A 144,179-nucleotide genomic window follows, 5' to 3' on the forward strand; every position below is an offset into this window, starting at 1 on the left:
CTATCTATCTATCTATCTATCTGTCTATCTGTTTATCTGTCTGTCTGTCTGTCTGTCTGTCCATCCATCCATCCTTTCATCTATCTATCTATTTAAGAATCTCATGGACAAAGATGACAACCATTGAGCAAGCTCATAAGATGGCCAGAAAAAAGAAGGAGCAACTGAACCACATTAAGTCTTGAAAGTTATGTTACTTTGGTTGTGTAACTATTAAGGACTATTAAGACATGGTTTGACAAGTGTGACAAGGAACTCCAGAGGCCTGCAGAGAACCCTGTCTTCTCATCCATTAATATCCGGACTAACTGACAGACAAAGCCTTGCCAGAAAAGCAAAGGCTGTTCGGTTACTGCTTTTATAGTTTTGAATTTGAAAAACAATGTACATCAAGCTCATGATCAGGCGTCCACATACTTTTGGTACACAGAAACAATAACAGTAGCTGCAAAAGAACCAGTCCTCTAGTGTTTTGCGGGACAGAAACCATTTGTGACTTTGCATGTGTCTGTCAGGGCCTGAGTCTCATTCTTCAGTTTGGAGTTCCAAAATGAGCTCAAGGTTCCACTTCTTAACAGAACCACCTGAATGAACGTTAGTGAGACAGAAACACGGACTGACCTTCATAGGATACAACAGGATGAAGTTTCCTGCTGCACTGTTCTGAGGCTGCGGAGAGTAGAGGATTCTGGGATATAACTGATGAGTGCAGGGAGAGGAAGAGGAGGCGGATGAAGAGTCCAGGAGAAGACCGGGGCAGCACAGGCATGGTTACCTTCAGATCCACACCTTCAGCTGACTGAGACTGCACCTGCAGGAATGAATGTTATAAACAGGTTACAACTTCAGATGAGCAGGTTTATTAGACTGAAGGTTTGGACCACTGTCTGTGAGATGTTTAGCATGTTCTCTCTTCTTTAGGTGCTTTGGTTTTCTTTCCAAAAACGTGCCAGCAGGTGGACGAGCTGCTCTAAAGGGTGTAGGTGAGTGTGTGGTGCCATGCAATGGCTTGGCAACCTGTCCAGAGTGTATTCCTAGCTTGCACCCCACCGTGACCCAGACCAGGTAAAAGCATCATCTAGAAGCATGAATACTCTATATGTATTAAAACTATTTAAAGAAAATGACCTCTATGTGATTTTAAAGTATGTCTGTGGAAACTTGTGCCTTTTCAGTCACAAGAGCATTTGTATGACTGGGCACTGATGTTGAGTCCAGTTCCAGTTTATTTTAAAGCTGTTGAGTGGGGCTGAGGTCAGGGTCCAGGGGGTGCTGGAGCCTATACCAGCTCTCAATGGGTGCATTTTGCCAGTCCTTTGCATGGCAGACACACTCACACACACACACACACACACATCTAATGGCAATTTTTAAAATCTTCAATTAACCTGACTGCACGTCTTTGGACTGTGGGAGGAAAACCACACAGACACAGGGAGAACATGCAAACTTTATAAAGTGCTGTGAGGCGAGCCACCGTGCCTCCTTTATTTTTTACAACTGTTAGCAATTCTTGTGGCTGAAAAACAAGAATTCAAAAATTAAAGGGGCGTCCCAATACTTTTGTCCATATAGTGTATATGGATGCAGTCAAAAGTATGCGGACACCTGAGCATCAATTTACTTGAATCCAAACCTATGATCTTAATAATGAAGAGGCTCTACTCTTCTGGAAAGGATTTCCACAAGATAACAAGACTTGGAGTGTGTGTGTGTGTGTGTGTGTGTGTGTGTGTGTGTGTGTGTGTGTGATGCTGGATGAGAAGGCCCGACTCATAATCTGTGTTTCAATTCATCCCAAAGGTTTAGAGTTAAGATCATCGCTCTGTCCTGGGCACTGCAGTTCATTCACACCAAACTCCTAAAAGCATGTCTTTATAAAGCCGTCTGTCATGCTGGAAATGGAAGGGCCTTCCCCAAACTGTTGCCACACCAAGTTGGAACCATATCATTGATTTAGTACACCTGATAGAAGTGGGTGGGGCTACAACATTTGAAATAAACGAGTAAGAGAAGCGTCCACGTAGACACACAGAAGTGTCCTTTTCACCAGGTAGTGTGCGATTTGAGACGCAGCCTCTGATTTGACTTTCGGATGCAGTCACACGCACACACACACACACAAACACACACACACACACACACACACACATTGACTGCTCCTCTCCTGAGCATGTCTAATTCATCTCAAAGCCGAGAGAATCCCTGTAACGCCCCTCGATACCCCTGAACACCCCAGTGCCCCCCACACACACCCCCATTCACACTGCGCCTTTCAGCCTCAGCCAGAGGAACGAAGACGGACGGATGTCGAAGAAAAACACGGACGTAAACAGTCTGAGCATAAAAGCCGAGGACGACAAGGCCGGGCGTCCCAGCACGGGACAGTGAGGACCTGTCAGGACCGATTCGACACGGGTGAACTCACGCAACCTAAACAACCAAAAAGCGCGGACGGGGTCGTAGCTCGATGGATGACATCATGTACACACGGACTTAGTGCTTTGTACCCGGCTGATGGCATGCTGATACTAAAAGAGACCACTCCCATAAGTACAGAGACGATCATCCATCATAATAATCAAAATAATTAATTTGAGTTGATTTTCTTTAAGAGGGCGAGAGGATCAAAAACACACCAGCCGAATCTCCCCAAACACAACAGATAAATGTCTATTTATTTGCCAAATTTAACCTATTGAAAATAAATAAATGCATAAATAAATAATAATAATAATAATAATAATAATAATAATAATAATTTTTAAAAAACACACATAACAACCTACATATGTGTACAACCTACATATGTGTTGCTCTGTGTAAATACCTGAGTATTGTCCTCTCTACCAGAGAAGCTGATTTTGCTAAGTAAATGGTTAACGGTTACATACAAACATGGCAGTGATGAACAGTAACATGGAACAGTTACAAGGGGTGGATTGGAAGGTGGGTGGATCTGCAGGTGAGTGAAGGGTTGGATGAGAGAATGGGTGATTGGAAGAAAAGGTAGATTAGAGAAGGGGTGAATGAGAGAATGGGTGGTTGGGCAGATGGGTAAAGGGGTGGATAAGAGGATGGATAATTGAAAGAAGGGGTGGATGGAAAGATGGGTAGGTGGAGGAACAAGGGATGGATGGGAGGAATTGTGGATGACAGTATAGGATGGGTGAAGAGATGGATAGGAGAATGGGTGATTGAAAGAAGGGATGGGTGGATAGAGAAAGGTGTGGATGAAAGAAGGGGTGGATGGGAAATAAAAAGAAATGAAATTATATTTGTTTAATCAGGAGTCACTTTTAATCACTTGTGACTGGCGGTGTGAACATGTGGGAGGTTCTTAGCAGTAAAGAGAGATGCTGGCTGTCCATCAGAGGAACTCAGGAGGCTTTGGGTAAGAACCATGCAGCAGGTCCAAGAGCTCCAGAAGATCAGAATAATCCACCCAGACACACAGAGAGAGCGAGAGAGAGAGAGAGAGAGAAATCCTTTTGAGTCAGTAAACATGTTTACATTAAAAAGTGTGAAAGACCGAACGACAGCCCATGAAGACATGATTCATTCATCACACGTTCAGGATGAACATGGGCGTGAAGGTGGCTGTGCTGTAGGTTTCCAAATCCATATGAAGAAGCTTTGAAGTCACTTTCAGACACGGAGCTCAAAAAGGCCTAAAGCTATACTATACGGCCAAAAGTTTGTAGACACCTGATTAACAGCTGTACTAACAGCCTCCACTCATGTGAGAAGGTTTAACACACGATTCTGAAGTGTGACCGTCAGATTTTGTGCATGTTTAGTCAAAAAAAGAAAAGCATTAATGGTGGACTAATGGTGGTCTGGCTTGGGATCAGTGTTCCATTGTATCCTGTAGATGAAGTTCCTTCACATTAAACTCATCCCACCAAACCATCTTCTGTCTTCTTACAGAAAAGCAACATTTCTAGACACCTGTTAGCAACAAGCTTGACTAAAACACCTTAACAGGATCATTAGGACATGGTGTCCACATACTTTTGGCCATACGGCGTGACACATAAAGTCTTCCGCCACTGACAGGACAAATAATAGGACACAGCTTTTTTACACCTCAACACTAAACCGCGGTACGTTACAGTCTCACTTAGTCAGCGTCTGAGCTTCAGAATTAGATGCCAGTCTTCATGAAAACGTCTAACAAGTCGGGCGACAGGGCTGCAACGGGAACACGGTGCCAATTACACACTCATGCACCTCACCACGCCTCATTACATTATGAACTGGTGCCCAGTGGGGCGAGGAGGGGGCGAATGCTTCAGGTTATGGCATTTCAGTAACCTTCAGACCCCCCAGTCATGAAATAATTCATCTTCTTTAGTAATGTGTCGAGACATGTGACAAGCGGTCAGGGTCTTGGAGGGGGGAGGGGCTTCACTAGAGACAATTAAATGGAAAACAAAAGTTGTAATATCAGGCGACCATCACAATGACCAGGACAAGTGTACAGGTGAGTCTGGTTGATATAAAACCACTCAGTTTAAGTTTGTTTGTTTATTAGGATTTTAACGTCATGTTTTACACACATTGGTTACATTCATGACAGGAACGGTAGTTAACCGATACACAAGGTTCATCAGTTCACGAGGTTATATCAAACAGTCATGGACAATTTAGTGTCTCCAATTCACCTCACTTGCATGTCTTTGTACTGTGGGAGGAAACCGGAGCACCCTGAGTAAACCCACACTGACACGGGGAGAACATGCAAACTCCACACAGAAAGGACCCGGACCGCCCCATCTGGGGATCGAACCCAGGACCTTCTTGCTGTGAGGCGACAGTGCTACCCACTTAGCCACCGTGCCGCCCCCTCAGTTTAAGTAAAGAAGGTGAAGAGCTACAGGAGACAAGAAACCCTTTGTACCTCTGTATTCTTGTACCTCTGTATCCCCGTACCTCTGTACCTTCATTCTTCTGTACCCTTATACCTCTCTACCCTCGCACCTCTGTACCCTGGCACTTCTGTACCCATGTACCTTTGTACTTTTGTACCTCTGAACCCTCGTACCCTTGTATCCTTGTACATCTGTACCCACATTCATTTGTACCTTTGTACCTCTGTATGCTTGTACCTTTGTACCCTCGTATTTATGTACCCTCATACCTCTGTACCTTCATACCTCTGTACCCTCATTCCTCTGTACCCTTGTACTTCTGTGCCCTTATACCTTTGTAATTTCATACCTCTGTACCCTTATACCGCTGTACCCTTGTTCCTCTGTACCCTTGTACCTCTGTACCCTCATACTTTTGTACCTTTGTAACCCTGTACCCTTGTACCGCTGTATCCTCGTACTTCTGTACCCTCATACCTCTGTACCCTTGTACCTCTGTACTTCTGTACCTTCGTACTTTCATACCTCTGTACCCTCATACTTTTGTACCCCTGTATCCTTGTACCACTGTATCCTCGTACTTCTGTACCTTTGTACCGCTATATCCCTTGTACCTCTGTACCCTTGTACCTCTGTACCCTCAAACCTCTTTACTTGTACCAGTACCTTAGTATATTAATCCTGTTACCTTGAGCTCTAGCTTTTAGCCACAAACTAAACTACTGTACTAACAACCTCCTACCTAAAATGCTTTTTAATCATGCCACCTAGCTGAGGAAGTCATCAGCAGATTCAATATTAACTCTGGAGATGGAAACACATGCTGAGTTCTCTTTAAGCTGGAACAACGTAGCACCTCTCACTCCACCATCTATGTTTAATTTCCCCTCTTAAGGTTCTCCTCCAATTCCTGACCACAGACTGGAAATGGGGCAGCAGGACAGAGGTGCTAGTGTGCACACTTGTGTTTTGTTACACCCACTGGGCAGTAAAGTGAGCAGTCAGGTTACAGAGGAGGTTCCTGTACACACGCTGGACGTCATGGGCAAATCTAGAGTTTATAGAGGTAATAAATTTAATGTCACGTTAATTAAAAAAAATACCCTCATTCCAGGTTCTTCAGTGCTTCCATTCATCAGTTCAACAGGGTCGCATGCAGAGCCTGACCAGAGAATGACCAGGCAACACTAACCAGAGTCTAGCATTTATGTTTATGGACCTGTTAACCTTTTTATTTTTCTAGTCAAAGCTGAACGAATGAATGAATGAACAAACAAATAAACAAATGAATGAATGAATAAACTAACTAACAAACTCATTAATGCACGACAGAACAAAGTAATGAATAAATGAATGAACAAGCAAACAAAAAAATGAACGAGGTAAAGAATGCACGAATGAATGAATGAATGAATGAATGGATGAATTAATGAAGAATGAACAAATGAATGAATGAACAAACAAATAAATTAATGAACGAACAAACAGAACAACTAATGTATGAATGAATGATCAAACAAACGAATGAATGAATGAATGAATTAATTAATACATGAATGAATAAATGTATAAATGAACAAACAAATGAATGAACAAATGTATGAATGAATGACTGAACAAACGAATGAATGAATGAACAAACAAACGCATGAATGAATGACCGAACAAACAAATGAATTAATTAATTAATTAATCAATAAATGAATGAATGAATGAATGAATGAACAACCAAATGAATTAATAAATGAATGTATGAATGATTGAACAACGGAATGAATGAATAAATGAATGGATGAATGGATGAACAAATGAACTTATGAATGAACAAACAAATAAATAAATGAGCAAACAAATGGACAAATGCATTAACAGATGAATGAACAAACAAATGAGTAAACAAAGGAATGAATAATAAATGAATAAAGGTATGAATGAATGAACAAACGAATCAATACATGAATGAATAAATGAATGTGTGAACAAATGCATGAACAACTGAAGGAATGGATGAATGATGAACACAGTCCGTCTATCCCACTAATTAATGATGAAAATAGGAAAGTCCTGCAGCTGCACATCCACCACTAACAGATTTCTGCATCAACCCTCACCGACCCAAACATCCCTCCCCCCCTCACATCCGTCATGTCCCGTCTCCTCACACAGAGCGGATCCTCGTTCATCATGACTGAGTGATGTGGGACGTATAACTGAGGTTACGTTCATCACTGCAGCTTTGTACTGATACAGAAATCAAACCTTCATCACTGCAAATGATCTACATACGCTACACGGACAAAAGTATTGGGACACCCCTTCTAATTTTTTTATTCATAAATTCCAGCCACAACAATTGATAACAGGCATATTAAATTCATTATATCAAGAGGATTATATGCTTTCAGCTTTGCAGCACCATTTAGGGAAGTCCCTTTCCTGTTGACCTGCACAGAGCCCTGACCTCCACCTCACTGAACTGAAACGTCAGTCGAGGCGTCCATCAGTGCCCAGTCATACAAAGGCTCTTTTGATTGAATGAGCACAAATTCCCTCAGACATACTTCAATGTCTTGTGAGCCTTCTCAGAAGAGTGGCTGTTGTTATAGCTGAAAAGATCACACAGAGGTCTCGCTATTATAATAGCATTTGTTTTTGAAATGGGACGTCCAACCATCTCATGGTCAGGTGCCGTCTACAGGAAACAAACTTAGATTTGGAACTTATCAGCAAATATCATCGCAAGATTACTTCACAATCAATTAGTGGCATGTCCAAAAGATAAGGCACGTGATTTTATTCGTTCCAGTTCTTTAAACATCCAACAGTGACGTTTGTTTCCTGTAAAGGACGTTATTCTGTTATGCTCACAAATCAACAGAACATGACGTTTAACCAGGGGGGGTAAAAACTTTTGCATCAGATTGTACAACATAAACACACTGTATGGCAAAGAGAATGTAAACACCAATCCACTCACTCACTTTCTTAACCGCTTATCTAACTAGGGCAGGGGGGTGCTGGAGCTTATCCCAGCTTTTCAATGGGCGCAAGGCACACAGTAACACCCTGGACGAGGCGCCAGGGCAGACACACACACACACACACACACACACATTCACCTATAGGGCAATTCAGTGTCTCCAATTAACCTGACTGCATGTTTTTTGGACTGTGTGAGGAAACCGGAACTCCCGGAGGAAACCCAAGCAGACATGGGGAGAACAGAAAGGACCCGGACCGTCCCGCCTGGGGATCGAACCCTGGCCCGTAAACACCAATCCAAATTTTCTAAATCCAGATTCAGGTGTTTTATCCACACCCAGTGATTACAGATGCATAAAATAATGATATAAAATAATTGAGATGCTGGCAACTTTGTGTCAACAGTTTAGGGAAGGTCCCTTTCTGTTCCTGCACTATTGTGCCCCTGTGCACAAAGTAAGGTCTATAAAAAGGGTTTGGGTGAGGAAGGAGTCCTGAACACAATTAGAATGAAATGGAACAACGATTGCAAGTCAGGCCTTCTGGTCCAACATCAATTTGTGTATTTAATTATTTATTAGGGTTTTAACGTCATGTTTTACACTTTGGTTACATTCATGACAGGAACGGTAGTTACTCATTACACAAGATTCATCAGTTCACAAGTTTAATGTCAAACACAGTCATGGACCATTTAGTGTCTCCAATTCACCTCACTTGCACGTCTTTGTACTGTGGGAGGAAACCAAAGCTCCTTGAGAAAAACCCACACAGACACGGGGAGAACATGCTAACTCCACACAGAAAAGGCCTGGACCAATCCACCTGGGAATCAAACCCAGGACCTTCTTGCTGTGAGGAAACAGTGCTACCCACCGAGCCACCATGCCATCCCCAACATTAATGCCTGACCTTACCTCCTGTTGGAAGCCTTCCCAGTTTTTAAATACCATGTCCACTCACTGTCCTCTCTATTAGACACTCCTATCTAGTTGGTCCACCTTGTAGATGTAAAGTCAGAGACTGTCGCTCGTTTGAGTTGGTCAACTTCTAGACCTTCATCAGTGGTCACAGGTCCACAGGGTCGCTGTTGGCTGGATATTTTTGATTGGTGGACTATTCTCAGTCCAGCAGTTACAGTGAGGTGTTTAAAAACTCCAGCAGCATTGCTGTGTCTGATCCACTCATACCAGCACAACACACACTAACACACCACCACCATGTCAGGGTCACTGCAGTGCTGAGAAAGATCCACCACCTAAATAATACCTGCTCTGTGGTGGTCCTGTGGGGGTCCTGACCATTGAAGAACAGGGTAAAAGCAGGCTAAAAAGGTATGCAGAGAAACATATGGACTACATTCAGTAATTGTAGAACTACAAAGTGCTTCTATATGGTAAGTGGAGGTGATAAAATGGACAGTGAGTGTAAAAACAAGGAGGTGGTTTTAATGTTATGGCTGATCGGTGTATTACAAATCCATGCACCTGTCTCAGTGCATGGACACAAACACATAACCGGACCTCAAGCAGAAGCTTTTTTAAACATCCTGTAGGTCTTAATGTCTTTAAAATCAGGTCATGAAATTAAAAGCACATTTAAAAGCAGCACTAAGTTTAAATGGAACCACAAGAGCAACATGTTTACTGTCAATTCTGCACTTTAAACTGAAAGTTAAGTCCCACAGCTTTAATATGAATCTGAGCATTAAGTGTAAAAGCAGCTCTAACAAGAATAAATCAGTAAAAGTACTTAAGTAAGGTATTAAAAGTATAAAACAAGAAATAAAAGTATTTTACGCAGTTAACCAGCATCCCAAACACAACACAAGTGTAGAAATGTATCGTTACAGCTCTAAAAGCAGAGAAAGTCTGAACATGAGTGTAATATCAGATCATTTCATGCTGAATTTAATTTAGAAGGAATTAATTTTACCTGCAGTAAAATCTGCGCTGCTTTGGTTCGATTCCTGCAGGACGCGCTCACACAACCGCGCGCTCCCGAGACAACTGCGCGCTCCCGAACACGGCTCGGGATGGAGCAAACCAAAACGCGCTGCAGGGGGAATCAGTGGGGTTGAAATATAAAAATAAGTATTATTTTCAGCACAAAACAGCTTCATCATCGATACAAACCTCACAAATATACGTGTTAATTATTAATCTTATAGAAAAATCTATGCATTAGAATATTAATTTAATTTACACTACAGAGAGAAAAGATTTATACCCTGTGTGCAGGAATAGTTCCTCCTACAGTTATTATAATAAGCAGGACTGGAGGTGAGAGTGTGGATGAAGGGGTTATTATGAGTAATAACGTGTTCATAAATAATGGAGCACAATATATGAACTCACAGCTACACTAGAATTATTACAGTCTCACAGTTTATATCAGCTCCAGGCTGATCAGTCCTCTGAAAAGTTTACTTATGTAAATTAAACCCAACCTCAGTATCAGAAAAGTTGGGACAGGATGTGAAATACAAACAAAAACCAAATAGCAGTGATTTGTAAATCCGCTTTGGACACCTGACCATGAGCTTGTTGGACGTCCCATGCTATTAAAATAAACTGACCTCTTATGTGATATCTCCAGCTATAAACTTCTGAGACGGCTTCTCACAAGACGTTGAAATTTGTCTACATCTACAAGGTGGACCAACTAGGTAGGAGTGTCTAATAGAGTGGACAGTGAGTGGACACGGTATTTAAAAACTCCAGCAGCGCTGCTGTGTCTGATCCACTCATACCAGCACAACACACACTAACACACCACCACCATGTCAGTGTCACTGCAGTGCTGAGAATGATCCACCACCCAAATAATACCTGCTCTGTGGTGGTCCTGACCATTGAAGAACAGAGTGAAAGGGGGCTAACAAATCATGCAGAGAAACAGATGGACGACAGTCAGTAATTGTAGAACTACAAAGTGCTTCTATATGGTAAGTGGAGCTGATAAAATGGACAGTGAGTGTAGAAACAAGGAGATGGTTTTAATGTTATGGTTGATCAGTGTATACATACTGTACATATACACATACACACACGCCAGCCGTTCCTGGACAAAGGACCTTCTTAGATCCTTGTACAGGTTCACTTATAATACATGTGATTAATAATTTTGTATCAGCCATGTTCTGGGGAAGTAAACCGTGATTATTATGGGATGTGTGTGATCATTGCTGCTCCTAATTCTTGTGTGTTTACAGAGTCATCGTGATTAAAACTGTTACTGAGAGCACCAAGTGTGTGTGTGTGTGTGTGTGTGTGTGTGTGTGCAAATAGTATAAATGTTCCCATTTAAAAGGTTGAAATGATGATATTGATCAGATTATTTGGATTTTTAATTATTACTTTTATTATTATTTTGTACAAGCATTATACAAATTCAACATGTAAAACCCAAAAGCTTCGAATGACCTTCTGTATGTTTACTGAACACGATACAGAACCGGTGATGGATTAGCATTTCATGTCGAGATACTTTAATACACAATAAATCAGAATAATCAAATGTTAACTGGATTTAATAGGGCTTAGATTGGGTGCTGGGAGAGTGTGCTCACACTCGCTGAACCTCCTGATGGTATTAACATCCAGATGGATTTAGAAAGTGTTTGATCACGCAAATCCAGTTAATAACTTGTGCTTCCAAGAAGAGAAAATGTGGTCAGATAAAAGCTTCCTCTCTTTATTTTTTTATTGTTCTTAGCCACTGGTCAGGGTTGCTGTGGGTCTGAGAAACACTGGGCGCATGACAGGTATACCCTGGTCAGGATCCCAATCCATCACACAGCAATAACTATACTGTCCTCAATTATAACCTATCATGCCTGTGTAGACACCCACTGACAAATTGCACTGCTGAGATTCGAACCTGGCGCGTCACCCAGGCGCACCTTCTTTAAAGATAGCTTCAGGTTCAAAATGCCAGCTTGTATTAAGACTGATTGAAGCTTATGGATTTTTGGAGTGGTGTATCTCTGTAGGGCGGCACGGTGGCTCGGTGGGTAGAACTGTCGCCTCACAGCAAGAAGGTCCTGGGTTCGATCCCCAGGCGGGGCGGTCCGGGTCCTTTCTGTGCGGAGTTTGGATGTTCTGTGTGGGTTTCCTCCGACAGTCCAAAAACATGCAGTCAGGTTAACTGGAGACGCTGAATTGCCCTATAGGAGAATGTGTGTGTGTGTAGGTGTGTGTCTGCCCTGCAATGGACTGGCGCCCCGTCCAGGGTGTTACTGTGTGCCTTGCGCCCACTGAAAAGCTGAGATAGGCTCCAGTACCCCCCTGCGACCCTATTTGGATAAGCGGTTAAGACAGTGAGTGAGTGTATCTCTGTAATACATGTCACATGATCTTTTCCAAGATGAGACTGTGGACACCGAACCTATACCTAGTCAGGATCCATTTGACCGGTGCAGATCAAAAACATCAATCAGATCATCAGAAACATCAGATCAAACAAACGAGAGGCTTCAGTGGAGGTGTCCGGTTTATTTCCACTTAGTAGCTCAACCATGCTGAGGTCACTCCGACTTCCAGCTTCCCAATTTTGGGTTGAATTGTAGTCTTTCTACACACGTTTCCATCACCCATTACCCCCCCCTCCCACACACACACACACACACACACACAGACACACAAACACACACACTTGGGTGTGATTTCGGCATCGTTCTGTCATAATCCAGCATCTTCATGTCTGATGTTTGACTGGTACAAACAACACAGACGTGTTCCCTCTGACGTACCCTTCCTACTTCCACATCAGAGAGATGTTCAACCACGACGTCATCCTGTACAGGAATTACACACACTCTTACCCGTCCCCAATTAACTTGTGCTTTTTTAATAAATTATATAAAGAGAATTACTGTAAACAAAGTTCTATAAAGACATGAAGAAAAGCTCCAGAAACTCCAGTGTCCTGCACAGAGTCCTGACCTCAGCCCCACTGAACAGCTTTGGAATCAAGTGGAACATCAACTGAGGCTATACAAATGCTCTTTTAACTAAACTGGCACAAATTCCCACAGACATACAGTACTTCAATATATTGTAATAAGCTTTCTCAAAAGAGTGGCTGTTGTTCTAACTGAAAAGATCACATAGAGGTCAGTTTATTTTAATAGCATTTGTTTTTGAAATGAGTATGTCCAACAAGCTCACTGTCAGGTGTCCAAATACTTTTGGCCATACAGTGCATATGTGGAATTTGCAGTCGCCATCTCTTCAGATGTGAAATGCAGGCAGGACAGTATAGCACTTGCACTCTCCTACCACCAATACTCAGATGGTGGCTTGGCACTGTCCTGCTGAAACAAGCAGGGATGTCTAGATGGCAGCACATGAACCCCTTAACATTAACAAAGCCTTTACAGAGAGACAAGTTACCCATGTAGTTGGCACTAACACACTCGTATGCCATGGTAGATCCTGTAGCTCCTATAGCTTTAGTAAATCCTGTAATCCCGGCATCTTTGTCGTGCTTCTTCACTGCAGCCACACCAGTGACCAATCTACCGACCAGCATGCATGAACTGAGCTGGAACTGAGCTGGAACTACTCTCTCTCACTCACTCACTCACTTTCTTAACCGCTTATCCAATTAGGGTCACGGGGTGGGGGGATTGTGAATTTGGAGCCTATCCCAGCTTGTCAATGGGTGCAAGGCACACAGTTACACCCTGGATGGGGCGCCAGTCCATCGCAGGGCAGACACACATACACACACATATATACACACACACACACCCATTCACCTATAGGACAATTCAGTGTCTCCAATTAACCTGATTGCATGTTTTTGGACTGTGGGAAGAAACTGGAGCACATGGAGGAAACCCACACAGACACAGGGAGAACATGCAAACTCCACACAGAAAGGACCTAGACCGCCCTGTCTGGGGAGCGAACCCAGGACCTTTTTGCTGTGAGGCGACAGTGCTACCCACCGAGCCACCGTGCCGCCTGAGCTGGAACTAAATGTACAAAAAGTATGAGGGTGCTCCCTGAAATATCCGCTCTTCTGAATTTCAACACTGAAACAAATGTGTCTATAAATATTTGGTCATTCTGTGTCTACTGTTTACAGTTACATGTATGAGAAATCCATCCATTCATTTTCACATTGTGATCTGAAAAGACCATTAAAGAGCAACACCAACTAAGAGTCTAATCTCTTCCTGTATGGCTCTGGAACCACCTTGACCCTGACCAACAAAACCCAGCGAACTGAAAAAACGAAGAACTGATTAATGTTTGTATAGCGACCCCTAGTGTGTCTGTAACATAATTACATTCTTCATCTTTTGAGGGATTTAAATCTTATTAGAAATAACAATACACAGCCAAAAGTATGTGGACACTTGACCGTTAGCTTGTTGGACGTCCCATTTCAAAACCATAGGCATAAATATGGATCCACTCAGCCACCCCAACTTCATTTTGAAGCTACAAAAGCCACAATTATTTTGTGAATGCTTTCCTTCCACAGAATTCTGCATTCTGGAGGGTGATTGTGGCTTACAGTTGACATTCCAATGCATCCCAGATGTGCCCAGTTTGGTTGGAGTTCCTACAAACCAAACTAATCAAAACATGTCTTCATGGAACACAGTTTGAGCACAGGGGAGAGGTCTGAATGCCTGAACAGGACAGGGCCTTCCCTAAAGTGTTGCCACAAAGTCGGAAGCATACACTAAAACCACTCCTTGTTTCTACACTCACTGTCCATTTTATCAGCTCCACTTACCATATAGGAGCACTTTGTAGTTCTATAATTACTGACTTACACCACAGAGCAGGTATTATTTGGGTGGTGGATCATTCTCAGCACTGCAGTGACACTGACATGGTGGTGGTGTGTTAGTGTGTGTTGTGCTGGTATGAGTGGATCAGACAGAGCAGCGCTGCTGGAGTTTTTAAATACCGTGTCCACTCACTGTCCACTCCATTAGACACTCCTACCTAGTTGGTCCACCTTGTAGATGTAAAGTCAGAGACGATCGCTCATCTATTGCTGCTGTTTGAGTCGGTCGTCTTCTAGACCTTCATCGGTGGTCACAGGACGCTGCCCACGGGGCGCTGTTGGCTGGATATATTTGGTAGGTTGACTATTCTCAGTCCAGCAGTGACAGTGAGGTGTTTAAAAACTCCAGCAGCGCTGCTGTGTCTGATCCACTCATACCAGCACAACACACACTAACACACCACCACCATGTCAGTGTCAATGCAGTGCTGAGAATGATCCACTGTGGTGTAAGTCAGTAATTGTAGAACTACAAAGTGCATCTATGTGGTAAGTGGAGCTGATAAAATGGACAGTGAGTGTAGAAACTACACTTCCCAGAAACCTTTGCGTGCAAATCGTCGCCCAGCGCCATGACGCAGCTCGCCCAGGTTACGTGTTGGGGTCTGGGAGCGGAAGTGCTGCAGTGTTTGTGTGGTGTTGGCACTGAATTAAAAGTGCATTAGAGTTTATAATTATATTAAATTATACAGCTGCAGGTACGTAAGTCTTTATATTTTAAGATTTATATAATATTAATACACGTAAGTGTCTAAATTATGTGGTTATTTAAATAGAAACGCAGTAATGATGTGTAACCCTGAGGCCTGAACACACTCCCACCATGTCTGAATAATTATGATCCTTTAATATACACGTATTGATCTTATTTTTATTACATTTATAGCTCTAAAACAATATAAATATGCTTCTGTTTTAATGCCAATGTGAGCTGAATGTCTGTTGCAGTGAGAGACGCTGTCTGTAGGCTAAACTGAATCAACAAAAGTATGTGGACACCCCAATATTTATATATTTTATTAGAATTTTAACGTCGTGTTTTACACTTTGTTTACATTCATGACAGGAACGGTAGTTATTCATTACACAAGATTCATCAGTTCACAAGTTTATATCAAACACAGTCATGGACAATTTTGTATCTCCAGTTCACCTCACTTGCATGTCTTTGGACTGTGGGAGTAAACCGGAGCACCCGGAGGAAACCCACACAGAAACGGGGAGAACATGCAAACACCACACAGAAAGGACCCGGACCGCTCCATCTGGGAATCGAACCCAGGACCTTCTCGCTGTGAGCCGACGGTGCTACCCACCGAACCTCCGTGTCGCCCGGACACCCCAGTAACTCACACTGGCAGTGGAATGAAACCATACTGAGCACCTTTTTAAACAGATCCCATTTGAGCCGCTCAGGTGGCGCAGCGGTACAGTACGCTAGCTCACCAGAGTTGGGGTTTCGAATACATCGTATCGAATCTCAGCTCTGCCTTCCGACTGGGCTGGGCGGCTGCATGAACAACGATCGGCTGTTGTTCAGGGTTGTTAGGGGTAAGAAAGTCGGATCATGGGTCCTCATAACTGGTGCGACTGCACAGGGCTGAGGAATAATGCCGATGGGGGTGTGGCCCTCCGTGCACAGTGCCTGTCAAGTGTATGAACTCGACTCGTGCGGGTGGAAAATGCAGTCTGTACTGACTGTACGTGCCGGAGGGGGTGTAGGTCAGTTGAGAGGTGTCCTCAGTCAGCGGTGAAGGGTCGAATCAGTATAGAGGACGCAATCAGGGTAATTGGACACGACTAGACTGGGGATAAAAATTGGGGAAAAAGAGGGGGGGGGACAAATCCCATTTGTTACACCCATAAATCACATAATTAATCAGACAAAAGAAACCCCCTGTTTTAGCATAGCAGTGTTGTTGGGATTTTTAAACCCCTTCACTGTAAATGCTGGGAAAAGAACAGCGCCATTGTCGGCTGATAAAGACTAGAGTAAGATAAACGTACACTTTGTCTCTTACACTTTACACTTACATGTGTAGAGTGGACAGTGTGTTTAAATAGGATTTACTAATCCCAACAATCATGCTGCACCTGCTACATGGTATTAAAATGTTAGTATCATTGCATTGTTGTGAATTATCCAAAATCACCTGAATCCCTTTTCATTGTTCAGTGGGGTAAAGGGGGTGACAAAGTGTATGTAGTTACAGATAGAGGATTGAAGGATGGATGGACGGACAGACAGACAGACAGAGTCAACCTTGTCATTGCTCAGTACAGGTACAAGGCAACGAAGATTAGCATCTACCAGAAGTGCAAATAGTAGCATTGTGAAAAAAACAGAGAATATCAGTAACATATATCTATAATTAATATGAATATAAAGTTATAACTATAGCTGTTTACATATATGGAATTATATCTATGTGCATAGTACTATATACATAATAGCAATAATAACAATAAGCATATGAATAAAAATAAGTATGTATTACAGTAATAACAGTAATAGTAATAAAGATTGGTTAGGTATATATTATAATAATAGCAGTATTAGTAATAAAAGATGTGTAAATAAACTGTAACTATAACTATATAAGGATGGTGAAAAATAACTATAACTATACATACAGGTCCTTCTCAAAAAATTAGCATATTGTGATAAAGTTCATTATTTTCCATAATGTAATGATAAAAATTAAACTTTCATATATTTTAGATTCATTGCACACCAACTGAAATATTTCAGGTCTTTTATTGTTTTAATACTGATGATTTTGGCATACAGCTCATGAAAACCCAAAATTCCTATCTCAAAAAATTAGCATATCATGAAAAGGTTCTCTAAACGAGCTATTAACCTAATCATCTGAATCAACGAATTAACTCTAAACACCTGCAAAAGATTCCTGAGGCTTTTAAAAACTGGGTCATTACTCAAAACTGCATTCATGGGTAAGACTGCCGACCTGACTGCTGTCCAGAAGGCCATCATTGACACCCTCAAGCAAGAGGGTAAGACACAGAAAGAAATTTCTGAACGAATAGGCTGTTCCCAGAGTGCTGTATCAAGGCACCTCAGTGGGAAGTCTGTGGGAAGGAAAAAGTGTGGCAGAAAACGCTGCACAACGAGAAGAGGTGACCGGACCCTGAGGAAGATTGTGGAGAAGGGCCGATTCCAGACCTTGGGGGACCTGCGGAAGCAGTGGACTGAGTCTGGAGTAGAAACATCCAGAGCCACCGTGCACAGGCGTGTGCAGGAAATGGGCTACAGGTGCCGCATTCCCCAGGTCAAGCCACTTTTGAACCAGAAACAGCGGCAGAAGCGCCTGACCTGGGCTACAGAGAAGCAGCACTGGACTGTTGCTCAGTGGTCCAAAGTACTGTTTTCGGAAATCAAGGTGCCAGAGTCTGGAGGAAGACTGGGGAGAAGGAAATGCCAAAATGCCTGAATTCCAGTGTCAAGTACCCACAGTCAGTGATGGTCTGAGGTGCCATGTCAGCTGCTGGTGTTGGTCCACTGTGTTTTATCAAGGGCAGGGTCAATGCAGCTAGCTATCAGGAGATTTTGGAGCACTTCATGCTTCCATCTGCTGAAAAGCTTTATGGAGATGAAGATTTCATTTTTCAGCACGACCTGGCACCTGCTCACAGTGCCAAAACCACTGGTGAATGGTTTACTGACCATGGTATTACTGTGCTCAATTGGCCTGCCAACTCTCCTGACCTGAACCCCATAGAGAATCTGTGGGATATTGTGAAGAGAAAGTTGAGAGACACAAGACCCAACACTCTGGATGAGCTGAAGGCCGCTATCGAAGCATCCTGGGCCTCCATAACACCTCAGCAGTGCCACAGGCTGATTGCCTCCATGCCACGCCGCATTGAAGCAGTCATTTCTGCAAAAGGATTCCCGACCAAGTATTGAGTTCATAACTGAACATAATTATTTGAAGGTTGACTTTTTTTGTATTAAAAACACTTTTCTTTTATTGGTCGGATGAAATATGCTAATTTTTTGAGATAGGAATTTTGGGTTTTCATGAGCTGTATGCCAAAATCATCAGTATTAAAACAATAAAAGACCTGAAATATTTCAGTTGGTGTGCAATGAATCTAAAATATATGAAAGTTTAATTTTTATCATTACATTATGGAAAATAATGAACTTTATCACAATATGCTAATTTTTTTAGAAGGACCTGTATATATATGTATGACGGTTGTGTAAAGTGCAGGTGCAAATGATAAATAATTATAGCAGTCCGGGGTGATGGTAAAATGAGCTACATTCAGTAATTGTATACCCGCAAAATTCGTCTGTAAGAAAGTTGTAGTGTATAAAATTGTCAAAGAGATCCCGGGCGGCACGGTGGCTCAGTGGGTAGCGCTGTCGCCTCACAGCAAGAAGGTCCTGGGTTCGATCCCCAGGCGGGGCGGTCCGGGTCCTTTCTGTGTGGAGTTTGCATGTTCTCCCCATGTCTGCGTGGGTTTCCTCCAGGAGCTCCGGTTTCCTCCCACAGTCCAAATACAAGCAAGTGAGGTGAACTGGATACTAGATTGTCCATGATTGTGTTTGACATTAAACTTGTGAACTGATGAATCTTGTGTAATGAGTAACTACCGTTCCTGTCATGAATGTAACCAAAGTGTAAAACACAACGTTAAAATCCTGATAAACAAACAAATCCTTATAAAGAGGACTGTACATTTAAACAGGATTTTCTAATCCCAACAACACTGCTGCACCTGCTACACTCTAACAGAACTAACACACACTACAACATTATTATCATGTCAGTGTGATTGCAGTGTTGTCAATTTTTCACCGTTCAAAATCATCTGCGTCCCGTTTTATTGATCAATGAGGTAAAGGAACTGTACTCTGCAACAAATGAGCAACATTCAGTAATTGTATAACCACAAAATGGATCTGTAATGAAGATAGTGTTTAAAATAATCAATGACTGTTCTAACCAGATAGTGGTTACAGTCTATGTAATTGTATTGTTCTGACTGAAATAGATCCCAGATTTTTTACCCCTTTATATTTCTCCGAGTTTAGTCATTGCCAGTTCCCCTGTTGTAATTTTCTTGCTGCTTGTACTACCGCTGTGCTGACCAAGGAGAGCTGTGATACTCTTAGACTTTGTTTCTAGCAAGTGAAAAGAAGCAGCTAAGTGTGCGTGTGTGCGTGTGTGTGTGTGTGGGGGGTCTGTATCAGTGTAAGAAGTTACATTTGGGTAAAATAAATAGTCAGTGCCTGTAAAAGCAATGTCAGCTCATGAACTGTTCACAAGGAGCTTTGTGGATCAGGTTTTCATGGCTAAGCAGCAGTGTACAAGCCTAAGATCACCATGGGCCATGCCAAGCGGCAGCTCGAATAAAGGGCGTGGCAGCTTTTTTTTTGATTGATAAATCTAGCTTTGGTGCATGCCAGGATAACACGACCAGCTGTGAAGTTTGGTGGAGGAGGAAACATGGTCTTGGGCTTGTTTTGATGGTTTGGGTGGGGCACCTAATTTGTGAAGGGAAATTTTAATGTTTTGGAGACTTAGGAGCTTCCAGATTTGTGCCAGTGTTTAGGGATTGCTATGGTTTAGCATGGGCAGAAAAGAAACGTCTTGGTGAGTTTGGTATGGAACAACTTGACTAGCCTGCACAGAGCCTTAATCTCAACACCATCCAACATCTATGGGATGGATTCGAATGCCAACCATGAGCCAGGCGTCATTGCCCAAGCTGTTGTGGCTGACTTGATTTCCACATCATGGTTCATTTGTTCATCCATGTTGGTTTGGAAATTTTTAGGTTCAGGCGTCCATAAACTTTTGGCCATGTTGTTTCTATTCTGTCGTGTTTTATTTTGTGTACTAACCCGTTTTCCCGTTGTGTGTCAGCATGCTGCCGACCACGGCGTACTCCCCTCAGAAGCAGACCAACGGCAGCCTGAGTGCCCGCGATGCCGCGCGCCACACGGCCGGCGCCAAGCGCTACAAGTACCTGCGGCGCCTGCTGCACTTCAGACAGATGGACTTTGAGTTTGCCATGTGGCAGATGCTCTACCTGTTCACCTCACCACAGAAGGTCTACCGAAACTTCCACTACCGCAAACAGACCAAAGACCAGTGGGCTCGAGATGACCCGGCCTTCCTGGTGCTGCTCAGCATCTGGCTCTGTGGTCAGTACACACTTACACACAGGCACAATATGACCAGAAATATGTGGACGTCCCTCCTGAGTAATAAGTTCAGCTTTTTGGAATGTGGATTGTGAGTGAGGCCTTCTCGGATGATAAATGTGATGATTAAATGAGTGGACAATTAATTAGATCATCAGATGATCGAATATTTAGATGAGTAAATGACTAATTTGTTGATAGATTATTGAATGCTTAGATAATTAGATGATTGGATTATTAGATGATTGATTGGATTATCAGATGGTTGAATGATTATATGATTAGATAATTAGATGATTAGATGATCGAATAATTATCCAATAAATTGGATGATTGAATGATTAGATGATTGAGTGATTGGATGATTATATCATTGAATGAATGCATTGTTAGATGATTGCATGATTAGATTAGAGGATGAGTGGATGTTCTGAATGATTAGATGATTGAATGATTAGATGATTGAATGATTAGATTATTAGATGATTGAATGAGTGCATGATTAGATTAATTAATTATTCGATTATTAGATGATTGAGTGATTAGATGATTGAATGCATGTTTAGATTATTGAGTGAGTGGATTATTAGATGATTGTGATTGAATGACTACATCAGAATAAATGCATTGTTAGATGATTGCATGATTAGATTAGAGGATGAGTGGATCTGGATGATCAGATGATTGACTGATTGGATGATTAGATGATTGAATTATTAGATGATTGAATTATTAGATGATTGAATTATTAGATGATTGAATGTATGATTAGATGATTAAGTGAGTGGATTATTAGATGATTGATTGATTACATGATTAAATGTTTAGATGATTGAATGAGTGTATGATTAGATGAATTATTCATTTGATTATTAGATGATTGTATGATTAGATGATTAAATGATTGGATAATTGAATGTTTAGATTATTAGATGATTGAATGATTAGATGATTGAATGATTGGATAATGGAATTATTAAATTATTAGATGATTGAATGTATGATTAGATGATTGAATGATTAGATGATTGAATGATTGGATAATGGAATTATTAAATTATTAGATGATTGAATGTATGATTAGATGATTACATGATTAGATGATTGAATGATTAGACGATTAAATGATTAGATAATTGAATGATTAGATTATTAGATGATTGAATGTTTAGATGATTGAATGATTGGATTATTAGATGATTGAATGTTTAGATGAATGAATGATTGGATTATTAGATGATTGAATGTTTAGATGATTGAATGTATGATTAAATGATTGGATAATTAAATTATTAGATTATTAGATGGTTGAATGAGTGTATAATTGAATTATTTGATTATTAGATGATTGAATGATTAGATGATTAAATGATTGGATAATTGAATGATTAGATTATTAGATGATTGAATGTTTAGATTATTAGATGATTGAATGATTAGATGATTAAATGATTGGATAATTAAATTATTAGATTATTAGATGGTTGAATGAGTGTATAATTGAATGTTTAGATTATTAGATGATTGAATGATTAGATGATTGAATGATTAGATGATTGAATGATTGGATAATTGAATTATTTGATTATTAGATGATTGAATGAGTGTATGATTAGATGAATAATTTATTTGATTATTAGATGATTGTATGATTAGATGATTGGATGATTGGATTATTAGATGATTGAATGTTTAGATGATTGTATGATTAGATGATTGTATGATTAGATGATTAAATCATTGGATGATTGGATTATTGGATTATTAAATGTTTAGATGATTGAATGATTAGATGATTGAATGATTGGGTAATTACATTATTAGATGGTTGAATGAGTGTATAATTGAATTATTTGATTATTAGATGATTGTATGATTAGATGATTAAATGATTGGATGATTGGATTATTAGATGATTGAATGATTGGGTAATTGAATGTTTAGATTATTATTGACCTGTGTGCCGTGCTGTTTCTCTGCAGTATCTACAGTAGGATTTGGCTTGGTGTTGGATATGGGTTTCGTGGAGACGTTAAAGCTCTTACTCTGGGTCGTCTTCATCGACTGCATCGGTGTCGGCCTGCTCATCTCCACCCTCATGTGGTGAGTCTGCATGTGCATGTAGGTCTGAGGTTCTCTGTGTGTATGTTAGTAAATAAAGAGACATTGCTACATTATTACATAGATTCTTTTGCAAAATGGGCACAACACAGTTCAGTGACAAATCCCAGTGACTGGCTCTGGTAGCACTTGCAGTCCTGTTGATAAATCTAGGTTTGCCATGCCGAGAGAACACACCCCACCTGTGAAGTTTGGTGGAGGTGGAACAAAGGTCTGGGGCACATTTTAATGGTTTGGGTGGGGCTCCTAATTTGTAAAGGGAAATTTTAACATTGTATAGAGTAAGCAGCTTTCAAATTTGTGCCAACATTTATATACAATGTCAGGAAAAGAACATTTTTTTCAGAAAATTAATGGGGAAGGTTGGAGCAACTGGAGAAATCTGCCTGGTTGAGGACGCGTGTCTCTAGAGACTGCCCACAAACTGAGGAGGATGGGTCGAGTGTCCAAACAATCACCAAAGATCAAAACTTGGGAATTGGATGAGGAGAGGCGCAAACTATCGTGTGCAGACAACCCTGTCGACATTTCCTCCCTCAGATACAGACAGTTGTTGTTAGAAGAAAGCCTTTCCTGTCAAGAACCAACAAAATAAAGCTCAGAAGGACCGTGTTCTGTGGTCAAATGAGACCTTTTTGACCACAAACACCAGAAACAAAGACATGGCGTCCCCACTGTGAAACATAGTGGTGGACCTGTAACGTAGGGCTGGACAACTTGTTAGGATACACAGTGGGTCTGTAGGCAGCTGCCTAAGTAGAGAGGAGGCCAGAAAGCCTAAACTGGGCTGTGGTTTGATCTTCCTGCTGGACAGAAATCGGAGGATTTCTCTGACCTTAACCCTATAGAAAACCTGTAGGATGAGCTGAGGAGGAGAGCCCACGCACATGGACCCCAGTCTTGGATCCCTTGCCATGTGTTTTCCAGTTAAATTAAGCATTATAGGAGAAGACTCGGAGCTGAATATAAAATGAATGGGTGCCAGTATTTCTGGTGGCTCTGATGATCTGATTTGTGTATTTATGCTTGCAGGATCATCAGTAACAAATACCTGATAAAACATACCAGTAGAGAATACGATGTGGAATGGGGCTACGCTTTTGATGTTCATCTGAACGCTTTCTACCCTCTGCTGGTCATCTTACACTTCCTGCAGCTCTTCTTCATCAACCGTGAGTCTTCATCACACACATATACAGTATCTTCATTCCCTTCTGGATCTTACAGGCTTCCAAGATCTTGAGAGTGGCGCCCTCTGCCAGCCTTACCCTGCATCCACACAAGCATGCGGCAAAGCAAAAGGCAACCACACAAGACCCACAATGCAAATTAGCAGGCGGCACGGTGGCTAAGTGGGTAGCAGTGTCACATCACAACAAGAAGGTCCTGGGTTCGATCCCCAGGTGGGGCGGTCCGGGTCCTTTCTTTGTGGTGTTTGCATGTTCTCCCCGTGTCCGTGTGGGTTTCCTCCTGGTGCTCCGGTTTCCTCCCACAGTCCAAAGACGTGCAAGTGAGGTGAACTGGAGATACTAAATTGTCCATGACTGTGTTTGTTATTAAACTTGTGAACTGATGAATCTTGTGTGATGAGTAACTACCGTTCCTGTCATGGATGTAACCAAAGTGTAAAACATGACGTTAAAATCCTAATAAACAAACAAATAAACAAGTCCCAGTAAGCAGTTGTATGGTGCAAGTGTAGAATGTTAAGACTGGGGCTGTCATCCCCTCACACCTCTGGTCTCTGGTTATTGAGTTTGCAACTGTTTTGGCATCTTTTAGACTTGGTACTTTTTGGCTACAGGTATTTACTGGTCTGTGCCGCCTTAAAATGACCACAGCAGCGGTCTGAATGCACGGCCAACGAAGAAAACCGTGAGGAATCCTCAGCGACTGCAGGTTAACTTTGTGTACACTGTAATTATGTAATATGTGTCCGTGTGTGTGTGCAGACCTGGTGGTGATTAACTCTGACTGGTTCGTGGGCTATTTCGTTGGAAACACCCTGTGGCTGATCTCCATCGGATACTACGTCTACATCACCTTCCTCGGCTACAGCGGTGAGTGTCATTTTGTATTAACAGTAAATTGATTGATAGAATAAATAGAAGCTACGATACACAGCACAGCTACCTTAATAGTTGAATGTAAACCTAGAACATCCAGCAACGGTTCAAGGCTTCATGTTCTGTCTCAAAGCCATGTTTTGACCCCCCTCCCTCTTTTCTGCGTCCACAGAATTGGTTATTAGTTTTCCAAACTCAGTTACCCGAGTCGTGTTTTTAGCTTTACATTTTACACTTCGAAATCTTGGACATTTTGACTAAGTGATTACTAACTGAATTGCTGTAGGATTGCTAGGACACCTCATAGTACAAATTACCCAGTAAACATGAGGCACTTGAACGCTACACGAATTAAAAATGTTAAACCACTAGACACAAACCTTACACTTTTAATTTCACTGCAAATTGCATATTATACAGGAAAAGGCAAATTTCATGGTCCGTGATGAGATTTTCAAAGTCGTGAATTACGGAGGACCTTAGTTATAATGTATCTGAGATTTTTGTATAGAGAAAGAAGTTTCAGCGAGCTCATGGTGCCGCAGCTAAACGTTGCTGTGTGCCACTGCATCTAGACTTCACATTTACTCCTAACGCGGAAACAAGGCCAAAGTGGAACATCGCTATCCGAAGCATGGACTTTAAAGTCTGTAGCTGGCGTTTCAAAATAAAGGCTGCTCATAAGACAGGGTTAGAGACTGGATGGCGTAGAGAGGGACAATTCCTCCATTCCATTCTTAAGATCTGGGGTTTGAGAGATGAGGGAGCAGCCAGTGGAGGACGACACTCCGGACGATGAGTAGGGCTGGGCGATATGACTAAAAAACTCATATCTCGATATGCTCTTGAGAAGTGGTGATATACGATACGATATGATATAATGTAAACGTAAAGTACAATGGCAGGCCACTGCCCATATTTTAGCTTATAGTGTTGATAAGTTATCTTAAAAACACAAAACATTGTAGTTCTGATAAATTCTGACTAATTTACAGTGTTTATATTTTGTATTATTATAAGGCTGTATTTGTATTCATATTGACAATATTTATATCAAACAAACCAGCAGAATCTCACAATCACATTTATACTGTCTATTTTACTTCAAATAAATGAGCATAAAAAAATACCAAGAAAGTTGAATATCTAATAATGCTTTGCTATCATTGCAAAATGAAACGTTAACCAACAGCATAGTGACCCAGATCAACCACACGGCAGCATGAAATCATAACCACTGCTTACCTGAAGGCCACCTTATATGTTTCCAGATTATTTCCAGAATATATAAATCCATTTCCAACTGTGTTTGTCCACCTAACTAAAAACTGAAAACCACCTTAGATCAATTATTCTCTCTCGTTCACTAAACTGTCACTCATGCCTCAACAACCAATCAAGAGAGAGATTGAAATTCCACCCAGAATCTGAATTCGGAAGCCCTGATTGGTTCATACATCTGTTTTTAAGGCTTGAACCACGAATTAATCTCTGATTTGTTTGTGTGAGCAGAACGAATGAATCTTTAACATAGATAAGAGCACAGCTCCCTGACTCGATTCCAATGAATGATTCGTTTGAAAAGAGTCGTTTCGGACAGCGATTCAGTTTGCGTGTGTGTGCAGCGTGCTGAACAGCGCCTTTGTGTTCTGTTTTAAACGTTCTCAAACAGTAACCTGTGTGTCCTAGACATACTCGATATATCGAATATGGCCATTTTCAACATCGTGTAAAAAGTCAAATCGAATATATCGATATCCGCGATATACCGCCCAGCCCTAACGATGAGGCTGAAAATATTTACATTACTTTTACATTTTCAGCATTTAGCAGATGTTTTTATCCAAAGCGACTTACAGTTATGACTGAATACAGCTTTGAGCAATTCAGGGTTAATTCAGGGGCCCAACAGTGGTGGTGAAGCAACCTTATGATTACTAGTCCAGTATCTTAACCACTAAGCTACCACTGCCCTAACCATCCTTGTGGACCACGACTATGCTTTGGCTCCAGATCCCACAGTTGTCATTTTAGTTCTTAATCAAAAAACGTCCCTCAGAGAGGAGATCCAGCTAAGGAAAGTCTATCCATCAGTGTTTTGCTGGTTTAGACAGAGACATTCGGCTCTTTACAAGGTCCAGCAGGCTCGGATTAAAAGTAGAGGCACCAAAATGCTTTCGACAACCAAGAGGAAAAACACCATCGCTGGGATAAGAGCACCAGAAGTGAAAGAGCCGGCTGATTCGGGAACGTGTTCATGTTGCCTGTTGTGCAAACTAATAACCTCAGATAACAACCATAACCACGTCAGATTTTATAATGTGCTCAGTTTTTCAGAATGAAACCTGGTAGGACAAATAAGACCCTACAACACCGTACAGTTCAGTAACCTGTAGAACCAGCTTGTGAATCAAACTCCACCAGTATAATGTGAAGTTCATTGTTGTCTCATTATGCCTGACAGCTGGTTTGGGGTGTTTAGTAACAGGACATGTTTGTTGTGTATCATCAAACATCTCCACGTTGGTCTCATTAAAGGATGCTGTTCCTGGACCTTTGTGCTTTGTTGACCTTTTGAGAAGGGGCTTGTTACTCACCACCCTTTTACCAAAGTTTCCTCTGGGTGCTCCAGTTTCCTCCCACAGTCCAAAGACATGCAAGTGAGGTGAATTAGAGACACTAAATTGTCCATGACTGTGTTCGATATAACCTTGTGAACTGATGAACCTTGTGTGTAATGAGTAACTACCGTTCCTGTGATGAATGTAACCGAAGTGTAAAACATGACGTTAAAATCCTGATAAACAAACAAACCTCATGGACAGATGACTTTACATTTACTTTCTCTGATAGAGTGTGGAATGTATTGTTCCATCAGTAACTTCATGTAATCCCGGTTCTGATCCATTACTGGTGTTCGACACCGTTTAAATTGTCCTAGTTAGAATTTCCAGGTGAGAAAGTTCTAGGAAGTTCTGTGGGTCCATCAGAAATGTTGTAGTCCACAGTCTGATTAGCGATTTTAAGACTGACTGGTGTATTTTATGTGATGCTAACTCCATCTCCTTGATGTTCTGTTTCAGCACTTCCGTTTCTGAAGAACACAGTGGTTCTGTTGTACCCGTTTGCTGTACTCGGACTTCTCTACGTTCTCTCCATCACGATGGGCTGGAACTTCACCAAGGGTCTCTGCTGGTTCTACAAGTACAGAGTTCAGTGAAGAACCTGAACTGATATGAAGGACTTTGAGTGTGGATTCAGTGTGGATTCTTCTGCTCTCAGGACGCTCTCACTGTCACCTCCTAGACTATTGTACACTCTGTAAATAATCTGTAGATAGAAATGAATGAGAGAGGACGTGTGGGAATGTTTCCGTCTTTTTTATTTGATCAGACGTGGTGAAAATCCCAGTTTGGGATTGGATGCATCAGTTCGTGTGTTTACGTTGGATTTTGTTTGAGTGCATTTTCTTTTCCCGGTGAGAACAAATCCAATAAACTGCTTTTTACACTTCTACGTTTCTTATTTTCTTGATAGGGTTTACTACAGTACAATGCACTGATGTCAAAATTCTAAATCGGTTACACTGATAAGCCAGAACATTAAAACCACCCCCAAAAATGCCCACTGCAATGCCTATTCCATTGCACATTGCATGTGTAGGTGAGGGAACTATTGTATGTTGGGCTGTTGGTAGTTCCTCTAAGTTTACATTGTGAATGAAGCAGATCTGGTCAACATAAAGACCTGGGGGACTTTGATAAGGACCAGATTGTTATGGCTTGACCAATGGGTTAAAGTATCTCCCAAACAGCAAGCGGTGTCACAGGCAGTCGAGGTGAGTACCTAAAGTACCCATGCTAACTCCTGTCCACCATCAAAACCACCTACAATAGGCACACAGGTATCGGAACTGGACATAGGAGCGACGGGAGGCCAATTAGTCCGAGGAATCCTGTTTTCATCAAGATCATATGGTCAACTAGAGACATGCATTGTTTGCTACAGGAAGAGATGAACCATTATGCACTGTAGGATATTCACTTACTTATTTATACGTTTGGATGTATTTGGAAGGGTTCCTTTTGTATTGTAGTGGACTTGGTGGGGTGCAAGGTGTCGTTGGGAGGGTTCCTGTAGTAATTTGGTGCACTAGGTGGGTGCAGGGTGTATTTAGGAAAATTTCTGTGGTAACATAATCAACTGGGTAGGGTGCAAGGTGTTTTTAGAGATTTCCTGTGGTAACATAGTAGACTAGGTAGGGAGCAGGGTGTATTTGGGAGGGCACCTGAAGTCATTTGGTGCATAAAATAGGGTGCAAGGTTTACTTGGCAGGGTTAATGTGGTGATTTGGTCCACTAGCAAGAGTACAGGGTGTATTTGGGATAGTTCCTGGGGTAACATAAACAGGGTAGGGTGCTAGGTGTATTTGGGAGGGTTTTTTGTGGTAATTTGGTGCCCTAGAGAGGGCGCAGGGTTTGTTTAGGAGGGTTAATGTGGTAATTTGGTGTCCTAGGAACGGTGCAGGGTTCATTTGAAAGGGTTTCAGTGGTAATTTGATGTGCTAGGGAGGGTGCAGGGTTGATTCGGGAGGGTTTCAGTGGTAGTTCGGTGTGTGAGGAAGGGTGCAGGGGTTATTCGGGAGGGTTTCAGTGGTAGTTCGGTGTGTGAGGAAGGGTGCAGGGGTTATTCGGGAGGGTTTCAGTGGTAGTTCGGTGTGTGAGGAAGGGTGCAGGGGTTATTCGGGAGGGTTTCAGTGGTAGTTCGGTGTGTGAGGAAGGGTGCAGGGGTTATTCGGGAGGGTTTCAGTGGTAGTTCGGTGTGTGAGGAAGGGTGCAGGGGTTATTCGGGAGGGTTTCAGTGGTAGTTCGGTGTGTGAGGAAGGGTGCAGGGGTTATTCGGGAGGGTTTCAGTGGTAGTTCGGTGCGTGAGGAAGGGTGCAGGGGTTATTCGGGAGGGTTTCAGTGGTAGTTCGGTGTGTGAGGAAGGGTGCAGGGGTTATTCGGGAGGGTTTCAGTGGTAGTTCGGTGTGTGAGGAAGGGTGCAGGGGTTATTCGGGAGGGTTTCAGTGGTAGTTCGGTGTGTGAGGAAGGGTGCAGGGGTTATTCGGGAGGGTTTCAGTGGTAGTTCGGTGTGTGAGGAAGGGTGCAGGGGTTATTTGGGAGGGTTTCAGTGGTAGTTCGGTGTGTGAGGAAGGGTGCAGGGGTTATTTGGGAGGGTTTCAGTGGTAGTTCGGTGCGTGAGGAAGGGTGCAGGGGTTATTCGGGAGGGTTTCAGTGGTAGTTCGGTGTGTGAGGAAGGGTGCAGGGGTTATTTGGGAGGGTTTCAGTGGTAGTTCGGTGTGTGAGGAAGGGTGCAGGGGTTATTCGGGAGGGTTTCAGTGGTAGTTCGGTGCGTGAGGAAGGGTGCAGGGGTTATTCGGGAGGGTTTCAGTGGTAGTTCGGTGTGTGAGGAAGGGTGCAGGGGTTATTTGGGAGGGAACCTGTTAGCTGTTAGCTGTTGAACTGGACGCAGTCAGTCAGTCGGCTGAGTTTGAGTGACGTCAGGAGCAGCATGGCGGCCAAGGTGACTCCGGCTTTACACACAGCCGTTTATCTTTCATTAATGACTTTGTAATGGCGGCTTGTTAATGATTTCATGGTTGCAGTGGGTTTATTATAGTCAGACAGGGGTTCAGAGTCCGACTGCTGCTCTGTGTGGCTTCGGTTTTGCCCCGGCTAGCCTGTTAGCGCGGGTTGTTTCTGCTGTGCTATGTGGTTAGCTTGTTGCTAATGCTAACAGTACATCAGTTATAGATGCAGAATCTGTGCTGTTGATTTACACTCTGTTAAAATGTATTTAGTTAAAATTTTGTTTAGATGATGATCCAGTGTTGCTTGTGTTTATTGGTGTGGACTGAATGCTGAGATCTGAGCTGTGTTTATATTAGTGCATTAATATAATAATCTGTACTGTTTAATAATGTGTGTTTTTCAGTCTGGATTCAGTAATTCTACATAAATATGAATACATGATTGTATTAGGATGTGTGTAGGTATTTACCAGGTTTACCTGTAGGGTATAAGGTGTGTGTAGGGTATCCAAGTGCCCTTGTAGTGCAAGTGTTCCTGGTACTGAATGTGTTGAAGGTTATAGAGGTTAATGGTTTAACTGCGTGATAAAAAGTCATTCCCATAAAGGCTGCAATACAGAAACTAAGTTCTTATTCTTAAATTCGACACCTTAAATTACATTTCCAAGAGGCTATATAAGAAACTGGGACTGTTGTGGAGGGTCAGACCAATAGAGTGACCTTAATTAAGATAATATAAGATATATCCTTTATTTGTCACATATATACATATACAGATGTACAGTACAATGAAATTCTTTCTTTGCATATCACAGCTTGTTTGGAAGCTGGGGTCAGAGCGCAGGGTCAGCCATCGTACGGCGCCCCTGGAGCAGACAGGGTTAAGGGCCTTGCTCAAGGACCCAACAGTTGCTGCATAGCAGAGCCTGGATTTGAACCGCCAATCTTCTGGTTGATAGCCCAACGCTCAAATATTAATAGTATGTCTTTATAAAAACGCAGTAAATTGTACAGTTCTGATAAGCTGTTGCTGTCAAGAGTAGATGTTACAATCAGGCAATGAAAATAAGAAGCACCGAGAGTAAAAACATCAACATTATATCATTATTTAATAAACAAAATGTGCAGGTTTTTAAATTAACTGTTCAATTAAGACATCTTAATGATATTTTGCTTGTCTAATGACCTTATTTGCAGTTTTGCGGTCTTTTATTCTTATTGGATATTCATTTTGGAAACCACAAAGCTGGTCTTGACTGCTCCAGTTCTGGATGTGAAACATAATAAAATAAGTACCTTGATGTTTTTGCAGTTTAGCTAATGAAGCTTCAGATGTGACGCTCTGCATTGTTCAAGTTATTGTATTTCTCGGTGTGTTTAGTACCGTAATGACGATTTAAGACCTAGATTTAAATTGTGATCCTTATACAGCTTTACATCTGACTTCAGTAAATAAATAAATACGTAGAAGTTCATGTCTTTATGAATCACACTCAACTCATAAGAGATAGATAGATAGATAGATTGATAGATAGATTGATAGATAGATTGATAGATAGATAGTTAGTTATGAATCGCACTCAGTTCTGTTTGCCAACACATTATGATGAAGCTGGAAACACTTGCACACACGTAAATTGCAACTTAACATAACAATAAACAATAAATGAAAAAATAGCAGTCCCTTTAAAATAAAACAATTATTTACGTCTGATTTCTAATTGCCACAGACCTCATGGGCCGACTGGGGACTGCCAAAGGGTCAGATGTGGCACGCAGGCCGTACAATGCCCAGGTGTGCCCTGAAGCTTGACTGAAGTTTGTTGATTATATGAGGTCAAGATAATGGACTAGTAATCTAGGTTGCCATTATTGGGGCCCTTGAGCAAGGCCCTTAACTCTCACTTGCTTGAATTCTGTTCAGTTGCAGTTGTAAGTAACGTTGGAATAAAGGATCTGGTAAATGTATGTGTAAATATATAAAAGAAAAGCAACCTGCCTGACTGTGGATGGTGTCGCCCATGTTTTACCGGGTTCTGAGAATTTTTTGGTGGTCCTTGGACCAATTTGCTTTGAGCTTTAGGTGACCGGTTTTCTCCTCGACCTTGAGTCGATTGTCCACAATCAAATTAAGCAAGTTTTGCATCATTGTGGTTTTTGAAAACCACTAAACAAAAACAGAGGCTCTTGCTCCATCACCTTAAAGCTGGACTCGAGTTTGTAGCTGATCACTTGGACAAAACGGAGGGTTATTTTTCGCACTGCAGCCCCCAAGTACATGGAGATGTACTGTAATGCTTGCTTGGCTGTGTACAGTGTCACTAGTGTTCCACCAGCTTCTAATTTATGGCAGATCTGTTTTTAGTGGTGTTTGGATTACTTCTAACCATCCAGGCAAATTTCCCTTCAGCATTAGGCGATGGTTTTTTTTTTTTTCCCAACTTGAAACTAGAATGCTGTTTTATGTACTTCTAAATAGGTGCAGTCAGACTAGCCCTATTTATATGAACACCCAGAGGTATTTTTGACCCAGCAGGTTTTTTGGAAAGCTTGCTTTAAATTTGTGAAGGGGTTAAGGTACTGGACCAGTGATCAGAAGTCAAGTTGCCACTGCTAGACTCTTAAGTTGCTTGGATTGTTTTTCTGTCACAGTTGTCTTGAATGTGTAAATGACTGTCTGTGAAAGATGGACTACAGTCAGTAATTGTAGAACTACAAAGTGCTTCTGTATGGTAAGTGGGGCTGATAAAATGGCAGTGAGCGTAGAAACAAGGAGGTGGTTTTAATGTTATGGTTGATTGGTGTATGATTCATATTAATAAAATGTTGGCTGCTTTAGTTCTGTTAAAACAAGGTTGGTTGAATTTAGTCCGTTAATGTCGTGTCATGTTGTTCAGACCTTCAGTTGCATGTAATTTTTGGATGTGATATTCTGACAGGCCGACTAAAAGCTACGATTTCTGTTTCTGTTCCCAGGTTCAGTCTACCAAAAGGGCCGACCCCAACGAGCTCAAGCTCATCTTCCAGAAGGTACGGCTCCAGTTTTCTGCTCTGCTCTGTGTTTGTGGTGCCCTCATGCTCACTGCTTGGACTTTGTTTCTCATGCTGGATCATTCGTTTGCTGTGTGATCACACGGTGCATTGGGTGTGTCCACATTTTGGCAAAAAATAAATAAATGCACCCTTTATCATTGCATATTCAACAATGAGTTGCATGTGTTTCTTGGAATGTTTCTGTGGGAATTTCTGCCCATTCAATAAAATTTTTTTTGCCTGATGGTCTAGAAGTTCTGGCACGTGATCTATGATTACTCACTCAATCCATTTCAATCCAAGGGTTTTAATAGAACTGAGGTCAGGGCTCAATATCATTCTGAAACAGAAAGGGCATTCCCTAAACTATTGCTGCAAAGTGGATGGATACGTATTGTTTGTTTAATATATATATACCCAATGCACCAGACCTACAGTTAGTAGTGGTGTCTAGGGATGTCCCGATCCGATCTCACAGATCGGGATCGGGGCCGATCAAGGCATTTTTAACTGATCGGAAATCAACTTTACTAATGCCGATCATAACCCGATCTTTTGTTTTACGTCAGCATGTCCGCTGTCCAACAGCGGTGTAACGTCTGCACTGCGAGCGTTTCACGAGGCGGTGGGAGCAGAGCTGCGTTCATTACTGTAGAATTTTACTGTTTATATGGTGTGTGAGTCGAGGATCACTCCGGTTTACAAAACAATAACTTTTAATCCGAGTATGAAAACTTCAGGACCATAACGTACAGCTTTTACCAGTTTACGTGTTACAAGACTGAACGACATCTCAGTATCAGGCTCTCTGATTGGCTTAGTTATGTAACCGAGCGTCGTAGTGATGCACTCGCTTAATAAAGAAATAAATACTCGCTATATTCACAAACTGTCGGGAGCAAAACACTTTATTAACTTCTTCTGTTCCGAATAGCGGACAGCCAGAGCCGAGCACGCTATCCCATGCACTATGGAAGCCCCAAAGGGTCAAAACACACTCACTTTGCGTAGACCCGTCCATCAAACCATTGTCACAATACAAGCACTTTAAGAACTGGCTTTCCTTCATAACAAAAGAGTGACTTTCCATTTTATTTTGGTATTCAGGTTTTACTGTAATGCTGTTAAGTAACTTATTTGTTTTTTTATATTCAAGTTAAGCTGCTACACCACTTGTGAGTGGAGATTTTTGTTCATGTTTAGTATATCACTGCATTAAACAGAATTATGTTCTTTGAATGTAAAGTTCAAAGTAAAACTGTAATTATCTCACTTCATTTTTACTACAATGCTGCACTAGGTTTGTTTACTTTTATTTTGTAAAAGAACATTAAGCGATAGTTTGGATGCAGGCAATTCTTTTCCTACAGCACTGCAGAGCTATTCAGTTGTTAAACATGTACATTGGATTAATTTGAATTACTGTAATGTACTTGAAGTGTGCACTGTGTAAACAGTATTGTCTAGTTCTTATCTAGACAATATCTAGAAAATACAAGTATCGATCTGAGAATCGGTATCGGATCGGGATCAAAATTAAAGATCGGGATCGGGATCTGGAACAAAAAAACTTGATCGGGACATCCCTAGTGGTGTCCACATACTTCTGGTCATATAGTGTATGTGGTTATAGGGGAAGGTGGGTTGGGTGTTTGTGTGATGTCAGCTGAGATCGGTTAAGTTACTTACAAATAATTTGAAACACGCGCCCTGTCTACTCTCCAAGTTCTTTATGCAAATGTAGAGACCCACACACGTATACACACATGCACCCACCCACGCTGAGGACAAATTGTATTGTAAATATGGGTAATTAGATTCTATTTCATTGGCCTGCAGGCCTGGTGATGGTGTGGCTCGACTCCAAGTGACCTGTGGCTCGAGCTCAATAATCTGGCATGATTAGAGGAATGGCTTGCTTGTGTTTAGACTTTATCACAGCAGAAGCTGCTATAAATGTAATAAATGTCATCCATTCACATGCTGTTTGTATTGGAGAATAAAAATAGATCATTCGACCCTGAAAGTGGACTTTTACTCCAGGTCGTCACGCTTGCTGTTTATTTATAGTTCTGTTTCGACACAGTCAGGTTTGACCAGTTGCTCTCAGTCACCCAATCCTGTTCACCTGACCCTTCCAACCCCGCAGCCCTCCCTGCGGCTGTACAATCAGGCCTGAATGTTAGATGAGAATTTTTCAGATGAGAAGATATCCTCACTGTGTGTCCACCATACCAGAACAAAAAAAAAGGGAAAACATTACTGAATTTCTACAGCTGAAACACATCGATTCAATAAGTATGAGTGGTGTCTAGTGCTCTGTGTTGTGCTCTGTCGTATATCTGCAACCCTCACACTCACAAAAAATGTAAATGTAAAAATGTCAATTTCAATGGCTGGGAATCAATTCTGACAATATTTTGACTGAGGCCATCAGTCCAACTCTGCCTCAGTCAGTTCTGCATCGGTTTATAGATTCATCATGGGATCTGTGACTAGGGCTGGGTATCGCCACTAATTTCCTGGATCCATTCGATTCCGATTCACAAGGTCCCGATTCGATTCAATTCGATTTCGATTCAACACATTTAGGCGTATTTGAGTTACATTAACAGGTTTTGTTTAAATATGTAAAGATGTTCAGAGAACGAATGTGATAATTGTACAAAACTAATTATTAAAAATATTTGTGTTTACATAAATAATTAATCCAAAACAGAAAACAGTAACATTCATTTTTTTAATTATTATTTTATATGTCTGACACGCTACAACAGTGTACATGTAATGTACATAACATACAATAACATACATCTGGCTGTTGAACAGCTTATGCCAAGTTTCACTACACAACTTTCTGATTTGCCGGGTCATTGTACAGTTAAACTACACGACTGATCGGCGATGGGGGGTTTTACACTACACCATCTATCACCAACTGGAATCGCAGGCGAGCTTTTCTGGTCTCCAAAACTATGTTTTTTCATGAAAACAAACGTGAGAAGTGACGAGGGGTTTAATGATACCACGTCCAAAAATACACATCAACAAGTAGCGAGCGATCAAAGTTTGTGCGCTGATGTGAAGTGTAAAATCAAAGAGGAAAATAAAGGAATCTGAGTGGATTTGGCAACACGAGCAGCAGGAATTGTTCTGTAGTGAGTTGGAGGTTAATAAATATTTTGTTTTATAGAGAACGATCAGGTCAGAAATACTGTAAAACTTGTGTGTGCGCTGATGTATTCTGATAGAAGCTGTATTACGCCCCTGAACCACCTGTTTACAACCTCTCCCCTGTGTTTCCCCTCGCTGTTTCACACATTGATTGAGCCGGTAAATCTAACGCCGACCCGTCGCCAAGCGAAAATCAGAGCAAAAATCGTGTAGTTTGAACTACTGTAGACATTACTTGAGCTTCTGCCGTGCTGAACTGATGTGCAGGTCAGATCTCGTTGCGCGAAAAAACAGTGGCTGGTCATGCGAGATTAAAGGGGGTAACAGATTTCCGTGTACACCGTAAAAAGGGGCTCATTTAAAAGATCGATTCAAATAAAGATTGATTCAGATCGAAAAATCGATTTTATAAACCCACCCCTATCTGTGACACACCTTACTGTATGGAAGACGCCTCAATCCAGTCCTCTAACCATAACAGTCTTATACTGATCAAAGTCCCTTATGTCCTTATGCAAATCAGTGCTGTGTTTAGCACATAACATACACTATATTGCCAAAAGTATTCGCTCGTCTACCTTCACACGCATATGAACTAGAGTGACTCCCATTCTTAATCCATAGGGTTTCATATGATGTCGGCCCACCCTTTGCCGCTATAACAGCTTCAACTCTTCTGGGAAGGCTTTCCACAAGGTTTAGGAGTGTGTTTATGGGAATTTTTGACCATTCTTCCAGAAGCGCATTTGTGAGGTCAGACACTGATGTTGGACGAGAAGGCCTGGCTCACAGTCTCCGCTCTGATTCATCCCAAACGTGTTCCATCAGGTTGAGGTCAGGACTCAACCTGTCAAGTTCTTCCACACCAAACTGGCTCATCCACGTCTTTATGGACTTTGTGCTTTGTGCACTGGTGCGCAGTCATGTTGGAACAGGAAGGGGCCATCCCCAAACTGTTCCCACAAAGTTGGGAGCATGAAATTGTCCAAAATCTCTTGGTACACTGAAGCATTAAGAGTTCCTTTCACTGGAACTAAGGGGCCGAGCCCGACTCCTGAAAAACACCCCCACACCATAATCCCCCCTCCACCACACTTTACACTCGGCACAATACAGTCAGACAGGTACCGTTCTCCTGGCAACCGCCAAACCCAGACTCGTCCACCGGGTCGCCAGACGGAGAAGCGTGATTCGTCACTCCAGAGAACACGTCTCCACCGCTCTAGAGTCCAGTGGCGGCGTGCTGCTTGGATGCAGTTGCTCGGCCATGGAAACCCGTTCCATAAAGCTCTACACACTGTTCTAGAGCTCATCTGTCATTTTATGTGGCTATCACTTGGTGGCTGAGTTGCTGTCGTTCCCAATCGCTTCCACTTTGTTATAATAGCACTGACAGTCGACTGTGAAATATTTAGTAGCGAGGAAATTTCATGACTGGACTTGTTGCACAGGTGGCATCACGGTACCACGCTGGAATTCACTGAGCTCCTGAGAGCGACCCGTTCTTTCACTAATGTTTGTAGAAGCAGTCTGCATGCCGAGGTGCTCGGTTTTATACACCTGTGGCCACGGAAGTGATTGGAACACCTGAATTCAATTATTTGGATGGGGGAGTGAATACTTTTGGCAATATAGTGTATGAGGAACTGTCATCAGGCCAACATCTTTTAGATCCCTCATATACAGAATATGCATAAGCATGCACATTTTCCAGAAGTGGTTTTAATGTTTTGGTTCATCAATGTGTAAAAAATCTTTATTTGTAATGACCTTGTGGTTCACTGTTTATGATCCCGACCAAAGCTCATTCTGATCATCACAGTAACAGAGCATGCTCGCGCAAACATCTTTTGAAACATCGAAGGCATGGTGGAGATAAATCGGGTCCAGTGTTCATGATGTGTGTCAATCGCACACAACACCAATGGAAAAAGTTGCCAGTCTGATCCCGATCTAGCAGTTAAAGTCACCAGTGCACAAACCATTTCATTTGTTTCAATTAGCATGTTTATGGTGTGTGTGTGTGTGTGTGTGTGTGTGTGTGTGTGTGTGTGTGTGTTCTTTTTCCCAACAGTATGCCAGTGTTGAGGATAAGGATGGCGAGCGCTTCATGAGCCCCATTGATTTTGTGCAGAAGTATTTGGGTCTCCACACTCAGATTCACCACAACCCCAAAACTGTGCAGCTGCTGGCTGGAGTGGCAGATACTACTAAGGATGGGTAATACGCACTCACACACACACACACACACCTATACACCTCAACAAGTGTAAGAGTGTGTTTGTGCATGAGTATGTATGTGCTTTGGTGTGTGTGTGTGTGTGTGGGAGTATGTATGTGTACGTGTTGTGAGGGTATAATTCTGGCCCCACTGGACTACTGAGCACTTACCACAGTCCCACAGATTGTGTACAGATTGTTGTAATGTTGTAGGGCTCGACCAGTGTTCCTCATCTGTTTCACTGCTATAGGTCGAGAAGTTTTTGGGACACTGGAACATAATAGTGGTTTTTGTATTGCAGACGTTTTGCTCCACTCCGTGGTGCAGATGTTCTGCTGCCCGGTCCAGTTGTTTTTCTCTGATGTTTGTCAGCCGTAGTTCAGTGTTTCTGCTCTAATGTTGCGTTTTGTGTTTCTCTCTGTTCCTCTATGTGAAGACTCATTTCATTCCAGGAGTTTTTGGCCTTCGAGTCCATACTGTGTGTTCCGGACGCCCTCTTCATTGTGGCCTTCCAGCTGTTTGACAAGACTGGAACTGGAGACATTTCCTTCGGTATGAAAGTGTGTGTGTGTGTTTACTAGGGATGTACCGATGCACCACAAGACCACACGTTAAAAATCTGTGCACATGTGCCACGATTCGAATCGGTTGTTCATTTAGGATGATTCGATATTCGCTTTAAACAGCAGAGGGCACTGGGGCTATTCACCTCGCCTGGTTGACCTCACTTCACAAAGTTGCCAGGTAGGGGATTTTCCAGCCAAATGTATTTATGTGAGGATACTTTCTTTATTTGTATTATTCATTTATTTATTTAAAGTTGGATTTGTTTTGAAATTTTATTTCAGTTTTTCTACACAGTAAGCATTATTTGGCATAGTTTGTACCTACCTCAGAAATTAAAGGGCATTCATTATTTAGATAAATACAATATTTTATTTTTTACAAGAAATAATAAAAGATAACTTTGTCATAATTTGTCTTCAATTTAATTTTGTTTTAAAAATCGGGAAGCCGCTCAGGTGGCGCAGCGGTAAAAAGACACGCTGCAACCAGGGCTGGATTCTGAGTACGTGGTATCGAATCCTGCTCTGCTTCACCGGTTCGAAGCGGAGTGGCTGTATGGGCAACGATTGGCCGGTTGCTCAGTTGGAAGGCGGGACAAAGAACCGGATGTGGGTCTCTCTCTGTCAGAAAGCGATTACGTTCTCTGCCGGCTGATTAGAGGCGCCTGCACAAGAGATGAGGAAGAGTGCCCTTAGGGTGTGTCTCTCCGCATGCAACGCTAGGTGGCGCCAGGCTCATCAATGTGCGGGTGGCAAAGATGCATCCGGCTGCTGCCCATGTTTCGGAGATACAGGGGATACGGGTTAGCTTCGATCTCCTCGGTCAGGGCGGGGTTCAGCATAGACAGAGATAAAGCGGAAAGGGGGAAAAATCGGGAAAAAATCGTATCGTGCACCCAGTATCGTGAATCGTATCGCATCGTGGGTAGAGTGTATCGTTGCATCCCTAGTGTTGACAGACTTGTGCAAAAGTTTTAATACCCCTGTTCAATTTTATGTGTTGATGTTCTTGGTAAAAAGATTCTCAACTGAATCATTTTACTGCTCAGTTTCTACTAATGTGCTGATCTGAACATGTAAGACAAATATGAAATGCACTAGAACTTTAGAACATTTCAGGTTCTATGTTCCACTCTGTATAATCTAGTAACGACGCAGTGGTTCTGTAGCAAACTGTGTGTTTTTGAATTTGTTGAGAGTTTTTACTGCCTTATTTGTTCTGTACTCACATACTGAGTGTGTGTGTGTGTGTGTGTGTGTGTGTGTGTGTGTGTGTGTGTACAGAAAATGTACGTGACATCTTTAGCCAGACGACGGTGCACCACCACATCCCCTTTAACTGGGACTGTGAGTTCATTCGCCTTCACTTTGGCCACGACCGGACCAAACGCCTCAGTTACCTGGAGTTCACCCAGTTCCTCCAGGTATCACACACTTGTACACACACACACACTTATTTATACACACACTAATACGTGTACACTCACACAGCATGTTGTTCATGTTATAAATTAGCATTATAATAAACCAGCACACAATCCAAGTTTTGCTCCAGGGTCCAACTGTGACATCCTGCTGGTGGGCTGGAACCTCCAACCCTCTGATTAATAGTCCAGTCATTGTAACCACAGAGCCACTTCTGCCCAAAACGTAGTAGGTTTCTTTACATACATTAAAAATCACATCCATATCCATGGGTGTGACCTGGGCATGACTGGTGATGTGGAGACAGTGATGCACTTCTTGCATCCAAAATTAAACACCCAAATCCCATATTCAAAAGACCAGAGGAAAAACTACCAATCCTCCTCAGGGAAAGACACACTGCAGCACTGTGGGTACCCAGTCCAATACCCAGCTCCCCTCTACACCGAATACTTGCCCACAACCCCACCACAAATTTCACAATAACTCTCATTGTAGTTTTTGTTGTCATGCTACAATTGGGTAGAAAACAAACAAAACACGGACTTTAACCAGGCGGTGGTTGGCTTTGGTATGCTGGCAAAAAAATGGCAAAATGGGCACCTTGCGGCACCTCTGCAGATTGTTCGAGCTCAGCAATACTACTGACCTGGTCTGGTGTCCAAAAAGACACTATTGGGTGTGACTGAGTGAGGGAGGGAGGTTATGGGTGCTGGCACGGCTCAGTGTGGGCCTCAAATGATCTGTGGCTTTCCTCTGCCAGGACGGGGTGGGGCGAGTGCAGTATATCTACAAGAGAAGGAACATGTAGGTGAAGGGTGTGTGTTTTAGTCTCTCTGATGTTCTCTGGTTGTTCCTGTGGTGGATGTGTAGGAGCTGCAGTTGGAACATGCACGGCAGGCGTTTGCGCAGAAGGACAAAGCCAAATCTGGGATGATCTCCGCTATAGACTTCAGTGACATCATGTCGACTATCAGGCACCACATGCTGACTTCGTTTGTGGAGGAGAACCTGGTCTCGGTAAGTCTCTGTGTGTAATGACTAAATACCAGGGCCGTACTCTGTGCAACTAAGTTGGGTCTATAAAGACATGGGTTTGACTGGTTTAGTGTAAAGGAACTCCAATGTGCTGCTTAGAGCCCTCATTTCAGCCTTTTGGGATGAATTGGACTAAGAATTGTAAGCCAGGCATTTCCACATACACAGTCTGAATATTAACAGCCCCCAGCTTGTGTTTTTGGTCATATAGTGCAGGGGTCTTCAACCTGTGGGGTTGCCCGAGTACTTGCCCGAGGGGGTGCGAGCGGCTGTCCGGGGGGGGTGGCGCAAGTCGTGCTCGGCACACGAAGGGGGGCGCATGCCTAAAAAGGTTGAAAACCCCTGATATAGTGTACACATGAAGTATACAAGACTGTAAGAGTATGTTTTGCTCCTCCAGGCAGCAGGTGGCGGTACCTCTCACATGGTGAGCTTCTCGTACTTCAACGCCTTCAACTCTCTGCTCAACAACATGGAGCTCATCCGCAAGATCTACAGCACACTCGCCGGAAGCCGCAAAGATACCCTCCTTACTAAAGGTACGTCCATCAGCACCACTATTCATATTCATACAAATAAAGAGTAAATGAACAAGACATTAAACTGGGGAAACAGCCACTCAGTATAATTATTATTATTGATCACTTTTGATGATGTTGAGTAAGTTTTCCTTTAATCCACCTTCTCTTGTCTCTCTGCAGAGGAGTTTGTCCACGCTGCTAATAAATTCGGTCAGATCACTCCTATGGAGATCGACATCCTGTACCAGCTCGCTGGCCTTCACTCCCAAACCGGGTAACTTGACATTAGCATGTTTACCAGCTTTTGTTTAAGACTCGAATCCACCAGGTTTTTGATGCAAATGTCACCTGTTAGGATTTTGACCCCCAGGTTCGAATACAAAACAATACCTGGCTTGGAGCCCTCCACTTTACCCCTACCTATGTGGTGAATGTCTAGCGTATTTATTCTGCGTCCATATAGCCAAGCAATCTGGGTAAACAAAAAGAAACAGAAACAAGTGAAGCACCTTCATGCACTTGCACCTAAGTTCTGTTTAGACATATGAATCTGTGTATCTAACAGGGTGGTGCTTCACATTAATACCAGTGCTGTACTACCCATTGGCTATACCAGTGTTTCCCAACCAATGTGCCGCCGTGGAAGATTATCCAATTTCACCAAATTGGTACTGCGGTGTGTAGTATCAGGCAGAACAATTACATTCTCTTCCACTAGAGGGCAGTACAACTTCTTGGTGGTGTGCCTTGTGATTCTTCTAATGTGAAATATGTGCCGTGGCTCAAAAAGGTTGGGAAACACTGGACTATACTATAGTAGACTACTGACCAGTTACAGTTGTTACACAGTGTTTCACTACGCTGTCTGTGGATAGAAAGTGGCAGTTTGGATGTAGATGAGCAATTCCTCACGAGGTTTTGATTAGATCCTTACTGCCACTAATTAATGTGTTTCAGCTCCAACAGCTCTCACATCAGAGCCCAAACCGCTGCCGCATGGTGCTTTTCATTTTTGAAACCGTTGTGCTTGTGGAAAAGACGTTTCTGTGGTTCAGAAGGGTCAAATGAGTGGAATTGTGTACATTATTCAAACCTGAATGGATCTTGATAATTAATTGTGGAAGTAAGAACATTTCTACATTCACAATGCGACAAGAACTGAATGGATCAGAACCTAGCTTCAGATTGTCAGAGAGCACACAGATTGGATGCGGTAGCGATGTGGGCTGATGTGACCCTTCCCCAGACTGATTGGAAGCATTCTACCAAAAACCAAGATCATGCACTGGAACACAGTGTTAATTGTCAGTTTATGCAAGAGAAAAGAGGATTGCTGCATTCTCAGGATTTTAAACAGGTTGCTAATGGTGTTTTTGCTTTCTCTGTTCCTCCAGGCGTTTGAACCTGTCTGATATTGAACGGATAGCTCCGCTGGAGGAAGGAGCTCTGCCCTATCACCTGGCAGAGGCACAGAAACAGGTGTGGTAAAGCTGCCCAGTCAGACTGTCATATCAATCAATCAGTCTTTACTTACAGTGGTGCCTGAAGTCCTAAAAGTAGATAAAGAGAACCCAGTTAAACAAATGAGACAAAAATATTTTACTTGGTCATTTATTTATTGAGGAAAATGATGCAATATTACATATTCGTGAGTGGCAAAAGTATGTGAACCTTTGCTTTCAGTATCTGGCGTGACCCCCCTTTGCAGCAATAACTGCAACTAAACGTTTCCGGTACCTGTTGATCAGTCCTGCACACCGGCTTGGAGGAATTTTAGCCCATTCCTCCGTACAGAACAGCTTCAACTCTGGGATGTTGGTGGGTTTCCTCACATTAACTGCTCGCTTCAGGTCCTTCCACAACATTTCGATTGGATTAAGGTCAGGACTTTGACTTGGCCATTCCAAAACATGAACTTTATTCTTCTTTAACCATTCTTTGTAGAACGACTTGTGTGCTTAGGGTCGTTGTCTCGCTGCATGACCCACCTTCTCTTGAGATTCAGTTCATGGACAGATGTCCTGACATTTTCCTTTAGAATTCTCTGTTATAATTCAGAATTCATTGTTCCATAAATGATGGCAAGTTGTCCTGGCCCAGATGCAGCAAAACAGGCCCAAACCATGATACTACCACCACCATGTTTCACAGATGGGATAGGGTTCTTATGCTGGAATGCAGTTTTTTCCTTTGTCCAAACATAACGCTTTTCATTTAAACCAAAAAGTTCTATTTTGGTCTCATCCGTCCACAAAACGTTCTTCCAGTAGCCTTCTGGCTCGTCCACGTGATCTGTAGCAAACTGCAGACGAGCAGCAATGTTCTTTTTGGAGAGCAGTGGCTTTCTCCTTGCAACCCTGCCATGCACACCATTGTTGTTCAGTGTTCTCCTGATGGTGGACTCATGAACATTAACATTAGCCAATGTGAGAGAGGCCTTCAGTTGCTTAGAAGTTACCCTGGGGTCCTTTGTGACCTCGCCGACTAGTACACGCCTCACTCTTGGAGTGATCTTTGTTGGTCGACCTCTCCTGGGCAGGGTAACGATGGTCTTGAATTTCCTCCATTTGTACACAATCTGTCTGACTGTGGATTGGTGGAGTCCAAACTCTTTAGAGATGGTTTTGTAACCTTTTCCAGCCTGATGAGCATCAACAAACATGTGTTGTGAAGAGCAGACTTTGATAGATCCCTTTTCTTTAAATAAAACCGGGTGCCCACTCACACCTGATTGTCGTCCCATTGATTGAAAACACCCGACTCTAATTTCACCTTCAAATTAACTGCGAATCCTAGAGGTTCACATACTTTTGCCAATCACAAATATGTAATATTGGATCATTTTCCTCAATAAATATTTGACCAAGTATAATATTTTTGTCTCATTTGTTTAACTGGGTTCTCTTGTGAGAAAATCTGATGATGTTTTAGGTCATATTTATGCAGAAATATAGAAATTCTAAAGGGTTCACAAACTTTCAAGCACCACTGTACATACGGAAGTATACTGATGTAAAGACCTTGTTTACGACACAGCTACATAAGTACATCATAAAATATAATCCATTAATTTAAGGAGGAATGAAGGACCCCAGGCAGCAAGTTACACAAACAAGAAGCTTAAATAATGGCAGCTTAGGAGGTGCAGTGGTTTAACTCTCTCAACGACTCAAGTTCAAAAGTACGTTTGTGTCTGAGGGTGGGATGATCGAAGGGATTCCTTATTGTTGCTGCAATAGTGTCCTCTGCTGGCGGGTTGAGGTGTTTCAGAGATGGTGAATAATGGAGAGTGCATGACTCTCTGTACATCAGGGGTTCTCAACTGGTCTCAGCCCGGGACCCACATTTTCTCATGGTCATTAAGTCGCGACCCACTTTTATAGAATACAAACCAAACTAATTTATTTTTGAAAAATAGCCTTCAAAAACACATTTAAACATACATATGCATGCAAAGTGAATTTAAGAGCAATTTTTTAAAGAAACTGAGGAGGACCATGCCAACCGCATGTATAAAAGTTACTACAATAAATTTAAATATCAAAACTGCATAAAATAAATAAGGCTACAAAACAAGATGCTTTCACCTAACCTGTCTTTTGTGGAAGTCAGTGAGACAGTTGTGCATGTACTTTACTTCTGATCAGAGTTTCAAAGTCTGGGGTGACAGTAGACAGAGTTACTCTCAGATCATGCTCAGTGTTCAACCTGTTTCTCTGCTTTGACTTGAGCTGGACCAAGGTAGAAAAGCCACTTTCACAAAGATAGGTAAGACGCCCGGAGTGCATGTTCTTGTTTGGAGCAAGATGCTGTCAGACACTTCTGTGATACCTTCAGCTCATGAAGTCGTCTTTGAAAAAACTCCACCGGCTTGTCTTTACATGCGGGATGTTTCGTTTGTAAATGTCGCATTAGTTTGGATGGTTTCATGCTCTCATGTGCCAGCGTGAGAGCATTACAAATAACACACTGGGGTTTCTGTCCGTGTTTGTCCTCAATGAACGAAAATCCACATTTCAAATACTCCGGGTTATATTTGCGTTTTGCCATCTTGCCTCCGAACATCATCACAAATTTAAAGAGAAGGGTAACCGGCAAACGAATGGTGGTTACCATGGCAATGAGAATGCTGTGCGCGTCTGATGCGTGCCTCTCTCTGTCTCTTTTTTTTCCAGATAAAAGACGAGTACAAAATCAGATGAGCATTAATTATTATTATTTTTTTTTTAATGTATTTATTTTTTACAAGCTGTCCGTGACCCGCCCGGAACGTGTCCGCGACCCACTTTTGGGTCGCGACCCACCAGTTGAGAATCGCTGCTGTACATGATACTAATCCCTGCGTGATCCCAACACGTTCAGGTGAAGAGAAGCGGTTGGCCATTGCACACGTGTCTGAGCGGGCGTCTGTTAGGTATGGCCCTACTCGGGTCAGGGTCGGGGTCTGCTGTAGTAGAGGAGACGCTGGAGATTTGGATATGAGTAGTCTGAGGGGGAGGGGGGGGGGGGGGTGCAGACATGGAATAAAAAAAAAAAAAAAGAAAACTAATGATCACAAAGTTTAAAACAGCAGTGCCTGAGTTTTGAGGGTGCATGGCGGTAGGGCGGCACGGTGGCTAAGTGGGTAGCACTGTCGGCAGTCCGGGTCCTTTCTGTGTGGAGTTTGCATGTTCTCCCCGTGTCTGCGTGGGTTTACTCCGGGTGCTCCGGTTTCCTCCCACAGTTCGAAGACATGCAAGTGAGGTGAATTGGAGACACTAAATTGTCCATGACTGTGTTCGATATAATCTTGTGTAATGAGTAACTACCGTTCCTGTCATGAATGTAACCAAAGTGTAAAACACGACGTTAAAATCCTAATAAACAAACAAAAAGCATGGCGGTACTTAAACCTAGCCGTTGTGGGTACACCCAGCAGTGCTCACTCGGTGCCGGTCCCAAGTCTAGATAAATACAAATCAAATCAGATATGCACACGATTATCCACTCTGGCGTCCCCTAAAGTGCGGGTGATTGGTTGACATTCTTATTGCTGCCGTTTAATGCAGAGGCGACCTTTTGGAGCATGATGAGTAGAGATGCATGAGTACAGATACTGGTGTCGGGTATTTGCCCGATACCGCGCTCATTAACTTGTACTCGTACTCGCAAACGAGGCTCCGATACTAAACATCCGATACCGTGTACCTAGTGCACGTCGCTGCGTTATGCCCGGTTCACACTACACGACTTTTGCCCTGATTTTCGCTCGGTGCTCGGCGACCGGATCGAGTTTTCTAGCACGTCAGATATCTGATCTGAGATGTGCGACATGAGTGAGTGACATGTCGAACAGCCAATGAGAACGCAGGATACGGTGTGAGGGGAAACGCAGGAGAGGAGTGTAAACCGGTGGGACAGGGGGATGATATAGTTTATATCAGAATACATCAGCACACACACACGTTTTACAGTATTTCTGACCTGATCGTTCTCTACAAAACATAACAACAAAACACCAACATTGCAAAAATATTTATTAACCTCCAACTCACTACAGAACAATCCATGCTGCTCGTGTTGCCAAATCCACTCAGATTCATTTATTTTTCCTTCTTGATTTCATCACATCAGCGCACAAACACTTTGATCACTCGCTACTTGTTGACGTGCATTTTTGGACGTGGTATCATTAAACTTCTCGTCACTTCTCTCGTTTGTTTTCGTAAAAAAAAAAAAAAACGGTATTCTAAATAGGTATCGGTATCGGCAAGTACAAAAATGCATGTACTTGTACTCGGTTGGGAAAAAATGGTATTGATGCATCCCTAATGATGAGCGTTTGGCTTGGTTCACAGTGAGGCTGGGAACAAATTACTGCTTACCGTGCTTTACACCTTCCACATGATAAGCAGCTTTGAGCTGTGTGCCTTAAAAACAACCCACAATTTTGACTGGCAGTACAGACGGTTTATTCACATGCAGTTTAATATATTGTATTCACATGAAGGAAGCAGATTTTAACTCCACACAATTAGATCTGCTGTGTGTGTGTGTGTGTGTGTGTGTGTATGCTGCACACCTGGTAAAGCGCAGAAGGTTCCATTTATATTTTGAAGACAACAGGTTCATCTTTTAAAGTATTTTCTCTCTCTGTCTCAGATGCACGGTGATACTTCTCGTCCTGTGTGGTTGCAAGCTGCTGAGTCGGCTTATCGTTTCACCCTGGGCTCCATCGCTGGAGGTGAGATCTCTCTCTCTCTCTCTCTCTCACTCACTCACTCACTCACTCACACACACACACACACACACACACACACACACACACACACACACACACTCGAAACTCAAACTCAAACTCAAAAGAAGCTTTATTGGCATGACAAATAAGGACATTCGTATTGCCAAAGCAAGTTACAGGGATATATTAAAAATAAGAAAGAACAAAAATATACAGAACAGTTACATGTGCAAAAAATATAAAATAGAATAAAATATTAATAAAAACAGTTCAAAATAAGAACAATAAAAATTATAATATTTACATTAATGAGGTAGTAAAAACGATCAGTTGTGTGTGTGTGTGTGTGTGTGTGTGTGTGTGTGTGTGTGTGTGTGTGTGTGTGTGTGTGTGTGTGTGGGACATGGTCACCCACTGTCCCTCACCTGGTGGCAGGTGTGACACACACACACACACACAGGTATGTACACTATAGGGCAGAACGGATCTAAACACCTTAATTCACTTTAATGTTTAGGTTTTGGGGTATACAATTAAATGCGTTAAATTGATAATACACATTCATCTTTGTAGCAAAAGTTTGGGGAAGACCCTTTCCAGACTGCTCGCATTATTAGTGATTGACTGGCACAGCAGACAACCTTTCTGTGTCCATGTAAACAGAGCTAGTCTTACTGCTTACGGAAAATCACAGATCAGAAATGGTTTGTAACGGACTGAAACAAGCCCGTCTGGAACCTACAGTCATGCCATGGTCAAAGTCACTCAGGTTGGTTAATAAGGTCTACAGGTGCTCCACAATATTAGGTCCATGAGTGAACGTTTGCTATACATGGACTCTGATTTGTGTGTGTAGCGACGGGTGCGACAGCGGTGTACCCTATAGACCTGGTGAAGACGAGAATGCAGAACCAGCGCTCCACCGGCTCGTTCGTTGGTGAGCTCATGTACAAGAACAGCTACGACTGCGCCAAGAAAGTTCTGCGCTACGAGGGATTTTTCGGCTTCTACAGAGGTACGCATCGCCCCCCTGATCCTCGTCAGTCCTTGGTTTAGATCTCACTAGGAAAACCAGGGCTTGTTTGTAGGAATGCAGTGATGTCTGTGTGCAGGACTTGTGTAGAATTCTAATGGATTAAAGACCTGGTGTGTTCTGTTTTTTTGTATCTGTGCATACGAATGTGTCCCTGTGTTCACATTTCTGTCTGTACCTCTGTTCCTTTTCCCCTCTCTTCATGGTTCTGTGTCCGTGCCTCTGTTTGTGTCCCTGTCTCTTCATCTTTCTGTGTCTGTGCCTTTGTCCTTGTGTCTCTCTCTCCATGTTTGTATCCCTGTCTTCCCCTTTGTGTCCATGTCTCTGTTCCTTGTGTCTCTCTCTCTCCGTGTTTGTGTCCCTGTCTTGCCCTTTGTGTCTGTCTCTGTTCCTTGTCTCTCACTCTGTTTCTGTGTCCCTGTCTTGCCCTTTGTGTCCATGTTTCTGTGTCCCCGTCTTCTTTTTTGTGTCCATGTCTCTGTTCCTTGTGTCTCTCTCTTCATGTTTCTGTGTCCCCGTCTTCTTTTTTGTGTCCATGTCTCTGTTCCTTGTGTCTCTCTCTCCATGTTTCTGTGTCCCTGTCTTCCCCTTTGTGTCCATGTCTCTGTTCTTTGTGTCTCTCTCTCTCTCTCTCTCTGTTTCTGTGTCCGTGCCTCTGTTTGTGTCCCTGTCTCCATGTTTCTGTGTCCCTGTCTTCCCTTTTGTGTTCATGTCTCTGTTCCTTGTGTCTCTCTCTCCATGTTTCTGTGCCCCTGTCTTCTTCTTTGTGTCCATGTCTCTGTTCCTTGTGTCCATGTCTCTGTTTCTTGTGTCTCTCTCTCCATGTTTGTGTCCCTGTCTTTCCCTTTGTGTCCATGTCTCTGTTCCTTGTGTCCATGTCTCTGTTTCTTGTGTCTCTCTCTCCATGTTTGTGTCCCTGTCTTTCCCTTTGTGTCCATGTCTCTGTTCCTTGTGTCTTTCTCTCCATGTTTGTGTCTCTGTCTTTCCCTTTGTGTCTGTCTCTGTTTCCGTGTCCTTCTCTCCATGTTTCTGTGTTCCCCTTTGTGTCCATGCCTCTGTTCCTTGTCTCTCTCTTCATGTTTCTGTCTGTGCCTTTGTTTCTGTGTCTGTCTTCACTTTTCTGTATCTGTGCCTGTGTCCCTGTGTTTCCATGTGTGACCCTTTTGTTGTGTACGTACCTCTCTGTCTGTGCTTCTATGTCTGTGCCTTTGCAATTCTGTCCTTCTGTCTGTGTAACCGTCTGTACATCTTTGCTTCTGTGTCCATAATCCTTCCCATGTCCATGCGTCTGTGTTTGTCTCTCTGTCTTTGTATTTTTGTGTCTGTGCTCCTGTCCCTGTGCGTGTGTGTTCTGCAGGTCTTGTACCTCAGCTGATTGGAGTGGCTCCTGAGAAGGCCATCAAACTCACTGTAAGTTTCACTGCTGTTTCAGTAGCACTTCACTCACTCTACTCATTAATCCAAACCGTGCCTCAGGTGTCTTCATACCACGAAGCACAATGAATGGACTGATGGGACTTTACAGCAATGTTATCACATTTGAATGTAGCAACAGGGGCTGAATTTTTGGATTTTGATAATGTTTTGTTAATGACGGGTATTTTGGAAAGGTGCCAAATGTGTACCAGTGACCCCCACTTGTTTATTTTCTTTCTTACTAAATCTGTGTTTCCTGAAATGTAAACAAGGAGAGAACTGAATCCTGTCTGTATTTATTCACAGATGAACGACTTTATGAGGGACAAGTTCTCAGATAAAGATGGTTCCATCCCTCTTGCTGCTGAGATCCTTGCTGGTGGCTGTGTGAGTATAGGGGTGTGAGGGGAGACCCCTGGTGGGAGTGAGCATCATATAATTTACTCTTATTGTTACTGTATATGCTTAAGATAAGATAATCCTTTATTAGTCCCACAGTGGGGAAATTTACAGTGTTGCAGCAGCGAAGGGATTGCAAGGCACTCAGTACAAAAAATAGACAAATAGACAGTACAGTGTAAAACAATATTATATACATAACAATTACAAGTGATTGCACAATCTTAAATTGCACATGGGAAAAGTGGGAAAAAAAAGTTTTAAGTGTGTGTGTGTGTATATATGTGATCTGACCAGAGCAGTGCTGGTTGTAAAGTCTAACAGCAGCAGGAAGGAAGGACCTGCGATACCGGTGATGCAGCCTGTCGCTGAAGGAGCTGCCCAGTGCTGACAGAGTCTCATGCATGGGGGTGGGAGTCATTCTCCAGCATGGATGCCAGCTTGGCTAACATCCTCCTGTCTCCCACCACCTGCACTGGGTCTAAGGGGCTTCCCAGGACATGAATACTTATGAATACTGTCAGTTCTGCTTAATTTCCCTCTGGAGTTTATGTCCTTGGTAGGCTGCGTTCAACTGCATGCTGTCCCACAGATTATAGTTCTGGACTAAACCATCTTTGGTTCATGGAAACCACTTCCCTGAACACATTTACTATATGGACAACCCTGTTAATGACTAAATTCACGGCTTTCAGCTACAGCAATTGCTAACTGGTGTAATAAATCTGTTATATAAAGGAAACTATACTTTAAGCTTCCAACTTTGCAGCAATAGTTTAGGGAAGGCATACTTCATAGTCTTGTGAGAAGCCTTCTCAAAATCGTGGCTATTGTTGTAGCTAAAAAGATCACATAGAGGTCACTTTATTTTAAAACCATTTATTTTTGTAATGGGATGCCCAGCATGCTTATGGTCAGGTGTCCAAATGCTTTTGGCCCTATAGTGTATGTCTGAGCCACCAGCCTTGCATTGAGTTGCAAAAGTCATTTGATGCATCACACTAATTAAATGCCCATCATGAGGTTGAGATGTGGTGTTCTTTTATTGGATTGCTGCCTGGCGATTGGACGAGGCTGATAAACACAGCCTGACATTTACAGACAGTTCCACGATAAGCTCTTATAATTGGTCGATCAATATTACGGTACCTTAATGAACCATCATCTCCATCTGAATCTGAGTGTCAGTCTGAATCCTTGGCCCTACCTAGAGTCCACACGTTGTTGTTGGCAGACTTGGTTGAGCATGGTGCCGAAGTGACGACAGTTTGGATTCTTCACGATGACCTTGACTGTGTGTTGTGTTTCAGGCTGGTGCATCTCAGGTGATTTTCACCAACCCCTTGGAGATCGTGAAGATCCGTCTCCAGGTCGCTGGAGAGATCACTACGGGCCCCAGAGTGAGCGCGCTCAGTGTGATCCGAGACCTGGGCTTCTTCGGCCTCTACAAGGTAAAACTATGTGTTGAAGTATGAAAATTCTGAGTGCACCGATGAGTTTTTATTCTTTGGTTGACAAATTCATGTTGCCACAAATACAAAGTCAGACGTTGTACCCAAATCTTACAAAATATAATTAGATACAGAGGGCTGTAGGGTGGTAGCACAGCAGTCTAATGTCTGGTCCTTATCAAAGTCCCTCAGGTCTTCATACTGAACAGATCTGATGCATTCAACATGTGAACTATGAGGAACTAACAGAGCAATTTTAGCTTAGTGGTTAAGGTGCTGTATTAGTAATCAGAGGGTTGCCGCTTCAAACCCTACTACTGCCAGGTTGACCCTTAACCCTCAATTGCTTAGATTGTATATTGTCACAACTAGTGATGTAACGATACACTCTACCCACGATGTGATGCGATTCATGATACTGGGTTCACGATACGATTTTTTCCCCGATTTTTTAAACAAAATTAAATTGACAAAGTTTCCTTTTTTTATTTCTCTTTTATTTCTGAGGTAGGTACAAACTATGCAAAACAATGCTGCACATTTCCCTTTTTGTGTAAAAAAAAAAATCCCACATTAAATAAATAAATGAATACAAATAAAGAAAGTATCCTCACATAAATACATTTGGCTGGAAAATTCCAAACCTGGCAACCCTGTAGTGACGTCAACCAGGCGAGGTGAATAGCGCCAGCTATTAAAGTGAATATCGATTCATTATACATGTAAACCCTTTTGAATCGTTACACTTGTGAATCGATTTTTAACTGTCTTGTGGTGCGTCGTTACATCCCTAGTCACAACTGTCGCTTGTGCACTTCATGCTGCAAATGTAAATGTAAACTATCATCAGCCGATCCCTCACCCTCATGCACCATCTGTAAAACTGTACAGAGCTTTGTTTAGCAGCCACACACACACACACACACACACAGACACACAGTGTTAGTTTCTGATATGGGTGAGCAGTTGTGTTTTTAATGCCGTATTTTGTGTGTGTGTGTGTGTGTGTAGGGTGCAAAGGCTTGTTTCCTGCGTGACATCCCCTTCTCAGCCATCTACTTCCCAGTGTACGCTCACACTAAAGCCGCGTTCGCTGATGAAGACGGCCGACTCGGGGCCCTGCAGCTGCTCACCGCCGGAGCCATCGCAGGTAACCATCACACACCTGAAACACTCACCAAAATGCAGCACCACAGCTCTGTAGTCCCACCGCATGAGATCAACCTGAAAAGATCATGTTTGTAATAACGTTGTTATGCAATGTATTCGATTTAGTTCCGAAAAAGTTGGGACAGGAGGTAAAATGCACGTGAAAGCGTGTGAAACCAGATGTGATCTTCAGCTGTTAAAGCCAGTCTCAACTTTTTTATCAACATGGAACTTCCAAGGGCAGTACTGCCGCTCACTGGATGTTTTTTCTCTGTTCATATAGGAGTTCCTGCTGCCTCGTTGGTCACCCCTGCCGACGTGATCAAAACACGGCTGCAGGTGGCGGCTCGTGCGGGTCAGACCACCTACAACGGGGTTATCGACTGCTTCCGCAAGATCTGGAGAGAGGAGGGCTTCAGGGCTTTCTGGAAAGGAGCCGGAGGTAAAATATACATAAAATATACACCGATCAGCCATAACATTAAAACCACCTCCTTGTTTCTACACTCACTGTCCATTTTATCAGCTCCACTTACCATATAGAAGCACTTTGTAGTTCTACAATTACTGACTGTAGTCCATCTATTTGTTGTTTTTAAATACCGTGTCCACTCACTGTCCACTCTATTAGACACTCCTACCTAGTCGGTCCACCTTGTAGATGTGAAGTCAGAGACGATCGCTCATCTATTGCTGCTGTTTGAGTCGGTCATCTTCTAGACCTTCATCAGGGGTCACAGGACGCTGCCCACGAGGCGCTGTTGGCTGGACATTTTTGGTTGGTGGACTATTCTCAGTCCAGCAGTGACAGTGATGTGTTTAAAAACTCCATCAGCGCGGCTGTGTCTGATCCACTCATACCAGCACAACACACACTAACACACCACCAGTAGTGGTCCTGGGACAGTCCTGACCATTGAAGAACAGCATGAAAGGGGGCTAAAAAAAGCATGCAGAGAAACAGATGGACTACAGTCAGTAATTGTAGAACTACAAAGTGCTTCACAAAGTGCTGGACAGTGAGTGTAGAAACAAGGAGGTGGTTTTAATGTTATGGCTCTAGCACAGCACGAGCTCTTGATGGTTATACATTGTGCAGAACTTGGTTTATACTTTCAGTTCAATTAATTCCTTCAAACTGACCGCTGAGTGTTTTTACCCCCTGCAGCTCGTGTGTGCCGCTCGTCTCCTCAGTTCGCCGTGACCCTGTTGACCTACGAGCTGCTGCAGAGGTGGTTCTACGTCGACTTTGGAGGACAGTGAGTACCAGTGATGTGTTACATTCTTACCCTCAAATTTTTACATGAACGAAAGCAGCACGAGTCTGGAGTGACTCGGGTTCGAGTCTCTGCTTCAGCTCTTTAGCGATCACACTGGCTTAACCAAGAGAGCAACACATACAGTTGGCCATGTCACCAGGTTCTGCCAGCTTGCTGCTGCAACAGTGACCCCGTGTGTCTGATTGAGGGACCTGGAGTCGTTAGGTGGATCGTCCTTTGGTGCAACCTGATTAAACCTCATCAGGAGCGTGCTCGTTATAATAATAATACATTTTATTAATATAGCACTTTCCAAGATACCCAAAGACGCTTTACATTTTACATAAAAAGCAAGTAATCATAAAAACAACACAAAACCGTACAAATAATGGTACAGAATTCACACATCACATTAATCAGCATCAAGATAATTAATTAAAACATACTAGGAGGAAGAAGACATTTCATTGAAACATATAAGCAAGAATATGAGCGGTATAGATAGAAGTGGGAGGAGAATAGAAAAACAAACAACAATAAACATATCAAAAAGAATAGAAAATGTATACAGTAGGTCCTCGACTTACGTCGGAGATCCGTTCCTACGGACACGACGTAACGCGATTTTCGCCGTAAGTCGGGACACACCTACATCACTCACATGGAGCACATACAACGCCGTCTTCCTCGTATAGCGCTCTGACTTTCTTAATAAATGTATGGGAGATGGCGACGTAACCACGAAACGCCGTATGTCGAGTCCGCCGTAACCCGAGGACTTACAGTTAGGGCTGTCGCGGTGAAAGAATTTCCCCTCTCGATATTTAGCGCGGCTCAACACCGCGGTATGCGATATTATCGCATATAAAAATTACTTAATTGATCTGGATTTTAGAGCTATATAAACAAGCTTTATTGTTAAGCTATGATTCGGTACATTATTGCTTTATAATGACAAAGATGAGACAGCTTTAGGACAAATCAAATGCGTGTTTATTCTTAACTACAGAACAGAGCAGGGATGCGCAATAAGAACACACGTTAAGATGCACGTCTTTTCTCCATTAAAAAAAAGGTTTAAATTTAGCTTCTAGCCTAGGATGGATACACACTGTGAAACGAAAAAAAAGTGTTTAGGCTAAATATTTTAAATGCACATCTAATCAAAATATGGTAAAAAAAAAATAGAATAAAGTCTGTAAGACCTTAAACCTGCGTTATCATGCGCGCTAGAAAAACCAACATGTTCACCTGATGTGGTTTGAGAGAGGATCTGAGTGGGGTAGCGATGTTCCCGACGGCACTAAAACTCTCTCTGATGGTGTGTGTGTGTGTGCTCGCTGCACTAATACACGTGTACTGTACCTGCATGCGACTTTAGAGAGCAGAGGAGATCTAGCCTGGTTGTCGCGCCACTATTAACCATCTATTTAGTAGGTATAATTAACATAACAATATAAACTACATTTTAAGTTATTATTCGTTAAAAATACATTTTTATTCAACGAAAAAATACATTTAAATCATTCCAGCAAGCCAGCAAGAGAATATTTGCAGGCTGCAATGCCATATTAACCCTCATTAAGTGTTTTAGTACGCCAAGGCTGTTTAAATATAGTCTAAATTACAAGTATTTTATTGAGTGTGAACTCGATTTGATCATTAATAAACTTGCCTATAATTCATGTTGCCATTGTTTCCATTTAAAACACAAAGCCTGACACTCAGCAGCAACGCATGCAAACAGGTGGCGGGAAAATGTCGCTCTTAGCTCATTTTCGTTATGAATTTATTTAACATTTATTACGCCGGAATGTAAGCGTAAAACAAGATGGACCCTGCAACAAAAAAAAAAGAAAAAAAAGAAAGAAAAAACGTGAACATCGCGGTGTTGCGGTTCCTTGGCATGCCCTGCGGTTGGCTGGTCTATACCGCGGTATTTCAAAATTGCGGTTAGCGCGACAGCCCTACTTACTGTAAATAAAAACAATTACATTGTTACAAATTAACTGCAGCTCTAAGCAGTGGATCCTGTCATGATCTCAGATATAAATATCAAAAAAGAAAACATATCAAAAGGTTATAGGTGCTTTGGACGGTGGACAGGGGTCAGCGGGTGCACTCTGACTGGCACAGAAGGGTTCGGTGCTGTGGGAGTTGTGATACAGTCACCTCACCACCAGGATTCAAATGCAAAAGAGTCTAGTGTGGTCCTTCATACGGACTAAAACTGTGGTAGTATTCAGGAGGGGTGCACCAGCCTACCATACCATGCCGAAAGAGGTTGCCAGAGTGCACAGGGGAGTTGGGTGTATCCAAATTGAGAGCATGCCACAATAAGAAATTACATCAACAGACCCCAGTATGACTTTTTTTCAGATAGTTTACAATGTGGTTCCAAATGGGTTGTGCTTGATGATCAAGAGACTTTTGCAATGCATTGTGGGATTGAATTTCTAACCCTAAACCTTCCTCCTGTTTCTCCAGTCGTCCATCGGGCTCTGAGCCGACACCCAAGTCTCGGATCTCCGAGCTCCCTCCGGTGAACGCCGAGCACGTCGGGGGCTACCGTCTCGCCGCCGCTACGTTCGCCGGCGTGGAGAGCAAGTTCGGACTCCACCTCCCGAAATTCAAATCGTCCGGAGTGGCCCGCTAAGGGAGGCGCTGCGTGTGTACAGGCTCCACCCCGCGGCGGCGGTACGCTCCATTCTTCAGCCTGCTTGACTTCTGATTTTAGTTTCGGTGCGACGGTGGTGATGGCGGTGTGCGGTGAGGGAGACGCTCGGTTCCATTTACCGCCGGCAGTTCTTCATCGGTGCCTCCTCTGTTACTGACTGAACGTTACTGATCACAGCACATGGGCAGCTGCAGCCCTTTTATCTGATCATTTTAGCCAGAGAGCCCCCCCCCCTCCCCTCTCCCCAAAACAGAGTGGACTCGGATAGAGAACGGGACAGCAGGTGAGGGACAAGGTTGCCAGGTTGTTGAATTAATCCTGGGTTTGATTTGACTTGATGGTTGATTTTTGTTTCATGCTTTCAAATCCTGATTGATTGTGAAGGATGTTCAACCTGGCAACCCTGTCACTGCACTATACAGTACTGTAAATACCTACGCACTGAGCTAATACCTACGCGCAGTGTAAATGACTGATGTAAACACATTCTAACCATTTTAACCCTTTAATGCACCTTTGTCTGGAAATAAATGAATAGTATTTAGTCGTTCTTTAAAATCATTAAAGTAATATTTCTGCGACTTTTTTCTTACTGACCTGATCTGTCTGTACAATAGAGGGCATTAACCATTTACATTCCATACACACATAATAGAGATGGATCTCTGTTACACTAACCCACCACTACTACTAAGATCCAGGTTTGAATCTCAATTGATGAAATAACATGAAAAAATCTAATTTAGCTACGTGTTTGTTAGGGCTGATTTGAAATCCTGAGTGTGGTGGGATTATGCATTTGAATCTGGCAACCTTGTAAATGCACCATGCTGTAGTAATAAATATTCAGGACTTAAAATGTAATGTTAAAGACCAATATTCCAGGACCGCTCAGGTGGCGCAGCGGTAAAAACACACGCTGGAACCAGAGCTGGGATCTCGAATACATCGTATCGAATCTCAGCTCTGCCTGCCGGCTAAGGCTGAGCGGCCACACGAACAACGATTGGCCTGTTGTTCAGATATGGGCGGGACTAAGCCGGATGGGGTCTCTCTCTCATGACTGGTGCAATTACGACCTCGGCTGGCTGATTGATGGCGCCTGCACAGAGATGAGAAAAGAGTGCTGTCAGGGTGCGTCTCTCCGTACACAGTGCTGAGCTGCATTGCACTCGTCAAAGTGTAGTTGATAAGATGCATACGGCTGCTGCCCACGTGTCGGAGGGGGCGTGGGTTAGCTTCGTTCTCCTCAATCAGAGCGGGGTTTGGCATTGGTGGAGAGGAAGCATGACACAATCGGGCAATTGGACACGTTAAAGTCGGGAGAAAATGCATAAATAAAAAATATTAAAAAGGTTTGTCACAGATTAAAGGTGCAACCAGTTTTTTTTAAGTATGTTCACTGCTGATCAGCCCTCACCATGGCAGTAAAGGACATTTACCATTTTAACACTCCATATCTATGACTGAACAGGAATGTTCTTCACCCTACCTCCACAAATCCTATTTTGTGATATTTTGTTGTTTTTTTTGGAATGCGGTCCTGATGCAAATGCTTGCAGTTTAGTCCATAGTTGGTCATAGTTATTCCTGCGTAGTAAAGAGCACCTTTCCAATCTCCCAACCTTGTCACTGCACCACTTCGTACTATTAAAAATTAATAATAAAAATGAGTAAGCCTCTGTGCTGATGAAGATTTTTCTAACACCTCCATCGCTGATTACATCGCTGAAACACCTTTCTCAGATGCCCTAAATTCAGCTTTAACTTGAATATTGAAGGTGCCCTGAGCAATATTTAGTAGCTGAACTGCGTCTATCTGGCAACCTTGTCACAGCACCATGTTGTACTGTAAAATAATATTTTTAAAAGGTTTTCCGGCGCCCAGGTGGCACAGCGGCGAGATTCTGAACTCCTCGGTTGGGCGCCATCTAGCGGGCATAATTGGCAGTGCCTGCAGCAGACACGTTTCTGCTAGGCCGGGATGACCCGACTATGTGGGTGGGGTCTTCAAACGCTGTGTAAGGACCCTGATGAGCAGATAGAGAGGCGCCTGTGCAGAATGCATAGGTGAGAAAGGGTTCCGCTGATGGCTGCACACGGGTCGGAGGAGGCGTGAGCGGCAATATACCCTCCTCGACTGCAATCAGGGATCCACCAGCAGCGGAAGACAAATTGATTACACTAAATTGGGAGAAATAAATGGGAGAAAATGCAGAAATAAAATAGAAAAAAAAAGCTTCACACAGTGGTCACATCCTTTGTGTTTGGCAGCCTTCTCACTGCACCATACTTTACTGTAACAGTACTACACAGTGCTACGTATCTCTGTTTATTCATTTCTAAAGATACAGCCAGTTTCAAAGAACAGTATCAATCTGACCGCCTTGTCCCTGCACCCGGCTCTGTCTTGATGTACAAAACCACTAATCGAAGGAATGAAATAAAAAATGTGAAACGTCAGGCCAGTTTTCCTCACTCCATCATTCCTCGACTGGTTCTGCTGCCAGTCCTGATAAAATAACCGGAATTAATGTGGCGTCCCCTCTGGTGGACGTCGGAAGGTGTGTTGGCTCAGTTGTAGTGATTGCTCGTGTTCTCCTGTCCCGCTGTATCTGAGTCGACCCTGCTGGCGTGCACATGCTTTCCTTTCTTCTCACTGTTATTATTATCTTATCATTTCACTGGTGGTGGCAAATTCCCTGCTTTTCCTCTCCCCTGTCCTGAAGCATGCGTCGCCCCACCTCCCATGATGCTTTGCGTAGCTTGCACACATCCTGTACATAGTGACCCATGTGTATTTGCACACCGTGCAGTCGTCTCCGTCTCGGCTCTGTAATGCTGCAGCGTGCAGCGAGGTTCCAGACCCGAGTCGCCCCAGTAATCACGACTGAGCTGATGATGATGAGTAGGAAATAATTTAATGCGTTTCATTCTTCTGTTGTATTTTATGGAAATAAATCATTAACTTTTAAACTCACACTGGACTTCTGTGTTCTCTGATCCCCAAATTATTTATTTATTAGGATTTTAACATCATGTTTTTGCACACTTTGGTTACAATCATGACAGGACAGGTTATAACTGGTCAAACACAGTCACGGACAATCTTGTGTCTCCAATTTACTGTTGAAGGAAACCGGAGTTCCTGGAGGAAACCCACACGGACACAGGGAGAACATACCAACTCCACACAGATAGGACCCGCACAGCTCCACCTGTGAATCAAACCCAGGACCTTCTTGCTGTGAAGCGACGGTGCTACCGCCCGATCTCACTGAGGCTTCAATCGCACTGTTCAATCGAACCAAAACGGCTCTGACCAACTGAGACATCCTACCAGCAGCTCCTTCAGCTTCTGTAGCTGTTAGGTAGATCATCCTTTGGTGCATCCTGATTCACCTCATCAGGAGCGTGCTCGTTATAGGTGCTTTGGATGGTGGACAGGAGTTAGTGTGGGCACTCTGACTGGCACAGAATGGTTTGATGCCATGTGAGTTGTGACACATTCACCTCATCACCAGGATTCAAATGATCTGCAGTCTGATCATCAGTAGATGAGTAGACACCAGAACCTTGATGTCTTGTCTGCAGTTGGTGGCTCGTCCCTTTTGTACCACTGTGGGTGGGTACTCAACCCAGTCGTCTGGCCAGAACAGCCTGTCCCTTATCAAAGATCTGCTGCATACAACACATGAATGAAAGGGAACAACATATGAGAAAAGTAAAATTCCACAGTCAAATATGGAAATACTGTAAACAAGCTGCTCTAGGTGTTAAAGGCACATAGTTCAAAGGACTGTTTTCTAAATGTTGTCTCTTTATTTCTGTTATTTATCTGTAATAAAATTATTAAAAGAATTTTTGGGGAGTCAAAATATAGACACCAATTTAAATTATTAATTTGATGGTGCAGAAAGTTCTATAATGTCATTTAACTTTCTACCACAGGCTCCTGATTCCTCATTACTGATTGATTGCTTACAGCTGGTGTTTCCGGTGCATGGAACACTGGTCTCTTGCCAATGTCCAAGTAAAAAAAAAAACTGTGCTGTCACATTGTGCTGAGATGAAATCTGTCAGGATTATCCAATCAATGTAATCCATGAAAAATCTTCTGGAACTACTGACTACTGTCAAGCAAGCTTTATGGTGCGTTGAGTTTGTATGCATGGTTTGTATGGTTGTTGTGCATGGTAGGAAGCCCCTGCTCCAAAATCTGCCCCGTGAAGCTCGGCTGAAGATGGTTGCTGATCAGACGAACAGAAAAAGCAGGAGCTTTCATACACGGTGAGAAACAACAATTTGCTTTTGAGATTGAGAGTTTAGAATGAACCACAATCGCCACATATTCAGAGTGAAATCCGTTTATTGTCAATAGTCTGAGCTCAATAATAAAAACACAAAAGATTTTCAAACCAACACTTCAAATCCACAGGCTGATTAACAAAGTCATTGTAATTAAAGTAAGTGTTTTAGAAACGTGCAGGACTGTTCACATCATGGCAGAATTACAGTCATCACGAGTTTCTGAGTTTGTAGGCGCTTGGGTGGCACAAACCCGACGTCACTGGGATCTGGATTTGAATCTAAGCGGTACTATCAAGCATCGGGCGTATACACAGACATGATTGGCTATACCTGAGAGGTGATTGGTGCCATGTACAGGCTGTTCCTGCCATGCACTCTGGGGAACAGTACTATCTGGAGGATTATAATAATAGAATAGAAATTTAAAAAACTGTGTATCAATCAGGTAGCATCAAGAAAATCGACTCCCAAGATGCAATGTGGGCCAGCTTACACAATGAGGCTGGGAAATGTAGTCACTGGTCCACTTTTAATGCTAATGGCAAGAGCCAAATATGAGCGTCCTGCTTTACCTTCACCTGTGACTTTATCATAGACATTAAAACCACCTCCTTGTTTCTACACTCACTGTCTATGTTATCAGCTCCACTTACCATATAGAAGCACTTTGTAGTTCTACAATTACTGACTGTAGGCCTCTTTCATGCTGTTGTTCAATGGTCAGGACCACCACAGAGCAGGTATTATTTAGGTGGTGGATCATTCTCAGCACTGCAGTGGCACTGACATGGTGGTGGTGTGTTAGTGTGTGTTGTGCTGGTATGAGTGGATCAGACACAGCAGTGCTGCTGGAGTTTTTAAATACAGTGTCCACTCACTGTCCACTCTATTAGACACTCCTACCTAGTTGGTCCACCTTGTAGATGTAAAGTCAGAGACGATCGCTCATCTATTGCTGCTGTTTGAGTTGGTCATCTCTGAGATCTTCATCAGTGGTCACAGTTTTGGTTGGTTGGTGGACTATTCTCAGTCCAGCGGTGACAGTGAGGTGTTTAAAAACTCCAGCAGTGCTGCTGTGTCTGATCCACTCCTACCAGCACAACACACACTAACACACCAGCACCATGTCAGTGTCACTGCAGTGCTGAGAATCATCCACCACCTAAATAATACCTGCTCTGTGGTGATCCTGACCATTGAAGAACAGCATGAAAGGGGGGTAACAAAGCATGCAGAGAAACAGATGGACTACAGTCAGTAATTGTAGAACTACAAAGTGCTTCTATATGGTAAGTGGAGCTGATTTAATGGACAGTGAGGGTAGAAACAAGGAGGTGATTTTAATGTTATGGCTGATCGGTGTATAGTTTCCCTTGCTGCTAGTTATCGTGGTGCTCAGCAATCCGTTTCATTTGGTCATGGCTGTAATTCTGACATGACATAAACGCTTCATTTCACACCAGCCTTTAAATTACCTTAAAATATTATTAAAATGGAAGAAAACGTGTATAAATATTAGCTGTTAAAAACAAGATAAACAGTGACGTACTAAGAGGAACGTCGTAGTGTTTAGTCTTGTTGCCCAAAAAAGCTTGTTAACTATTTAGAATAAATACAAAAGCAAATAAGTTCAGTCTAAATAATGACGGAAGATTTTGGTGCGTGATGATGTTGTGCTGGAAGCTTTTCGCTGTCCGATGAAAAACACGTATCTCCACTTTTAGCGGTTTTCACTTTTTTACGTGTTGATTGTGGGTATAAATCTCTGTCTGTCCATAGCAGTGAATATCAAAATGCAATCTCTCTAATACAAGTATCTCCACTGGCTGCTAGACCTGTCCATCAAAACCACGTATCTCCTCCTCCTTTCCTCTCCGGTACTGTTTAAGAAATGCGTGATGTTTGATCTATACAGTTTATTCAGGTTATTCAATTGCATGCTTGTAAACATGATTTATATTTGTACACGTAAGTCCATTTTACATATGAAACTGATGGACTGACGACCTGATAAAGATATATTTTTATTTCTGTGCTGAATTGTATCTAAACATCACTATCTGTTGTTTGTTTGCACCGTTACTGTCAAGTTGAATTTTTGGAGATACGTGTTTTTCATCGGATAGCGACGATATGTGAGTCTAAAATCACAAACTACTTTTCGTTACTCAGTCAGAAATGCAATAAAACCAGCATGCTTCTACGATGGACATCACCGCATGGCATCTGGAACACTTCAATACACCGTCGTCAATAAATACTGCTCATTATTACATCTACAAATGGCAGTTAACTCTGCACTACGCAAAGCAGAAACCATACGTCAACAACGTCCAGAAACGACGCCGACCTGGCCATGTTCGATAAAGAGACGCTTGGGCACCGACTCTTCTTCACTAGTTTAGTGTGGGTGGGGAAGGTCACATGGAGCTTAGCATAAAGTACATACAAAATTTCAGAAAAACATCATATTGCTCGTAATGTTGTAGCATAAAACGCACCAGATATTCCAATAATTATGGTAATGTGCAAGTACAAAGCTCACATACGCTATATGGACAAAAGTATTGGGACACACCTTTTAATTTGTATCTGTTTCAGCCACGACAACTGCTAACAGGTGTAATAAATCAATTACATAAAGGAAATTATATGCTTTGAACTTTGCAGCAACAGTGTAGGGAAGGCCCGGCATGACCGCGCCCCTGTGGACAAAGCAAGATCTATAAAGAGTTCTGACCTCAGCCCCACTCAACAGCTTTGGAATGATTTGGAACATTAACTGAGGTTTTCTTGACCAACATCTCTGCCCAGCCAATACAAATGCTCTTTTGACTGAATGGGCACAAATTCCCACAGACATACTTCAAGTGGCTGTTGATATAGCTGAAAAGATCACAGAAAAGGTCACTTTATTTTAATAGCATTTGTTTTTGCAATGGAATGTCCAACAAGCTCGTGGTCAGGTGTCCAAATACTTTTGGCCATATAGTGTATCACGCTCTCACCATCCTCCCCTCTTCCTAGAATCGACATTCAGGACATGATCTAATAACAACTTCACCGTCCACGTGTTTCATCTCTTCACACCAGTAACCCCCTCGGTCCAACATGAACATGAACGTTAGCACATCAGAGTGAAGATGAGAGAGCTGGAGACCCTGAACGAGAATTAAAAATGTCCGTCTGAGCGCTTTGTTAATTATTACTGCGAAATCAGGCTGTCAGACGCTGGGTTGCCAGATCCTCTTCCTCCTCCTGGTTCTCATTCAGCTCACTGAGGGTCTTCAGGAAGCGAGTCCACTCGTCCTGCCGTGGCACAGCGATCTGCTGCAGAGGAGGAATGGAAGAAATGAATGTATTAGATTTACATCTACGGAACTAAACACGATGGATGAAGTTTCATCATAATTAATATTGTTTTCATGTTTTATCACCGCTTTATCTGGTCAGGGTCATGATGGATCTGATTCACTGGTCACAGTGCAGTAACACATCCCAGCCAATACACCCCATCCCCTCAGACATAGCCAATATTGTCTCTATGTACATGCCTGACTGGCCCATAACTGGGATGTGGAACCCAGCAGTAGTGAACTAGCGTATTTACCGCAGTGGGTCCGATTTACTTGGCATGAGGTAGGAAACACCCCAGACAGGTTTGTTTGTTTGTGTATTAGGATTTTAATGTCATGTTTTACACCTTGGTTACATTCATGACAGGAACGGTAGTTACTCATTACACAAGATTCATCAGTTCACAAGGTTAGTTGTAGCCTAGTGGCCCTTGAGCAAGGCCCCTAACCCTCAATTGCTTAGACTGTATACTGTCACAGTATTGTAAGTTGCTTTGGATAAAAGCGTCTGCTAAATGCCGTAAATGTAAATGTAAATATATCAAACACAGTCATGGACAATTTAGTGTCTCCAATTAACCTCACTTGCACGTCTTTGGACTGTGGGAGGAAACCGGAGCTCCCGGAGGAAACCCACGCAGACATGCAAGGAGAACATGCAAACTCCACACAGAAAGGACCCGGACCGCCCCACCTGGGGATCGAACCCAGGACCTTCTTGCTGTGAGTGCTACCCACTTAGCCACCGTGCTGCCCCCCCAGACAGGTCACCATCAGATGGCAAACACACACATCATCACAGGGCAACTTTAGTCACTCCAATTAACCTGACTGCATGTCTTTGGACTTGTCACCCAAAGAAAACCTACAGACACAGGGAGAACATGCAAACTCCACACTGAAAGGACCACAATAACTCCACCTGGTAATCAAACCCAAAACGTTCTTGCTGTGAGCCACTGTGCTGCCCCTAAATATTTTAATGCTTTTGTATTAGGTGCGGTCAAGTGGAGTCTGACCCCTGGTGACCATGTGTTGTGACCTGGTGTTTCTCCAGACTGTTTTGTCTATTGTTCAGGTCTTCAGCAACATGGGTCCTATGGACCAGGATTCTGTGTTCGTGTGGGTTTTCTTTTAGGTATTCAGATATTTACCACCTTTTAAATCATGCAGAAGGTGGACTGGCTGGTCTAAATTTCACCTAGGTGTTAGTGACTGCATAAGTGAATGTGTGTGTGTGATGTTCTGTCCATTGATTTACTCCTGCAGTCTCCAGGTCTCACCAGACACGACCACTTGTGTCTGTACAGTGCCCGACCTGACCGGTGGCACTGCTGAGACCAGGGTTCAAGTGGTGCGCAAGGCTAACAGACTGCTATGCCAACCGAGCGCCAAAGATTTGTCTGCCCAGAGCTTATGATCGGCTTCTGAAAAGCTTATGACCCCACTGTGTGTGTGTGTGTGTGTGTGTGTGTTCATTTTACCTCTCCTACATCGTAAATGTGCACTCCACCCTCAGAGTCTCCTACAGCGATCTCTCTTCCTGAATTAGCCCAGCGTACCCGGTTCAGCGCCACGTTCCCCTCCACCAACACTGATGCAGAGGGTACCTGAGGGTATATACACACACACACACACACACACACACACACACACACACACAGTAACGTCAAACTACAGAACCACAGAGAGGATGAGAACATGCGTGTGTGTGTGTGAGAGAGAGTGTGTGTGTGTTTCTGAGAGTGTGTGTGTGTACCTCAGTCTCATTGTTGAGGTTCCACAGGTCAAGGTGTCCGACTCCATCAACACAGGCGAACAGGGCGGGGTGCACAGGAGACCACATGACGTCATACACATAATCCGAATTATCCTCGAACGAGTACAGTGGCTTTGTGTTCTACACACACACACACACACACACACGCACGCACACACACACACGAACATTTTTTTAAAAACATTGTAGGCAATGATCCATTGATGTATACAGTCCTGTGCACATTATTATGTGTGTTTGTGTGTGTGTGTGTTACCCTGGTGCTCCACAGTTTGACGGTCCAGTCGAAGGATGACGTGACAAACAGGTGAGAGAAATCTACAGGTCCAGCAGCCATGTGACAGTCCAGTCCTGTGACTGGTCCATGATGTCCTTCAAACATCTCGCTGATCCCAGCTTTACTGCGGAGGTGATGGAAGGTGAATGTTTACTCTTCAAGAAATCACATGTCGATATGTGTTTGAGGGTCTTTATTTTATGCACTACACACTAGACAGGGTATTATTCCTGTGATGTGCCTAGTGTTTCCCAGTGGAACCAGACCTGCCGTGACCCTGACCAGCCAGGATAATGCCATTGATAAAATTTACTAAAAGATTATAAGTATTTGATGATTAATTTTTTCTTTTCATTTTCATGTTTATTGAGGGATTCGAACCCTGGATCACAGCGGTAGTGGGCTAGCATAATTTATTACTGGTGCACCTGAGCGCCCTTATTCAAAATTTTGTTCAAACACATGGAGCAGACCGTGACTCTCCGTATGCAGTATGGCTGTGTGTGAGAATCCACCGCTGGCTGGTGTCAAGACGCGTTCGGCAATCTCACACCTGTGCTGAAGTGTAGGTGATAGTCTGTGGCTCTTCTTGGCCAGTGTGGTCTGGACGTGACCTTAATTACCGTGGTTGTTCTTGGTCTAAGAGAATGTTTGGCATGGTTGAAAACCCCCCGCCACCCACAACACACTTCTTACACGTTCTTAGATATTCTTATACACTGATCAGGCATAACATTATGACCACCTTCCTAATATTGTGTTGGTCTTCCTTTTGCTGCCAAAACAGCCCTGACCTGTCGAGGCACTGTGTATTCTGACACCTTTCTATCAGGACCAGCATGAACTTCTTCAGCAGTCTGAGCTACAGTAGCTCGTCTGTTGGGCCAGCCTTCGCTCCTCACGTGCATCAATGAGCCTTGGCCGCCCATGACCCTGTCTCTGGTTTACCACTGTTCCTTCCTTGGAGCACTTTTGATAGATACTGACCACTGCAGACCGGGAACACCCCACAAGAGCTGCAGCTTTGGAGATGCCATCACAATTTGGCTCGGGCCAAACTCTCTCAGATCCTCACGCTCGCCCATTTTTCCTGCTTCTAACATCAACTCTGAGGATAAAATGTTCACTTGCTGCCTAATATATCCCCCCCACTAACAGGTGCCGTGATGAAGAGATAATCAGTGTTATTCACTTCACCTGTCAGTGCTCATAATGTTATGTCTGGTTGGTGTACATTCTTAAACGTTCTCACCTGCCGTGTCGACATGCTGTGTAGACGGTGCCATCCTCACTGCCCACCACAAAGTTATTCACATCACCAAGAGGGAACGCCATGGAGGTCACAGCCACCGGTTTAGACTGTTTAAACACCAGCTCCAGACTCTCCTACACACACACACATCATCATCATTACCCATTTCCAGAAAAGTTGGGACACTTTGTAAATTAAAAAAATAGAGGAACCTGTGATTTTATATTAAACATCATGATGGTAAAATGGAATTTATATTCATTCAAAATCAAATCCACAAAACAACAGTGTACAAAAAGTCCAGGGGTGTGAAAACGTTTTGAATTCACTGTATATTAGAATGAGCCGATTCATTCACTGATTTCGGAGCATTAAATGCAGAAACAGGAGGAGCTAATGCTGCAAACTGAATCAATAGTGGAATGAAGACAGAGAAGATAAACCAAAATATCACTACCATTCCCAACAACACGACTGGGAATGTTTTACACTTGGTTTTGGGAAGCGGAAAACATTAGTCCCCATTGTGTGTGTTACCTGAGGTGTAGAGAGCATATCCAGGCTCCAGGAGCACATCTTTCCATCAGTAGAGATGCTGATGAGGTTGTGTGCGTTCTGAGTTCCCACTACGCTCACACAGTACACCGGGTGCTACGAACACAGAGACACGTGAGGAATGAGACCGTGTCAGTTAGAACTATACGGCCAGTGAAAGGAAACAAATATTCAACCCCTTTTTACTGAAGTTAGTATGTTGGTGCAAAGCTGCTGTGGTGTAGTTTACTGCTTATTTACTGTGTAATTGTTGTTCCTGCTGCTTTCGCCCCTTTACTTCCCAATGTAGTCATATTCAGTTTCCAAGTGTGAATGCGCTGCTGCTTTCACAACCCCAATCTAATCAAGGAGAGCCAAATAACCATACACCCTTACTGACTCATGTCAAGTCTGCTGCCACTTCTTATCACCTGCTTATCACTGCCCGACCTGCATGCCTCCAGAACCAGGAAGCGTGCAGAGAAAATCATTACTGACCCGTCTCACCCTGGCCATCACCTGTTTCGGTGCCTTCCATCAGGCCGACGCTTCAGTCACATGAAGACCCAAACGACCAGGCTACAGAGAAGCTTTTTTCCAAACTCCATTATGCTCATGAACAATTGAACACTACTGTACTGTTAATGCCCGGGACACTTGCACATCAAAATCTACCTATTTAATTTATGTAATAGCATACACAGGATTTTCACTTTTACTTCCATTTCTTATTTATATATTTATCTATTTTCTATAGTTTTTATATTGCACAAAACTGCACCTTTTTAAAACCACAATGTAAATTGCACATGCTAAATGTTTACAATGTTTTCTATGTTTACAGGTATGAATGTGTGTGTTAAGGAGAGAGTGAGCTGTGTGAATAAGATTGTCTTTACTGTATTTTTCGTGCACTGCAAGCATCTGTGTAACCAAAAACAAATTCCTTGTATGTGTGAGCATACTTGGCCAATAAAGCCTGATTCTGATTCAGTGTTGGGTTCCCACATGGTGCTGCATCTCATGTAAAGCCCCCCCCCCCCCCCCCCCCCTCGCAAATCATGCCAAGAGACGCCGTCCGACCTTCCATACCTCAAATACGGGCAACTGTATTTGTGTGGACGCCCGTCCAGGTCAGCGGCTCTGCTTAAATTCCAACGAGTTTAAACACTCAGCAGTGTCCAATTTTGCTTGAGTGACAGCTGGCTTCTCTTACCTTCCTTGTCATTAGTCTAGATACTTCAGGACTGATTTCTGGTTTTATAAACTGATGAAGGTCTAGAAGATGACCGACTCAATCAGCAGCAATAGATGAGCGATCGTCTCTGACTTAACATCTACAAGGTGAAGCAACTAGGTAGGAGTGTCCAATAGAGTGGACAGTGAGTGGACACGGTATTTAAAAACTCCAGCAGCGCTGCTGTGTCTGATCCACTCATACCAGCACAACACACACTAACACACCACCACCATGTCAGTGTCACTGCAGTGCTGAGAATGGTCCACCACCTAAATAATACCTGCTCTGTGGTGGTCCTGGGAGAGTCCTGACCATTGAAGAACAGCATTTAAGGAGGCTAACTAAGCATGCGGAGAAGCAGATGGACTACAGTCAGTAATTGTAGAACTACAAAGTGCTTCTATATGGTAAGTGGAGCTGATAAAATGGACAGTGAGTGTAGAAACAAGGAGGTGGTTTTAATGTTATGGCTGATCGGTGTATATAAAAAAAAAAAAAAAAAAGAATGGATGTGTGTTAGTGTGATGGTTTACCGTGTGTGCTGAAGCAGACAGTGGTGTTCTCTGCACTGGTGTACGTTTGTTACTGCGATTGTCCCACAGCACAATCTGTCCTGAGTACGTCCCCCCAACCACAAGATTGGGGTGGAACTGTGCAAACGCTGCTGACATCACTGCAGACTGGAGACAGAGTGAGAGAGAGAGAGAGAATAAGAAAGCGAGGCAGGAAGACACTCGTATCTTTAATAGCACTTGGTTGGCACGGTAGTCTTTTATGCCAATCTGGGTTCAAGTCTCAGTGGTGCTACAAACTTAGCTGGGCACTCTACAGACAGAGCTGCCATTGCAGTAGCGATTCCTTGGAGTATACAGTCGCTTGTTTCTCCATGAAACTGCTGGCTGGTGAAAATAAGAACCTGTTGTTGTCACACATGCTTAAAGAGACGTGTGCAAGTCTGGTTTTCACAGCCAGCATGGACGCTGTGTATGAGGCGGAGGTGGACAGTGCCATACGGGGTCATTTGAGAGGTTTCCCCCTTTGTTGCCTAATCTTGTCATTTCCAATTTATTGTTGTTTTTGAAATCACCTTCTGCTTGCAGATTAATATGGCTGCTAAATCCTGTTACGCAGCCTTCATGACACATGCACAGCACAAGCCAGCTGCTGCTTATTCACCAGCCAGTGATGAAGCTTCACACAGAGCTTTATCGTGCATGCATCATGATAATCTCCACTGGATAATCCCCCCACTGCTCAATCACTGCCACAGCCAGTCATAGCCAGGATAACTTTAAACAATGACAGACAGGGGTCTCTTTGGTTGTGTTTGGTGCCCACCTGACAGTGGAAGACAAACTCGGGCGTGGTCTTCTTATACTTCATATTCCACACCAGAACAACACCATCCGGCTCATGAGGAGCTTCTTCATTACTGCTGTACGATGCCACCAACAACTCGGGGTACTGAGGGAGAGACAAACAGGAAGGTGGAGACCAATCAGAATCCAAATCCAACTAAATACTGACTTGATGGATTAATAAAACGCAGATGACTGTGAGAGAATGATGACTGACTGTGAGAGAATGATGACTGACTGTGAGAGAATGATGACTGACTGACTAACTGTGTAACAGAATGATAACTGATTAATTAACTAAGTAACTGACTAATTAACTAAGTAAATAACCTACCAGCTGTCTGACTGTCTGAAAAAATTTTAATTGGCTGACAGTGTGTAGAAGCAGACCTGAGGTGACCAGTCCAGACAGGTGACCACTCTGTGTTTGGACCAGCGCTCATCTGTAAATTGTCTGTTCAGAGAGAGCTTGGTACCAGCCTGGGTTTCCCTGAAACACACAGACGACATTTTTATTGGATGGATAAAGGTTAACAGAAGAAAGATAATAAAGTTGAGTAGAAGATCTGATCTCAGTCTTCTCGGAACTCTAGTTAAAATAACAGCTATAGGTAATGCAAGTTGCAAACTTGCTTTTTTTGTGGAAAAAAATAACCCATAAAAATGAATCCAGCTGTTTTTGTCGTATTTCTGTCCAAACATGGATTCCAGTCGTCCCCTGTTAAACTAGTCCAGACAAGGTTTTAGCCCGGACCTGGATCTAATCTAAGTCCCACATCACACCCTGCGCTCACCCCTCCTTATCCTGCAGGTCCCGGCCGCTGTAGTCGAAGCAGACGTCCTGCTCGGAGAGAGCTCGCTCCACAATACGAGAGCTGTGATCGAAGAACGTCTGGAAGTCCTCCGAGTGCAGGATCTGCTGTTTCTCCTCCTCCGTCAGCTCGTGAGGGGGCGCTAGAGAGAAGATGCATATCAGGTAAACTACATGTTAGAGCAGAGGTGTCAAATTCAATCACAGAGAGGGTCAAAGTTAAAAACCAGGACTATGTCGAGGGTCAAACAGGGTCAACGTTTATTAAACAGGATATTGGATAAAGTGCAAAAGGAAAATATACAGTGGACCCTTGAGTTACGAACGGTTTACCATACGAACATTTCGGGTTACGAACGATCTTTTTCAGCTTTACGTATGAACAAATTTCGGATCACGAACCGAAATTCGCAAAACACGTGATGTCACGAACAAGTCCAACCGTCTCTCTCTCTCTCTCTCTCTCTATATACAGTGTATCACAAAAGTGAGTACACCCCTCACATTTCTGCAAATATTTCATTATATCTTTTCATGGGACAACACTATAGACATGAAACTTGGATATAACTTAGAGTAGTCAGTGTACAGCTTGTATAGCAGTGTAGATTTACTGTCTTCTGAAAATAACTCAACACACAGCCATTAATGTCTAAATAGCTGGCAACATAAGTGAGTACACCCCACAGTGAACATGTCCAAATTGTGCCCAAATATGTCGTTGTCCCTCCCTGGTGTCATGTGTCAAGGTCCCAGGTGTAAATGGGGAGCAGGGCTGTTAAATTTGGTGTTTTGGGTACAATTCTCTCATACTGGCCACTGGATATTCAACATGGCACCTCCTGGCAAAGAACTCTCTGAGGATGTGAGAAATATAATTGTTGCTCTCCACAAAGATGGCCTGGGCTATAAGAAGATTGCTAACACCCTGAAACTGAGCTACAGCATGGTGGCCAAGGTCATACAGCGGTTTTCCAGGACAGGTTCCACTCGGAACAGGCTTCGCCAGGGTCGACCAAAGAAGTTGAGTCCACGTGTTCGGCGTCATATCCAGAGGTTGGCTTTAAAAAATAGACACATGAGTGCTGCCAGCATTGCTGCAGAGGTTGAAGACGTGAGAGGTCAGCCTGTCAGTGCTCAGACCATACGCCGCACACTGCATCAACTCGGTCTGCATGGTCGTCATCCCAGAAGGAAGCTGACGCACAAGAAAGCCCGCAAACAGTTTGCTGAAGACAAGCAGTCCAAGAACATGGATTACTGGAATGCCCTGTGGTCTGACGAGACCAAGATAAACTTGTTTGGCTCAGATGGTGTCCAGCATGTGTGGCGGCGCCCTGGTGAGAAGTACCAAGACAACTGTATCTTGCCTACAGTCAAGCATGGTGGTGGTAGCATCATGGTCTTGGGCTGCATGAGTGTTGCTGGCACTGGGGAGCTGCAGTTCATTGAGGGAAACATGAATTCCAACATGTACTGTGACATTCTGAAAGAGAGCATGATCCCCTCCCTTCGAAAACTGGGCCTCATGGCAGTTTCCCAACAGGATAACGACCCCAAACACAACCTCCAAGATGACAACTGCCTTGCTGAGGAAGCTGAAGGTAAAGGTGATGGACTAAACCCAATTGAGCACCTGTGGCGCATCCTCAAGTGGAAGGTGGAGGAGTTCAAGGTGTCTAACATCCACCAGCTCCGTGATGTCATCATGGAGGAGTGGAAGAGGATTCCAGTAGCAACCTGTGCAGCTCTGGTGAATTCCATGCCCAGGAGGGTTAAGGCAGTGCTGGATAATAATGGTGGTCACACAAAATATTGACACTTTGGGCACAATTTGGACATGTTCACTGTGGGGTGTACTCACTTATGTTGCCAGCCATTTAGACATTAATGGCTGTGTGTTCAGTTATTTTCAGAAGACAGTAAATCTACACTGCTATACAAGCTGTACACTGACTACTCTAAGTTATATCCAAGTTTCATGTCTATAGTGTTGTCCCATGAAAAGATATAATAAAATATTTGCAGAAATGTGAGGGGTGTACTCACTTTTGTGATACACTGTATATATACAGGGGTTGGACAAAATAACTGAAACACCTGGTTTTAAACCACAATAATTTATAAGTATGGTGTAGGGCCTCCTTTTGCGGCCAATACAGCGTCAATTCGTCTTGGAAATGACATATACAAGTCCTGCACAGTGGTCAGAGGGATTATAAGCCATTCTTCTTGCAGGATAGTGGCCAGGTCACTACGTGATGCTGGTGGAGGAAAATGTTTCCTGACTCGCTTCTCCAAAACACCCCAAAGTGGCTCAATAATATTTAGATCTGGTGACTGTGCAGGCCATGGGAGATGTTCAACTTCACTTTCATGTTCATCAAACCAATCTTTCACCAGTCTTGCTGTGTGTATTGGTGCATTGTCATCCTGATACACGGCACCGCCATTGGATGCACATGGTCCTCCAGAATGGTTCGGTAGTCCTTGGCAGTGACGCGCCCATCTAGCACAAGTATCGGGCCAAGGGAATGCCATGATATGGCAGCCCAAACCATCACTGATCCACCCCCATACTTCACTCTGGGCATGCAACAGTCTGGGTGGTACGCTTCTTTGGGGCTTCTCCACACCGTAACTCTCCCGGATGTGGGGAAAACAGTAAAGGTGGACTCATCAGAGAACAATACATGTTTCACATTGTCCACAGCCCAAGATTTGCGCTCCTTGCACCATTGAAACCGACGTTTGGCATCGGCACGAGTGACCAAAGGTTTGGCTATAGCAGCCCGGCCGTGTATATCGACCCTGTGGAGCTCCCGACGGACAGTTCTGGTGGAAACAGGAGAGTTGAGGTGCACATTTAATTCTGCCGTGATTTGGGCAGCCGTGGTTTTATGTTTTTTGGATACAATCCGGGTTAGCACCCGAACATCCCTTTCAGACAGCTTCCTCTTGCGTCCACAGTTAATCCTGTTGGATGTGGTTTGTCCTTCTTGGTGGTATGCTGACATTACCCTGGATACCGTGGCTCTTGATACATCACAAAGACTTGCTGTCTTGGTCACAGATGCGCCAGCAAGACGTGTACCAACAATTTGTCCTCTTTTGAACTCAAAACCATAATGTTGTGTGCATTGCAATATTTTGAGCAAAACTGTGCTCTTACCCTGCTAATTGAACCTTCACACTCTGCTCTTACTGGTGTGTGCAATTAATGAAGATTGGCCACCAGACTGGTCCAATTTAGCCATGAAACCTACCACACTAAAATGACAGGTGTTTCAGTTATTTTGTCCAACCCCTGTATATATATATATATATATATATATATATATATATATATACAGTGTATCACAAAAGTGAGTACACCCCTCACATTTCTGCAGATATTTAAGTATATCTTTTCATGGGACAACACTGACAAAATGACACTTTGACACAATGAAAAGTAGTCTGTGTGCAGCTTATATAACAGTGTAAATTTATTCTTCCCTCAAAATAACTCAATATACAGCCATTAATGTCTAAACCACCGGCAACAAAAGTGAGTACACCCCTTAGTGAAAGTTCCTGAAGTGTCAATATTTTGTGTGGCCACCATTATTTCCCAGAACTGCCTTAACTCTCCTGGGCATGGAGTTTACCAGAGCTTCACAGGTTGCCACTGGAATGCTTTTCCACTCCTCCATGACGACATCACGGAGCTGGCGGATTTTCGAGACTTTGCGCTCCTCCACCTTCCGCTTGAGGATGCCCCAAAGATGTTCTATTGGGTTTAGGTCTGGAGACATGATTGGCCAGTCCATCACCTTTACCCTCAGCCTCTTCAATAAAGCAGTGGTCGTCTTAGAGGTGTGTTTGGGGTCATTATCATGCTGGAACACTGCCCTGCGACCCAGTTTCCGGAGGGAGGGGAACATGCTCTGCTTCAGTATTTCACAGTACATATTGGAGTTCATGTGTCCCTCAATGAAATGTAACTCCCCAACACCTGCTGCACTCATGCAGCCCCAGACCATGGCATTCCCACCACCATGCTTGACTGTAGGCATGACACACTTATCTTTGTACTCCTCACCTGATTGCCGCCACACATGCTCGAGACCATCTGAACCAAACAAATTAATCTTGGTCTCATCAGACCATAGGACATGGTTCCAGTAATCCATGTCCTTTGTTGACATGTCTTCAGCAAACTGTTTGCGGGCTTTCTTGTGTAGAGACTTCAGAAGAGGCTTCCTTCTGGGGTGACAGCCATGCAGACCAATTTGATGTAGTGTGCGGCGTATGGTCTGAGCACTGACAGGCTGACCCCCCACCTTTTCAATCTCTGCAGCAATGCTGACAGCACTCCTGCGCCTATCTTTCAAAGACAGCAGTTGGATGTGACGCTGAGCACGTGCACTCAGCTTCTTTGGACGACCAACGCGAGGTCTGTTCTGAGTGGACCCTGCTCTTTTAAAACGCTGGATGATCTTGGCCACTGTGCTGCAGCTCAGTTTCAGGGTGTTGGCAGTCTTCTTGTAGCCTTGGCCATCTTCATGTAGCGCAACAATTCGTCTTTTAAGATCCTCAGAGAGTTCTTTGCCATGAGGTGCCATGTTGGAACTTTCAGTGACCAGTATGAGAGAGTGTGAGAGCTGTACTACTAAATTGAACACACCTGCTCCCTATGCACACCTGAGACCTAGTAACACTAACAAATCACATGACATTTTGGAGGGAAAATGACAAGCAGTGCTCAATTTGGACATTTAGGGGTGTAGTCTCTTAGGGGTGTACTCACTTTTGTTGCCGGTGGTTTAGACATTAATGGCTGTATATTGAGTTATTTTGAGGGAAGAATAAATTTACACTGTTATATAAGCTGCACACAGACTACTTTTCATTGTGTCAAAGTGTCATTTTGTCAGTGTTGTCCCATGAAAAGATATACTTAAATATCTGCAGAAATGTGAGGGGTGTACTCACTTTTGTGATACACTGTATATATATATATATATATATATATATATATATATATATATACAGTGAGTGAACATTCAGACAGCGGACGGTGTTTCCTTTATATTTTGTAAAATTCTATATTAAAATGTCCCCAAAGAATGTGCAGAAAAAGTGCAGTGGTGAGAAAAAAAAAAAACTATTACTATTTGTTGTATAATTAATCATTCCAGTAGGTGTCACTGTGTATCAGACAGTGAGTGAGAGAGAAGAAGGAAATCGGCTCAGTAAAGTATTCTTTCTTTCGTGCAATTACACCTACAAAATACAACACTACTGAAATAAAGAAGAAATAATAGAGAAATATGAGAGTTATTGTTGTTTGTGGTAGATACATTTTATTAAAAAAAAAAGAAGGAAATGTATTATGGTGTATGATACAGCACACGTACTGTACTGAAATGTGATGTGTGTGTTTATGTACAGTACTACTGTGTATTGTTGTTTATTATTGTTTATTACAGGAATGTCTATTCTATAATTTAAGATTTAAGGAAAAATATAATTGTATTTATAACAAAAAAGAGCATTTAAGACATTAGAAAGGTTAGGTAAGGGGGGTTTGGGAGGTCTGGCACGGATTAATTCTGTTTACATTATTTCTTATGGGAAAAATAGGTTTAACTAACGAACATTTTGACTTAAGAACAACCCTTCGAAACCAATTACATTCGTAAGTCAAGGGTCCACTGTATCCTTTGGCCGTCGGCCATCGTAAACCATCAGCCGTCCTAAACCAGAAGTCAGTGTGGGTGCACTGAGGAATGGGCATGTTTAAATTGGAAGAAAGAGCACAGAAATGGCCAAAAGTATGTGGGCACCCTTTTTTATATCTTATATACAGGTATGTAAAATCAGTTATATAGAGTAAAATATGCTTCTAACTTTTTGCCAACAGTTTGGGGAACACTATTTCCTCTTCCAGCATGACATCCTGTTCCCATGTGCTCAAAGTGAGGTCTATAAGGACATGAGTCCTGACTTCACTTTTGAGATAAGCTGAAAAATTAATTGGAAGTCAGGCCTTCTGGTCCGACCATGGCCTCTTTTGACTGAACGGGTTTAAATTCCCACAGACACTTTCCAAAATCTTCAGGCAACTCTATATTAATGCCCATGAAATTAATGCCAAGGAACATCCAAAAACACTCGTGGACATGTGTCCACATACTTTTGGCATACATTTTGGATGCCAGCTAGGTCACAATGTGAGCTTACCCTCCTCTTCCTCTTTTTGAGGTTCATTTTCCTGTGACGGTTCCAGAGCAGCCTGAGTCACCGCAGAATCATCGTCCTCGTTGTCGTCTTCAGCTGAGAGGAACACGAGGGTTACTTTATTTACATGCATAGAGAAGGGATGAGGGAGGGGGGGGTAGAGAGGGGTGTGTGGGACGTACCATCTTTAGGCTGAGTGGTGGTGGGGGTCTGAGTCTCTCTAGAGTAGGACACCAGCTCTCGAGGAGGGAAGTCCACCTGAGTCACTTTAGCCATGCCGAGTCTCAGCGCACCTCGTCTGATAGTCAAAACAACACACATCTATAAGGCACCTGTCTTACATGTACACTATATAAACAAAAGTATTGGAACACCACTTCAAATGATTGAATTTGTGTGTTTCAGCCACAATAATTGCTAACAGGTTATAATCAACTGTATAAAGGAAATTAGGGAAGGCTTTTTCCTGTTCCAGAATGACTGTGTCCCTGTGAGCCCTGACCTCAGCCCCACTGAACAGCTTTGAAATTAATTGGAACATTAACTGAGGCTTTCTTGACCAACATCAGTGCCCAGCCATACAAATGCTCTTCTGACTGAATGGGCTCAAATTCTCACAGACATACTTCAGTCTTATTAGAAGCCTTATGAGAAGAGTGATTATTTTAATACAATTTTGTTTTGAAATGGAGTGTTTAACAAGCTCATTGTCAGGTGTCCAAATACTTTTGGCTATATAGTGTACATTTATTGGTCATTTTATGAGCTACACTTACCATTCAGATGTAGATATACAATCACTGACTATAGCTCATATGTCGGTCTGTCTGTTTTTCACCTTCCTTCACCTCATTTGTCAACTGCAAGAGCTCCTATCAGGACCCATCCTCAGTACTGCAATGTTACACTATACATGGTAGTGTGTATTGTACTGGTATGTGTGTAGTGGGTGCAGCAGTGCTGTTGGGATCTTTAACAAACATTGTACACGAAAAAGAAAATAGCTCTAGTCTCTAACTATTGTATTTGTTCTGGTTTGTGCTGGTCTCTGACCATCATCTGTTGTGTTTTGAACAATCTTATTCTAATTGTTGCTGGTCACTAAGCATCATGTGTTGTGTTTTGAACATGTTTGTGCTGTTTTGTAATGGTCATTTACCATTATGTGTTGTGTTTTGAACATGTTTTTGCTGGTTTTCAAAGTTGCTGACCAGGATTTGTTGTGTTTTGAACATGTTTTTGCTGGTTTTGTTCTAATCACTGGCCATCATGTGTTGTGTTTTGAACCTTATGCTGGTCATCAGCCAGTTGTTTTAGACCAGCAGTGACTAGTTTAAACCAGCAACTGAGCAGTATCTGGCAGCAGAAGGCAGCTACCACTGCTGTGTTTTAGTTGTCGTTTTATTTGGATTGGATTATTTGGATTAGGATCAGGTGGGTTAGAATATCTGAGGATGTTAGAGAAATAGAAAGTGTTAGAGGAAGTGGATGAGATCAGTACCCATGCTGAGAATCTGAATGCAGCAGGAGGGTAGAGGGGTCAGAGTCCCAATGAAGAGTCCTGTTATAAACACACACACACACACACACACACACACACACAAGCAAGCATGCAAACAGCCAAAGGACAGAGTGTTAGAACAGCAGTCATAATGAGTTTTGCTCGCACATATGAAGGCGTATTTTTTCAGGTATTTTTTCAGCTCAGCACACCACTTTCAAGAACATAAAAACCTAGCGATGGTGCAGCTAACTCCCCAATGCAGAGAGCTAGGTTCGAATCTCAGCCTCACTGGTAGAGGCACCAGCACGAAAAATGTGTATGCATAGTGTACACCGCAGTCTGGTCGGTGGTCATGCTGAGAGCCAGTGAGGGTGTCATGCAAGTGGCAGGGGTCGCTAGAATGCACATGGGGAATTTATTTTATCCAAAATCGGTCCTGTGCAAAAACAGGTATAAACCATATGGTAAAACACTCACCGGATGCCTGAACTAGAACAGAACTCTGAAATAACATTTCTAAAGATGTTCTGAAGGTTTGATGGTTGTGGAATCTTCACATCCTCTACCCGGATTTTACCATCCACTTAGCTGTTGTGCATTTGTATTATTTAATAATCAGCTGTTGAGAAATGGGCCGTCTGTTCATACGTCACTTTTGGAATCAGAAGTGAACGGATACCAGCACCCAGGTGGCGCAGCGGGATATTCCGCTAGCACACCAGCACCGAGATTCAGAACTCCTCGGTTCAAAACTCGGTGTTGCCACCGGTCGGCTGGGCGCCATCTAGTGGGCATAATTGACAGTGTCTGCAGCAGACACGGTTCTGCTAGGGCGGGGTGAGCAGACTATGTGGGTGGGGTCTTCATGCTGTGTAAGGACCCTGATTGGCAGATAGAGAGGCGTCTGTGCAGAGTGCACGGGTGAAAAGGGGTTCCGTTAAGGGCTGCGCGCGGGTCGGAGGAGGCGTGAGCAGCAATATACCCACCTCGACTGCAATCAGGGATCCACCAGCAGCGGAAGACAAATTGATTACACAAAATTGGGGAGAAAATGCAGAAATAAATAGAAGAAAAAAAAGAAGTGAACTGATACCAAATCAAAGCAAAACCGAACTGTTAATCCACCTGCTGGCTGCAGAACTCATACTACTGGCCATCATCAATTTACCATCAGCTTCACTTTGGATATGAAGAATCTAACAAATAAACGTTGAAACAAACACTCGTTTCTTCATCTTACAGGAATAGTTAATGGTGACTACAACAAACTGGCCTTCATGATCACCAACAATTCATCACAAAATACACACATCAAGAACCAAACCTGAGCCAGAATCAGGAAGCAGGAAAAAGTCTGTGTGATTAATAATTCAGTAGCTGAACTTTAGTACATACCTGGGTCCAGTGGCACCGTCTCCCGAATCCTGGCTGCCAGTCTCACTGCCCACTGATTTGGCAGAGGGGGACATGGGAGGGGGGACTAGATAATGAAACAAACACGTATCCTCTGTTACTACCTTCAGAGGCTCGACTGCTCTCACATACACACGTCCATTTAAACCGGGGAGGGACAAAAACCATACGTTCACAGTAAATAAGAACACAGAGCAGGGGAACAGAACAGGGGAAAATGGAACAGAGGAAAAGAATGGGTGAACAGCACAAAAGAACCGCACAAGGAAACAGGACAAGGGAACAGGACAAGGGAACAGAATCAGAGAACAGAACAAGGGAACAGGACAAATGTAACAGAACAAGGGAACAGAACAAGGGAACAGGACAAATGTAACAGAACAAGGGAACAGAACAAGGGAACAGAACAAGGGAACAGGACAAATGTAACAGAACAAGGGAACAGAACAAGGGAACAGGACAAATGTAACAGAACAAGGGAACAGAACAAGGGAACAGGACAAATGTAACAGAACAAGGGAACAGAACAAGGGAACAGAACAAGGGAACAGGACAAATGTAACAGAACAAGGGAACAGAACAAGGGAACAGAATCAGAGAACAGAACAAGGGAACAGAACAAGGGAACAGAATCAGAGAAAAGAACAAGGGAACAGGACAAATGTAACAGAACAAGGGAACAGAACAAGGGAACAGAATCAGAGAACAGAACAAGGGAACAGGACAAATGTAACAGAACAAGGGAACAGAACAAGGGAACAGAATCAGAGAACAGAACAAGGGAACAGGACAAATGTAACAGAACAAGGGAACAGAACAAGGGAACAGAATCAGAGAACAGGACAAAGGTAACAGAACAAGGGAACAGAACAAGGGAACAGAGCAAGGGAACAGAATCAGAAAACAGAACAAGGGAACAGAACAGGGAAACAGAACAAGGGAACAGAACAAGGGAACAGGACAAGGGAACAGAACAAGGGAACAGGACAAGGGAACAGAACAAGGGAACAGGACAAGGCAACAGAACAAGGGAACAGGACAAGGGAACAGAACAAGGGAACAGGACAAGGGAACAGAACAAGGGAACAGGACAAGGGAACAGGACAAGGGAACAGGACAAGGGAACAGAACAAGGGAACAGGACAAGGGAACAGAACAGGGAAACAGAACAAGGGAACAGGACAAAGGTAACAGAACAAGGGAACAGAACAAGGGAACAGAATCAGAGAACAGAACAAGGGAACAGGACAAGGGAACAGGACAAGGGAACAGAACAAGGGAACACAATCAGAGAACAGAACAAGGGAACAGGACAAGGGAACAGAACAAGGGAACAGAATAAGAGAACAGAACAAGGGAACAGAACAAGGGAACAGAACAAGGGAACAGAATCAGAGAACAGAACAAGGGAACAGAACAAGGGAACATAATCAGAGAACAGAACAAGGGAACAGGACAAGGGAACAGAACAAGGGAACAGAATCAGAGAACAGGACAAGGGAACAGGACAAGGGAACAGAACAGGGAAACAGAACAAGGGAACAGGACAAGGGAACAGTGAAACAAATCAGGGTTATAAAACAGGGGAGGATTGTGGCAGAGACCCAGAAAAAGCCGGAGGGAAGAGGAATGGATGAGAAAAAAAACAAAAGACGTGTTGTTTAAAAGTCATGCAGGATTCAGATGGAAGTTAAAAATAAAAGTTCATTCCAAACAGAAAAGCATTCAAATCAGCATTAAAAGAAATGAGAAGAGTTGCAGTGTGGTGCTACATGACCAGGGACTACACCCATGTCGGAGGGTCTAGATGCTAGTCTCTGCTTGACCAGCGAGGGTTAGGCTTGCCCAACACCTTTATCACCCTTAAAACTGCTTGCAGGATGTTTAACAGGTGAGACTGAAAATAAACAGGTTCTAAAATATACTATTAATTCTTCCCATCAGTGGAATAAAACTGCTTATAATCAGACAGTTTGCTTATCACACTGCTCGTTAAGAACTTCACTCCAAAAAATTTAATCTGTTTCTTATCAGCCATGTACTTACACCTTTAGATGCTTTAGATGACCCTACATTACAGTCTCTGCAATCATTTTCGCAAGTTCGTCCACCATCACATTGCTATACACTGATCAGCCATAACATTAAAACCACCTCCTTGTTTCTACACTCACTGTCCATTTTATCAGCTCCACTTACCATATAGAAGCACTTTGTCGTTCTACAATTACTGACTGTAGTCCATCTGTTTCTCTGCATGCTTTGTTAGCCCCCTTTCATGCTGTTCTTCAATGGTCAGGACCCCCACAGGACCCCCACAGAGCAGGTATTATTTGGGTGGTGGATCATTCTCAGCACTGCAGTGACACTGACATGGTGGTGGTGTGTTAGTGTGTGTTGTGCTGGTATGAGTGGATCAGACACAGCAGCGCTGCTGGAGTTTTTAAACACCTCACTGTCACTGCTGGACTGAGAATAGTCCACCAACCAAAAACATCCAGCCAACAGCGCCCCGTGGGCAGCATCCTGTGACCACTGATGAAGTTCTTAAAGATGACCGACTCAAACAGCAGCAATAGATGAGCGATCGTCTCTGACTTTACATCTACAAGGTGGACCGACTAGGTAGGAGTGTCTGATAGAGTGGACACGGTATTTAAAAACTCCAGCAGTGCTGCTGTGTCTGATCCACTCATACCAGCACAACACACACTAACACACCACCACCATGTCAGTGTCACTGCAGTGCTGAGAATGATCCACCACCTAAATAATACCTGCTCTGTGGTGGTCCTGTGGGGGTACAGTCAGTACTTGTAGAACTACAAAGTGCTTCTATATGGTAAGTGAAGCTGATAAAATGGACAGTGAGTGTAGAAACAAGGAGGTGGTTTTAATGTTATGGCTGATCGGTGTATTTCACTGTTACTTAAATATTTTAAATATTTGATTAGTCTGTAGATAAAACATCATCACCAAATATTTGGGGATCGTCTTGTTGTTCTGTGTGCTTCACTTTAATCCAATTTCATCTTTCCTTACAACTGTGACTAAGTGCCGTCCAAGGAATTGAGGGCTAGGGGCCTTGCTTTAGTGCCCAACAGACTGGAACCAACAATCTTCCGATTACTCGTCCAGTACCCTGATCATCGAGCTACCACTTCTCTCATATTCAGGTTATATAGGTGTTGGATAACTTTGGGCTCAATGTCTTTTAATATGACAAATATGTAAAAAAACATACAAGGGTGGAAATACCTTTCACACCACTGTACAACATAGTGCATCTATTTAAAATAAGGGCTATTTAAAATAACTCATGACACTCTTCCCAGAATGCTTCAGTAGAATCATACCCATGGCAGGATCAGTGATGCCCATGCTCTGCAGCAGAGCCTCCGTCTCCCTCCTCTTCCTCTCCAGATCCGAATCATCCTGTGGTGGAGAAGCATCATCCCTCCGCCCTTCAGTCTACAGACAGGACAGGAGGGTCAGGGTTCAATTCTGTGTTCACATGGACGTTGTATACATGAGAAATACTGTCCACATAAATTCTGATATTTTGAAATGTCTTACAAGTGACCATAAAGCTTCGACTTTCACCCCTGTTGTTCTGAATGTCAATGAATGAAAACAAAACATGAAAAAGAGGGTGACTAAAAGGTACAAGGTAGAACATAAATATAATCAGCCTAAACAATAAAATCAGCAGCTGAAGGCTCTCAACTTCAAATCTCAGCTCTGCTATCAGCCGACCAGGCGCCTACACAGACACACGGTTGTCTGTTGTCTGTAGGGGGAAAGACAATGACTGAAACAGGGTTCCTCAGCGATGGTGTGTGATTTCTGCTGACCGACTGAAACGCCTGCACAATGAACTGAAACTAGTTTTTGAAAAGGAAATGATTAAAGATCCATATAATAAACGACTTATTTAAACAGACGTCCAAACACACACGATCAGACTCACTTCTTTCTTCTTACGTTCCTCCTCTTTTCTTTTCTTCTCCTCTCTGATTTGAGCCAGTCGCTGTTTCTTTCTCTCCAGCTCAGCCTTCAGCTCACTTTTATCAGACATGATGTACAAACTAAAAACAGAGATTAATAATGATAATAATAATAATCAAAATAATATAATGATAATTTATTTTATATAAATTTCATATTTTATTCAAATTAAAATTTTATTTTATTTTTGCAAATAAGTAAAACAAATGGGGTCTTTATTTCAGAATAATAGTAATATTTCAGAATAACAATAATAATAAAATTAATATAATGATAATAATAACAACAATAATGAGATGATACTATAATAATAATAATAACAGTATAATAGTATAATAATAATAATAGTTAAATGATAACAATACAAGTATAATAATAATAATAAAATAATAATTAGACAATGATAATGATAATAATAATAATTATAGTTAAATGATGCCGATACAAGTATAATAATAATAATAAAACTAATAATAATTAGACGATGATAATGATAATAATAATAATAATAGTTAAATGATGATGATACAAGTATAATAATAATAATATAGACAAATATAATAATAATCTTAATGTGTAATTTTAATGACTACACTTTGTCGATGTTTATTATTTATTTTATATAAATTTCATATTCAATTAAAATTTTATTTTATTTTTGCAATTAAGTAAAACAAATGGGGTCTTTATTTCAGAATTATTGTAATATTTCAGAATAACAACAATAATGAGATGATACTATAATAAAAATAATAATAACAATAATAATAATAATAATAATAATAATAATTAGACGATGGTGATGATAATAGTAATAATAACAGTAAAATGACGATACAAGCAGTACTATAATAATAATAATAATAATAATAATGTGTTGTTTTAATGACTAAGCTTTCCTTTAAATTTCCATTTTTATTTTTGCAATTAAGTAAAACAAATGGGGTCTTTATTTCATAATAATAGTAATATTTCAGAATAATAATATTAATAAAAATAATATTATGATAATAATAACAGTATAATAGTATAATAATAATAATAATAATAATTAGACTGATGATAATAATAGTAAAAAGATGACTAAACTAGCAGTAATATAATAATAATGCTAAAATAGACAAATATAATAATCTTAAATGTTTAATTTTAATGATTATGCTTTGTCAATGTTTATTATTTATTTCAATAATAATAATATAATGATAATAACAGTATTATAATAATAATAGTAAAATGATGACGATACAAGCAGTAATATGATAATAATAATAACAATAATAATAAAATAGACAATATAATAATAATTTTAATGTTTAATTTTTATGAAAATGCTTTGTCGATGTTTATTATATAAATGTCCTATTTTATTTACATTTCTATTTTTATTTTTGCAAATGAGTAACGCAAATGTGCTCTTTATTGGTCCGTGTACCTTTGGTAATTCGTTTTCCACTTTAATTCCCAAAGTTGAAAGACAAGAAAACGGGGCGTTATTCGTTTTTCGTTTTAAGATCAAAAATCAAATAACAAATAAGCAGAAATTGAAAAACGGGTCGTATTTTAATTTTCCAAAATCCACATTTTTTATCAGTTCAACCAGAAATAAAAGTGCGAGCGCGTGCACGTGCTGAGGTGAGTATACATGCATTTATACATTCATATAAAGTGTAAATCAGGTACAAGTGTTGAGAAGACGGAGCAGAAAGTTATAATAACGTTACACCGCGTCCCCTGTTCTGACTTTTGTGTCTGTCGTACTTTTTCCTGCCCTTGTAATTCACACAAGAACTGTTTATCCTAAAAAAAAATAGCGGGCTATTCTAAGAAAAAAGAATGCTGCATTATTTTTTACATTATTATTATTATTATTACCGTATAGGACCCAGTTCTGTAATACAGGCAGAACTAATCGTACATGTCACATGGTGGTAAATTCGGTTCATTTTATGGACTCGGGTTAGTCTGAGTCACTCAGTGATGTGATTCGGTTCACTTGAGTCACTTGTACTGACATCTTGATTGCGATTGATTTACTGCATGAAAATACATCCAAATATCACTTATCTTCCGTGCACTCAGAGCCGGTGCCAATCAGAGGACTCATAGGATCCGGGTTAATTGAGATCTCGGACTCGTGATTCCTGATTCAGTACGAAGATTCGAATCCTTAACCGAGGCGATTCAATATTTCTTGTTCTCGGCCAGTAAACATCCAAAAATTAATAAAATTGCACGAACTAACTCTGCAGTGAACAAGGAGCAACAACAATCAAATATATTTCAAAAAGTTATGTGGTAAATAATAGGCAGAACACTGATTAAAAAGAAGCATTAGATGTAATAGCTTCACCGTGACATGTACGAAAATCAAATAACAAATAAGCCTGTATTACGGTAATAGAACAGGGGACGCGGTGTAATGTTATTATGACTTTGTGCTCCGTCTTCTCAACACTTGTACCTGATTTACACTTTATATGAAGCATGTATACTCACCTCAGCACGTGCACGCGCTCGCACTTTTATTTCTGGTTGAACTGATGAAAAATGTTGATTTTGGAAAATTAAAATACGACCCGTTTTTCAATTTCTGCTTATTTGTTATTTGATTTTTGATCTTAAAACAAAAAACGAATAACGCCCCGTTTTCTTGTTTTTCAAACTTTGGGATTTGAGATGAAAAACGAATTGCCAAAGGTACACGGACCGAGCGCGTGCACGTGCTGAGGTGCGTGTACACGCTTCATATAAAGTGTAAATCAGGTACAAGTGTTGAGAAGACGGAGCAAAAAGTTATAATAACGTTACACCGCGTCCCCTGTTATATTACCGTAATACAGGCAATACCGTAATACAGGCTTATTTGTTATTTGATTTTCGTACATGTCACGGTGAAGCTATTACAACATCTAATGCTTCTTTTTAATCAGTGTTCTGCCTATTATTTACCACATAACTTTTAGAAATATATTTGATTGTTGTTGCTCCTTGTTCACTGCAGAGTTAGTTCGTGCAATTTTATAAATTTTTGGATGTTTATTGGCCGAGAACAAGAAATATTGAATCGCCTCGGTTAAGGATTCGAATCTTCGTACTGAATCAGGAATCACGAGTCCGAGATCTCAATGAACCCGGATCCTATGAGTCCTCTGATTGGCCCTGGCTCTGAGTGCACGGAAGATAAGTGATATTTGGATGCATTTTCATGCAGTAAATCAATCTCAATCAAGATGGCAGTACAAGTGACTCAAGTGAACCGAATCACATTACTGAGTGACTCAGACTAACCCGAGTCCATAAAATGAACCGAATTTACCACCACTATGTGACATGTACGATTAGTTATGCCTGTATTACAGAACTGAGTCCTATACGGTAATAATAATAGTAATAGGATAAATAGTTCTTGTGTGAATAACAAGGGCAGGAAAAAGTACAGCAGACACAAAAGTCAGAACAGGGGACGCGGTGTAACGTTATTGTAACTTTGTGCTCCGTCTTCTCAACACTTGTACCTGATTTACACTTTATATGAAGCGTGTACACGCACCTCAGCACGTGCACGCGCTCGCTCTTTTATTTCTGGTTGAACTGATGAAAAATGTTGATTTTGGAAAATTAAAATACGACCCGTTTTTCAATTTCTGCTTATTTGTGATTTGATTTTTGATCTTAAAACGAAACACGAATAACGCCCCGTTTTCCCGTTTTTCAGTATTGGTTTTTGAAACGAAAAACAAAAAACGACCCGTTTTCTTGTTTTTCAACTTTGGGATTTAAAGTGAAAAACGAATTACCAAAGGTACACGGACCTTTATTACAGAATAATAGTAATATTTTAAAATAATGTGTATATTTATTTCTATATAAACTCTTTACTTGCAGGTTAAATATTTATAAAGTGGATCAGAGACAATAATGCCGAGCGCCACTTCCGGTATGACGTGGTTACAGTCCGCACCCTGCCGGTGATGTGATGATTTCTAACAATAATAAATACTAAATAAAACACGATCTATTCATCAGATTTAATAACTATACATACAGAAAAGTGCGTTTACTGCATACATGTTTATTAATATTACATTCTGTATGTAGGTAAGATGTGATTCTAGCTGTAGTGATGTACCCGAGAGAACTGCAGTATAATAACATTATTATTATTATCATCCATTATACTACATCAGAAACCCAAACACAATAAATCAGTTTATTCTATTCACAATATGGAATATATTTAATGTAAGATAAAAGTATTCGACCCAACACAAACTCATCAGTCCATCAGAACTGTTTTCTACTTGTTTGTATAGAAGTGAATCTGTATGAATGTATATTAATCATATAGATACATTAAAAACACAACACACACATCTGATCAGTTCAGCCACAACACAGAACAATCAGACTAAATGATCGGATTCTGTTCAGCTTCAGTAACATGAATGGAAAGACCAAACCCAGGTCCATCGAGCCGGGCATCATCCCAAACCAATCCATTACACTCCACAGTGCATCACCTGTTAGAACAGTTACTGTATTACAGATGTACTTACGGTGGGAGGAACGCGGTCCGGGTGCAGTTTCTTCAGGATTATTGCTGAGTTCGATGGTAAATAAGAAACCGAACCCCTGTCGGTTGGTGTAACAGGATACAGCATAGGAGAGAGATGGCGACCGGCAGGATTTACTGCTTATCACTTACACATAACACACAGCAGAGGGCGCAGCGTCACCTACAATCACATGTAATCACATTGTCATCTACCATCACATACAGTCATCTACCATCATACCATCACATACAGTAGTCATCTACCATCATACCATCACATACAGTCATCTACCATCATACCATCACATACAGTAGTCATCTACCATCATACCATCACATACAGTCATCTACCATAACATACAGTCATCTAACATCACATACATTCACATACTGTCACTTACAATCACACAGTCACCTACCATCACATACAGTCATCTATTATCACATACAGTCATCTAACATCACATACAGTCATCTACCATCACATACAGTCATCTATTATCACAGTCATCTACCATCACATAGTCATCAATTATCACAGTCATCTACCATCACATTCAGTCATCTAACATCACATACATTCACATATTGTCACTTACAATCACAGTCACCTACAATCACATACAGTCATCTACCATCACATTCAGTCATCTAACATCACATAGTCATCTATTATTACATAGTCATCTAACATTACATACAGTCATCTAACATCACATACAGTCATCTAACATCACATACATTCACATACTGTCACTTACAATCACAGTCACCTACAATCACATACAGTCATCTACCATCACATTCAGTCATCTAACATCACATACAGTCATCTATTATCACATAGTCATCTACCATCACATACAGTCATCTAACATATCATAGTCATCTAACATCACATACAGTCATCTATTATCACAGTCATCTACCATCACATACAGTCAACTATTATCACATGCAATCACATTGTCACCTACAGTCAGTCACCTATTAATCACATACAGTAACACACAGTCACCTACAATCACATGTAATCACATTCAGTCATTTAACATCACATACAGTCATCTACCATCACATACAGTCATCTATTATCACATACATTCACATACTGTCACTTACAATCACACAGTCACCTACAATCACATGCAATTACTTAGTCATCTACATCACATGCATTCACATACTGTCACTTACAATCACATGCAATCACATTCAGTCATCTACCATCACATACAGTCATCTAACATCACATAGTCATCTATTATTACATGCATTCACATACTGTCACTTACAATCACATACAGTAACATACAGACAGCTACAAACACACCTACATTCACATGCAATCACATTGTCATCTAACATCACATACGGTCACCTACAATCACATGCAATTACTTACAGTCATATATCATTACATGCATTCACATACTGTCACTTACAATCATATGCAATCACATACAGTCATCTAACATCACATACAGTCATCTATTATCACATACAGTAACTTACAGTCAGCTACAATCACACACAGTCACCTACAATTACATACAATTACTTAGTCATCTACTATCACATACAGTCATCTACCATCACATAGTCATCTATTATCACATGCATTCACATACAATCACTTACATTCACACACAGTCACCTACAATCACATGCAATCACATTGTCTTCTAACATCACATAGTCATCTATTATCACATACAGTAACTTACAGTCAGCTACAATCACAGTCACCTACAATCACATGCAATCACATTCAGTCATCTAACATCACATACAGTCATCTATTATCACATACAGTAACTTACAGTAAGCTACAACCACACACAGCTGCTTACAATCACATGCAATCACATTGTCATCTAACATCACATACAGTCATCTACCATCACATGCATTCACATACAGTCACTTACAATCACACACAGTCACCTACAATCACATGCAATCACATTGTCATCTAACATCACATACAGTCATCTATTATCACATGCATTCACATACTGTCACTTACAATCACATACAGTCATCTGTTATCACATGCATCCACATACAGTCACTTACAATCACACAGTTACTTAGTCATCTACCATCACATGCATTCACATACTGTCACTTACAATCACATACAGTAGCATACAGTCAGCTACGATCACATACACTCATCTACAATCACATGCAATCACACAGTCATCTAACATCACGTGCATTCACATACTGTCACTTACAATCACATACAGTAACATATAGTCAGCCATAATTACATAGTCACCTACCATTACATGCATTCACAAGCTGTCACCTACATTCACATACAGTAACTTACAATCAGCTACGATCATATACAGTGTATCACAAAAGTGAGTACACCCCTCACATTTCTGCAGATATTTAAGTATATCTTTTCATGGGACAACACTGACAAAATTACACTTTGACACAATGAAAAGTAGTCTGTGTGCAGCTTATATAACAGTGTAAATTTATTCTTCCTTCAAAATAACTCAATATACAGCCATTAATGTCTAAACCACCGGCAACAAAAGTGAGTACACCCCTTAGTGAAAGTTCCTGAAGTGTCAATATTTTGTGTGGCCACCATTATTTCCCAAAACTGCCTTAACTCTCCTGGGCATGGAGTTTACCAGAGCTTCACAGGTTGCCACTGGAATGCTTTTCCACTCCTCCATGACGACATCACGGAGCTGGCGGATATTCGAGACTTTGCGCTCCTCCACCTTCCGCTTGCGGATGCCTCAAAGATGTTCTATTGGGTTTAGGTCTGGAGACATGCTTGGCCAGTCCATCACCTTTACCCTCAGCCTCTTCAATAAAGCAGTGGTCGTCTTAGAGGTGTGTTTGGGGTCATTATCATGCTGGAACACTGCCCTGCGACCCAGTTTCCGGAGGGAGGGGATCATGCTCTGCTTCAGTATTTCACAGTACATATTGGAGTTCATGTGTCCCTCAATGAAATGTAACTCCCCAACACCTGCTGCACTCATGCAGCCCCAGACCATGGCATTCCCACCACCATGCTTGACTGTAGGCATGACACACTTATCTTTGTACTCCTCACCTGATTGCCACCACACATGCTTGAGACCATCTGAACCAAACAAATTAATCTTGGTCTCATCAGACCATAGGACATGGTTCCAGGAATCCATGTCCTTTGTTGACATGTCTTCAGCAAACTGTTTGCAGGCTTTCTTGTGTAGAGACTTCAGAAGAGGCTTCCTTCTGGGGTGACAGCCATGCAGACCAATTTGATGTAGTGTGCGGCGTATGGTCTGAGCACTGACAGGCTGACCCCCCACCTTTTCAATCTCTGCAGCAATGCTGACAGCACTCCTGTGCCTATCTTTCAAAGACAGCAGTCGGATGTGACGCTGAGCACGTGCACTCAGCTTCTTTGGACGACCGACGCGAGGTCTGTTCTGAGTGGACCCTGCTCTTTTAAAACGCTGGATGATCTTGGCCACTGTGCTGCAGCTCAGTTTCAGGGTGTTGGCAATCTTCTTGTAGCCTTGGCCATCTTCATGTAGCGCAACAATTCGTCTTTTAAGATCCTCAGAGAGTTCTTTGCCATGAGGTGCCATGTTGGAACTTTCAGTAACCAGTATGAGAGAGTGTGAGAGCTGTACTACTAAATTGAACACACCTGCTCCCTATGCACACCTGAGACCTAGTAACACTAACGAGTCACATGACATTTTGGAGGGAAAATGGCAAGCAGTGCTCAATTTGGACATTTAGGGGTGTAGTCTCTTAGGGGTGTACTCACTTTTGTTGCCGGTGGTTTAGACATTAATGGCTGTATATTGAGTTATTTTGAGGGAAGAATAAATTTACACTGTTATATAAGCTGCACACAGACTACTTTTCATTGTGTCAAAGTGTAATTTTGTCAGTGTTGTCCCATGAAAAGATATACTTAAATATCTGCAGAAATGTGAGGGGTGTACTCACTTTTGTGATACACTGTACAGTCAGCTACAATAACATGCAATCAGATACTGTCACTTTCAATCACAGTCATCTACTATCACATGCATTCACATACTGTCACTTACAATCACATACAGTAACTTACAGTCAGCTGCAATCACCTGCCATTACATGCATTCACATACTGTCACCTACCATCACAAACAGTAACATACAGTCAGCTACAATCACACACACCTAAAATCACATGCAATTATGTAATTACAGTCATCTACCATCACATGCATTCACATACTGTCACTCACATGAACATACAGTAACATACAGTCAGCTACGATCACACGCAGTCACCTAGAATCACATGCAATCACACAGTCATCTACCATCACATGCATTCACATACTGTCACTTACAATCACGTACAGTAACATAGTCATCTACCATTACATGCATTCACAAACTGTCATCTAACATCACATGCATTCACATACTGTCAGTTACATACAGTAACATATAGTCAGCTACAATCACATACTGTCACTTTTAATCACATACAGTATCATACAGCCAACGATTACATACAGTCATCTACCATCACATGCAATCACATTCTGTGACTTATAGTCACATACAGTACGATACAGTCACCTACAATCACATGCAATCAAACAGTCATTTACAGTAACATGCAGTCATCTACAATTACAGATACCTACAATCACATGCATTCACATGTCACCCACAGTCACATACAATCACATACTGTCATTCACAATCACATACAGTAACATACAGTCATCTACCATCACATAGTCATCTACCATCACATGCAATCACAAGTTGTCACAATCACATACAGTAACGCAGTAATTTACAGTTACAGTTACGTTCTTAATTTTTTATCTCTCTTGTTTTAATTTCATATTCCCTAAATTGTAGGTTATACTTTACAATAATTTCTTTAAATTTTTCATGTCCTTAATTTTTTTTTATCTCTCTTGTTTGAATTTCATGTTCTTAATTGTAACTAAATGTTTGCAAGAAGTCTTTCTGAGGTTTTAGATCTCAGGAATGTTTTAATGCTTTTAATAATTTTTTTTTTTTCCTTATGTAAAGCACTTTGAATTGCCACTGTGTATGAAAGGTGCTATACAAATAAACTTGCCTTGCCTTGCCTTGCCTTACAATCACATGCAGTCACAAGTCACCAAGTCACATACAATCACATACATTTATAGACAGTAATATATAGTCATTTATAAAAAATACATTCATCTACAACCGCATACTTTCACATAGCCATCTACAATTATATTGTCACCTACAGTCATATACAATCACATGCAATCACACAGTCACATGCAATTACATAGTTATATAAAAAATCTTAGTGCTTCTGTGTTGGCCAGAAAGTCAAGCAAAACCTCTATATGCCAGCAAAGACCTGCAGGAACGTTTGGCTGACACAGTGTTGGTGAACTGTCCTGTTATGCAGCTTTGTTTGTATGATCATTATTTACACTGAGGAATAATCTCGATGAACCTTTCTTGTGACCTTATCAAAACAAGTAAGCCTGAAGTAAGCAAAATGAGTTTAGGGGCATTTTGACTTGCAGCAGTTGTTAGAGCTTTTAGAGGCGGAACTCTTGTCCTCCACAGCGTCCTCGCTCGATGCCATCGACATCATGTGGAACTGGCAAGCCTGCCAAAGATATGCAAATATAAGGGCAACAGCAGCTGGACAGGCTATCTGAGGCAATTCAAGCTTGTGGCCACCTTAGCTGGCTGTGACAACCAGATAAAGATGTTGGACCTTGTGGCTGTATCTTGCAGGAATTCAAGTAGCTTTGAGGCCTTTTGGTGAGGACGTCGACCCACAAAGACCTGACATGACAGCAGGATCAGAAAAAGGGGTGACATGGAAAGTGGCAGGACTGGACCCAACGGCTGGCCAAGTTTGCCCCTCCAAAGAGAACAGGAAGATTCAGCATCTGTAACATATTGTGCATGCAGGATGGTACAATAATATTTCTGTAGGAGTAAAATTACCTAAAACAAGAACAGATAAAGACTCATAGCTGCTATGAAAAAGTGTCTACAAGCTGTGATTTTTGCCAAAGTGTTGCTCATTCCAAAACAGATGGGACAGTGGGTATATACAATATGCATCAACTGGAGACCTTGAACTGTTGAGCAGCTGGAGCAGGGGCGGCTCGTTTTTCTATCACAGCTGTGACTGTTCTGGACAGTCTGTCTTGTCTCTGAATATCGTAGTCCAATCAGCGTCGAGTTATGTTCCGTACAGTACCGCCCCTTTTGGGGCGATTTCAGTCTGATTGAAAATCGCCCCGGATTGCTCTCATAGACTCTCATGTTAAGGCTCTTTTTTTCGAACTGCAGGTGATGGTGCAATACATTCTGAATGGGTTCCGGGAGGGCTCGCACTTACGTGCTTGTGTCACACGTAACCTGGTGTCGAGATCTCGTCACCATGACTACCATCACCTCAGTTTGAGCAACTCCATCGTGTAATCAGGATAAATTAGCAACTAAAGAATTAGGGCCACCCAGACCAAATTTAAACATCAAGTATCTACAAAAAGGGGAAAATCATATAAGTTACAAGTAAATTACAAGTAAGTAATGTAATTTTTAAATTGTGAATTGTGATTGCACTTATTGTATCTCCCCAATTGTTTAATTCTACTTCTTTATTCATCGCACATCAGCCTCGATCTCGAATCTTTATTCTGGATCTGCTGCACCTAAAATAAAATGCTATCTGATGAAGACTGAATTAAATTGTTAGTGTGACGGCTTTACTTCATTTTATGATTGATGGTAAAGCTGGTCTCTCTCCATGTTCAAAGTTATTTGTGAGGGCAAACTGACAGATGACTTAAGATGTTAATTATTTAAGCTTTAATTTACCTATTGAACGGGTCACCTTGGCCATCATCGCAACAATTGCCCCCGGTGAGAGGTTTGGCAGGAGCCACCACTGAGCTGGAGTAAGTGTTTTATCAACAACAGTTGAGTGTTCTCATTTCCCAAATAATTACAGGACTTTATAAAAAGGAAAGGTGATGTAAAATAGAGGTAAACATGCCCCAGTCCCAAATGTCTGGGAACGTGTTGCAGCCATGACATTTAGAAAGGCCTGATGAGTTGAAGCAATAAACATCTATTCTAAACACTGTACTATGCTTTTATTCTGAAAGTGCATGCAGGGACCTTGTCCGCCCAGTGCAAGGCTTCTTCCGCCCACTCTGAGGCTTCACTGGTCAAAACTCGAGTCTGACAGGAGGTGGATTGGTAGTGCGTATGTGTGGAGCGTGACGCGCATGCGCAGTGCTTAATGGAGCAGTGTACACAAGATAGGATGGTGACAGGAGTGAGTGAATGTAAGTGAATGGATGAACCTGAGAGGCTCTAGCGTGGGTTTTATTCCGTGTTTAGGTGATGTTCTATATTACACATGTTTAACTCGAAGCTGAGAAACATTATGGTCACCTGGAAATGCTCTGGAGGCTTTTAAACCGGATTAATGAGTGTAATGAGGAACATTACTAAGAGTGGAAGTTTGGACACAACGCCATCTTTACTCCCTGTTCTTTTTGGGCCTGTCTTTAAATACTGAATTATATCACGTCAGTTCGAAGAAACAGGTAATAATGACTATATTTAACAAATATCGAGTCCTGGTGTTCGATATGGTTCTGGATTGTGTGGGAAAAATCGCTGGAACAACTCAATTTTCGCCTACTTTGGTTGTGTACACAATGCGTACTACCATACTAAATAGTACGTCAAGTACTAATTTGGCATACGATCTAGTATAGTAGTATGCATTCTGGCACACAGCATATATGATCTTTTAATAAGCAAAAATTTAAATCTGCTCTCTATTTTGCTTTTTAAGTTTCCTACAAGTTTAAGTTCCTCCTACAAATGTGTGGTTGTTATCTGCTTCCTTTTGTAATTTCCTTTTGTAAGTCCTTACCATGTAAATATTACACACTAATTACATACAACGCATAAAAACAATCACTTTCGGGGTGTATAGGCTATATATATTTTTAATTATTTTATTAATTATTGTTAATTATAAAATATTATTAATTATTTTATTAATTATGATTTTATAACATGTAATTTCTCCACAGTGATGTGGACGATTCATATCAACTGAAAGGAAGTGTTTACAGTCCTTGGTATTTTAGCTGGTGCATCCAGTTTAGTTGAGGGGGCAATTACTTTTTCACACCACTGTACACGATCATGTACAGTACTTTTAAGACATCCAGCCTAAGTTGGACCCTGATACACCTGTAAGAGCACCACACACTACCATGATACACTCGTACCAGCACCATAGGCACTACCATAATATACCTGTAAGAACATCACGCACTACCATGATGCTCATACCAGCACCACACGCACTACCATGATACACTTGAACCAGGACCACACGCACTACCATGATACACTTGAACCAGGACCATGCGCACTACCATGATACACTTGAACCAGGACCATACGCACTACCATGATACACTTGAACCAGGACCACACGCACTACCATGATACACTCGTACCAGCACCATAGGCACTACCATAATATACCTGTAAGAACATCACGCACTACCATGATGCTCATACCAGCACCACACGCACTACCATGATACACTTGAACCAGGACCACACGTACTACCATGATACACTTGAACCAGGACCATGCACACTACCATGATACACTTGAACCAGGACCATACGCACTACCATGATACACTTGAACCAGGACCACACGCACTACCATGATACACTTGAACCAGGACCACACGTACTACCATGATACACTTGAACCAGGACCATACGCACTACCATGATACACTTGAACCAGGACCACACGCACTACCATGATACACTTGAACCAGGACCATACGCACTACCATGATACACTTGAACCAGGACCACACGCACTACCATGATACACTTGAACCAGGACCATACGCACTACCATGATACACTTGAACCAGGACCACACGCACTACCATGATACACTTGAACCAGGACCATACGCACTACCATGATACACTTGAACCAGGACCACACGCACTACCATGATACACTTGAACCAGGACCATACGCACTACCATGATACACTTGAACCAGGACCACACGCACTACCATGATACACTTGAACCAGGACCATACGCACTACCATGATACACTTGAACCAGGACCACGCGCACTACCATGATACACTTGAACCAGGACCATACGCACTACCATGATACACTTGAACCAGGACCACACGCACTACCATGATACACTTGAACCAGGACCATACGCACTACCATGATACACTTGAACCAGGACCACACGCACTAGCATGATACACTTGAACCAGGACCATACGCACTACCATGATACACTTGAACCAGGACCACACGCACTACCATGATACACTCGTACCTGCACCACATGCACTACCTTATTATACTCGTACCTGCACCACACACACTACCATGATACACTCGTACCAGCACCACACACACTACCATGATACACTTGAACCAGGACCACACGGACTACCATGATACACTTGAACCAGGACCACACGCACTACCATGATACACTCGTACCTGCACCACATGCACTACCATGATACACTCATACCAGCACCACACACACTACCATGATACACTCGTACCAGCACCACACACACTACCATGATACACTTGTACCAGCACCACACACACTACCATGATACACTCGTACCAGCACCACATGCACTACCATGATTCACTTGTACCAGCACCACACACACACTACCATGATACACTCGTACCAGCACCACATGCACTACCATGATTCACTTGTACCAGCACCACACACACACTACCATGATACACTCGTACCAGCACCACATGCACTACCATGATTCACTTGTACCAGCACCACACACACACTACCATGATACACTCGTACCAGCACCACATGCACTACCATGATTCACTTGTACCAGCACCACACACACACTACCATGATACACTTGTACCAGCACCACATGCACTACCATGATACACTCATACCAGCACCACACACACTACCATGATACACTCGTACCAGCACCACACACACTACCATGATACACTTGTACCAGCACCACACACACTACCATGATACACTCGTACCAGCACCACATGCACTACCATGATTCACTTGTACCAGCACCACACACACACTACCATGATACACTCGTACCAGCACCACATGCACTACCATGATTCACTTGTACCAGCACCACACACACACTACCATGATACACTCGTACCAGCACCACATGCACTACCATGATTCACTTGTACCAGCACCACACACACACTACCATGATACACTCGTACCAGCACCACATGCACTACCATGATTCACTTGTACCAGCACCACACACACACTACCATGATACACTCGTACCAGCACCACATGCACTACCATGATACACTCGTACCAGCACCACATGCACTACCATGATACACTCGTACCAGCACCACACACACTACCATGATACACTCATACAAACAACACACACACACTACTTCTGATGGAAAATATTGGGTCCTGTTTTTAACTGTGCTGTGTGTGTGTGTGTGTGTGTGTGTTAGGCATGGAGGAGCTGCAGTGTCTGGATCCACGTCGACAGGAGCTGCTGGAGGCTCGCTTCATGGGTGCTGTGAGTGGCAACACCGGGGGCAGCACCGGCAGTGCCAGTGGAGGAGCCAAGGTCAGTTTCGTCTGCGTCCTTCATGTTCCCACAAACAGAAGAAAACAAAACGTGGATCATCAGCTACTCATTCATATCTTCACTTTTAAATGACCGCCTTATTCTGACCAGGGTCATGGTGGGTCTGGAGCTTGGAGCAAGACTTCTGTCCACCCTGGACAGGCATTGCAAACAGACTATAGATTGCTGCGCCACTCTGCAATAGAAAATGATAAATAAATGATAGATAAACCACTTTTACTGGCCACTTTATTAGGAACACATGGACACCTGATCATTTATGTAACTGTCCAGTAAGAATATAGAAAATAATTGCCATTTGAGTGAACTTCAGTCAAGTTCTGTCAATTTGTGTTTGTTCCAGGAGCTTCTGATTCGTGATATACTTGAATTTTATTTCTTGGTGGTCCTTAGATTACATCTGACTATCCGGGTACACCTCTTAGCGTACAGTGTACCTCGGCAAAGAGACCACTGTTCCATGTAGCTTGTAAATACAGAGAGTCGTTTGTTATTAAAGATCTTGGGAACTGAAGTTGCTTGGCGAAAGCTTCGAAGTGACAATCCTGACTTTTCAGACTTTCCTACCACAACATTTGTGACTTAGGCTGCCGGGTGCAGTCAGACTAGCCCTATTTATATAGGAACAGAGTTGATGTAGCCATAATCTTAAAGTCATACATACCTGTATATCTACTTGTGTACAGTACAGTGAATTAAATTTTCCATATATTCCAGCTTGTCCAGCTTGTATATTCCATATATTCCAGTGCATGGTCAGTCCCATGGAGTCGAGAATTTAAGTAGTGATGCAAACCCACAACCTGCCGATTGATTGCCCACAGCTCTAATCACTAGGCTAATTACTACAGATGAATGAGCAGGCCATGCTCTAACTTTAACATAGATGGTTTGTGTTTAGGGTATCGCGAACGAGTCCTCCAACCACAGTTTTGGCAGCCTGGGATCCTCCAGTGACAAAGAATTAGAGGTGAGTTTTACACTTGCACACACAGCCAGAATTACAGATATCCAAACTGATAGTGTCATGGGGTCCATGGGGTAATCCTGAGTCTGTTATATTTGACGGGATGAAATATGGCCCCTGTGAAAGTAAAAAACATATGGAATTTTGATTTGCATCATTAATACTTTTAATGTTTGGATGTTTTCTAGAGTTTGTTCTTGTCACGGCTCTAAATGAGTTCTCTTATTTATTTTTTTCGTCTAGTCGCCGGAAAAGAAGCACTCTGAGTCGACAAGACGGAAGAGAAAGGCTGACAACCAGTCCGAGAACAGCCAAGGTGGGGGACTAGGTCCTGAGTGGTCATGTGATGAGAATGGAATAAACAGTTAGTGTTCGGAGGGCGGAGGGTGCGTGGTAGGTCTGGTTAGGTCCGAAGAGCCCTTCTTTGACCGCTGCGAATACCCCACTGCTAGTGCACACGCATCGACTAAACAGCAAAGGTCGTGATTGTTAAACAGCAGACCACATTCCACCTCCTCCCCCAGTTCAGACGCCTGGCCAGGTTGATAGCACCACCTGGGATTTAAACTCGAGAGCTTGAGACCCCTGCGTTTTCCATAAATAATGAATTCAGCATGACATTTGCATTGGACTGTATAAACAGCGCCGACCGTGTGCAGTGTTTTTATTTGCCTAGATTTTGAGGTGGTATTTGCTGGTGGGCACATATGTAAATGAACCAAGCGTATGAGGGAGGCTCGGCTCAAAAGCGTTCAGACACTGAGATTTGAACCTGGATCTATCTATGGTCTTATTTTGGTAGAATGTCTGATATTGTGGTAGTACAGTACAGTACAGTATTACAAACCACATTTGCCTTCTTGTTATCTTGTTTGCTTTACTGTTCTTGTGTTGATTGTATTGTTACCTATATCGTCATACCGTCTTCATAAAATACCGCGGTATACGGTATTACCGCGGGGGGGGGCGTCTCTCTGTTAGTAATGGGTCGTTCGCGAGCGATCCGATTCTATTGAACCGCTCTTTCAAATGAACCGAGTCGCGTCTCTGGGAACCGTTATAATATATGTTTTATATGTTCTTTTCATTTTTGCGCCGTTCTTATTGGCTGTAATACACCATCAGTACGGGGAATTAATCAGTCATAATATTGTCGGAATTCAAATCCGAAATTCGAGTATCGCGAACAGTGAGCGTGACACACACACACACACACACACACACACACACACACACACACAGAGATAATATTATATTGTATAAACTTGCACAAGTGTGTTATTTTGCAAGTTCGGGCTTGTCAGTGAATGTAACCGTATTCGGTACACGGAGATGTTGTATTGACATGCTAGCGCGTTGTGCCACCCCATCCCATGGTTTTGAATGGCAAGATACTAACTGTTAGCTTAGCAAGCAAAACCCGATGGAATCGCTGTCTAAGTAGCGCGTTCGAATAACCTGCCTTATAATAAGTCATTGACTTATTGGAATCCTCTCTACTGAGGCAGCTGCCTGTGTAGGCAGTAAGACAGCAAGGCAGCTCACTAGGTGTTTGAACACACCCCATGTAGAGCGCTCCCTTGCTTTTGTGTTATCGCCTCAAAAAGTGAGCACCTCCACAACCAATCAGTGAGCTCCACCCACCTACAACTCCCGCCCCTCCCTTATTGTGGATGCGCGCAGGTCTTAAAGTCTCCGTTTTCAAGGTAAACCTTGAGTAGAAATTTGGCGCTTCACATTTTTAAATACCGTCAACATTTTTAAATACCGCGGTATACCGTAATACCGTCATCCCGCCCAACCCTATATTTGACTGTACATTATTGGTTGGCAACTTGTTTTAATTCTACTTGAACTGTACAGTGTTTCAGGGTATCCTGAAAGGTGCTTATAAATTAAATTCTGTTATTATTAAAATTATTATTATTAAATTATTTTGTAAAATGCAGTACAGAGAAGAATCTGTGGCTGTGAGAATTTGTACTTCATTGTATTTTGTAAATATAAACACATTTAGAATGTCATGCCTGTAACACACTCAAAGGTTTGGGACTGAACCCCTTTTCCTATTAATGAGACTTGATGGTTTGGGAACTGAGGACACTAATTGTTGCAGTTTTGCCATTAAAATATTTTTTTTCCATTTTGCCGTTGTCTGATTCTCCTCATCATGATGCGCCATACGTTTTCTATAGGAGGCAGGTCAACCACACACACCATGCTGTTGTAGCACATGCAGAATGAATGAAGCTTGACATCGTCTTACTGCCTCCATGCTGTTTAATAAAGCTTTTCTGCTGTCTGTCTGCTGTGTTTGGACTGATCTTATAGAATCAGTGGGTCTAAATCATGTTGTTTTGTCTCTTTACTTTACAGGAAAGTCTTCTGGCAAGGGACCAAAGATCAGTGACTATTTTGATGTAGGTGGTGACATATCTTTTATTAGCTGCACTATATGGACAAAAGTATTGTGACACCCCTTCTAATTATTGAATGCATGTGTTTCAGCCACAACAATTGCTAAAAGGTGTAATAAATAAAGTATATTCAACTTTGCTGCAACAGTTTAGGGAAGACTGTTCTGGAAAAGCTCAGTTTAAAGAAATGTCAATGCTTTGGACAGATCCCTGACCAGAACTTCAACTGAGGCTTTTTTGATCAACATCAGTGCCCAGCCATATAAATGCTTGTTTGACTGACTGAATGGGCACAAATTCCCACAGACATACTTCAGTCTTGTGAGCAGCCTAATTAATTAAGCAAATAATTCAGACTGGAGATAAGTACACTCACTGAGCGTAGATGAAGATGTACAGCTGCTACGGTACTAGGGCAGCTGTAGCCTAGTGGTTAAGGTGCTGGTCCAGTAATCAGAAGGTTGCCGGTTCAAACCCCACCACTGCCAGGTTGCTGTTGGGCCCTTCAGCAAGGCCCTTAACCCTCAATTGCTTAGATTGTATACTGTCACAGTACTGTAAGTCGCTTTGGATAAAAGTGTCTGCTAAATGCTGAAAATGTAAATGTACGGTACTTTCTTGCTTGCGTACCCAATAAATACACTCGTCTTGCTGTAGTTTCAGGGTAATGGCTCCAGCCCGGTTCGAGGAATGCCTGCTGCTGTTCGTGCCCTTCAAGGCTCTCACTCCGCCCCCAGTTCCATGGTAAGTGTCTGAGCAAGAGCTTTTGTGCTGTGGGATGAAGAACCTGTGAGATGTTCTGCTGTTTTTATTGATTGTGTTGGTGGGGATTTTTTGGCTGTTAGGTGATGCAGAACAACTCCTCACCCACCAGCCTGTGTTTTACTGATCACATGACCCAGGCAAAGCAGCTCGGCAGTAGGAGTGTGCAGGTAACACAAACGCACACGCATACACGCACAGTAGCTGCATTAGGATGATTTTTTTTTTTCAGGTTGCTTATATATAGGATTTTAAAGCATCCTGACTGGGGTCACAGTGGGTACAGAACCACCTGGAAACACAGGGTGCAATACTGGATTGCATCCTGTACTTTTAGGGTAGCCAGTCATCTCTCGCATGTTTTAGAGGGCGGGAGGAAACAAAAATATTAAGGATCAAACATGCAGCTGCTCGCCTGGTTTTCAACCAACCTAAACGCAGCCACATCACCCCACTGACGCGTTCTCTTCACTGGCTTCCTGTAGCTGCACGCATTCAGTTTAAATCACTGATGCTTATGTACAAAGCCAAAAATAGACCAGCCTCAAGCTACCTTCAAGGTCTAATCAAACCCCGCTCTGTACCACGCAACCTCCAAACCACTAGTCTCACTCGACTTGATCCTCCACCCAGGACTAGAGGAAGACGAGTATCAAGGCTCTTCTCTGTACCTGCACCCAAGTGGTGGAACGAGCTTCCCCTGTCTGTCCGAACATCTGAGTCTCTTGCTGTCATCAAAAGACGATTAAAAACCTTCATCACCTCTTTACTGAGCACTTAAGCTGACATGTACTTACTTACTAACACTCTTTTTACACTCTTTTTTTTAAGACAGTTTTTACAGCAGGGCCATAGCTCTGTTAAACACAAACATGTGACACATCATGTGTCATTCAATGGGTCTTGTGCAATTTCATTTCTATTGGACATGTGCAATAGCTTCTTTTCCTGCTTCTGTTTTGTTTAAGTGCTTTTCTATATTTATATTTGTATATAGTAATATTATTGCTTGCTGTTGTTGTTGTTCTTGCACCGAGAGGCGGTATTTCAATTTTGTTGTGCAAGTGTACAAGTACAATGTGCAATGACAATAAAGGATTCGTATAATCTTATTCATTTCCTGTAAAAAAAACAAACAAACAAACAAAAAAAAAAAACACGTTTGGTTCTATCAGGGTTTTCAGCAGATTTGTGTTTTTGGACTGTTGTCTACTTGAACTACAGTATGATAATGTTTACAATGGAAGCACTTCTGTAAGTCGCTCTGGATAAGAGCGTCTGCTAAATGCCGAAAATGTAAATGTAAAATATTTCACTCCGTGTTTCCTATCAGACGGATCTGACTGTGCTGAAGCTGGCTGTCCTGGAGAGCAATAAGAATCTGGACCTGGAGAAAAAGGAGGGAAGAATAGATGATCTGCTCAGGGTGAGAATGAGGATAGAGAAGATAGAGAGGATAGAGTTTAAGGGTTAGGGGCTTAACTCAACATTGCCCCAACTCAGCCCAACATTGCCAAACTGGGATTTTCTGATTACTATTCCAGTACCCTGACTGCTGAGTTACCTCTACCTCCAGGCTGCTGCTGGGGATCTGCTATACTCTGCTTATATTTATATGACTCTATATGTATATTTGCAGTACTAATACACTGTCTACTTATTCTTCTTCTCAGGCTAACTGTGATCTGAGGAGGCAGATCGAGGAACAGCAAAAGCTGCTAGAGAGACACAAAGAGCGCCTGAACAAGTGCACCACCATGAGCAAAAAACTGCTCATCGAGAAGGTACCGCACCTGACCATGCACTTTAAAATGGAGTTAATTATTTAAATTATGAATGTAATAGATTTTATACAAGAGATAATAAAATAGAAGAATCATTAGAAGGGGCAGAATGTATTTGGATAGCACTTTTTACAATCGACATCACAGATTGCAGGACCAAAAAAGGTTTGTAACCTGGTTTGTAAAGACTAATCGAAAGTATGACTTGGTCTTGAATGTTGAAACAGAGTCTGAATTCAGGGGCTGGGGAGATTATTCCATAGTTCTTAGGCTATATAAGAGCTCTTCACCCTGCAGTGATTTTTTTTTATTCTGGGAACTATATGTAGCCCTGCATTTTATGCCAACTTCACACTACACGACATTCCAAGTGGTCAGGTCGCTGTACAGTTCACACTACACGACTGGATCTCTTGTAATCGGGAGTCTTTCAAGTCGGTGTGTATTTCACACTACACGACTGATCGGCGATGGGGGGGTTCACACTACACCATCAATCACCAACTGGATTCGCAGGCGAGCTTCTCTGGTCTCCCAAACTACGTTCTGTCACGAAAACAAACATGAGAAGTGACGAGGGGTTTAATGATACCATGTCCAAAAATGCACGTCAACAATAAGCGAGCGATCAAAGTTTGTGCGCTGATGTGCAGCGTAAAAGCAAAGAGAAAAAATTAATGAATCTGAGTGGATTTGGCAACACGAACAGCATGGATTGTTCTATAGTGAGTTGGAGGTTAATAAATATTTTTTTGCAATGCAGCGTTGCTGTTTCGTAGAGAACGATAAGGTCAGAAATACTGTATAACGTGTGTGTGCTGATGTATTCTGATATAAACTATTTTATGCCTCTGTCCTCCCCTGCGTTTCCCCTCACGCCGTATCTTGCGTTCTCATTTGCTGTTCGACACCGCACTCATTGCCAGTCGGCCGACTCGGATCCAGATATTTGACATGCTAGATATCTCTCTTCGGTCGCCGAGCTCTCGGTGAACCGCTCACATCGAGTTGTTGAGTAGTTCACACATAGCGATTGAGAGCCGAGTTTCGATCGCTGAGCGAACGCCGGGTTGCTCCTGAGCTGCCAAATCTAGCGCCGACCAGTCAGCGAGTGAAAATCATGGCAAACGTCGTGTAGTGTGAACCAGGCATTAGTGTGCATAAAATTTTTACAACTGAGCTGGGAGTCATAAAGAAAGCATTAAGATTTAACACCAGATTAGACAACTTGCCGCTTACAGCCTTGGATCCAACAAGTAATACCTTAGTTTTATCTGAATTTAGCAGAAGAAAGTTACACGACATCCCCCCTCACGTTCCCTCAACGTTCTCCCCTCACGTTCCCTCAACGTTCCCCCCAAACGTTCCCCCCTCACGTTCCTTCAACGTTCCCCCCTCACGTTCCCTCAACGTTCCCCCCAAACGTTCCCCCCTCACGTTCCCTCAACGTTCCCCCAAACGTTCCCCCCTCACGTTCCTTCAACGTTCCCCCCGAACGTTCCCTCAACGTTCCCCCCTAACGTTCCCCCCTCACGTTCCTTCAACGTTCCCCCCTCACGTTCCCTCAATGTTCCCCTGAACGTTCCCCCAACGTTCCTTCACGAACTTTCCCCCAACGTTTCCACACAAACGTTTTCTCAACGTTCCTTCACGAACGTTCCCCCAATGTTTCCCCACGAACGTTTTCTCAACGTTCCTTCACGAACGTTCCCCCAATGTTTCCCCACGAACGTTCCCTCAACGTTCCTTCACGGACGTTCCCCCAACGTTTCCCCACGAACGTTCCCCCAACGTTCCTTCACGGACGTTCCCCCAACGTTTCCCCTTGAACGTTCCCCCAACGTTTCCCCACGGACGTTCCCTCAACGTTTCCCCACGAACGTTCCCTCAACGTTCCTTCACGAACGTTCCCTCAACGTTCCTTCACGGACGTTCCCCCAACGTTTCCACACAAACGTTCCCCCAACGTTTCCACACAAACGTTTTCTCAACGTTTCCCCACGAACGTTCCCTCAACGTTCCTTCACGGACGTTCCCCCAGCGTTTCCCACGGACGTTCCCTCAACGTTTCCCCACGAACGTTCCCTCAACGCTCCCCCTCATCGTTTCCTCAACGTTCCTTCACGAACGTTCCCCCAACGATTCCCCACGAACGTTCCCCCAACGTTTCCCCACAAACGTTCCCCCAACATTTCCCCACGAACGTTCCCTCAACGTTCCTTCAGGAACGTTCCCCCAACGTTCCCCCACGAACTTTCCCTCAACGTTCCTTCACGAACGTTCCCCCAACGTTCCCTCACGAACGTTCCCTCAACGTTCCTTCACGGACGTTCCCCCAACGTTTCCACACAAACGTTCCCCCAACGTTTCCACACAAACGTTTTCTCAACGTTTCCCCACGAACGTTCCCTCAACGTTCCTTCACGGACGTTCCCCCAGCGTTTCCCACGGACGTTCCCTCAACGTTTCCCCACGAACGTTCCCTCAACGCTCCCCCTCATCGTTTCCTCAACGTTCCTTCACGAACGTTCCCCCAACGATTCCCCACGAACGTTCCCCCAACGTTTCCCCACGAACGTTCCCCCAACGTTTCCCCACGAACGTTCCCTCAACGTTCCTTCAGGAACGTTCCCCCAACGTTCCCCCCACGAATGTTCTCCCAACGTTCCCCCGAACGTTCCCCCAACGTTCCCCCACGAACTTTCCCTCAACGTTCCTTCACGAACGTTCCCCCAACGTTCCCCCACGAACGTTCCCTCAATGTTCCTTCATGAACGTTTCCACACAAACGTTCCCTCAATGTTCCCCCCGAACGTTCCCTCAACGTTCAGAGACATGCTGGTACATACCGGATAGCAATTACAAATATATTGTCTGGCCCTTAAGAATGTTAAGTGCACTATAGGGCGCAGGGAGCGAGTGTGTAGGGAAGGTGTCGGAATTTATCGTTTCTGTCTGTGCTCGTGTTCTTCTGTTGTTTTGCACTGAGCTTGTGTGACATTAAATATAGCGTTCTCGTTAAACCCCCCCTCACATGTTTTCACAAAAATCCACCCAACGTTTTCTCAACAGTTGAGGGAATTTTTGGCTAGATTGTTGGGAATGGTTGGGTGAATTGTTAAGGGAACGTTCGGGTGGATTGTTGGGAATGGTTGGGTGAATTGTTAAGGGAACGTTTGGGTGGATTGTTAAGGGAACGTTTGGGTGAATTGTTAAGGGAGCGTTCGGGTGGATTGTTAAGGGAACGTTTGGGTGGATTGTTAAGGGAGCGTTTGGGTGGATTGTTAAGGGAGCGTTCGGGTGGATTGTTAAGGGAACGTTCGGGTGGATTGTTAAGGGAACGTTCGGGTGGATTGTTAAGGGAACGTTCGGGTGGATTGTTAAGGGAGCGTTCGGGTGGATTGTTAAGGGAACGTTCGGGTGGATTGTTAAGGGAGCGTTCGGGTGGATTGTTAAGGGAACGTTCGGGTGGATTGTTAAGGGAACGTTTGGGTGGATTGTTAAGGGAACGTTTGGGTGGATTGTTAAGGGAAAGTTCGGGTGGATTGTTAAGGGAGCGTTCGGGTGGATTGTTAAGGGAACGTTCGGGTGGATTGTTAATGTTTTGTGTTTGTTCAGAGCACTCAGGAGAAGCAGGCGTGTCGGGAGAAGAGCATGCAGGATCGCCTGAGGCTCGGTCACTTCACCACAGTGAGACACGGAGCTTCTTACACTGAGCAGTGGACCGACGGATTCGCCTTTCAGAACCTCGTCAAGTAACATAAACACACACACACACACACACACACACACGGTGGTTAATTAACCAAATGATTCAGCACTGATTTTACTAAATATAAGTAGTGCTGGTTACATTTTTGCATGTCATTTGTAACGTACACTGTGTGTGTGTGTGTGTGTGTGTGTGTGTGTGTGTGTGTGTGTGTGTGTGTGTGTGTGTGTGTGTGTAGGCAGCAGGAGTCTATAAACCAACAAAGAGAGGACATCGAGAGGCAGCGGAAACTTCTAGCTAAGCGTAAACCCCCCAACACGCCCCCCTCCCAGAGCCCTGCACCTTCCATTGACCCCAAACCCAGAAAGACCAAAGCGGTGAACGGAGCCGACAGCGATCCATTTCTCAAACCCTCCCTACCTACACTGTACGTAGCACTTCATCCACACACACACACACACACACACCGATTAGGCATAACATTAAAACCACCTCCTTGTTTCTACACTCACTGTCCATTTTATCAGCTCCCCTTACCATATAGAAGCACTTTGTAGTTCTACAATTACTGACTGTATTCCGTCTGTTTCTCTGCATGCTTTGTTAGCCCCCTTTCACCCTGTTCTTTAATGGTCAGGACCCCCACAGGACCACCACAGAGCAGGTATTATTTAGGTGGTGGATCATTCTCAGCACTGCAGTGACACTGACATGGTGGTGGTGTGTTAGTGTGTGTTGTGCTGGTATGAGTGGATCAGACACAGCAGCGCTGATGGAGTTTTTAAACACCTCACTGTCACTGCTGGACTGAGAATAGTCCACCAACCAAATATAACCAGCCAAAAGCACCCCGTGGGCAGCGTCCTGTGACCACTGATGAAGGTCTAGAAGATGACCGACTCAAACAGCAGCAATAGATGAGCGATCGTCTCTGACTTTACATCTACAAGGTGGACCGACTAGGTAGGATTTTCTAATAGAGTGGACAGTGAGTGGACACGGTATTTAAAAACTCCAGCAGCACTGCTGTGTCTGATCCACTCATACCAGCACAACACACACTAACACACCACCACCATGGCAGTAATACCTGCTCTGTGGTGGTCCTGTGGAAGTTCTGACCATTGAAGAACAGGGTGAAAGCAGGTTAAAAAAGTATGTAGAGAAATAAATGGACTACAGTCAGTAAATGTAGAACCACAAAATGCTTCTATATGGTAAGTGGAGCTGATAAAATGGACAGTGAGTGTAGAAACAAGGAGGTGGTTTTAATGTTATGGCTGATCGGTGTATATACTGTATATTAAAGGTACATCCCTAATGCCAGCAGCTTTGTTTTGTTGGTGTTGCAGGTTGACTTTAGCCGAATATCATGAGCAGGAGGAGATCTTCAAACTCCGACTGGGTCAGCTTAAGAAGGTATCCCTCGCCCGCATGTACACGCCATTGCTTCGACCCTGTCCTCACATCTGTACGTGTGTTTGATCCTGTCTGAATGTGTTTGAAGGAGGAAGCGGAGATTCAGGCCGAGCTGGAACGTTTGGAGCGGGTGAGGAATCTGCACATCCGGGAGCTTAAGAGGATCAGTAATGAGGACAGCTCTCAGTGAGTCCTGCCTGTTTCTGTCTCTCTGTCTTTTTTATTATGTGCCCTAAAGTATTGGGGGTTCAAACTAGTACCCGGAGTTAGGAGTGGAACCCAGTTCCCCCTAAATCTCTGTCTTGTATACATTATTTTGCACCCACTTTATAGGTAGTTAATTCCTCTTTGCACTCCTCTGAACATAATAGATTGCTTCACCTTCCCCTGTGCCCCTATATTATTGCTATAATAAAACATAATTCCATTTTATAATTACATATTATTTTGGGTTTTCTTTGTTTGTCCAGGTTTAAAGATCACCCGACCCTTAATGACCGATACCTTCTCCTGCACCTGCTGGGACGAGGAGGATTCAGTGAGGTTTATAAGGTAACTCGGTGCTTAATTCTCCACAGGGTTCTCTTTCAGCTCTCGGATCTCTGTTAGTTGCCTAACATTGCTTTGAAATCCTACATACTGAGCTGATTTATGCTGTGGACCATTTTGCTTTGTTTCCTTTCAGGCGTTCGATCTGTTTGAGCAGCGTTACGCAGCGGTGAAGATCCACCAGCTCAACAAGAACTGGAGAGAGGAGAAGAAGGAGAACTACCACAAGTATGTAGGCATGCTGAACCATAGCTTAGCAGTCGCCGTGGCAGAAGGCTGAGGGTTCAAGCCCTGCTAGAGTAAAGCAAGGCCCTGAACCCTCGGGTTGCATCAAATTAAATCAAATCAAAGTTTATTTGTCACATGCATAGTCATTAGTATAGAAATATTTTAAAATGTCATTTATAGAGATTTAAATTGTAAGTAGAAAAATAGAAGCAAATTAAAAGTAGAAAATAGAGCTACAAATGTAATGTGATCCACTTTAGTTTTCAGAACCACATAAACAGCAAGGATTGAACCTAGGTCCACAGACAGAAACCAGGGACCGTATTGCTTTAATCAGAATCAGAATCAGAATCAGAATACTTTATTGGTCCCAGAGGGAAATTGCAGTTTTTTACAGTAGCACCCATTTATGTAGAATGAATAAACACTCTAACACTAGCTTAAAACAAAGAAAAAGAAGAAGAAAAATTTGCAAATAGAAGTTAAAAAGTTATTTACACATAATTAAAATGCTTACATTATTATTATTATTGCACATATGAATACTGAATATTGCACAGATAAACCATAGTGTCACACATTAAGGGAGGAATTATAGAGTTTGATGGCCACAGGTAGAAAAGACTTCATGTGGCGCTTTGTGGTGCATTTTGGTAGGATGAGTCTTGCACTGAACGTGCTCCTTTGTCTCATCACTGTGTCATAAAGTGGGTGGGAGCCATTGTTCATAATAGCCTGCAGCTTAGACAGCATCCTCCTCTCCGATACTGCCGTCAGAGAGTAGGGCCCTGGCGTGAAACCCTAAAAATGATCAACATGATATATGTACACTAGCAGCATCCTAGTAATCACCTGGGATTTATAACAACCACCTAGGCACACAGCAACCACATACTGATCACCTGGGATATTACAATTAGCACATAGAAACACCCTAGCAACCAACTGGGAAAATGACACTTTTTATCCAAAGCGACTTATAATTGTGACTGTATACATTGCAAGCAACGTAAGGTTAAGGGCCTTTCTTTCTCAACCTGCCAAAAATGTGGCTTGAACCAGCAACGTTCAGTTTACTAGTCCTGTACCATAACCTAACTTGAATACACAAAGCAGCACCAAGCAATTACCTGGTATGTTCTTAACACTACACTTGGATTTGGATAAATAATCTTCTAAAAACTATTATAAATGTTACTGCTAAATGCTGTAAATTTACTAAAAGTAAATGTAATGTAAATAGAATAGACTTTTTATTTATAGTCAATTCTCCACTGTGCTCTTTGTGCAGACACGCATGTAGAGAATACCGAATCCACAAACAACTGGACCATCCCAGAATAGTCAAACTGTACGACTACTTCTCTCTGGATACAGACACGTGAGTAACTGCAGCAGTTTAAAGGCTAAAACGAGCTTAAATGCTACCTGACAAAACATTACAATGTTATGGTATGTTAAAAAAATACCTGTGATGCTCTTATGGTTGCTTGTAAACAACCAATACTTTTGTTAATGCTCTTTTTATACCCAAAGATGGATTGAGGTTTGTTTTTTAAAGAAAACTACTTAGAACTATGTTTCTTAATACATAATTGCAAGTAATTCAGGGATTTTACCATCTGCAGTCCATAACATTATGAAAAGATTGCGTATCCAGAGAAATCTCTGTGCAAAAACAGCAGGACCAGGAACCAATATGAAATGGCTGTGATTTTTTAAAATCTTATTAAAAGTAGCCGCTCAGGTGGCGCAGCGGTAAAAACACACGCTGGAACCAGAGCTGGGATCTCGAATACATCGTATCGAATCTCAGCTCTGCCTGCCGGCTGGGCTGAGCGGCCACATGAACAACGTTTGGCCTGTTGTTCAGATATGGGATGGGGTCTCTCTCTCTCATAACTAATGCAATTACGACCTCTGCTGGCTGATTGATGGCGCCTGCACAGAGATGAGAAAAGAGTTCTCTTAGGGTGTGCCTCTCCGTACACAGTGCTAAGGTGCATTGCACTCGTCAAAGTGTAGGTGATAAGATGCATACGACATGCTGCCCACGTGTCGGAGGGGGGGTGGGTTAGCTTCATTCTCCTCAGTCAGAGCAGGGATCGGCATTGGTGGAGAGGAAGCGTGACAATCGGGTAATTAAACGTGGGAGAAAAAATGCATAAAGAATATAGAAAAAAAAAAATCTTATTAAAAGTCGAAATGCTTCTATAATGGATAGAACCACTCTGGAACCCTTTAGAAAACCCTAGTCAGTAAACACGGTGCATCACTGCATCTGCTAATACAAGTTCAGACTCACATACACAAAGCAGAAGCAAATATATAGAAACACCACTGACTTCTCTGGGCTTAAACTTAGGGCCCAAACTCCTCTGAGGTGAACTGATGCAAAGTGGGACAGTGTACTGTGGTCTGATAGGTCCACCTTTCAAAGTGTTTTCAGTGTTCTCCAGGCCAAAGAGGAAAAGGACAATCCTGATTGGTACCAGTACAAGGTGTAAAATCCACCTTCTGTCAAGGTACAGGAGTGTGTTAGTACTAATGGTGTAGGTCAGGCTATCCTGCTCCTTTCTGACCTCTTTTAAACGAATGATGTAGTGCTGATGATGTGCTGTAATAGTCAAAAATCCACAAAGCTTATGGTTTAGGAATAGAATAGTATAGTGCAGCATGAAAGTGATAAAGGTAGAACACTTACAAAAACCCTAGAAACCCAACACATTAATTGATGTGTCAGACCACCAGGACAGGAGTTTACCAACCCTTGTTAAGAGTTGGTAACTCAGTGTTGGCATGTCTTGGTAAATTCTCAAAACTGTGACCACAAACCAAACGTCCTGATGTGTAATGTTCTCCCGTATTCTTATGATTCATTCCACCACATTGTGATTGTGCCAGTCTGGACAGATCATGTGTTTTGCAATGATGCCAGAATACCAAATCCTGCCGTCTGTCCTGTTCCATCACGCCTTGTTTTTATTTGCTTCACTAGAGGGGAATTAGTGGAAGGACTGGCTGGCGTTGTCATTTGCAGATTGAAGGTAGCAGAATGTGCACTGACTGCAGAGCATTAGATTGGTGGAAGAACACCCGATAATGTTAGATATGTGGATGACTCGCAGAAGAAAATTAGAAAATTATATGAAGGTCCTTACAAGGAAAGTTAAAGAGATGGAACTTCCACATGAACACAGGAGAGACCACTAATATTACCACTGATGGAGATAGACTGGTTAAAGGGGTTGACAGCTTTTTCCAACAATTGTTTTTGTGTCGATTGTTAACAGCAAAGCACTTAAAGCTATTTTTGACACATTATGATTGGACAAGTCAATTATGCTTAAAAGAGTTAAAGGTAAAGAGGAAGAGGATGGCCAGCAACAGAATAGATTAGAGGAATACAATAATTAGAGGAATAATGAACGAACCTTTAAGAAGCCTGAAGACCAGATCAGTAGACATGATGTGGAAAAGAAAGAAAAACACTATCCACAAGGTATCCAGGGGTCGGAATCCACCTGACGGCACATAATAATAATAATAATAATAATCAAATTGACTACAAAAAATGCTCACTCAGTTCTACATTACAGAAGCAGCACCATTTTCATAGCACTTCTATTGCTTCTAAGGTCATCGTCACACACTCTCCCTATTTTTAGGTCTGTTCCAAGGATCCAAGGATGAGTTTTGGGTTGGTTTCAGGATTGTGCACATATAGCTTGGTTCTTCTAAACTATGAATGTTGTTGTTTGATTAATGCTGTTGGTTAAACACATCATTTTATTCATTTTCAACTGGACGCGCAGATGGTGCAGAAGTCTAGTAATTTTCTAGTCCAGTCTTCCCGAACCTTTCAGTTAAAATCTGGAGTATTAAACCTTCTGCAGAAACACCAGCCTGTCTGTATCAGATATAGAATCAGTGCTGTGTCTTGTGTTGTGATGCTTCCAGGTTCTGTACAGTGCTGGAGTTCTGTGAGGGGAACGATCTGGATTTCTACCTGAAGCAGCACAAGCTGATGACAGAGAAAGAAGCTCGGTCCATCGTCATGCAGATCGCCAACGCTCTCCGATACCTCAACGAGATCAAACCACCCATCATTCACTACGACCTCAAACCTGGTGAGACACGCCTACTCGATCACACATCTGTAATCAATAATTTCCTTTGGGATAAATAAAGTATCTATCTATCTATCTATCTATCTATCTATCTATCTATCTATCTATCTATCTATCTATCTATCTATCTATCTATCTATCTATCTATCTATCTATCTATCTATCTATCTATCCATCTATCTATCTATCTATCTACCTGTAGGTGGGAGGGGATTTGTTTTGTGGAGCGGTGATTAAGTTCAAAATATATTGTTGTTGCATAACATCCAAGAAACGATGTGACAATGTTAGTGTTTATTCTTTTGATTGCTGTAACTGAACCGTGAACATATGAATGATTTGACGTTTGATGTGCATGAATTTTGACAGTCCTGTTTACATATACGGACAAAACTATTGAGACACCCCTTCTTAATATTGTATTAATGTATTTTAGCCACAACAATTGCTAATAGGTGTAATAATTCAGTTAAATAAAGGAAATTATATACTTCCAACTTAGAGAATGTCCTTTCATATTCCAGCATGGCAGGGCCCCTGTGCACAAAGCAAGCTCTAAAAATACATAAAAAAAGTTTAATTTAACAACACGCCAGTGGCCTGCACAGAGCCCTGACCTCAGCCCCACTGAACAGCATCAATTGGGGCTTTCTTGACCAATATAAGTGCCCAGCCATAGAAATGTTCTTCTGACTGAATGGGCACAAATTCCCACAGATATACTTCAAAGTATTGTAACAAGCCTTCTCAAAGAGTGGCTGCTGTTATAGGTGAAAAGATCTCTTCGAGGTTACTCTGTTTTAACCATTTGTTTTTGATATGAAATGCCCAACAAGCTCATGGTCAGGTGTCCAAACACTTTTGGTAATATAGTTTATTATTTACATGATTCCATGGGCGCTCGGGTGGCGCACCACTAAATTGTGCTGGGATCCAGGGGTCGTGCATCAGACATGATCGGCTAGTCTGGGGTTGGTGGTGTCTGCGGCCCTGTGACGAATTGGCGTCCTGTCTGGGGTATGTTGCTGCATTGCACCCAGTGATTCCAGGGAAGCCAGACCCACTGCAACCCTGATCAGAATAAAATGGTGGTGAAATAATGAAAACAATTAAATTAAAGTAAAATTATCTAAATGTGTTGCCAGATGGTCTTTGAACAAACGATGTATTGGACTAACCTGGACATTGTGCAAGATGTTTGTTAGATAAGGACAGCATACAGTAGTTATGCAGTGTGTATGTTTGTGTGTATTTTAGGGAACATCCTCCTGGTGGATGGTACGGCGTGTGGAGAGATAAAGATCACAGATTTTGGCCTGTCGAAGATCATGGACGATGATAACTACGGTGTAGATGGCATGGACCTGACCTCCCAGGGTGCAGGGACTTACTGGTGAGCCAGGTTCATGTTAAAAAAAACTAAATGTGTTACAATTAGTGTTTAATAACGGGTCATGGTGGGTCCAGTTCCCCCGGGAAGAACGTAGTTGCAAGGCAGAAACACCCTGGACCTGGCACCAATGCGCTGCAGTGCTTTAGGCATCACCTTTCACTGAGATATAGCCAAGCATGTCTGTGTAGACGTCCGACTGGCCTATAGCACAGCTAAGATTCGAATCTGGTCTCATAATAGTCTGCTGAGCCACCCAAGCACCTCCTCATATTTATGTATCGTGTAGTTGTGGCAGAATTATAGTTCAGCAGGTATGGTGGGTGTGGCACAGCACCAACGTCCTGCATGATCTCCCCGTGTCTGCGTGGGTTTCCTCCGGGCGCTCCGGTTTCCTCCCACAGTCCAAAAACATGCAGCCAGGCTAATTGGAGACACTGAATTGCCCTATAGGTACCAGCCACTAGGATGCATAAACCAGTGCATTGTAGTGCCGGTCCCATGCCCGGATAAATAGGGAGGATCGTGTCGGAAAGGGCTAACGGGACCCCTAACGGGAGCAGCCGAGGAAATAGAGAGTGGACCCACTGTGACTTTGACCAGTATGATGTAGTTCTATAAAGTGAATGAATGAATGTGACTTGGAGAACAGAACATCTACAGGCAGTGGTCCGTGTCTCTGACTGACTGTGTTGGTGTTTGCAGGTATTTACCACCAGAGTGTTTCGTGGTCGGTAAAGAGCCGCCGAAGATCTCCAATAAAGTGGACGTCTGGTCTGTGGGTGTCATCTTCTTCCAGTGTCTGTATGGACGCAAGGTAACAAACTTGCACTGAGCGCCGCACTGAGTCGGATTTTTTGAAGTGGGTGTTTACCAACATGTCAGTTTGTTCTCTTCATTTAATTCATTTTTCTTCCTGTGGAGTTTGCATGTTCTCCCCGTGTCTGCGTGGGTTTCCTCTGGGTGCTCCGGTTTCCTCCCACTGTCCAAAGATGTGCAAGTGAAGTGAATTGAAAATTCAAAATTGCCCATGACTGTGTCTGACATTAAACTTGAATGGATGAATCTTGTGTAACCAGTAATTATCTGTCCTGTCATGAATGGAACCAAAGATCCTAATAAAATCCTAATAAATAAAATAAACATTTAATTCATTTTTGGCATTTAGCAGATGCTTTTATCCAGTGCTGTGACGGTGTGTTATCTAAGCAATTGTGGATTAAAGGTTTTGCTCAAGGGCCTGACCGTGGTGGGGCTTGAACCAGCGACCTTTCGATTACAAACCCTGTACCTTAACCGCTGGGCTACAACTGCCCCAGCAATACTGATATTAAGGTGCTGAACAAGTCACCAAAAATAGAATCTGATCTGATTATCAGCCATTTAAGAAACTGCAGTGGTTTTAGTGGTGAGTGAGAGCTGATTGTTCTTCATTATTTCCTCCAGTTTCTGTCATGCACTGGTTTCACTGGTTCAGCCGACCAACGAATAGATCCCCCACCCTGACATGCACCAGTGCTACTGAATAAACTTTGCTGTGGGCTTTTTGGGGGGTGGTTTTAATGCTCATGGGTGTATAATGGTATAAAAAAATAGTTTCTATTGAACACGTAAGAAGACTTTATCTGTTATCAGCCTGATTCTAACTGATATTTAATATGATCGGAACCCCGATAGCAAAACCTGTATAAGCATATTCTCCTCTTGTTTTATTGGTTTTGTTTTGCAGCCGTTCGGTCATAACCAGTCTCAGCAGGACATCCTTCAGGAGAACACCATCCTCAAAGCCACAGAGGTCCAGTTTCCCCCTAAACCTGTGGTCAGCAACGAAGCCAAGGTCAGTGTTCTCATTACATGACATTCCACTTTCATCTACACGTCCAAAACAAGCCGTCCATTTCCTTCTTGTTTGGGCTTGACTCCTTTGATCTTAGATGCTAGAACATACTCGACCACTAAGCTCTCAATCTCTGGACTTGGAATCTTGAGTTCCGGACGTCTTAGTAGGCAGAATCGGCCGTGCCTGAGAGAGGGAGGGTCGACAAGGTTTTTCATTCCTCCTGCAAACGTGACCTCTTTCAATTGCATGCATTGTTATTGGTTTAGATTTTGAATAGATTTAGATGAAAAAATACTTAAAGGTACAGTAGACCCTTCAGTTACGAACGGTTTACCATACGAACATTTCGGGTTACGAACGATCTTTTTCAACTTAACGTACAAACAAATTTCGGATTTCGGATGACGTGACGTCACAAACAAGTTGACTCCAACCGTCTCTCTCTCTCTCTCTCTCTCTCTCTCTATATATATATATATACAGTGTATCACAAAAGTGAGTACACCCCTCACATTTCTGCAGATATTTAAGTATATCTTTTCATGGGACAACACTGACAAAATGACACTTTCACACAATGAAAAGTAGTCTGTGTGCAGCTTATATAACAGTGTAAATTTATTCTTCCCTCAAAATAACTCAATATACAGCCATTAATGTCTAAACCACCGGCAACAAAAGTGAGTACACCCCTAAGAGACTACACCCCTAAATGTCCAAATTGAGCACTGCTTGTCATTTTCCCTCCAAAATGTCATGTGATTTGTTAGTGTTACTAGGTCTCAGGTGTGCATAGGGAGCAGGTGTGTTCAATTTAGTAGTACAGCTCTCACACTCTCTCATACTGGTCACTGAAAGTTCCAACATGGCACCTCATGGCAAAGAACTCTCTGAGGATCTTAAAAGACGAATTGTTGCGCTACATGAAGATGGCCAAGGCTACAAGAAGATTGCCAACACCCTGAAACTGAGCTGCAGCACAGTGGCCAAGATCATCCAGCGTTTTAAAAGAGCAGGGTCCACTCAGAACAGACCTCGCGTTGGTCGTCCAAAGAAGCTGAGTGCACGTGCTCAGCGTCACATCCAACTGCTGTCTTTGAAAGATAGGCGCAGGAGTGCTGTCAGCATTGCTGCAGAGATTGAAAAGGTGGGGGGTCAGCCTGTCAGTGCTCAGACCATACGCCGCACACTACATCAAATTGGTCTGCATGGCTGTCACCCCAGAAGGAAGCCTCTTCTGAAGTGTCTACACAAGAAAGCCCGCAAACAGTTTGCTGAAGACATGTCAACAAAGGACATGGATTACTGGAACCATGTCCTATGGTCTGATGAGACCAAGATTAATTTGTTTGGTTCAGATGGTCTCAAGCATGTGTGGCGGCAATCAGGTGAGGAGTACAAAGAAAAGTGTGTCATGCCTACAGTCAAGCATGGTGGTGGGAATGCCATGGTCTGGGGCTGCATGAGTGCAGCAGGTGTTGGGGAGTTACATTTCATTGAGAGACACATGAACTCCAATATGTACTGTGAAATACTGAAGCAGAGCATGATCCCCTCCCTCCGGAAACTGGGTCGCAGGGCAGTGTTCCAGCATGATAATGACCCCAAACACACCTCTAAGAGGACCACTGCTTTATTGAAGAGGCTGAGGGTAAAGGTGATGGACTGGCCAAGCATGTCTCCAGACCTAAACCCAATAGAACATCTTTGGGGCATCCTCAAGCGGAAGGTGGAGGAGCGCAAAGTCTCGAATATCCGCCAGCTCCGTGATGTCGTCATGGAGGAGTGGAAAAGCATTCCAGTGGCAACCTGTGAAGCTCTGGTAAACTCCATGCCCAGGAGAGTTAAGGCAGTTCTGGAAAATAATGGTGGCCACACAAAATATTGACACTTCAGGAACTTTCACTAAGGGGTGTACTCACTTTTGTTGCCGGTGGTTTAGACATTAATGGCTGTATATTGAGTTATTTTGAGGGAAGAATAAATTTACACTGTTATATAAGCTGCACACAGACTACTTTTCATTGTGTCAAAGTGTCATTTTGTCAGTGTTGTCCCATGAAAAGATATACTTAAATATCTGCAGAAATGTGAGGGGTGTACTCACTTTTGTGATACACTGTATATATATATATACACAGTGAGCAAACATTCGGACAGCGGACGGTGTTTTTTCAGTGTTTTCTTTATATTTTGTAAAATTGAATATTAAGCCGCTCAGGTGGCGCAGCGGTAAAGTACGCTAGCGCACCAGAGTTGGGTTTCTAGATGCATCGTATCGAAACTCGGCTCTGCCTTTCCGACTGGGTTGGGCGGCAGTATGAACAACGTTTGGCTGTTGTTCAGGGTTAGGGGTAGAGTCGGAGCATAGGTCCTCATAACTGGTACGACTGCGGCCCCTGCTGGTTGACTGACGGCGCCCGCACAGGGCTGAGGAATAACATCGAGGGGGGGTGTGACCCTCCGTGCGCGGCGTCTCTCGGTGTATGAACTCGGCTCGTGCAGGTGAAAAATGCAGGCTGTACTGACTGCGTGCCGGAGGGGGCGCAAGTCAGTTGAGAGGCGTCCTCAGTCAGCGGCAAAAGGGTCGAATCAGTATAGAGGACGCGATCAGGGGAATTGGACACGACTAGATTAGGGGAGAAAATTGCAGAGAGAGCGTAGTGGTGAGAAAATGAATCTATTACTTTTTGTTGTTGTATAATTACTCCTGCCAGTAGGTGTCTCTGTGTATCAGACAGAGGGGACAGTGAGTGAGAGAGAAGAAGGAAATCGGCTCAGTAAAGTATTCTTTCTTTCGTGCAATTACGACTACAAAATACAACAGTATTGAAATAAAGAAGAAATATTAGAGAAATATGAGAGTTATTGTTGTTTCTGGTAGATACATTTTATATAAAAAGAAGGAAATGTATTATGGTGTATGGTACAGCACACGTACTGTACTGAAATGTGATGTGTGTTTATGTACAGTACTACTGTGTAGTGTTGTTTATTATTGTTTATTACAGTAATGTCTATTCTATAATTTAAGATTTAAGGGAAATATACGTGTATTTATAACAAAAAAGAGCATTTAAGACATTAGAGAGGTTAGATAAGGGGGGGTTTGGGTTTCTTATGGTAAAAATAGGTTTAACTAACGAACATTTTGACTTAAGAGCAGCCCTTCGGAACCAGTTACATTCGTAAGTCAAGGGTCTACTGTATGCATAGTGTTTGAAAACGGGCGGGATGGCACGGTTGTTTGGTTGGTTGGTTGTAAGCGATTGAGGTTTGTGACCCTTCTTTCCTCTCTGTCTGCAGGTGTTTATTCGGCGCTGTTTGGCCTACAGGAAAGAGGACCGTTACGACGTCCACCTGCTGTGCCGCGACTCCTACCTACTGCCTCACATCAGACGAGCCAATTCAGGAAACCTGCAGACCACGCCCAATAGCCCAGCCTCCTCCTCTATTATCTCCTATTAACTTTATTCTTAAGTACCTGTGTGGATGGAGAACGTGGGAGGGGCCTGTGTGAGTTTTAGCTGAAAGACACGCCCACTGCCTGGCACTTGGGAAGTGACATGAATCTCGTCTTGCTTGCACTCGGACTGTAGGGAATAAACTTGAATGTGGGGGGCAGTAGGGTATATTTTTAGGGGAATAAACTTGAATATGGGGGGGGGCAGTAGAGTATATCTACTTATTTATAAACACGCGAGCGGATGTTGCGCTTCACACTGCTATTACTGTCTTATGTTCCCTTCTGGCTTGTGTGTGTATAAGGGATGCTAGAAAACAATGTGTGTGTGTGTGTGTTAGCATGTCTTTCAGTCACACATTTTGACAGGTGAAGGTGCAGACGTCTTCCTAAACGTCGTCTATGGAAAACACTTTGTGCCAAGTGTTAAAGCTGCAATGGGGATTTTTAGGTATTTGGAGACTTCTTAGTGTAGGGCTGTTATGGTGAGGCATTTTACAGAGAGCTGTATTGCGTACGGAGAATTAGGCTTTACTCTTTATGAATCATCTTCCAGCCCTGACGTATGACAAATTGTACCTGTTAGAAACCCAACCCAAGGCCATAGCTGAGATTTGAACTCCAGAGCTTGAGGTCGATCAGACCAAACTCTACAGCGCATGAGACCGGCATCAAGTCAGTGATGTACAAACCTTTACTACGGTCGTCCCTTTGTCTAGCACCGTATGACAGGTTATTATAAACTGAAAATGATGCTCACTGAAATTTTATGTTCAATAAATCGAGTTCATTAAAATTTAAATAAACGGCTCCCAGGTGGCACAGCGGGATATTCCGCTGACGCACCGGCACTCCCGGGTTTGAGGCTCGGTGTTGCCGCCGATCGGGTGGGCATAATTAGCAGTGCCTGCAGCGGATACTAATTGGCCACCGTATCTGCAGGGTGAAGACCGGACTATGTGTGGGTGGGTGGGTCTTCATACGCTGTGTAAGGACCCTGATTGGCGGAAGAGACGCTCGAAGCGCGGACGGGCTGTACACGTGTAAAGAAGGCGTGGACAGCGGCGTGCTCTCCTTGGATGCTAATCTAGAGTCTGTCAGCAGCAGAAGAGCGGCGGCACGGTGGCTAAGTGGGTAGCGCTGTCGCCTCACAGCAAGAAGGTCCTGGGTTCGATCCCCAGGTGGGGCGGTCCGGGTCCTTTCTGTGTGGAGTTTGCATGTTCTCCCCGTGTCCGCGTGGGTTTTCTCCGGGAGCTCCGGTTTCCTCCCACAGTCCAAAGACGTCCAAGTGAGGCGAACAAGAGATGCAAAATTGATATTAAACTTGTGAACTGATGAATCTTGAGTAATGAGTAACTACCGTTCCTGTCATAAATGTGACCAAAGTGTAAAACATGACGTTAAAATCCTAATAAACAAACAAACAGTAGCAGAAGACAAATTGGATGCACTAAATCGGTAGAAAAATGGGGAGAAAAATGCATTTAAAAAATTTTTTATAAACAAGGTGAGCTGGTGGTTAAAAAGGGAAATAAGGTGATACTGACATGATGACCGTTGCTTACTGGATAGAAGAGTCAGAAATTAAGTAAATTGCCATTTCTGCTCTCTTGGACTTTTGGATGGCCTCTGACAGAGTGAACCACTTCACTTCTCTTTTGCCCCACATGGAAGCCTAAAAAATTTTGATTGTCTCTTTTTCTACTTTTGATTTGATTACATTTATCTTGTGGATCTTTAAAGTTTAGAATATTTTTGGCACAAAATGATTCCAGACGTTAATACAGATGTTAGTTTGCCGGTTTGCTGGATGCAGGATCGCCTCATTGTTTATTTCCCCTTTGAAGCAGTTTTACATGTTGCTGCTATTTAGTGTTGCTTTTAGTTTTTAGTTACACCCCAATTGTTTAATATTTGATATAATTGACAAAAGCAGCACATTTACAATCCATTCTGTTTGTTGGACAAGTCTGAATATGTTCAATATTGTGCAAATCTGTGTCGGAGTGTGTAAGTTTAAATCTGTGTATGACTGGAGTGTGTGTGCAGGTGGACATGTATTGTGTCAGTGTATGACAGGATTGTTTGTATGAACATGAGTGTGTGTGTGTGTGTGTGTGTTTAAGTAACAAAAGTGAACAAGTGAGTAATAAGTTACTAGCAGACAGAATATGGTCTGAACCTCAGAGTGCTGGGGTGTCATGAGTCGCCACTATGGCTGGACTGGGGTTGAATTGCACCTCCCTGGAATCACCGTTACCACTCCGCTTTCCTCCTGTCTTCTCACAGTCCGTCTGTGATCCGTCTCTGAAATGCTGCTGCTGTTGTAGGAAATGTAGCCGAAAGAGAAATAAAATTCTAAACCGTTATTTTAATACACCTGCCTCAGACGCTTTCTTCAGCTCTCACTTCATCACCGGAATATTAATACCACACAAAAAATGTGTCAGTTTTGTGATAACAACCACCACAGCTGAGATCATGAGACGTCAGGTTCAAATCTCAGCTGTGGTATAGAATGGAAAGTGTTCACAGACACGATTGGCTGTGACTGTGGTAAAAGATGTTCCTTATTGCTGCTGCTATTGCAGCCCCTGATTGTGAACAGTGCCACCCAGCAGCCTCTTATTCATGACAAACCAGTTTTGTTGGCACTTCTGACATCTGAGGACGTTTCTCGCCATACAATTATGGTTTGGGTTTCTTTCTGACAATGGCAGGAGACCACTGTTAAATGTAGGTCACATTCGCCACCCTGTCAGTGATCATACAAAGAGCAGTGTCACATACGGAGTCACAGTGCTGTCTGTGAAACAACCATCCCTTCTGCAGGTGCCTTAACAAGCCAACAGAGGCTGCAATTGCAGCAGCAATGGGGAGCCCATTCAATTACTAAGAATCTGATGGTTATTGTTGATCTTTTTCACCTCCTCTTCAACATCAGGAAGATTCGTTTATTTCTCTCCATGTAAGCTACTCAGATTCTGGTCCAGTCACTTGTAATCTCACAGTTGGACTACTGCAACTCCCTCCGGGCAGGAGCTCCCATGTCTACTACTAAACCCTCATTCAAAATGCAGCTGCTCGCCTGGTTTTTAACCAACCTAAACACTGCCACATCACCCCACTGCTGCGTTCCCTTCACTGGCTTCCTGTAGCTGCCCGCATTCAGTTTAAAACACTGATGCTCACCTACAAAGCCAAAAATGGACCAGCCCCAAGCTACCTTCGTGGTCTGATCAAACCCCGCTCTGTATAACGCAACCTCCGAGCCACTAGTCTCGCTCGACTTGATCCTCCACCCATGACTCGGGGAAGACGAGCATCCAGGCTCTTCTCTGTACTTGCACGCAAGTGGTGGAACGAGCTTCCTCTGTCTGTCCGAACATCTGAGTCTTTAAAAAATGATTAAAAACCTTCATCACCTGATGATCACTTAAGGTATGGAATGGTCAGTCTGCTAAATAGCGACCGCTCCAGGAAGAGATAAAAGATCCCAGAAAAAAGAGCTAAGGTCTGTCTAATGACTGCAAGCGCTGCTAACCAGAAGAAACAGCCATACTCTGATTTTCCACTCTGACGAGTCTATCCAGGAGCTGAAGTGTGATTTGAATTGCAGCAGGACAGAGGATACAAGTTTTGGACCAGCTTAGTCTTGAACCCAGTAGAGATGCTGTGGTGAGACCTGCAGTTCATGCCTGAAAAATCAGCAGCATTTCTGATTTGAATCAGTTCTATGAAGAAGAGCAAAGCATGAAGTAGTGGATGAAAGGGGCAAATACATTTTCCACACCAAGCTTAAGTGCAAAATTACAGTAGTACCTTAAAACTCAACATCAATTGGTTCTGGGAGTGGCGTTGAGTTTTAAGGTATTTTTTCCCCATAAGGATGTTTGGGAAACCTGTTAATGTGTTTCATGGTCCTGTAGAACTGCAGATATTTTAGGCTTATGTAAAATAATGAGGTTGTTTAGAAACTTATACACTGAAAATAACACAAATATAATATAAAAACACTGAAATACAATTAAAAACAGTTCAAAATCAATAAAAATACAATAAAACCTGTGCTTTAGCTTTACTACTTTATTGTTTTCTTGTGCTTCTTAATTAGTGGAGAGAACTTTTGTAATAATTGTGAGATGTTTAGTGTTTCTGTGTTGTTCTTTTAATACATTAAGTTACTTTTTTTATGATAAGCGTTTTAGACTCTCTCGGAAAAGCGGATTCTTACAATTTCTCAGAAATAATTAAAAGTAAAACAGGAGAAACACAGCTGAACACAGATGTGGAGCTTTCAGAGTAAATCTGATGGTTATTCCACACAAATGCAGATTTTTCTCGTGTTCGCATGACGTTTTACCGCTTAAGCCGAGCGCTGAACAAAGCGGCAGCCACACACACGTTGAGTTTAAGGGAAACGTTGAGTTTAAGGGTACAAATTTCTCGATGAAGGGTGTTGAGTTTCAAAGATTTTGAGTTTAGGGGAGGTTGAGTTACAAGGTACCGCTGTACTTTTATTGGAGACACGATGTAGAGAAGAAAAGGAGACCGAGTGACACTGTTCTGTAAAACCTCTTTATTGCTTGTGTTCTTTACAAGTGTAGATGTTGCACAAGCCGACTGAAGTTCTGTTATTCGCTCTTCTACTTAGTGTGCACGTGTTTCTGAAACCAACCAGCGCAGAGAGCTCACTGAGAGGCGAGGACACACCCTGCTAACCCCCCAATCATTCATTATATTCATATAAAGACTCATTTCAGCAACAATAGATACATTCTTCACATCTAACAGAGGAAACACTGGATTCATTCATTACACCAAACTAACGTCTCATATCTATAAAAAAAAAGGGAAATAAAGAACTGAAGGAGAAGAAAGCAAAAATAAAATGCAAACGGGACAATTACAGAAAAGAAACGCTCAATCCGAAAAGCTCTAGTATTAGTTCTTATTATTTCTGTCCTAGTTACTGTGGTAGTGTGAGCAGAGAGAAAGGGGCCAAACACATCAGGAGCACTCTGTACGAATTCATCAAAAAACGTGGATTAAAACCTAATCACCGACGTTCCTGTTTTATTCTTTTAGCAAAACGGACACGGATCTTTCTGGATCCCGAGCCAATTACGACTCAGATAACGTTTCTACCAGCCAATCAACGGCGTTTGTTTAGAGCCGTTTTAAAAAAATGTCTCTTTGACTGACAGAGTGGGAGCTGCTGGGCAAAAGATCCTGGTCAGGGTCACAGCAGATCCTGTCATACAAGGAAACAAGCTACAAATTAAAGCTAGTGTCTAAATCACTCATTTCACTTGGTGTTTCCATTATTTTGTCCACACACACACAAATGCTCTGCCATGACATGAGAGAAAAACACACTCAAGCTCCATGTGTAAAACACATACAGTCACTACAGTGCCCCCTTTCTGCAACACTCAGAATGCAGGTTGTGCTGACAGTAGAAATCAGACCTTGATACGTAATGGAATGCCTTAGCGTGCGACATTAACCTTGCGTAGTCGTGAGCGTTGGTATCTCATAAATAAAAAGCCTTCTCATCGTTACTTGGGACTGGCACAATTTTTTTTTGACAAATCCTACTTTTACAACGTGCACCCGTGTGTCCTCGTCCCCCCCCGCTCAGTGTGCCCTCGCATGCCTGTGTACGTGTTTCTACCCGCTGGGTCGTGTTACGCTGAATAAATACAATTCCTAAACCGAAGGGCGAGAGAGATATATCTATATATAGGGGAGAGAGAGAGCGAGAGATTTTCAGGATGCAGATAAAAGATTGTTACGATGATTCCGCCGCGGCCTGTGCACTTGTCTCTGACTTCTCCAGCATGCTCGTCTCTGTAGATATGTCCGTCACGGCGGTCGGCGTAGCGTCCAGGATCAGTGCTGGAGTCTGATTGACTGTCAGGGAGGGGGCGACTGGGCCAGCGGGTGGAAGGAGGTCGGAGGGCAGGGACGTGACGTGCATTGCACGGGAAGTGGAGGAGGGCAGAACACCGTGAATGCTGGGAAGAGGGGCCATACCAGGCAGGTTTAGAGGGGGTAGAGGGGGTAGAGGGGGAAGCGGGGGCAAACCTGCACGGAAACACAATTAAAACGCAGGGTTCAATAAGGATGGCATCAGAGTTAAAGTGACAAGTTCATTATTACATGTAAGTGCGTAGGTACCTGTGGTGGTCTGAAGACCAGGGATTCCCGCTAATGACACTCCACTGAGGTCTGGCAGAGGAATGTTCAGGTTGGGGAGGTTTGGTAGAGGAGGAAGACCCCTGGGTAACGGCATTAACCCTGAAACAAACAGCAACCATCAGTGAAACAAATTTTTCGCATCGAGGCATCGTTTAATCCATACAACTATATACAGCTCACGGTGTTTCGCACGGACGACGTGTTTACACTGTGAGCAGGTGACGTGAAGAAGCCGAGGGCTGCGTCCCAAATCTCATACTTAAACAGTACTTATCAGTACTTAAACCGGGTACTTTTCGCGTACAGTTCAACGAACGCTACGTTTTTGGACACGCTCGGCACTCCTGCATACTGTTCAGTATGAATGTAGCGGTTTGAGACACAGCCGAGGTTTGATAGCGCTGACTGCGAAATGGAGAGAGAGAGAAAATAGCGAGGGGCGAACAGAGGAGACCGGACAGAGAAAAATCACAGAAAGTTTGGGATCATTTTAAGCTGAAAAAACAAAAACTCAGAACAACATCCACACCATCAGAGCATGTTGCTGATACGTTTACGTTACGTTTCTTCACTGCAACCACCACAGGCTTTTTTGAAGGCTCAGGCAAACACACACGTACACGCACACAAACACCAGATCTACCTCATCTAGGAGATACAATCCTGACAGAACCTCTTACAAAACCTCCCAACAAAATATTAAAGCTTTATGTTCTGTGTGAGCTGTAGCTGAAACTTTTAATTCTGAAAGTTGCACAAATTAGAGGCTTATGTTTATATATTATTGTTTATTATTATTTATGCCTTAGTTTCAGGTCGCCTATATACATTTTAAAAGTAATTTGATTTATTTTTGATGTATTTGGTTTTGCATTTTAATAACGTTCTCTTTAAACTGTCCTGTATGCAAGGATTAAAAATGTGCAGTTTGTTTTAAGAGACGCGTCTTAATTCATTTTAAATGTATTTATTTTTGCTCTTTATTAAAGCAAAAGTATTCCTTATCCGATTACTTGATTAATCGCTGGAATAACTGATAGAATACTCGATTACAAAAATAATTGATTGTTGCAGCCCTAATGTACAGGTACAACTCTGGCACTGAGAGAGATGGCAGACAAGTTGAGTGGCTAGTTTATCAGGTTTGTTTCTTAAAGTAAGGATTGCAAAAAATGTACCGTAAGCAAGGACTGAAAAAAAATGAACCAGCCACTGATTTTCTAGTTTGTAGTTTGGCTTTCTTATGTCTCTGTGCATGAGCCCCATGTCAACAACATAGTCACAAAGAATATACTAGTTTGGGTGGATAAAAAGCTGAAGTCTAACCAAAAACGTTATGGTAGTTTTGTGTTCATAAGTGTTTTTTTTTTTTTTCAACTACTTTTCCCAGAATCCTAGTTTCTGCCACTGTATTGATTATTAAAGAGTAGGGTCTGTTCTGTGGGGTGATTCAAACACAATAATGCCAAAGGTCCAGTTATACAAGGTTAAACGGGGGGGCTGGTCAGTGGTGCCTGGAAAAGGACGGGGGATAATGGGGATCAGTTCTTTACTCTTGGTACAAGCTCCAACCCCCTCGGTGTGCAGGTGAAACAAAAGCAAAATGCAGACAGGGCATTTTTTAGGTACAGCCCTCTTTAGTCAGGGTCTGTCTGCAGCAGTGGAAAACAGATACAACCCTGGTAATTGGGTACGACTAGATTGGGGTAAAAAACATACATTAAAGAAATACGTTACAATATATACATAAACAAAAAGACTTCCTAGCTAGCTCATCATGAGGAGCTTGCTATCTGAATACAGCATCTTATTGTTTTGTATTTAATTCATTTTTACTGGATTTACTGGATCCCCCCCCTCCTCCACGAGAATCCACAGCTCCGTGCACAGCCCCCGATCTGATCGGATCGAGACATGGCCCCTTTAAAATGTGTCCAATCTGTGGCCGCTTCTCATCACCTGCCAGTGATGGGATCCCACCCAGAGCTGCAACTCCAATTGAAAGCCGCTCTGGTTGGTCCATCCTTATATGGAAAAAAACACGTTAATATTGGGGTTACCCTAAGGCGACCCTAAACTGATGACATGAGCATGGCGTGCCAAGTTTTCTTCTAAACTGTGGAAGATTTTCAACTTGTAATAGAGGCCGATTCTTGGTCAGATTCTGTAAGTATAGAGCTTTAAAGCAAGCAGTGGGTGTTACCTGGTATTGTTGTGGCGGGGTTGACTGAGGGCAGAGTACCCATGGCCGGGGTGACATGAGTGGGCAGCAGAGGGACCGTGGGCACACCTGAAAAGACACGAACGCTCTTAGCCGTGTGCATTTGTGTGTAACGACTTCCCACGAACTGGAAGAGCGGATGAGAAGGGCGTACCTGTGCGAAGCTCGGTAGGCATGGTGGGTGCAGCAGAGTTGATTGACAGGCCAGACAGGTTGCCCTCAAGTCCCGTGGTACCAGGTTGTGAAACAGGAGGTGGGGTTACTGCAGACAGCTGAACCTAAGACAGCGGAGAGAAACGGTGACGTCAAACTGGTTTAGCAGACTATAGTGGCTAGGGTACCTGCTCGCACCAAGACAGTTTCCTGTATCTCCCTCATTCTGTACAAGCTCCATTGGGTTCAATACAGAATACTACTTCTCACCTACAAAGCTCTTCATGATCCTGCCCCTCATTACCTGTCTGACTGACTCTATTCCTACACTCTTAGTGTTTGTTCGTTTGTTTTTATAAAGCCATGTTATCACATTTGTGATATTTTATGGCAGGAATTGGTGTTTTATGCTACTTCTATTGGTCTTAAGCCATGGCCTTCTAGTCTGGGTTGGGGACAAGGCCAAAGTAGTGAAATATTGATGTTTAAATCATCATAAAAAATGGAAATCATCATTATTTTGGTATGTAATTTTTTAGTAATGCAATGAATGATCTTTTTAATACCTAAAATATTTGTTTTGTAATAAAGTTTTTTTTTTAACACATATTTATAACCTAGGGAAGTTCCCCCAATTAAAGAATCACCCATTTATGTTTGCTCTTAATTAAAGCAAAAGTATTTCTTATCCGATTACTCGATTAATCGCTGGAATAATCGATAGAATACTCGATTACAAAAATAATCGATAGTTGCAGCCCTAATCACAACACCTAATTACTTCTGCTAATCCTAATCCTAATCTCACACTCTTCTTTAGAAGCCGACCGATTGATTGATTGATTCGTTTTAGCGCCGTATCGACACGCTGGGGTCATTCATACGGCCGCACTCAAGTTGCTTCTTCACTTTGTGTCATTTAAAACGAATTATAAAAGACGTTTTAGATTTAAATATGTTAAAACATTAATAATTTTTCCTGGTGCTGTTTTTAAAAGTCTTTCTGAGTTTAGTGTTTTGCAGTCTATCAGTATGTGTTTAATTGTTAGTCTGAAGCCGACCGAAGAACATGCTGAACGACAACCTAGTCCTACTGTCCAATCCCTCTATTATTGGTGATTAAGCTGACAAAGCTGACCGTCACTGTTAATAAGCAACTAGGACAGAATAATACAAATATAATGAAACAAAAGCACTGTGGGAATAAACTTTTTTGAGTTGGGCTTGGGTGTAGCCCGTCTTAGGAGAGGAGCAGAAACATTTGTCGATGTGATTGTTATATTAAGTCTTCTTGGTCCTGGAGGTGTGCACATGGTGCCGGGTGGCTAGGTTAATACCGGTTGACTAATGCATTCGCCTATCATGACGAACAAAAGGGCGCAAGGGCATGGATGAATCTGAGGAGTCACCTACTTGCTGCTGCAACAGCAACTCCTAGGGACAGGTTAAGGCACAGAATAAGGAGGTGGACGAATACAGAGAGCATAGCATGATCCTCAGTAGGGATGCATCGATACCATTTTTTCCCAACCGAGTACAAGTACATGTATTTTTGTACTTGCCGATACCGATACCTATTTAGAATACCGTTTTTTTTAAAAACAAAAACACACGTGAGAAGTGACGAGAAGTTTAATGATACCACGTCCAAAAATGCACGTCAACAAGTAGCGAGTGATCAAAGTGTTTGTGCGCTGACGTGATGAAATCAAGGAGGAAAAATTTGGCAACACGAATAGCATGGATTGTTCTGTAGTGAGTTGGAGGTTAATAAATATTTTTGCAGTGTTGGTGTTTTGTAGAGAACGATCAGGTCAGAAACACTGTAAAACGTGTGTGTGTGCTGATGTATTCTGATATAAACTATATCATCCCCCTGTCCCACCGGTTTACACTCCTCTCCTGCGTTTCCCCTCACACCGTATCCTGCGTTCTCATTGGCTGTTCCACATGTCCCTCATTCCCAGTCGCACATCTCAGATCAGATATCTGACGTGCTAGAAAACTCGATCCGGTCGCCGAGCGCCGAGCGAAAATCAGGGCAAAAGTCGTGTAGTGTGAACCGGGCATAACGCAGCGACGTGCACTAGGTACACGGTATCGGATGTTTCGTATCGGAGCCTCGTTTGCGAGTACGAGTACGAGTTAATGAGCGCGGTATCGGGTATTTGCGGTATCGGTACTCATGCATCTCTAATCCTCAGTATGTGCTGGGAAGCCGCCGCATTCCAACGTAAAGAAGTGATTAACGTTTTTACTCGTGTTGTAGGAGAATTAATAAAGAAATTATGGTCAGTATCGGGTGCTCTTTGGATTATTGAATAAACACGATACAGTTATGAATATTAACCTCGGTGAAGCCGTCCTTCAGCGGGCTGATGGGCGCACTGGAAGCGTGTACAGGGAAGTTAATCTTCTTTCCCTCCTCGAAGGGCCGAGTGGGGATCCTGTGCAGGTAACCATAACCGATACCACAGCCCAGACTGTTGAGAGAGAACGCAGGTGAGAAACAGACCAAACCAGAGAAGCATTTTACACTTCATTATAATAAAATTGCAAATAAACTACACTTGTATAAATTTTTCTCTATTTATTTCTGCATTTTCTCCTTTTTTCTACCAGTTTAGCGTAGCGTAGCTGCTGGGGATCACGATTGCATTCGAGGAGGGTATATCTGTCTGCTCCACGCCCCCTCGGACGCGTGCGCAGTCCCTCAACCCCTTCTTCTTCGCCTGTGCCTCGGCAGATTTGCACACAAGGCTCATCCATTTCTGCTAACAGGGTTTTAAAGACCCTACGTACTTATTTAGGTCTTTTCCCACCCAGCAGACTCGGTGGTAAATTTTGTGTCCACTAGGTGGTGCCCAGCCGACCGGTAGCAGAGCCGAGATACAAACCAGGGTGTTCAGAATCTCAGCGCTGGTGTGCTAGTGGATTATCCTGCCTTGCCAACTGGGCACTTACACATGTACACATTTATAAAAATTTTAAACGAATAAGAATTACTTGCATTTGAAAATAACTCCGCTCGCAGCTTTGTTTTCTTTATTTCGTGCCAAACTGAATAAGTTGTGCCGCACTGAACGCTGGGATTGCCTTCGCAGGTGAGAAAGCACACAGAGCTCTCGGTGAAGGGCAGTGGTAGCTCACTGGTTAACGTACTGTTTAAGCCATGAGAAGGTTGTCGGTTCAAACCTCACCACTGCAAGGTCCCCAACCCAAAATGTAAATCTCGGTAGGCAGCATTTTAATGCATCTAAAACATTAGACAGCATTTTTTTTGGGAGAGCAGGTAGGATGGAGTGAAGTGCGTCTATGAAGTGAGCTCGCTGGGTTTTCAGACAGACCCATAGATTTCTTGGCAGGTTCGAAATATCAATGATTTATTTTATTGGGACGGACATCCTTACACACTGTCCTAAACCCTGACCGTTTGGTTATACACACTAAGTTTGTTCGTTTAATTCTTAACCCCATGTGAGCTGCTATGGCTATTATAATGGCCGAATAATAGATTAAAGGCCTCAGCATACTTCCAGCGAAACTAAGCTCGCAAGTTCGCGGTGACATTTATAATGTTAGTGACAACCCAAAAACGATGGCTGTGTCCAAAATCGCACAGTTAAATGAGAGGTAGTGCGCACTGCTTGGCCGGTACAGGCAAGTGCGCTGTGTTTACATACACAAAAAATGCTGCCCAAGCAGTAGATTATCCAGGTACTTTTCGTGTACTGTTTGATAAATGCTTAATGCTTAATCATGATTAATAACTGCATACTGTTCAGTATGAAAGTCGTGATTTCGGACGCAGCCGATGATCACAGTCGAGACGCTCCTCAAAATCCGTGTTTGTTCTCATGACACGCCTCTTTTTTTTACCGACCAATCACAGGCGTTGTCGCGGCGTGACGTGGTCCGCGGAGTTCGCCCGGCTTCCGTGTGCGCGACGAGGCGAGCGAAGCCTCTGCGCGACGTCCGCGGTTGTTCTCTTTCTCCGCGATTACGTCTCATCGGTCGCGGGAAAGCCAGGCGAACGCCGTCTCCGCATGAAGTGTGCTGAGGCCTTAAGGCTTTATGTATAGGCATGTATGTATAGTGGTTAGAGTGTTTGTGTGACTGTGAGGGATACACAATGTAAGTACACAATCAGTACAAGCTTGACATCTCGTATGGAAGCAGTCCTTAACACCCACCTGCCCTCTCCACCCCAGGCACCGTTGGGAGTGATGACCACTTCTCTGCAGTTATCAGTGTCCGTGTTATACACGTACAGCTTCAGACCTTTACCCTCATGGGTCTCTATCAAGGAGAACAGGTCCTCAGACTGGGGAGCGAACACACACACACATTATTATAACAGGAGATAAAATAAACGATTCTAAATACAGTAAAACTAATTTCATATCCACATCAGGTTCACGTATCTTTTTTGCGCTGCTGTGCCGTTGTTTTCTGTGGAGTGTGACGGTGCAGCTTAGCTTGCCGCTGTGCTCACGTAATCGACGCGCACCACACACACTTGTCGCATTGGGCTCGGGTTTTCTGCGCTTGCCGCGGCGCTCTAAGTTCATCTGATTGAACTGTGACCCAGTTTGCCAATGACCTTTTTAAAGCACCTCTAATGCGACGAACTGTTTGATACGATGCGATAAAAGCCACTCGGGCCGAACGAACAACTCTTAACGTGACTTATTGCATTAAAACAACTAGCACGGAATTTTGTTAGTGGAGAAACTTATGAGCAGTAATAATGAAGAGAAGTTTAGTGCTCCTGTGTCGTTCTTTTACTACATTAAACCACGTTAAGCTTAAACATTATTGGCTTAGAAAAGCAGATTCTCACCATTTCTCAGAAGCTCGAGCTGTAACACAAGTTTAAAAGTGAAACAGCGAGGAAAATCCTGATAAACACAGATACACGTGGAGCTTTCAGACTGGATCTGATGGTTATTCCACACAAATGCAGATTCGTCCCATATTCACACTTTGATGACGCCCAGCGTGGTTTTACCGCTTCTAATGTGAATGCACCCAAGAGATATTTAGATGGGATTTGGAGTGCCAATTGGGAAGAGAAGTTTTTTTTCCTTTTTCCTAGAAACTTAAATTGTTATATGAGCCGTAAAAACATACATAGAAACAATACGATGCACTGTCGATCATACCTCGTTCATCACGGTATCCGCCCCAATAATATAGTCTGTGTGTGGCCTCAGTCCTGCCAGAGCAGCTGGAGAATTCGGCTCGACCTCCTGAGGTGGGGGGGAAGAAGTGTGTTAGAAGTTAAGAGGTAAAGAGCAAAAGCGAAGTTTTCTAGCCTGTTCATTGTTGGTTTACTGGCCTGAAAAACCAGTCAGATCAGTAAACCACATTACAGGTCTTACTAGGTCACGTCCCAACTGTGACTGGTCCTCGTGTGGCTCAGGGTTTAGTATTGTTTGATGGTTTATGATGATTTTAAAATCATATTCTACACTGGTTCCATTCATGACAGGGCCGGTAATGACAGGTTACCATTGATTCATCAGTTGAAGTTAAACATTCAACACAGTCACGGGCAATTTTGTATCTCCAGTTCACCTGACTGCATGGCTTTGGACTGTGGGAGGAAACTGGAGCTCCTGGTGGAAACCCACGAAGGGTAGAACATGCAAACCCCACAAAGAAAGGACCCGGGTCAAACCACCTGGCAACCAAAGCCAGGACCTTCATGTTGCGAGGCGACAGTGATACCCACCGAGGCACCCCATGTCCTCCTAGACTCCGTTACTCACCAGGACGTGCCAGACATTCTCGTTGGCTCCTTCGAAGCTGCAGAAGCGGATGCTGACTCCCAGCAGGCCCTGTCCACCCCACATGTTGCTGGGTGTGACCGTAGCTTCACGGAGCTCCAGTGTCTTACTGCTGTACACCAGCATCTTCACCGGCTTCTCCACGTTTGCCTTCAGCAGGTCCTTCAGGGTGTCGTTGTCCTTGTTCTAACAAAAACAAACAGCAGCGCTCAGAAACCATTTCATGTGAGAACTTTGTTATTTAAGATACACAGTGAACACCGCTTGTAATTATTAGGGCTGCACATGTGGTTTCTTTCCTATGGAAGAAATCCCAGCATCATCACTACAGAGTGCAGTCCAGCAGAGGAACACGTGTCCAGGAGTTATACAGGTGAGCGTCTCACCGCTGATGATTAAAGGTTTAAGCAAACATTGGTTTCTTTGACTGTTTACCAAGGGCTGTGGAGTCGGTGACAAAAAGGTTATGAAATCAAAGTACCAAAAACTGCCAGAGTGTCACAGCTCCAAGTTTTCTTATATAACGCTTGAAGAGATTGGAAAATGCAGATTAAGATTAAGATATCTGAGAGTGACTCTAATTGGGAATCTCTTCAGATCCTCCAGGTTTCTCTTTCGTGGATTCTCCCTTTTTGAGCTCACCACACACTTTTTCTAGTGTTTGTTTAGATTTTAGATACAAAGAAGATCCAAGAAAATCCAGCTATGACACCGTGTTTAGATTTTTGGTCTGGGCAGTCAGATTTTCATTCAAAACTCCTTGTACTTAATGGAGTCCAAGAAGCTATGTATTCTAACAATGTTGTTCAAGCCTTAGGAAGAAACACGTCTTTAAAATCTTTACTAATTTTTCACCACAATAAGGAGTGTCCTTCTTCCAACAACAAAACCCTTTTATCGTGTTAGACTGCAGAGCGCCGTTTTAAAAAGTTCTAGTAGCGTCTGACGGACTGCAGGCGTGTACTTTCCAGGTTTCAAGAGAGAGTTTTTCCACTGCCACGATATAGTTTAATAGTTTGCTACCACTGAAGTGGATTTGTAGAGCGTAATTCCAAAATGTTATCATCTTCCTTGCAAAAATATTGCCTCTCAAATCATCCTTCTCATGTGCATTCGGTAGTTTTAAACTTCAGAATATGGACATTTTCAGATGGGTAGCTACTTTATAAAGTTATTGGCTGATTTGAAGTGTGTTCTCTGATCCTTCCCATCTTAATAAATGACTAAGGAAATGTAGCCACCATATCACCATATATTTATACTTGCAACACAACTTACTCTCTGGTCCCACTGTGGTTTACAAGATGTAACATAAAGCCTCCACAATTATTATCATTTTTCTCTATTATTTTCGGCTCACAACCCACCTAAGAATTGCGACCTAGAGTTTGAAAAACCAGTCCTTATTGGTCATTTCGTATTAGGGACATCATGAAGCGGACACACAGATCAGGAAAAAAACAAAACATTATTCTAGAACAGTAATTATAATAATGCTGGAGGTGAAAACCTGTTTTTGGAGCATGAAAATGTAGTACAGTCTACCGGATCAGTTCTGGATTGGTAGAAAATGCTACACGTGAGAGGGGTGAGAAATCATAGCACAACAGAAACAATACCCTCAAAATAGCTGAAAACACTACATGGCCGAGAGTATGTGTACATACTTGTTAATGAGTCCAGTTCATAGCTAAATCCATTCCATATAAACCATAAGCTTTCAACTATGTTCAAACGGTTCTTGTCCAAGACGTTTAAAATCCAGGCGTCCTCAGACATTCTGGCTATATAGTGTGCAAATATTTGTATTTTATACAGCATGATAAAGAATTCTGGTCACATTATCCACCACTACACTGCACTGTGGTAAGACGTGAGCAGGGTGAACTTACCAGTCTGTTGTTGTTGATGGATACGATGAAGTCAAAGAAAGGTTCCAGTCCAGCCCGATGTCCTGGTGAGTTCTCCTGAACCTGCAGGACACACAGAACCCGTTACACCCACACTGTACCGTAACTAATACCAAACACGCATGAAAACATTGCAAGAATGGCAGTACAACACTCCAGTACAGACTCAGTTCTTGTGTGATCATTCTTGTGAGCTTGATGGAATCTGCAGTTGCCTGAATCCATGGATACAGATTGGTGTATATAAAAGATGTATATACATATACAGTGTATCACAAAAGTGAGTACACCCCTCACATTTCTGCAAATATTTTATTATATCTTTTCATGGGACAACACTATAGACATGAAACTTGGATATAACTTAGAGTAGTCAGTGTACAGCTTGTATAGCAGTGTAGATTTACTGTCTTCTGAAAATAACTCAACACACAGCCATTAATGTCTAAATAGCTGCAACATAAGTGAGTACACCCCACAGTGAACATGTCCAAATTGTGCCCAAAGTGTCAATATTTTGTGTGACCACCATTATTATCCAGCACTGCCTTAACCCTCCTGGGCATGGAATTCACCAGAGCTGCACAGGTTGCTACTGGAATCCTCTTCCACTCCTCCATGATGACATCACGGAGCTGGTGGATGTTAGACACCTTGAACTCCTCCACCTTCCACTTGAGGATGCGCCACAGGTGCTCAATTGGGTTTAGTCCATCACCTTTACCTTCAGCTTCCTCAGCAAGGCAGTTGTCATCTTGGAGGTTGTGTTTGGGGTCGTTATCTTGTTGGAAAACTGCCATGAGGCCCAGTTTTCGAAGGGAGGGGATCATGCTCTGTTTCAGAATGTCACAGTACATGTTGAAATTCATGTTTCCCTCAATGAACTGCAGCTCCCCAGTGCCAGCAACACTCATGCAGCCCAAGACCATGATGCTACCACCACCATGCTTGACTGTAGGCAAGATACAGTTGTCTTGGTACTTCTCACCAGGGCGCCGCCACACATGCTGGACACCATCTGAGCCAAACAAGTTTATCTTGGTCTCGTCAGACCACAGGGCATTCCAGTAATCCATGTTCTTGGACTGCTTGTCTTCAGCAAACTGTTTGCTGGCTTTCTTGTGCGTCAGCTTCCTTCTGGGATGACGACCATGCAGACCGAGTTGATGCAGTGTGCGGCGTATGGTCTGAGCACTGACAGGCTGACCTCCCACGTCTTCAACCTCTGCAGCAATGCTGGCAGCACTCATGTGTCTATTTTTTAAAGCCAACCTCTGGATATGACGCCGAACACGTGGACTCAACCTCTTTGGTCGACCCTGGCGAAGCCTGTTCCGAGTGGAACCTGTCCTGGAAAACCGCTGTATGACCTTGGCCACCATGCTGTAGCTCAGTTTCAGGGTGTTAGCAATCTTCTTATAGCCCAGGCCATCTTTGTGGAGAGCAACAATTCTATTTCTCACATCCTCAGAGAGTTCTTTGCCATGAGGTGCCATGTTGAATATCCAGTGGCCAGTATGAGGGAATTGTACCCAAAACACCAAATTTAACAGCCCTGCTCCCCATTTATACCTGGGACCTTGACACATGACACCAGGGAGGGACAACGACACATTTGGGCACAATTTGGACATGTTCACTGTGGGGTGTACTCACTTATGTTGCAGCTATTTAGACATTAATGGCTGTGTGTTGAGTTATTTTCAGAAGACAGTAAATCTACACTGCTATACAAGCTGTACACTGACTACTCTAAGTTATATCCAAGTTTCATGTCTATAGTGTTGTCCCATGAAAAGATATAATGAAATATTTGCAGAAATGTGAGGGGTGTACTCACTTTTGTGATACACTGTATATTTAAATACTGACATGGGGGTGGGGTATTTTACTTTGTCTGCACATTTTTTTCCTTTTGACATTGTAAGTACAAGTAACTACTGACGTGATTTGATTGTGGCATATTTACAGTAAACAGAAAGTTTGTATATTTAACTGCTACATCCTGGTCAGAGTTGATGTGGGTCCACAATCTCTCAGCACCTTGGAGAGGGCAACACACCTACTCACTCACTCCTGGGGCAAGTCAGATTAGCAAATCCACCTAACTGCATGTTTCAGTAGAAAAGATCTAGGCACCTACTGTCCATTTTATCAGCTCCACTTACCATATAGAAGCACTTTGTAGTTCTACAATAACTGACTGTAGTCCATCTGCTTCTCTGCATGCTTTGTTAGCCACCTTTCACCCTGTTCTTCAATGGTCAGGACCCCCACAGGACCACCACAGAGCAGGTATTATTTAGGTGGTGGATCATTCTCAGCACTGCAGTGACACTGACATGGTGGTGGTGTGTTAGTGTGTGTTGTGCTGGTACGAGTGGATCAGACACAGCAGAGCTGCTGAGAGTTTTTAAACACCTCACTGTCACTGCTGGACTGAGAATAGTCCACCAACCAAAAACATCCAGCCAACAGCGCCCTGTGGGCAGCGTCCTGTGACCACTGATGAAGGTCTAGAAGACGACCGACTCAAACAGCAGCAATAGATGAGCGCTCGTCTCTGACTTTACATCTACAAGGTGGACCAGCTAGGTAGGAGTGTCTAATAGAGTGGACAGTGAGTGGACACGGTATTTAAAAACTCCAGCAGCGCTGCTGTGTCTGATCCACTCATACTAGCACAACACACACTAACACACCACCACCATGTCAGTGTCACTGCAGGTCCTGTAGGGGTCCTGACCATTGAAGAACAGGGTGAAAGCAGGCTATAAAAGCATATAGAGAAATAGATGGACTACAGTCAGTAATTGTATCAAAAATGACATTGTAGAACTTTCTACACCACCGAAGGCTCATCTAAAGTGCTGTCTGTATATTTTTGACCCAGCAAATTGTCAGGAACTCAGATTTGTAGATGGATTTAGTGTAGATTAGTTAACCTAGTTAAATCACACCTGACTAGTTCTAACCTAGATAAACAAATTCTGAATAATCTGAACCTGGATGAATTTAACCCGGATATTTTTTTAATGTTTAAATTAACACTGTTTATAATTAAAACAGCAGATTAAATGTAGTTTTGAATCATTTTTGTAATGATTTATACAGCGCTGCACTTTAAAACAGAGCTAACTGGCTAATGCAACATCAGTGACAGTGCGAGATTCAAACATCAAATGTCAAATAAAAATGACAAAACGTCGCAAAATCCATCACAAAAAAACAAATCTGTATTTATAAACGCTGTCTGATTTTATGCAATAATTTATATCCGATTTAAGACCAAAAGTTCGTTTTATTTACATTGGTTTCACAGCGTTAGCATTAGCACTGTAAAACAGGCCGCGCTACAGATCCACGGTGTATATTTCCCGTTTCCGCCGCCACATCGGCACTCCCTATCCGCATTAGCTCTTTGAATCGATCCTAAGGTTGCTGTGTAGAGAACCAGAGTGATTTATAAAGACTCACTCTGAGGACGTGGTATCCCTCTGATCCTCCTCCGGGAATCTCTACACTCTGTGAGCCCCCCATCACTGCCCGTGATCGTGTCAAGGTAAGCGCTGATGATCTGGTTGTGTACCCGGTTGTGGGTGAGCGTAGCCCGGTTGCAGCTGCAGTGATGAGCCGCTAC

At 42.7% G+C, this 144,179-nt stretch overlaps 6 protein-coding genes across 11 annotated transcripts in view; 3 read left to right on the forward strand and 3 right to left on the reverse strand.

The window, feature by feature from the left end:
- The window catches only part of sema5bb (sema domain, seven thrombospondin repeats (type 1 and type 1-like), transmembrane domain (TM) and short cytoplasmic domain, (semaphorin) 5Bb), a 43,061-nt gene extending 29,670 nt beyond the window's left edge, over window positions 1-13,391 (reverse strand). The window contains exons 1-4 of the mRNA XM_062997132.1: window positions 13,253-13,391; window positions 12,610-12,614; window positions 9,792-9,911; window positions 622-811 (exon numbers count right to left, since the gene is read on the reverse strand). Coding sequence (XP_062853202.1) covers window positions 622-811; window positions 9,792-9,911; window positions 12,610-12,614; window positions 13,253-13,391 — 454 coding nt within the window. The remainder of the gene's footprint in view (window positions 1-621; window positions 812-9,791; window positions 9,912-12,609; window positions 12,615-13,252) is intronic.
- A 1,884-nt stretch (window positions 13,392-15,275) lies between these two features.
- On the forward strand, window positions 15,276-28,550 carry unc50 (unc-50 homolog (C. elegans)). 3 transcript variants are annotated; one of them, XM_062996518.1, is made up of 7 exons: window positions 15,638-15,656; window positions 16,877-16,952; window positions 20,573-20,853; window positions 22,836-22,956; window positions 24,007-24,146; window positions 24,927-25,034; window positions 28,124-28,550. In XM_062996518.1, the coding sequence occupies exons 3-7, from the start codon at window positions 20,574-20,576 to the stop codon at window positions 28,258-28,260; spliced, it is 786 nt and encodes a 261-aa protein (XP_062852588.1). In that variant the 5' UTR covers window positions 15,638-15,656; window positions 16,877-16,952; window position 20,573; the 3' UTR covers window positions 28,261-28,550. The 3 variants fall into 3 exon arrangements, with proteins under 3 accessions (XP_062852587.1, XP_062852588.1, XP_062852589.1); XM_062996517.1 differs by lacking the exons at window positions 15,638-15,656; window positions 16,877-16,952 and adding an exon at window positions 15,276-15,367; XM_062996519.1 differs by lacking the exon at window positions 15,638-15,656 and having other exon boundaries at window positions 16,857-16,952.
- A 1,951-nt stretch (window positions 28,551-30,501) lies between these two features.
- On the forward strand, window positions 30,502-61,174 carry slc25a12 (solute carrier family 25 member 12). The gene is made up of 18 exons (XM_062997277.1): window positions 30,502-30,605; window positions 33,589-33,642; window positions 38,894-39,039; window positions 39,477-39,592; window positions 40,891-41,030; window positions 41,905-42,051; window positions 42,470-42,608; window positions 42,771-42,864; window positions 43,985-44,069; window positions 48,732-48,813; window positions 49,667-49,825; window positions 51,201-51,253; window positions 51,566-51,646; window positions 52,969-53,109; window positions 54,121-54,259; window positions 54,542-54,700; window positions 55,427-55,517; window positions 58,005-61,174. The coding sequence occupies exons 1-18, from the start codon at window positions 30,594-30,596 to the stop codon at window positions 58,171-58,173; spliced, it is 2,007 nt and encodes a 668-aa protein (XP_062853347.1). The 5' UTR covers window positions 30,502-30,593; the 3' UTR covers window positions 58,174-61,174.
- Window positions 61,175-65,072: 3,898 nt separating this feature from the next.
- Window positions 65,073-90,909, reverse strand: dync1i2b (dynein, cytoplasmic 1, intermediate chain 2b). Of its 2 annotated transcripts, XM_062997278.1 has the most exons (17): window positions 90,823-90,909; window positions 86,226-86,343; window positions 85,612-85,726; window positions 82,238-82,322; window positions 80,840-80,899; window positions 79,521-79,636; window positions 79,342-79,434; window positions 73,097-73,256; window positions 72,693-72,792; window positions 72,283-72,408; window positions 71,478-71,624; window positions 69,708-69,821; window positions 69,171-69,304; window positions 67,898-68,042; window positions 67,621-67,761; window positions 67,346-67,471; window positions 65,073-65,835 (listed from the first exon to the last, which is right to left on the reverse strand). In XM_062997278.1, the coding sequence occupies exons 2-17, from the start codon at window positions 86,331-86,333 to the stop codon at window positions 65,722-65,724; spliced, it is 1,884 nt and encodes a 627-aa protein (XP_062853348.1). In that variant the 5' UTR covers window positions 86,334-86,343; window positions 90,823-90,909; the 3' UTR covers window positions 65,073-65,721. The 2 variants fall into 2 exon arrangements, with proteins under 2 accessions (XP_062853348.1, XP_062853349.1); XM_062997279.1 differs by lacking the exon at window positions 80,840-80,899.
- Window positions 90,910-97,771: 6,862 nt separating this feature from the next.
- tlk1b (tousled-like kinase 1b) lies at window positions 97,772-126,636 on the forward strand. Of its 3 annotated transcripts, none has more exons than XM_062997283.1 (21): window positions 97,772-97,798; window positions 101,459-101,577; window positions 102,500-102,568; window positions 102,809-102,881; window positions 104,942-104,985; window positions 105,640-105,726; window positions 105,828-105,914; window positions 107,078-107,170; window positions 107,418-107,528; window positions 111,147-111,283; window positions 111,479-111,667; window positions 112,593-112,659; window positions 112,748-112,845; window positions 113,130-113,211; window positions 113,345-113,436; window positions 114,728-114,817; window positions 117,397-117,566; window positions 118,824-118,959; window positions 119,662-119,773; window positions 120,686-120,793; window positions 124,103-126,636. In XM_062997283.1, the coding sequence occupies exons 2-21, from the start codon at window positions 101,461-101,463 to the stop codon at window positions 124,262-124,264; spliced, it is 2,124 nt and encodes a 707-aa protein (XP_062853353.1). In that variant the 5' UTR covers window positions 97,772-97,798; window positions 101,459-101,460; the 3' UTR covers window positions 124,265-126,636. The 3 variants fall into 3 exon arrangements, with proteins under 3 accessions (XP_062853353.1, XP_062853351.1, XP_062853350.1); XM_062997281.1 differs by lacking the exon at window positions 97,772-97,798 and adding an exon at window positions 98,161-98,455; XM_062997280.1 differs by lacking the exon at window positions 97,772-97,798 and adding an exon at window positions 98,167-98,191.
- Window positions 126,637-128,823: 2,187 nt separating this feature from the next.
- Window positions 128,824-144,179, reverse strand: part of gorasp2 (golgi reassembly stacking protein 2) — a 15,385-nt gene continuing 29 nt past the window's right edge. Inside the window, exons 1-10 of the mRNA XM_062997284.1 lie at window positions 144,017-144,179; window positions 140,522-140,602; window positions 138,612-138,815; window positions 138,003-138,089; window positions 137,031-137,161; window positions 135,188-135,320; window positions 132,839-132,962; window positions 132,667-132,753; window positions 130,443-130,562; window positions 128,824-130,349 (exon numbers count right to left, since the gene is read on the reverse strand). The exon at window positions 144,017-144,179 is cut by the window's right edge and continues 29 nt beyond it. Of these exons, the coding sequence (XP_062853354.1) occupies window positions 130,054-130,349; window positions 130,443-130,562; window positions 132,667-132,753; window positions 132,839-132,962; window positions 135,188-135,320; window positions 137,031-137,161; window positions 138,003-138,089; window positions 138,612-138,815; window positions 140,522-140,602; window positions 144,017-144,079 (1,326 nt within the window). The 5' untranslated portion in view covers window positions 144,080-144,179 and the 3' untranslated portion in view covers window positions 128,824-130,053. The remainder of the gene's footprint in view (window positions 130,350-130,442; window positions 130,563-132,666; window positions 132,754-132,838; window positions 132,963-135,187; window positions 135,321-137,030; window positions 137,162-138,002; window positions 138,090-138,611; window positions 138,816-140,521; window positions 140,603-144,016) is intronic.

Source organism: Trichomycterus rosablanca, chromosome 6, assembly GCF_030014385.1.
Source record: "Trichomycterus rosablanca isolate fTriRos1 chromosome 6, fTriRos1.hap1, whole genome shotgun sequence".
NCBI lineage: Eukaryota > Metazoa > Chordata > Actinopteri > Siluriformes > Trichomycteridae > Trichomycterus > Trichomycterus rosablanca.

Coding starts and splice junctions, on each gene's coding strand:
- unc50 (XM_062996517.1), top strand. CDS start 20,574: ATGCTGCCGACCACGGCGTACTCCCCTCAGAAGCAGACCAACGGCAGC. Junction 22,957..24,006: donor CTCATCTCCACCCTCATGTG/GTGAGTCTGCAT, acceptor TTATGCTTGCAG/GATCATCAGTAACAAATACC. Junction 24,147..24,926: donor GCAGCTCTTCTTCATCAACC/GTGAGTCTTCAT, acceptor GTGTGTGTGCAG/ACCTGGTGGTGATTAACTCT.
- slc25a12 (XM_062997277.1), top strand. Junction 44,070..48,731: donor TGGCAGAGGCACAGAAACAG/GTGTGGTAAAGC, acceptor TCTCTGTCTCAG/ATGCACGGTGATACTTCTCG. Junction 54,701..55,426: donor TTTCTGGAAAGGAGCCGGAG/GTAAAATATACA, acceptor TACCCCCTGCAG/CTCGTGTGTGCCGCTCGTCT.
- dync1i2b (XM_062997278.1), bottom strand. CDS start 86,333: ATGTCTGATAAAAGTGAGCTGAAGGCTGAGCTGGAGAGAAAGAAACAG. Junction 71,625..72,282: donor AGTTTGTCTTCCACTGTCAG/GTGGGCACCAAA, acceptor CTCTGTCTCCAG/TCTGCAGTGATGTCAGCAGC. Junction 68,043..69,170: donor ACAGCATGTCGACACGGCAG/GTGAGAACGTTT, acceptor TCACCTCCGCAG/TAAAGCTGGGATCAGCGAGA.
- tlk1b (XM_062997280.1), top strand. CDS start 98,170: ATGGTGACAGGAGTGAGTGAAT. Junction 107,171..107,417: donor GAATAGATGATCTGCTCAGG/GTGAGAATGAGG, acceptor TCTTCTTCTCAG/GCTAACTGTGATCTGAGGAG. Junction 111,668..112,592: donor AAACCCTCCCTACCTACACT/GTACGTAGCACT, acceptor TTGGTGTTGCAG/GTTGACTTTAGCCGAATATC.